Source organism: Phoxinus phoxinus (assembly GCF_949152265.1).
Source record: "Phoxinus phoxinus genome assembly, chromosome: 20".
NCBI classification, from domain to species: Eukaryota; Metazoa; Chordata; class Actinopteri; order Cypriniformes; family Leuciscidae; genus Phoxinus; species Phoxinus phoxinus.
This window is the reverse complement of record NC_136895.1, coordinates 7,110,097-7,236,539: the sequence shown is the minus strand read 5'-3', so window position 1 is coordinate 7,236,539 and position 126,443 is coordinate 7,110,097. Positions and strand designations below refer to the sequence as shown.

At 41.0% G+C, this 126,443-nt stretch overlaps 6 protein-coding genes and 1 long non-coding RNA gene across 8 annotated transcripts in view; 1 reads left to right on the top strand and 6 right to left on the bottom strand.

The window, feature by feature from the left end:
- Positions 1-4,851: 4,851 nt before the first annotated feature.
- Positions 4,852-15,416, bottom strand: LOC306988542 (5-hydroxytryptamine receptor 3A). Its single transcript, XM_079593597.1, has 9 exons — positions 15,329-15,416; positions 14,407-14,573; positions 14,276-14,320; positions 14,076-14,185; positions 12,645-12,814; positions 12,076-12,236; positions 8,490-8,700; positions 6,127-6,366; positions 4,852-5,557 (listed from the first exon to the last, which is right to left on the bottom strand). Exons 1-9 carry the CDS (start codon positions 15,375-15,377, stop codon positions 5,331-5,333), a joined length of 1,380 nt encoding a protein of 459 aa, XP_079449723.1. The 5' UTR covers positions 15,378-15,416; the 3' UTR covers positions 4,852-5,330.
- A 906-nt stretch (positions 15,417-16,322) lies between these two features.
- LOC306988352 (5-hydroxytryptamine receptor 3A) lies at positions 16,323-25,500 on the bottom strand (the record flags this gene model as incomplete). The annotated part of the gene is made up of 8 exons (XM_079593288.1): positions 16,323-16,660; positions 18,367-18,549; positions 21,046-21,256; positions 24,179-24,339; positions 24,423-24,592; positions 24,970-25,076; positions 25,234-25,278; positions 25,396-25,500. The coding sequence occupies 8 exons, from the start codon at positions 25,498-25,500 to the stop codon at positions 16,347-16,349; spliced, it is 1,296 nt and encodes a 431-aa protein (XP_079449414.1). The 3' UTR covers positions 16,323-16,346.
- A 6,917-nt stretch (positions 25,501-32,417) lies between these two features.
- Positions 32,418-39,784, bottom strand: LOC306988875 (5-hydroxytryptamine receptor 3A). The gene is made up of 7 exons (XM_079594050.1): positions 39,763-39,784; positions 39,465-39,571; positions 38,497-38,666; positions 38,021-38,193; positions 37,627-37,837; positions 33,304-33,495; positions 32,418-33,039 (listed from the first exon to the last, which is right to left on the bottom strand). The coding sequence occupies exons 3-7, from the start codon at positions 38,663-38,665 to the stop codon at positions 32,720-32,722; spliced, it is 1,065 nt and encodes a 354-aa protein (XP_079450176.1). The 5' UTR covers position 38,666; positions 39,465-39,571; positions 39,763-39,784; the 3' UTR covers positions 32,418-32,719.
- A 12,764-nt stretch (positions 39,785-52,548) lies between these two features.
- LOC306987657 lies at positions 52,549-61,157 on the top strand. Its single transcript, XR_013795215.1, has 3 exons — positions 52,549-52,876; positions 53,244-53,313; positions 61,053-61,157. It is a non-coding gene; the product is annotated as an uncharacterized lncRNA (long non-coding RNA).
- A 25,048-nt stretch (positions 61,158-86,205) lies between these two features.
- Positions 86,206-121,128, bottom strand: LOC306987644 (5-hydroxytryptamine receptor 3C-like). 2 transcript variants are annotated; one of them, XM_079592092.1, is made up of 10 exons: positions 121,069-121,128; positions 120,444-120,510; positions 119,764-119,936; positions 90,127-90,171; positions 89,926-90,032; positions 89,503-89,672; positions 89,249-89,415; positions 88,897-89,107; positions 87,812-88,003; positions 86,206-87,014 (listed from the first exon to the last, which is right to left on the bottom strand). In XM_079592092.1, exons 1-10 carry the CDS (start codon positions 121,096-121,098, stop codon positions 86,716-86,718), a joined length of 1,461 nt encoding a protein of 486 aa, XP_079448218.1. In that variant the 5' UTR covers positions 121,099-121,128; the 3' UTR covers positions 86,206-86,715. The 2 variants fall into 2 exon arrangements, with proteins under 2 accessions (XP_079448218.1, XP_079448219.1); XM_079592093.1 differs by lacking the exons at positions 119,764-119,936; positions 120,444-120,510; positions 121,069-121,128 and adding exons at positions 90,652-90,824; positions 91,318-91,384; positions 91,843-91,942.
- On the bottom strand, positions 97,415-106,227 carry LOC306988750 (5-hydroxytryptamine receptor 3A-like; the record flags this gene model as incomplete). Its single annotated transcript, XM_079593899.1, has 6 exons — positions 97,415-97,766; positions 102,717-102,908; positions 104,352-104,562; positions 104,700-104,866; positions 104,954-105,123; positions 106,052-106,227. The coding sequence occupies 6 exons, from the start codon at positions 106,225-106,227 to the stop codon at positions 97,468-97,470; spliced, it is 1,215 nt and encodes a 404-aa protein (XP_079450025.1). The 3' UTR covers positions 97,415-97,467.
- A 4,124-nt stretch (positions 121,129-125,252) lies between the features above and the next one.
- LOC306988047 (5-hydroxytryptamine receptor 3C-like) overlaps positions 125,253-126,443 on the bottom strand; it is an 11,488-nt gene continuing 10,297 nt past the window's right edge. Inside the window, exon 10 of the mRNA XM_079592747.1 lies at positions 125,253-126,246. Coding sequence (XP_079448873.1) covers positions 125,948-126,246 — 299 coding nt within the window. The 3' untranslated portion in view covers positions 125,253-125,947. The remainder of the gene's footprint in view (positions 126,247-126,443) is intronic.

The window sequence follows — 126,443 nt, the reverse complement described above, 5'->3', positions numbered from 1 at the left end:
AGACCAGCGGCCTATACCATGAAGCCGGTTTAGGTGGCTAGCCAGCTATGTTTCAGTTTAGTTTCCGCCAACCCTGGGTTTTAGGTACTATGAAAGTAGCTTGGCTTTAATCGGTGTTCGTCGCCATGGTATCTTACACTGGACAGCTAACCTGCTCCGGGGCAGGTTAAGTTCTGGATTCGAGATCTCAGACTGAAGTTTGACCAATCAGCTGTGAGCAAAGAAACATATATGTGACGTAACTAATCCCCAGTGTCTGTTGCAATGGCTTCACATTTTCTTCCAAATCCCGTGGACATCTCAGTGCAAATCGTTAGACGAGCACTTTGTGGAGAAAGAGTCTTTTAGAGACAGACAAAATCTCCTTGCCGTTCCTGATAGTTACTTGTATGAAAGATACAGATTTTCCGCAGAATGAATATCTTATCTTTGTGAACTTCTTGAGCCGCACATGAAGAATTTGACATGTCGAATCCATGCACTTACTGTACCGCAAATGGTATTGTTGCGTTTTTTTTGCAAGTCGTACATACTTGCACGGTCGGTGATGCACATATCCTAGGGGAAAAAACGGTTTGTCGAACCATTCGCAAGATGGTCCTCGCTCTGCAGGAGTACATTCATAGTTTCATAAGTAGTGTTCCCCGAACATTTATCGACCATGTCCATAAAAGACGGCTTTTATAAAATTGCTGGTAAGATATATTGATAGGGTGACATCACATGAACAAATAGTTTTCTTTCAAAAAGCAAATTTCACAAATGTACTTTACAATACAGTACATGTTAAGAATTATTTTAAATATGTTTTTTATTATTATTCTGTTAATCTTATGATATAATTCCCTAGAGTCATTGGAGCAATAGACTGCACACATGTTGCAATCTCCACTCCTCTAGGAGAACATGAGGCAGATTATGTTAATAGGAAGTCCTTTCACAGCCTTAATGTTCAGGTATACGCATGCATGTGAGATGATTATTTTCTGTGGGATGAATCTTTAAATTAATAGTAACATTAATAGATATAACAATGATCTACTAAACATTTAATCTGCAGATGACTTGTGATTATGAACGTATGATTACAAGTTTGGATGCCAAATGGCCTGGCTCCAGTGCATGACTTATGAATTTTCCGTGAGTCTGTGTGTGTCAGCGCTTTGAGGAAAGAAAGTTAAATTTGGTACAGTGCAAACCTACACAATAACCCCCTATCATGACCCTCAGACAGGGCCACAGAACCGCTTCAATGTGGCCCTCAGTAAAACCATAAATCACTATACAATATTACACTTGATAAAAGCACATTGAAACTGCAGATGGGTCTCAAACTGTTTTATTGGTTTTGTGGGATGAGAGGGAGAAAGAGAGCAAGAGAAAGTTGCATTAATAAATATTCATGGTAAAGTGTTACTTGGTTAAATAAGTTCACATACAGTACTGAGATCAGTTTAATCCAGTTTAATCAAGATTGTTCAACTCAAAACTAATCCTGTAACCCCGAGTTTGTTCAGCTACCTTCATGGTACAGGCCCCAGGTGTGGGGTGGGCAGAGTAAATAGCTTTTTTACTCTGTCTTCCCACATTATTTGCTGCGCAGATATAGCAATTTCGGCAGAATCTTTCTGCCACTGATGTAAATCCTGGAGCCACCCAGGATGTACTTATCAGATCATTCATAGCCACTTTTAAGGCATGGTCTACCCCATTTTGCAAAATTTGGATACAGTTGTTTAGGTACAAATGGTTTGTCTGTTTTGGTATCTTTCCAGACACCTTCGTCATCTTTTACACACCTCTCTGACCATATTTTCAATTCTCGGTTCATACCCAGTCTCTGAATTTCGCTTAATGTCGGTGTTGGTTGCTATCGGTAGAAAGGGATGTAAAACCTATGAAGTCAGTCAGTATGCGTCCTGTCAGCGCTGTGTATTTTGCTACGGAGTCAGCAAAATTATTACCTTTTGATACTTCATCACCGGTTCTCATATTTGCAGCACATTTGCAAATATCAATTTCCTTTGGCATTAACAAATTCTCAAGCAATTTATCAATCAATTTTGAATGTGCCACCGGTTTCCCGTTAGCAGTGAGAAAACCTTGATTTTTCCAAACCGCCCCATGGTCATGACATACACCGAATGCATAACGAGATGAGCTGTCCTTGACTGCATTAACAAAGCATGTACTGCATGGGGAACATACACTGTTAATTGATGAAAAGCCACCAAATCTGAGCATGCCAATACTGCAGAGGCTACGGAACGTAGGCACTGTGGCATTCCCCGTGCGACAGTCTAATCGTTTTGAATAGTATGCAACCAGACACCGTGGGGATGTGTTAGAATGGCAGACATGAACCCCTTTCTTTCAGATACGAATAATTTGAACACTTTTGTATAGTCAGCCAACCCTATGCTAGGCGTGATGTTAAGTAATAACTTTAGTTTCTCAAATGCATTTTGATGTTCGTCTATCCAGGTAACTGGATCAGTATTTTTTTTAACCTCATGAGCTTCCATGAGGAGAGGGTTTGATATCTCAGCATAATCTTGGATCCATGGGGGGCTCAGGAGGAGGATGAAGAGCAGGTGAAGGGCAGACAGAAGGCAGGGGGAACAAGGGCGGAGCAGACGGTGCAGGCGGCCAGGGCGGAGACAATGGAGGGAGGAGCCATGGAGGAGGCAGTGCTGATGACTCCAGGGGCTGACTGACGGGGCGTAGCAGGTGGGAGAGGAGACCAGGGTGGAGCTGGAGAGCCGACGAGCCCAGGTGACGCTGAGGATCCGGCGGGACATGGCGGGGCCGCTGGCTCTGGCGACTGAGGTGCAGGCGGGGACACAGAAGGGCACGGTGGAGACAGAGGGAGTGAGGACCAAGGAGGAACTGAAGGGAGTGAAGAGTCCAACGGAACCGGGGGGATGAAGGGACGAGGCGAAGCCAGAGGAGTGCTGTTCAGAGGTGAGGGAAGGTCGAAGAGCGACCAGGGTGAATCCGGGGGGACGAGGGAGCCTGGCGGAACTGGTGACCTAATGGGCCACGGTGGAGCTGAGGGAGGTAGGAGCCAAGGGGACGTTAATGGACCGACGGGCTGAGGCGGGATCCTGGTTGTGGAGGGTGGAGGCGGAGACTGGGGATCCACCGACTAGGCTGGAGCTGTAGGCCGGCAGACCCACAGAGACTCCACCTCCCTGAACGTGGTAGGAGGAGCTGGGGGGCTGAGAGGCAATAGCGGAGAAAGGGTTGAGAGATGGTAGATGGGAGGAGGTGAGAGAGGGAGGCTGGGTGGGAATTCGGAGGACAGAAGATTCAGGTTCGGCAGGACTGACGTGAACAGTCTCTGGCTCGGCAGGACTGACGTGAACAGTCTCTGGCTCGGCAGGCGTGACTTGAACAGTCTCTGGCTCGGCAGGCGTGACGTGAACAGTCTTTGGCTCGGTGGGCGTGACGTGAACAGTCTCTGGCTCGGCGGGCGTGACGTGAACAGTCTCTGGCTCGGCAGGCGATCACGCTGAAGATCAGGCTGGTTAGGCGTGACCGGAAGATCAGGCAGGACAGGCCTGACGTAAAGATCCGGAGGAAGACAGGGTACATCCGTGTCGAAATCAACCAAGTTTACTGATAGGAACAGGGGACTCAAGAAGGACGGTCTTGGCGGGACGCTCCGGGCTGGGACGAAAGGTTATCTCTGGAGCGGGCAGAGAGATGGCTGCTGGAGGTGTTGATAGTCCTGGGGAGTCGGAGATCATGTTCTCGTTGTCCTCGATGACTCCCACAGTGAGGGAGGATCCGCTCACCCACAAGGCGCAGTCGACGAACTTGATGAAAGGAAGGTGATCCTCCCCCAGCAGCAGCATCTGGCAGAGTATATCGTCCACCCTGCTCCAGAAATGCTGTTTTAGAGTTTCATCGTCCCAGTGCGCTTCGTGATAGAGTTCGAGGTACTCCTCCACATAATCCTCCAGCGACCGGCCGTTCTGTGAAACGCTGTCCTCCTTGTTTATTTTGTGGTCCGTTCTTCTGTCACGGTGCTGTGCAGGCTGAAGAAGACGAAGAGGCAAAAAGCTCCAATACAAACTTTTACTATATTATCTCACACAGGTACAGGGATGAGGGGCAGAAGGTTAACACACACAGGATACAAAGTTGAACGGACTGAACAGAAGGGAACTAAATACAAAGGTGATGACAAGACAATGACAGACAGCTGTGAAGAACATTAGTGTCCATGGTGATTGATGACATGCAGGTGATACGTGATCAGGTGATGGCCGATAGTGTGCAGGTGGGGAATATGAGGGATGCTGGGAAGTGTAGTGCCTTGAGGTGTGACAGCACGTGTGTCACATTCACAGGAGGCTTTGTCTGGAGAACAGATTAATAAATCATCAACGTACTGAATTAATGTACTCCCCTTTGGTGGGACAAAACTTTCCAAATTTCTAGAATGTTCTTCTGTAAATACAGTCTGCCTAAATATTTCTGTACCCCTGCACAGTCTAGCGTTTATTTTTGAATGTAAACGCCAGCCAATATTGACTATCTGGATGTACTTGGATTGAAAAGAATGCATTTGCCAAATCAATCACGGTAAAATTGGTTGCGTTGTTTTGTATTTCAGATCAAATTGTAGATGTATTAGGCACTATTGGGGAACGAGGTTGAACGGCTGCATGTCGCCCAATTCCTGCTTCCTCTTTTTTTTTTCTGTTAATGGCATCTCTTACATTTGGGCATGACGTTTGAACTGGAACATCATTCCAACATCTCACATTTAGTCAAAAATCTCAAATGGTCTTAAACCGTGGTTGTCCAGTGCAAAAAGACAGCTGTACCAAAGTGTTATTTGATTAAAACAGTTTATTGCAATAATAAGTTGTATTATAATTCACTACATCATAGTTCGACCAGTTAATGAAGTATCTAATAAAATATATTTCTTAAATACCCTATTTGAGTATGTCTAAAGCAATAAAAAACCATGTGCTACTTTGCCACAAGCATTAAATTACTTGAATTGCACTGATCTTACATTTATGAGATTGAATGAATGAATAAACTTGCTTTTGTATGGTTGCTTATGAGATAATATTAAGTTTATAACTTTTTAATTTGATCCTGCTGATGATGTCTCCACTTGAGCTTACTCTTGTAAAATTACTGAATTGCTTTTTTTATTTAGGGGCTTTTGATGCACTATTTAAAAAAATTACATATATAATTTCTACATATATAAAGTCATTATTGTGTTGTTGTCTCTACGTGATCACATGCTCTAAGGGAAAACAAAGAAAGAAAAACAGACTTTTCCTGAAGTCTGTACTTTTCTATTGCTTCATCCAAATGCACCACATGCATATAATTACAAGTCCATAACCTGTGATTATTAGCAGGTAAATACGGAAGATAAGGAAGTCCAGGATGTATCCCACGTGGCACCACTGGTTCTGTAGATGGTCTTCCTTTCGTAGAATGGTCAAATAAGAGTTCATCTCACTAAGATCCTTACTGATCTGTCTGAGTTCAGGCACATCCAGTGTCATGGTGCCAGACGCTAGGGGACAAAAAAAGCAAATATTTAACATCTGAAAGTTAGTATGCTATACATTAGCTGTTTCCATCCACCTCAGACATGACAGTTTTTATTGCGATTCATTTACGTGCGCTTAAAGTGCGTTCACACTTGGCATGTTTGGTTGAATTAAAACAAACTCTGTTAGTGCGGTTCATTTGAATAAGTGTGTGACTCCTTTACACATTTTATAAGCTCTTCAGCTGGTCAAAATACCATTATATAATGTAGCTATACACATGCAATGAGCGCATTTAGCCCTGAACACAGCATTGTTTTGGGTGTTCGGTAAGTTCAGTACTAAAAGCCGACCAATCAGGTTGTGAACATATCCTTATGCCTTTAGGTTCGGTATCTTTAGGTTCAGTGTTAAAATGCCAATGTAAACGCTAGGCAGACCAGGACTAAATTTAATTTAATTTAATTGTTTTGGTCCAGACCAAACTAACCAAGCGAACCGAACTATACGTGTGAACACACCCTTAGACGCAAGCCATTTATGCAACTTTGGATGGAAACATAGCTAGTGAAATTTTGCTGGGGCATCTTACCATTAGTGGCTGTCTGTCGACTGGGCGTTGGGTTGGTGGCTTGTTTCTCTTCTAGTTTGGCTAAAGGATCTTCAGGGAAACTGTAGCAAATAAGCCGAGCAATGAAGTGCATCACCAGCACCTGTACCCAGTGCGGCACCTCGCTGTACCTCATTGAATTATGGTGGAGAATGCAGGTAATGAGGACCGTCTCCAGTAGACTTATGACCATGAATGCCAAACACACGGAGAAATAGATACCTAAAGAGGTGAAACCAAATTTCAGAGATTGATGAGAGTTCACATTATACCACATAAGTAAATTCTTGATTCTAATTGGTTAACACTCATTCCAAGCGCTCTTGAATACTTGTTGGTCCATCAGGGTCGAGTATGTTTGCATAATGACTGTTAAATGGGACAATTCACCATTGCCCATGCCAAAATACTGGTGATACATTCATGTCTCTCGTATGTGTTTTGTTTAGCTAATGGCCTTGGAGGACTTCAGTAAAAAGCTAAAAGTATACAACAAATGATAGATGGTTAAAAGCTATAGATTCTCCAACTGAAGCAAGAGAACAAACTGTTGCTTAGAATAATAACCGCTAAAAGATAACTAGTCCATAATAAAGTTCGTAACCAGAGGTGTCAAAAGTATTCACATTCATTACTCAAGTAGAAGTACAGATACTAGGGTTTAAAATGACTTCTGTAGAAGTTGAAGTATCAACTCAAGCTTTTTACTCAAGTAAAAGTGTAAAAGTACTGGATTTTAAAACTACTTAAAGTATAAAAGTAAAAGTAATGCAAGGCAAAAAATGCCATTAAGGACAAAAGCCAAAGGGGCCTATAGTGCATCCCCTAAAAAAATTCTAAGGCCATAATGACTATAATGTTATATCTATTAAAATGTAAATGTTGAAAAACTTGTGAGGCACTAGGCTACCTGTTTCAGCCACATATACTGTAAGGATTTCGGATATTGCCATCTTTGTGGGGATATTTTGACACTATAATGGTTGCGCTCGCTCGCGCGCGCGCACACACACACACACACACACACACACACACACACTCTCTCTCTCTCTCTCTCTCTCTCTCTCTCTCTCTCTCTCTCTCTCTCTCACTCTCTCTCTCACTCTCTCTCTCTCTCTCTCTCTCTCTCTCACACACACACACACACACACACACTCTCTCTCACACACACACACACACACTCTCTCTCTCTCTCTCACACACACACACACTCTCTCTCTCTCTCTCTCACACACACACACACACACTCTCTCTCTCTCTCTCACACACACACACTCTCTCTCTCTCTCTCTCACACACACACACACACTCTCTCTCTCTCTCTCTCTCTCTCACACACATTCACACACACTCTCTCTCTCTCTCTCTCTCTCTCTCTCTCACACACACACACACACACACGCACACACACACACTCTCTCTCCTCTCACTCACACGTCACACACACGCGCGCACGCACACACACACTAACGATTATGTTTGCCACTTATCCCGCGATTGTCATACATTAGGCAATATTGTACAAACGGCTGTCCCCAAAGCAATATTTGACGCGATTTGCTCCGTATTCTTGAGCACAAAACTGTTGATTCATTTCTACCTCGCTTACCGCATCTACAGTAACCAAATGTAACAACAGCGCGCCGCGCGGACAGCCTCTCACAAGTTAGAAAGAAAACACAAAGCCAATCAGTTCAGCGATGTGTGTTCAGGAGGCGGGACTCAGATCTATTGTATAATTGGCCATTTTTTTGAACGACGACAAGCCGAATGAAAACAAGCAGAAATGAAATAGGAGTAACGAGGCTATTTTTAAAATGTAAGGAGTAGAAAGTACAGATAATTGCGTGAAAATGTAAGGAGTAGAAGTAAAAAGTCGGCTGAAAAATAATTAGTAAAGTAAAGTATAAATACCCAAAATTTCTACTTAAGTAATGTAACGAAGTATTTGTACTTCGTTACTTGACACCTCTGTTCGTAACACAATAATGCAAATTTATCGAATGTTTAATAATAACATTGCTAATGTTAATGGGTTCACTTTGAAAATGAACGTGAAGTCTTACGAACTTTCTACATTCAATCATGCTAGGATCATGTTTGCTGTTACACTCCTTGAGATTTGCATATACCTATGAAAATTGTCTTTACATGGCTACGAAGTAATCCAGATTTATTGAATTACCAGCATGAGGTAAATAACCAAATAACATTTTTAGATGACCTGCTCCTTTAAGTAGAGTCCTAATAAAGCAGCCTACTTTACTCTCCAGGGTGTAATCGACTAATGTTCGTCATTTGACATTCACACATTGCCTCACACAGGTGTGTTTTGGCTAATTGACCTATTAAAGGTGTTCCATTAGCAGTGCTGGGAAGCAGGTTGTTCATAATGAGAAGAAACACCGTATAGCCCAGAATGAGGGTCATTTTGAAGGAGGATCGATCCACGCTGTGCGGCGGCAAGTAGAAGGACAGGATGTCAATGATCATGAGGAAGGAACTAGGGATGATCAGGTTCACCACGTACAGAATCGGTCGTCGCTTTATCACCACCTGCAGGATAGAAACAGTAAAGGTCCGTTCACACCATGAATGATAACTATATTAGCGTCCACAGTCCACACCAACGCACATTTATTATAAACTAACGCTGCAGTTTTGTCATCTGCTGCTTTAAATGCTTAAGCTCTTTAAAGCAGGATGGATTCTGATTGGCTGTCAATATTTTTATTGTTCATCATCTGGAAAAAAACAAGTGATTTCAACAATGTTGTTCCTCTGTGTCGTTAACGTTACAGTTGGTGTGGACTGCTACACTTTTAACTTTAGAATGATTTTTTAAAAATTGTATCAATATAGCGATCATTCTTGGTGTGAGCGGGCCTTAAGATGTGGACTGACATACATTTCATACCTGTTTATTTTTCCCCTTTAAATCATGGAATGAGTTAGTACAATGTAATACAAATGAATACGTTTTGGGAACAAATGATTAATTAATGATATGCAAAGTGAAAAAAAAAATGTGGCCATTCATTAAGAATTTGGTCCCACAACTTAATAATTTGGTCCCTGATTTTAGTAAGCCGTGGCCACAATGTGACTAAATTAAAATGACTAAAACAAATTAGTTCAACAACATGGCGAGGATTTACATAAAATGAGGAAACCAATTAATAAGACAAAGGAATTAATTCTTAATTTCTTAATTCATAACATAACAAACAAACAAAAAAAACACTTTGGTTACTCAAGTAATCTCGGTTCCCAATTACAGGAACGAGTTTTGCGTCAGAGAATCTTCTCTGGTTGCTATCGGTCTTTGTCAGACACGTGGGTTTGTTGTGTGTGACGTCACCGCGCCGCCATTTTTGAGGTATCGTTACTGACTGTGAGCATTGAAGAGATTACAATAGTAGAGAAAACAAGTAAATAACTCGCAAAACTGGAGAAGCACAAGAAAACTGAGAAAAGGTCGTACCGCAATAAACTCGATAAATATGGCAGGTACCGTTATTTGGAGAAATTGTCATCCATTCAGAACATAGATCCATATATGAGCTAACTGCAGTGAGTTGGAGTGCTGATCGCGAATTGTTTTCCTCATCCTCATACTTGGACATTGTCAACTATCTTGTTTATGGTATAAGCGCATATACCAGTGAACAATTTAAAAACTATAAATCTCTTCAAGCCCACGGACATTTCATCAACGGCTGTGTACAGGCTTTATTTACATTCCCACCGAAGGACACAGTAGTAATAGCAAAGATAGGTTTGCTGTATTGATGATGATGATAATGTCATGTTAAGGATGTTTTAGTTTGAAAAAAGAATGAAAAACGCAATTCTCCAACATCAGAATACCCCAGCATCGATACCTTACAAATGGCGGTTACGCCCATAATGCACTTCGTGTATCGCGAGTGTGACGTCACCTGACAAAGACCGATTGGGAAACTCTGTTTCTCAGAATACTGGAGCCTGATTGGTTCACGTCTCTGAATTTCAAGATGGGCGGGGCTGACTGCCTATATAAGTTGCACTGAATGGCTATCTAGTCAGATTTTCTCAAAGGTGCCCTAGCCTTTGAGATCGTGTTCATAACCCTCCGAGGGAGGCTTAAAGGCTCCCATCGAGATGCCATAGGTGGAGGCTCCACAGCTCGGGCTGGGGGTGCCAGATCGACCCTTTAGCTTGGGAAAGGAGGTCCCTTCTCAGAGGGATTAGCCACGGTGCTGCAGACAGCAGCTGGACCATTTCCGGGAACCACGGCTGGTTCTGCCTAAGTGGCGCCACAAGTAAGACCGAGCATCTGTCCTCCCTGATTTGGCTGATGACCTTAGGGTGCAGTGCTACTAGCAGGAAGGCAAAGAGGCGCAGAGGAGGCCAACTGTGGGTCAGTGCGTCTAAAGAGCCACTTATGCCTGTCCGAAAATGCTCCAAATCATGCAGACCGTCAGGGGGGTGGAGTCTCCATTCCCCTTGAGGGGATCCGTTCCGGGACAGAATATCTGCTCCCGTGTTCATGGAGCCTGGCACATGCAGAGCTCGTATCGAGCAGAGATTTTCCTGTGCCCACCTGAGGAGGCGGCGTGCCAGTCTGTTTAGAAGATAATTCAACCCATCTTGGAGGTATCTATCACGACTACCTTTCTTCTGGAGACTGAGGCCAGTTCCAGGCCCCTCTGATACAGATGGGGTGACTTCCAGGGGGCCAGGGTTCTGGCACAACCGTGGCTCACCCTGAGAATGACACGGCCCTCGCGGCACGCTCAAGGTGGGATTCGGGCCTTCAACCAGTGTTGTAGAGGCTGCATGTTTAACGCCCAAGGGAACTATTGAGAAGGCTGTGGCCCAGTGGCTTCTGAAATGTTTTTAAAGGGATGTTGCTCACCGGTTTAAAAGCCATCACTAGCTGCTGAATCTTTTTAGGGAGCGATCCGGTGAGATCCATGCCTGCATGTTGGATGAGTCGAGTACTGTCCCCAGAAATGCAATGCGTTTGCTGGGTGACCCCGAACTTATGCTAAGTGTTTGAGGAGCAGAGATCTGTGAGTGCTCAGCTCCTTCGATTGGGCTCAGAGCAGCGAATTGTCGAGGTAATTCAGGACGTGAATTCCCCTCTGTTTCAGTGGGGAGAGAGCCGCAACCACGCATTTTGTAAAAGTCTGTTGGGTCAGAGACTGTCCGAATGGCTGGACTGTATATTGATTAGCCACCCCCTTGAACGCGAATCTCAAGAATGGTCTGTGATGGGGGGCTATCTGGATGTGAAATATGCATCCTTCAGATCCACCGATATAAACCAATCCCCTGGGCATATCTGCGAGAGGATGTGTTTCAAGGTTAGCATCCCGAACAGCCCGTCTTATTAGAGCGTGGTTCAGAGATCTCAAATCGAGGATAGGCCTGAGGCCACCATCCTTTTTGGGGACCAGGACGCAGCGTCTGTAAAAACTTGACTCGCTGTGGGCTGTGGGTACCTTTTCTATTGCACCCTTTTATAGCATGGAGACCCTGAGAGTTAGTGTCCGAGACTTAATTGTATATTATGCCCCTGAAGTAGGGGGTCTGCGAGCGAATTGGAGCAAGTAACCCCATTTTATTGTCTCTAATACCCAGTTTGACATGCCTGGAATGGCTTCCCAAGCCTGACTTCGGGTGGCGAGGGGTTGGAGATTTGCACATGGCAGCCCGTCGCACTGTGGTGGGGGGCTGACACTTGCAGCAGTATGAAACAAAGGTGTTGTAAAGGAGTTCATTTTTTATTTGATTTGCCATTACAGCAGAAGATGGGGGTCCGTCCAGTACTAGCAACAAACACCTTCAACGGCTCCGATGTTTCTTACATCTCGGCTCGAGAGGTAAGTACCATGCTATTCTAAACATAACCATTTATACCCCCTGCTTTTGTCCCTTTCTTACCCAGAAAGTGATGATGTCCCATTCGTCTATTCCAAACTTCAAAATGCTTGCGTCACCCAGTATAACCACCAGCTCCCATTCTCCACTGGCCTGCAGGTATCGCTGTGAGTTTTTGGTCATCTCCGTAAAGGACAGGGCAGGACTGACACGCACATCCTTTACTGAAGGGGTTACAGATATAAGAATTAAAGTTAAACACACATTCAGGAACCTGCTTAGCCTAATCAGCTAAATTAGTTGTTGAATTTTAATAATTTGTTTTCAAATATAAATAAAATCAGTTTATTTTTTTGTGTATTGTGAGTTATAAAATCCAAATCTTGAGATATAAACTAAAAATTGGGAATTATAGTCTGAATCGTGAGATATAAACTCTTTAACTTAATTTAAACTGTTCAAAACATTTTTTTATTGCCATATTACATCACTACATGTGAAAGTCCACAGAAACTAAGACAAGTTATGTGGACCTTCACAGGCCTAAGAAACACACAAAAAGAAACGCCTCTATGGCAAATATGCGCTGAGATGGCAGGAAATGTGGATAGCAATGAAAGCGGAGACGTTACTGGTATGCATAAAGGAGCCGAAGGTGAAAGAGCAGTTCTGTATGTCGAAAGGGAAGCTGAAGATCTCAAGGTTACAGGCGCTAACCAGCCTCAACATCCTGTCATAACGGATGTGGCCCGTGTGGTTCACATACACATAAGGACAGGCCTGAGATACATCGTCATCCACACTAAACACCAGAAGAGAGAGAAGGACAAATATTAATTTGAGTTGAAATTATTTTAGAATTCACTTGTAGTCTATATTATTATCTTCTGCTTAGACGTCCATTACAACTTACAGAATTAATACCTAAATACAAGATGAACACTGCAAAAATATTACATAGCTATTCATACTATAAATCTTCTGAGGTCATTGGATCAACTGAGATGCAAAATGGTGCCAGTTTCATTTGTATGAAAAAAGAGAGAGATTTTCAAAGATTATAGATTTTACAGGAAAAATACTATTTCAGTTTTTCTACTTAAAAATGTCACTTATAATACAAAGTGTTACTTACCAATTTTTCTCAGTGTGACGTGAGACACAAATGTAGTGCCGGTTTCAGTTAAGGCCCTTTCACATCAAGAAAGGTACAGTAACTATAACAATAACAATATTAGCGCCCAGCGGACGATCGTTTCTATTAATTATAAAAACGCTGCAGTTTTGTCATCTGCCGCTTTAAATGATTTGTTCACTTCAAAATGAAAATTCTGCCATCATTTACTCACCCTCAAGTTGTTTCAAACCTGTATGAATTTCTTTCTTCTGCTGAACAAAAAATTATATATTTTGAAGAATGTCGGTATCAAAACGGGTCATGGGCCCCATTGACTTCCATAGTATTTTTTTTCCTACTATGGAAGTCAATGGAGTGCATCCACTGTCTGGTTACCAACATTCTTTAAAATATATTATTTTGTGTTCATCAGAAGAAAGAAATATACTAAATACCAAATAACTTATATTCTATGATATTCTATTCTTCTACATTCTATTAATGTTAGGCTACTAGAAGAACATTTGTTCATTATTTTGAGAGAACCTTGCCAGAACGTTATCTGTAAAAAAATATTGTTGGTTTAACTTAAAAAAGCAAGTTACCTGGTTGCCTTAATTGTTTAATTTCAATGAACTAAAATTTTTGAGTTAATGCAATGAAGGAGATTGGTTTAATCAATAGAATCTCAAAATATTATGTTATCTGAACTACATTAATTATCTAAGTTGATTTGACAAAGAAAAAAAAGTTGTTATTACAAATAATGAAAATATTTTTTTACAGTGTAGCTATAGTTCTGAGAATGTTTCCTGTTTGCTCGGTATATACAACATGGATTACAACAAATATTAGGAATTTGCACTGAATTCTGAATAAATTTTTGGGGCTTTTTAAAAAACCAAAAACTAAAATGTCCCGGTCCTTCCCACTAGAGGGCACTTACAACTCAAAAACGATAATGTCAGGGGTCCAGAGATCTTGGACAGGAAGAGAGATCTTCGTAATGCCATCACAGGGTTCTGGATCCCAAATGAGGAACTCATGGAACCAGAACTAAAACCAAACATGATTAAATTACAGGATTGTGTAAATTTCAGGCGATTATTCAAACTCATCTCTTAGTTGTTTATGCACCAAACTTACCAGCCTGAGCCAGAGGAATGTGGTAAGAATTTGTGCTTTTTCATTCTGCAAAACAGAACAGGCATCAAATGTTCAGACGCGAGGATAATTTACACAACAAGACACATATAGCCAGTCCCGTATTGACTCACAACTCCCAAGATAGCGTAGAGAGTGAAGGAGATGTTGGTGATGGTGGGCGTGCTGAGGTTGACTGAAGGTCTGAAGGACTTCTTGTCAATGACTTGCTGTAGAGATTCATAAGTGGGTCCACTGTGTCCGTCTTCACACCGAAGCATATTCACCAGATACGGCAACACTTAACACAATAAACCAGTGAAAGTAACTTAGTTTAACTTCATCTGATGGCCATTTACACATTTATTTGCACTTTTTATTTGGAGTCAATGCAAATACTGTACTATTCAGTATTTTTGTAAACAGTTGTACACTGAAAAATATGATGTAGAAACAAATTAATTTCACAATTAATTTAATTAAACATGAACTTTTAAAAAAGAAACACTGAAATAGTATTTTCCTGTAAAACATACTCAAATAATCTTTGTTTTATTTACAACTTGGAAACATTTTTAATAAAAAAGTGAGAATTCTGCCACTTTTAAGGCAATTAGTGGATATGTATATTTTAATGGATATTTTTAGCATATTTAACTTTCAACTGTAAAATAAAGTTTTTTTCATTTTAGTCCATGTTATCTAATCTTATCTTGTATAGAAAGCAACATAAATTCACAATGACAGCAGAATTAAGACGCTGTATAGAAGTTGTAAGTAATGACTGTACAAACCCTTTTTGTGAAGTAATTATCATTTTATGAATAAATAGTCAAAACAACAACAACATTTCACACATCTTCTAGAAGCCAGCAAAACTAATTGCTTTGAAAATAATTGTTCATTTATTAAAATTAGTTTTAAAGACAATTGATTCTGAGTAAAATGTAATGCTGAATCATTATCAACATATTTCATTGTTTTTTTTAAGTTTACAAAGACGAAACTGACCAAAAGTATTGAGTCTGTGCTCCACATATAAGTTAAATTCATTACCTGTAAGTAGAATGAAACATGCCAAAAGAAAACGCCAAAGATGTCCCATAATGCTGTGTGTAGATTTCCTTTTGTTTAAACTGCTCAAGTTTAAATCACACCGCTTACTTCCACAGGTGAAGTGTGCTGACTCTTTACTGGCAACATCATGTGCGGTTACATGTTGTTTAACACCTTCGGTAACCACTGACCTCGCTTGTTTTAATAGCTTTGGATCCATTTAGTTGAACTCATTAGTGATCTTGTTTTTCCATTAGATGAAAAAAAAACATGTTCAATGTCACAGATTTAATTAGAAGAAAGAACACCGGATTCACACACGAGCTGTTATGGCTCTTCAAGATGTTGCCACTCTTTCTTTATTAAATCTACTTTTGCAGTCTACTCTTTTTTTTATATATATGCCATGACTAGTTTTATATTTTCACGATCCCACCTTGAAATCCACAGATTGGCCTTGTTTGTATGGCACCTAACATATAACATGTATTATTCTTTTTTTTTTAAATTAACATTGCATTATTATTGCATTTTCATCATTTACCATAATTAATAATTAAAACAATTATTAAAATATATTTATTTAAACTCAACTCAACAAACACTTTGACAAAACAACCAGAAAACCAGGAGCAAAGTTTTTTATATTTTTAATATAAGTTTTTTCCTCAAACTTAACTGGACAGTGACTAAAGTTGAAATTGCTATTCATCCTGTACCAAAAAGGAATAAAACGTTTTGGTGATACAGATAAAACAGAATGTCATATTCAATTTACAGATATCAGTCATATTCAGATTTAATTTACTAAGTTTAAATATATATATATATATATATATATATTTAAATTCTAGAGCAAAAAAGTCACATAATTCTATGCAATTATAAGTATTGGGACACTTAAAGCTCCTATAAAGAGTATTTTGTTGATGATCCCTTACATTAAATCAGGAATAAATCTGGGCTGCATTGACCTCATCAAACGTTTGGTGTCTTTAATTCACAGAGCAATAATATTCTACGACTTTTTGTCTAGACTGTACGAGTGCAACCACAGAACCATAATTGTGGTTAAACTCACAACGATAAAGAGAGTATACAGTATAAAGAGCACACGGTCAATGACTTGACCAAACATGATCCATTCATTGGTGCTGTTGTCATTACTGAAGTGCTCTTCAACTTGGTGGCGGATGGCCAATACATCTTTACTCATCTTCTTCATTTCCTCTAGACATTGTTCCCAGACACTCAATGGACTTGCACTAACTTGTCCTTTCTTTGGAATATCAGTCATGGTGTTTTTGTAGAAAGTGCTCTTAGATCTGTTTGCTGTAGACAAGAAACAAGAGCACCGTTGGAAAACATCTTTTACACCAATGATATAAACTCTGACATAAAATTTGTACAAATAACTCTAGTGCAGGGGTTTTCAAAGTAAAATAAAGTGGGCCTCCCTTTTGACACAACGTACACAATTAGTACACAAAAACACTATTAGCCGCGTTTCCACTGTCAGGCCAAAAGCGAAAAAGCTAGTGTCGCGTTTCCACTGTGACTTCCGGGGCTTGATCGGGCCTCGTCAGGGCTTCCTCTGGGCCATCGGCCAGGGTTTTCTGGCCCACCGAATACCTTGGTCCAAAGCGGGCCAGTTCAGGATAGTGGTGTGGTTACGAACAGAGGTGGGGTTTACCTGAGTCTGGAGACGGCAGCGCCGGATGTTTCTGTCAGCATTAAAGACTTTTAAAATAATTTACCTCAAAACTCACTTTCATGTTTGAATGGCTTCTGTTTGTGATCCGATGTGGATTCTGTTCACCGTATAAGGTAGAAATATTTATACGCAATGCAAAAGACTATGCACGCTAACCATTACCATAGTAAACATGGTAAATATGAACGCTTGAAGAAATCAGACAAATCATAAAGGCTATCACAATCATGTTTTTATTTGATCTGTCTGTAGCCTACGTCTCGTCTCCTTATACCGGACTATCATAAAATAAAGCAACTTTTTTATTTGCGGGAGCTTCCTCGGTTTCTTGGACTGAAAATATTACTAGCCTACTGGGAGAGAGTGCTAAATCTTCTTAGGTCGTATTTTTGGTGCCATATTTGTAGAAATTATCATTCTTTCTAAATATGATGTAAATTTGTCCTGTAACTACCAAATAAACAGAAACAGACGCAACTGAATAAGTAAGTCTGTCCTCTTCCTTTTTGTAAACAGACCTAACGGTAAACAACTTTATTTCTGCGTGACTAATGTGCAATTTTGACACAAGTTAATTCATTATTATGATCACTGTATCACTTTTTATTGTAAACCTGTGGTAAAACATCGATGGTTGGTTTTTAAATATTCAAACGGTCGCTTTTATCATGTTTGTTTTGCGATCACGCTATTTCCAGTGATTTCTTTCTGATAAAACTTCCTTTTTCTGTCTTATTTTAAAATAAAACTTCCATTTGTTGGTGAAATGATGGGTTTGTGTGACGTTGTTCCAGAGAGGCGTGTTACGGGCGTGTTGTAGTGAAAGTGCTGTGGAGCTTCTGGCCCGACAGTGGAAATAAGGCTATTGGCGAATATATAATAATGCCATCAATAATAATGTACTCTAGTCTTGTGTGCCTAATACATGACTCCTGTATGTCACTGTAATCGTCTTTACCTTGATTACAATCGTCAGCCATCAAAACTTTGAGTTTGAGTATCATTATGCTCATGCAGTGGTTGGGTGTTTTGAGCCACCGTTCAGTCTATATTTTACAGCACCATGAGAAACAGCTTGGGCTGCTTAGAAACAATTATAGAATAGGAGAGAAGCCAAATACACTATTCTTTCCACTATCTCTGATGAAATCGGCTGGGTTTTCTCTGCATTGGGGCTGTTTTAGACTGACTGTTTGAATGCATTCGGCTTACTGGATCCTTGGACTGAAAACTTTCCAGAACATGTCAGGGGAGTCGTGCCCCACACTTCGAAAACTTCTGCTCTAGTGTAAGAGCATCCGGGAAGACGGAAGTATCTGCTTACCATCACAGTTTTCTTCATAAGATTTCTTCATACAAGCAAGCTGAGCCAGATATTCCAGGACCAGAATCCTGAGCCACTTAGGTAAGGGAGGAAAGTCACGGGAACCACACAAGATATTGGTGATGATGACAGTCTCAAGTAGACTTGCTACCATCAAGGCCATGCAGAGAGAGAAAAACACATCTAGATCGAGAGAGAAAGATCAGATCAGATAAGGCTGGAGGTGAAGAAGGATTTCCTGCTTTTGAAAGAGTCCTGGGCTGTGTTTTTTAAATGCCTCGTAAGCGTAAGTACAGTAGATCGTAGAGACCATTAGTACCATTGATGGTCTACGATGCTTTTGAGAAACGCAGCCCAGGCTGTTTTATGCCAGAACCTAGACCTGAAAAACTTAAACCCAAAGTATACTTCACTTTTTATCTGTACGCTAGCCTCTGCACACAGTGCATCACCAGTATGCCCATACATTATGCCTGCAGCCCGATTTTTCTAACCACACATACTCTCTCTGCGTAGTTTGCAATTTTTTTTTGCTCTAATTAATTTGTCCACAAGGTGGTAACAGTGCCCCTGGGATATTAATTCACAATATAGTCAAATAATGAGGGATGAGACAGAAACACCAAAGGGGTCAGAAAGTACCCATATTTTTACAACTATAGCTAAAAGATGAACAATATGTTTATAGGCTATGGGTTATTAAGTATTCTGCAGACAGAGTGCAAGTTGTTGTTAATGCACATGCGTTGACCTCCTTTGTAAGTGTAAACATTAAATGTAGTATACTTTGAAAGGCTATGCCTTCAACTGTGTGTAAAAAAAGTTTTATGAAGTGAAATTATACTTTCAGTTTTAATAGCCAGAACAATCTTCATGATTAAACTGGTTAACTCAAGGTCTTTAATACTTTGAAAAAGCTAGCTGTTAGTGTAGCAGGTTGATTGGTTGTAGTGGCGTCATCACACCCTTTGGACCAATCAGGATGTAGCTGCGTGCTATATGGGCAGAGGGTGAGCACTCGTGACACTACGGTGTTGTCAGAGGCGCATTTCCGCTGTGGGTCCTCTCTCTCGCGTTCGTGGGGCAGTCGTAGCTATTGGACAGGTAATGTAGCGCGGTTAATCTTCTCACTGCTTAGAGACTTTGTTAGTGTCGCGATGGGCATTACAACGTGCAATGTCTTTTGCAGTGTTTCTCCTGTCATAAACCCGGCCTTTCCTGCAACGGAACCGGGTTGTGCTGCGGGTAGGTTGAATCCGTTTCCTTTTTAAAACATTTACAGGACCTGAGTTTAATGGGCCGTTGTATTGTATGCTTTGTGTAGCTGTACTAACGATACGATTGGGAGCCGGCATTGCGTGTATGTTTAATCGTGTTTTGTTATTAAATGTGATTTTTGTATGTACGATAGGACGGTGAAGCACATGTTGTTGCCGGTGTCTACACGAGTCTCGTCCTTCCCGCCTCGCTGCTGTTTTGTCTCTACGGAGGTTTAGTTTCAATTCAACTGTGCTTGACAACGGACTGTTAACGGAGAAAGCTATATGAGCCCTCCTGGGGTTCTGAACGCCTCGACGCGCTATACAGCGCGGGACTCGACGCGCATTTGGGCGTTCGCCCTGTTTGTATTTTAGTGACTGCTATACAAGATAGCTTTGCCTTCTGTGGCCCGCCTGTGTCCGTTAATGTGTACGTGTGTGTGTGTTTGGGAGGGTTTCGTCGTTTGCTTATGATTAAGTGATTATGATTAGCTTATATTTCTTTCTGATACAGATTTTCTTTGTTTGTTTTCATTGATTTATGTTTTCTTGTCCTCTTCTTTGAAATTTACTTTATTATTGATTGAGTGACATTTGATTAGTTTATATTTCTTTTGATTCAAGTGTTTATAAAGAAGATTTTCTTTGTGGTTGTTTTCATTGATTGATGTCTTTTCTTTTTTTTTGATTCTTTATTAACTGAATGTTTTTCTTTTAGTGCTGAGTGCCAGAAGTGGTGGTGTCGGTGTCCTCGGTGGTGGTGTCGGTGTCCTCGGTGGTGGTGTCTCCTCCTGTGTGCTGTGTTTTTCCCCTTTTGGTGTATTTTGAGTTTGGTTATTTTTTGGTGTGTTTATGTGTGATCAGGGAATCCTTAACCCCTGAGACCCCAAACCTTTGACCCGGTCTCCTCCACTGGTAAGGCCTCAGCATTCCCCTCTTTTTCTTTGTTTTCTTTATTTAGTGTGAATGGTATTTTATTCTTGTTGCTCATTTTAATGGTATAAATAAAATTATTGTTGTTTTACTGAAATTACGTCTCTGGCTTCGTGTATGAATCGAACCTGTGTGCTTTTAGTAAATTTGGTGGTTTAATTATCCAACTAACTTTACTCTACTTCCCGGGGTGAAACTCCCTGGGTGGCGTAGTCAGTTACCGCAGTGCCACTCGCCACATTAGCATTCCCATTAATCTCAAGGATGGTCGTCAATGAAGAAATGTACTCCCAGATGGTTGTTATGACATATACCAGCACTAACTGGGCCTTGCTAACCAGCCAAAGTTTGACCCCTTTGGTTTACCAAAATACTCCTATTGGGTAGGTTGCACCTGCATCTCATGTGCTGGTGACCATTTGGCCTTTTTAGCAGGGTAAAGATGAAAATATACAAAATAAGAGAATAAGAAGGTTTGAGAACCTACTAATAAGAGGTAAGTTGTTTCCTGTGACGGGCAGCAGGTCATTCATTAGCAGTAGGAAGACGGTGTAACCCAGGATGAGTGTCATTTTGAAGGAAGCACGGTCCACACTTTGAAGAGGCAGGAGGAAGCTGAAGAGATCCAAAGAAAGCAGGAGGCTGCTGGGAATCAGGAGGTTCACCACATACAGCGTAGCTCGACGTCTCAAGACAATCTAGTCCACAACAGTAAGGGGAAATATTAGTATCAAGTGTAAATAGTTTTCATAGTAGCAAACATAACACTTAGGGGTGAATTCACTAAGAAGTTGTCTAAGCTCCTTGTATTGTATATCCATTTTTGTTGTTTTCAACTTTATCTTCTATTGTTTTTATTTTATTAATTTTATTTTATTTCTGACATTTTCCATCCTTTTCTTCAACTAGAGTGGTCCCACCAAATAGTGCATTCAGTTCCTGGCACAAGAGCAGACGACAAGCAAAACCAATGTTTTTTGAAAATGAACATAAACCTGCTTATTTTCACAGCACATTCTGAACACTTGCATGAGTTTTAATCATACACACCTGCAGCTAATAACCATCACATTTGGACTGTGTGTTACATGGACTCACTATTAACATATACCTGTATACTCACCTCACATTTCTCACCTGTTTGATCTCCATTTGTTTCAATAAACTCCCTCTCTTGTTTTCTTCTCCCTGGTCTGTGTTTGTGTGTCGTTACAGAAAGGCCAGACCAAAGACCATGAACCCAGTGGGAGAGGAAATTCTGTCTTCCATTTTCTTGAATGGTTGGGAAATTCAAGCAGTATGTGGAGAAGTTTTTGGAATATTGCCACCTGACATTGTGGGATGATCATATTCTGATGGACTTTTTTCTGGATGGACTGGACAACAACATCGGCCTATTGTTGCAAGTAGAAAATTCCTGCGTGACCCTGGCACAATATATGGACATTTTGCTGTGGCTGTGTGGCTCATAATTTACTGTAGTTGAGGTTGAGGATGACATTGCCACTCAGCTGCAGTCCTCCCAGTCCACTCCCTCCCTCATGATGTCCTTGATCATCTACACAGAGCCATACCCCACCGCAGAGCTAGAGCTGATGCCGATGCCCTCTACGGAGCCAGTACCTGCAGCCTTGTCCGTCCTTGAGCCAAAGCAGTCTGACCAGGTGTGTGAGCCAGTTCTTACATCTGTGCCTGTGGAAATTTTGGTGGAACTGGATGAGGAAGTGAATTGTCATCATCATCATCATCCTCCACCATCCTTCCAGTGTTTCCCAGTCAGAAATAATTTATGTCCTGGTTTCCTTCTGTTCCCAATCTCTTCCTCCTACACTGGTTCAGGTCAGTTTCAAGTCTCCTATGTTTGCCAGCTCCAAGTCTTCTTCAACGTTGATGCTCTCTCCCTGCTTCCCAATCCCACCTCCTCTGCCTGTACAGTGTTGGCCAGGAGGCAATTCCAGAACTCTCTGCCTGTCCTGTTATGTCCAAGGAGGTCATCTCATAACCCTTTGCCTGTGCTACCCAGTTCTTCTGCCCTGTCTCCGCTGTCTCCATTCAGGCCTTCAGCTCCTCCTACGCTGGCTTCACCTTGCAACTTGGATTCACATTGTTCGGCAGCTCCACCTGTTGACCCTCTGGCTCTACCTCTAACCTCCAAGTCCACCTCAGCCTATCGTCCTGACGGCTACACTTTGGCTCCTTGCTCCTGCGGCTCTACCTGGGACCATCATTCTTATGGCTCAACAGGCTCCTCGTACCTTCGCCTCCACCTTGGTCAGTAGTCGCCCTGCCTTCGCCATGGACTTCCGGGCCTTCATCTGCAACTTGTCCCTCCACCCCTTAGGCTCTGTTGTGCTCCTCCAGCTTCACCTGGAAGGGAAGGCTGTAAAGTGCCTCAGTAGGACCTGCCTCAGTCCTACGGTACTCTGGCTTTACTTCTAACACTTGGCCTCTCGTCCCCATGGCTCTCCAGGACCTTCAGGATCCTCGCTCCTTCAACTGTCATCTCCTTCCTGGCTTTGTCCACCGTGGTCTCCTCCCTGGCTCCTTCAACTGTCATCTCCTTACAGGGTTCGCCCACCGTGGTCTCCTCCCTGGCTCCTCCCTCCCTCCCATTGAGTTTGAAATATTTTGCTGTGAAAGTGGACTATTGAGTAGATGAGTTTACCTGTTTGATGTGATGACTATTAATATCCGGACATCATCTGTTGTCCCATTTAGATTTAGATTTTTTTTCAAATGATTATTATTTTAAATCACAAGGGGGTCTTACTGATGTATTTTATGTTGTAAAATAGAATGAAAATATCTTGAGCTTGTTCACCACAAACCTTATTTCAGGCATTTAACAAAAAAACCCATTAAAAAAATCTTTGACTTCAGAGTGATGGAACCGAAAGTCTGGGGTTTTGCCTACAAAAATATGTAATCTCTGCTGCACTTTTTCAGCTGTAATCCATTAGGTGATAATTGTTCTTTTAAGTGCAAATATACCTGCTTTGTGTAAAAATTAGGCTCATTACAGATTGTGCTATTTACAACTTAGAAAACTCCAAAGGAGGGTGGGAACTCCAGATGGGACAGGACCTCCAAAGGGGGTTTCCACCTAATGGTTAGTGGTTTGGAAGGTTACCATTGTACAAGAATGATGATCAAATGATGAAGAAGAGCCTTATAACTGGTCATATCCAGACACATCGGCCCTATCCCAAATGGCACATTTTATATACACTTTCGGTCTTGTGGAGTTACAATGGCTGCCGTGTGCGCATGTCCGTTAAGTCCATAAGTAATTTTTAAATGTAGTAATTTTAGTTTTCAGAAGGATGCTCACGAGTGCCCCCTATGCTGTCGCCGGTTGATATGCGCCCTCGATGCGCACTTTTGCTTTTCGCACTTTCGCACTGGTGTGAGCGTCACAAAAGTGCGGACTCAGAGGAAGACTGCCATTTGGGACAGGGTCATAGTGTAGTCAATGATACTTTACAACTTTTTTTATTGGTGTCTGGATCACAATGGTGGAGCTATTCTGAATAGTCAGAGTAACATACGCCAAATCATGACAGTAAAACACTGTTGTGATTCTTTCTTAGTGAATTACCCCTCTCTAAAATGCCACCAACATAAACAATGAGGTTATCCCATCCTCCTTCCAGAAAGAGCTGTACAGGTTTTTCTGCCAGCAAGTCAATCAGCTCCCACTCTCCTTTAGTTGTCATTGCTTCAAGAGACTGCTTGAATATCTGCTCCGCTGACCGAAAGAAGAACAACTGGACATCATCACCTGTAGAGAACGAGACCAACAAGTACCATGTAATCATAAGTAGCCAAACAAGAAATATACAGGTTTCAGTTTTGCTCACTCACGAGAGTGTTTGTAAGAGTTGAAAGTATATGAGCAGTTTTGGAAATCAAATGGAAAGGTGTAGATGTCCAGTTTGCATGAGCTGATCACATGAATCGGCCGTCCATCGATAACTTCACCAGTAGAGGTCACATAGACGTAGTATGTGTCTGGTGCTCGGTTTTCATCCATGCTGCAAAATTATGGTTTTAAGACAGAAAGGGAAATTCACCAAGAATTTAACTTTTTGCATGTGCACAATCCAACACACTCACATGGCAACTATTTTACATTTTGCTGAATCGTTGGCTAATTCATAAGAATTCGTATGATCTCATTCCTACATTTTCGTACGATCTGCTATCCTTCCCAGTGACTGTTAGGTTGGGGTTGGACCTTAATGATTACTTTTTCTAAAAATCGTATGTTTCCATACAAACCACATCATACAAATTTATACGAAATCACCAGCACATAAGATCTGGTTGTCAATAATTTTTTGTTACTGTTGTTGTTTCTCTTTCCTCGACGCTATAGTCAAAGCTGTTACCTTTGACTTGTGCAACTTACAATTCGTTAATGACAATGTCTGGAACCCATATTTTCTCTCTCGGTAGTGAGATCTTTTTTGTTCCACACTCATCAGGATCCCAGCTCAAACCTTCAATCTGCCACCTCTACAAAAAATAATAATTCTATCAGCACTGCTCTTTAAATATGCTCTTGCAATAGTTAAAACAGTCTTGGATGTATTAAGCACTGCAAAATGTGATTGGATCATGCAAATCGGCTGTTAATACCAGGTCTAAACAGTGTCTTTGTCATGACTCTTACCGTCCTCACCCACAGATATGTTTCCAACACTTGTGATTTTTCATTCTGAAAGGGAAAATATATGGATTCTGTAACCATTTTTTAGTGGAATTTAGTGGGATTAGTATTATTCTAATGTCATAATTTTGTACAAAAGCTGTAGTCTTCCATAGATTTGCTTACCACTCCTAAAATGCCATAAAGAGTCAAATCCACGCTGACGTTGGTGGGAGTTTTCAGACTTATAACCGGTCTTGCCTCGCTGTAGCTGATGACTTCCTCTTTCATGGCATTAAGGAGAGACTTTGTTGTTGGTTCTGAACAGTTTAACGGCTCTACAGATCCTAGCAAGAGAGCTGAAAGAACAATACTTGAATTCAGGATGGGACATTTTATGTATTTCAATCAGATAATAGACATTAAGGGTCTGGTTATGCAGTGGACAATGCAGTTTGTGTTTGTTAATTAATGCATCTTTTTGGATAAACTTGGTGGTCCACTTTAGGCATTATACTAACTATAAGTAACTTTGGAACTACATGTCAACTAACTTTCATTGGAGTATTAGTAGACTGTTAGGTTAGGGTTCGGATTTGTAGAATAAGTTGATGTAGTTTCAAAGTTAGTTAGTTAGTCAGTAGAATGTCTGTTGAGGAGCATCAAAATAAAGAGTTAGCAGATAATAATCTGACAGTCTGACAGAAAGTTAATTGACATGTAGTTGCAAAGTTACTTATAGTCAGTATAATGTCTATAGTGGACCATCGAAATGTATTAAGATTTTTTTTTATAAATCTACAATCAAATGACCTCAAAAAAAATATTTGTATGGCAATATATCTTACATTGTATAATGAAGCAGTTGGTGATCCACTGGAACCAAGTGTGAGTGGAAAACCGTGTTGAAGCCTGTTGAATGTAGTATTTGCAATATATGGCAAATATGCACAAAATAATTACAATGCCACTGAGTAATTAAAACTAAAGTATGGAGCCCCTAAAGGGGGCTCATAAAAATATGAGATGGGAGAAAATAATTATTTCAATGCTTTTGCGTTTTCTTGCAAATGTTTTGCGTTCCCCTGAGAAATCCGAGCAAATGCAATGTTTCTTGATGGAAAAGCATACGTTTTGTGAGGAAACGCAAAAGTTATGAAATATATATTATTATATATTTTTTTTTTCCTCCAGTCGTGTCCCTTTGGCTCCGTACAAAACCTTTACTAAAATTCTTTAACATTACCAAGATATTAAACTGTACAAAATTATAATTTCCCTCAACACTTTTTAGTGATAGTTGGGGAAATGAAAAACTCCAGGTCAAGACAAGCTAAAAAGAAACAACTGAAAGATTTCAGCATACTTAAAAATAAGGAAACCATTTCCCATGGCCAATACACATAAAATGAAAATAAAATGTTATAACACAAAAATTGTCATACTTTTCTTAGTCTTACCCGTGTTTTTGTAAGACAGATAAAAGCCATCAGGTCCTCAGTCAGTTGGATTGCAACTAAATATTAATCAGATTTTACTTTGCCAATTTGTATGTGTGGAGGTTTAAAGCACAATGGCTACAGTGAACACAACCTGAATAATTGCTTTTTATATGACTTATTTGTTTACACAAATTAGAATAACCAGAAAAGGGGACAATGGCTTTTTCACACCCATTTTTCTAAAATCAATCTCAATATTTTACAGCCATTCGACAATATTCAATATTTGCTTGCCAACAAGAAATTTGCAGTAGTCAAGATGAAAGCAGACTGGGGCCTGAACCAGAATACGAGCTACTTCTCTGGTAAGAAAAGTTATCGCAAATGTTTTACAGGCAAGTTAAATGACAGTTGTCTAGAGTTGAAACAATGTTCTAGTCTTTCTGTGGGTGAGATGGTTGAGTTGACAATGTCTTGGCAATGGTGGTTCTTGGCTGTTTGTGTTTTTAACCATTAACAGATTTTTCCATTGTAACCACTTAGCAAAAATAATACAAAAATAATACAACAAGCCAAAATGAAGAACCTTTAACATCCATTAAATCTTTCCATTCCACAAAATGTTCTTTATTGCGGAAAGGGGTTCTTTAGATTATTACAATTTTCTTCACATTATTAATTTTTTAATATTTTATTTTAAAGAACTGTTGACAGAAAGGTTCTTTGGGAAACAAAAACATGTTTGTGGAGTGTAAACATAAGTTTTTATTCTTAATTTTAGTAGATTATTTATTTAATCATTATTTCTAGCTAACCTTGATTGTAGAATTAATCAAATTAACAATTAAAAATCTTGAAAATTTATTTAAAAGGGGGTTCTTATATATTTTAGCATTATAATAGAGCACCAATGGATAAAGTCCCTGGTCTCATTCATGTACAGTGATGTCCCTAACATCAGTTGTCTGTTCATTACCATCTTGCCTAAAAGTTCAAATAAAATGACGGGATAAATAAACCTGTGGCGTAAACCATGTAGAACACCAATATAAAATACAATCCATAATGCTTTCCTGTTTAAGATGGACAACAGGTATTAGCTTAGCTTGCTAAAACAAGCACAGTTGAGGATTTATGCTGCTTTCAAGTTTTATCAGAAATGTCCTACTTCCCACTTCTAAAGTCGTGATTACGAGCTTGTTGCATTCAAGTGATTTGTTGTCGAAAAGAACAGGAATCATGGAGGACACCAGGTTAGTTATTCTTGACTATTTCTTGAGGAAATCTTATTAAAGCCAAAATGTAAAGATATTTAATTTTGTAGTGTCCCATTCGCTGACAAACATAAAAACATTCACAGCGCTATCTAGATAGCCAGCTTGCTGACGATTCTGGAATTTCGATCAAATACAGGCAATTTTCACTGTTTAAAAAACATATAATATGCTTCAAATTATTATTCATATATGTAAATATGCACTACTTTAACGAAAAGACAAGGTGATGTGGCTGTTGTGAAAAAAAACAACAAATACAATCGTTCTCCCCTCCAACATGTTTAACGTTTTTGGCCCGCCCAACTCGGGAACTTGAGTATCAAAATGAATCTCGAGCTTCCCACAGGAGTAAATCCATTTGAGAGGGCGTTCATTTCCAATTTTCAACTAGGAAACTCATATTTATGATCATAGCATGTGAAGGCCGCATATAATTTAACACCAAAAAACAATGTCAAACAAATCTTAAAACTGAGTCATGAGAGGAATAACAACCTCACACGTTCTCCTACTCAGGCAGTGACCACAGGGTTTAATGGATCATACAAACTAAGCAAACCAAGGTTGAGAACATTACGCTACGCTTACATTATGTAAATGATGGGCATTTGTAAAACCTGAACATTTGATTCAAATTAAACAATCAGATCCTGCATTGTCTTTCATCTCTTTGCTATCTTCTTCTTTTCATCATCTTTTTCTCAGTTTTGGACTTTCGTCCACACTTAGACAGTGTTTTTTTGTCCAGTGAAATATAAATGTAATAGTGATTGAGTGTGACCTGGATGCACCATTGAGTGGTAAAATATTTTGCTATTAAAATGATCGTTGCAGAAGAATAGCATGATAAATTTATTATGTCTGGTGTCTCAGTTTAATCTCAGCAAGCTTTTACGATGGAGATGAAATATGAGTCTACAGATGTTTCAGTGTGGATTTCTCTGCGCAGTGATAGTTGTGGTGTGTACTCTGCTAACTGTAAACGGGCCTTAAGTGTCATATCCTGTTTTTGAATTTCTGTTTTAAGACTCTTATTTTGATGTTTATTTTGTTCAGTTGTATGTTCTTATTTCCTGTTTTCTGTTTCCAAGAGCTGTGTTTGAAATCGCCCCCTATACCCTTAAATAGGGAACAGCTAGTGGTGTCTGTAACCATAGTGGACCTTATCAAGTGCACTCGTTCAATCCCATAATGCACTGCAAGGACAAGTGTACAACCAATGTATGCTCAACGGCTAGCTAGAGAATACCCATAATGCACTGTGAGGGTGGTGCTGAAGTAATTCTTGAGTCTGTTCCTTGTCACTTGTAACTACCACTTGTTAGCAGCCTCCTTTTTCAAGACATGTAACAGCTTAAAAAAATCACGAGTTGAGTAATATTAATGTATTTTATGTCTTAGAATAAAACATGAAAGTGTCTTGACCTTATGTTCACCACAGACCTTATTTCAGCCATTTAACCAAATCCCCATTCAAAAAACCCATTGACTTCGGGACGATGGAACCAGAAGTGCTAAAATGCAACTCGCTTCTGCGTTTTGGCCTACAAAGTGATGTCATACCTGCACCACTCTAAAGGGGGTCGCACACCGGACGAGAAGCACAGCGTCGCGTCGCATCCAGGACAACTCCAGGTATCGCACACCGGATGCGCACTTGATTATTTAGAGATAGAGGGAGTTACAAAAATCGAGATGTGTTAAAACGAGGGTATGAACAACTCTTTTGAAGTCTACATTTGATAAAAAAGGTTAAATTTTTACTAGGAGACGCAAATTATAAAAACAAGCCCGTACCACCAAATTGATTTGCTTCTGCATTTTTAGGTTATCATCGATTAGGAAGCATAAAGCTCATACCGACTTTTTACAGTAAGATGCCAATGTGCTCGATTCTAAAAGGACCTTGGTATAGTCATTTGGCTGGCCAAAAACAATGACCTCTGTTTTGTCCTCATTTAACATTACAAAAGGTTCCGCCTTCCAGTTTTTAATATAATTTAGGTAGGCTAAAAGAGAATCTAAAGATTTCGTCGGGTGCCCTTAGTGGCAAATACAGTTGAGTGTTGTCGGCGAAACAGTGGAATGATACTCCATGGTTTCTAAAAATGCTGCCCAACAGGAGCAAATACAAAGAGAAAAGTGTGGGAGAGAGAATAGACCCTACCCTAAGGAAGGCGTCTTTTAGTGGAGGTCGAGTTTCCAGAACTGTCTGAAAAATATCAATCACATACAAAAGATTGACATAATTTCCAAACTGTACCTTTTAAACCTACTATGTGTTCAAGGAGAGATATGGATATTATGATCAATCATTCCCTTTCAAGCGAACTTGCACTGCATCGAGATTGACGCTATGGAAACGTCTATACCATTGCTGCCATAGTGACCAGTGACCAGTCTTGTGTGAAATCAGGCAAGCACAACAAAGACATAAATCACCCGGGACCCAGGGGTAAAGCCCAAATGTAGAATGTAAACCTGATGAATGTGTGTGGATAGGACCAGCCTGCCACATCACACACCTCTTGCAGGGATACCCCTATTATAAGGCTTACAAAGGCGCTATACTCCTTCTGATCCGATGCACCACGGAGGAAACACCAACGGTTTCTGTACCAACCCGGCAGTTAACTGGATGCAAGTGATGATTCTCGCCAGTTTCCTTGTGCAGGGAGTTATAGAGTGAGCGTGGCCTCAATAACCTATAACAGAGACCTGAGTCTATGAGTTGGGCCCCCTTAGAGGTCAAACCCATATTCCATAACTTTTTTCTCCAGAACACCGGGGAGTAGAAAAATCAGGGAAACTTGGTACAGACGCAGCCCCAGCCACATCTGCACCTCATTATGAGCTCCTCCACCTCGAGGTGGAGTCTCCATTCCCCGGGTCTCGACATACCTAGTCTCCATACCTTGTCCCTGTCTCGATAGGATGTCTGCTCCCTGAATATGGTGCCCAGGAATGTAGACCATCCATGGTCACTTCCCAGCCCTTGAGGGAAGCATCCGTCATAAGCGTTACGCAACGACAAGGAGCTCCCAGCACAGGACCCTGGGACAAGAACCAAGGCTTTTTCTACATAACCAAAGTACGAAGCACCTGCGCGTAACCTTGATCATGCAGAGCACGCAGAGGACGCAGCTGCCATCAGACCTAACTGTCTTGAAATTGTTTGACAGTGAGTGACTGGCCTAGCGTTATCTTGCTCACAGCTGTGAGGATTGAACCGATACGAGCAGGAGATAGACGTGTCTGCATTGTCGTCGAATCCCACACCACACCTGAAAAAGTGTCCTCTGTAATGGAGAAAGCATTTCTTAGCATTCAGCCTAAACCCCCATACTTTTATATAGGGAGGACGACATGTCAATGCCGAACCGCCATCTGCTCCACATTGAGCAAAAATACGAGGTGACAAGACTAGGCCGAAAGGAAGAACCTGATACTGGTGCACTTTGCCCCCGAAAGCAACCCGAGGAACTTCCTGAGTTTAGGAAGGATGGAATACGGCAGTATGCGCCCTAAAGATCTACCATGACAAACCAGTCCTCGCATCTGATTGTGTCACGATTCGCCTCAGCGCACAGATCTAGGATTGGACGCAACCCTGCACCCTTCTTAGGAAAGATAAAATACAGGCTGTAAATCCGGAGTCTCTGTCGGGGGAAGGGACAGGTTCTTTGGCCCCCTTCCCCCAGCAAGACCTTTACCACTTGTTCCATAACCAGAGCCTGTTCTCGAGAGTGGTCTCTGATGTTACCGCTGCTCCCCGAAGCACACGAGGTGGCGGGGTTGGCGGGAACTGCCCCCTGAGGGCACCGAAGTGAGGTGTTGACCACTTACCCCTGGATGCTAAGAGAACCAGCCTCTCAAGACTGGTCTCTGGTTTAACTCAAGTGACCAATTCGGTGCCCTGAAGTGGCGAACCGGCAGGGAACAGCCGAACTGATTGCTCTGAGACCCTCCTTAGAGGGGAGCGAGCATCCCAGTGATACATGGGCTCACCGGAGACCACTGCGAAGCACACGAGGTGGCGGGGTTGGCAGAACGGCCCCCTGAGGGCAACAAAGGGCACCCTGGAGGGGACTTCCCTCAGAGACCTGAAGCCACTGGTGTCAGGACCTCTTCACCAAAGCCTTCAGAAAATGATGGTCCTCAGATACTAAAACAGACATTTAACTCCAAACCCAGACAGATATTTCATTCCTCAAAATTAAATGCAGCCAAGAAAAAAGCAGATAAGAATAAATTGTCTGAATGACAGGCTGAATATTCATGAGTTCATAATCTCTGTCAGCCATATCACCCAGAGCCCTAATCTTGTTTGCTGATCATTTAAATACATTAGGAATGTTCATGAAAATTTTCTGTGGCATGCTATTAAGTTGTAGAAAATCATTTAGTCTTATTCCTTAGTTTGTAAAAAAAACAAGCAAAGTTTTACAGTAATATGTTTGCAATGGAAGTTTAATGAGTGAAAAACAAAGAATCAGAGCAAGAATATAAGTGAATATAAGTTTAGGTCAAATGCTGGATAAACAGTGGTCTACCATTAAGAGCGTAGAGCATACAGTTTTATAATACATGTGGTTGCGCAACTGACTAATGCTGTCTGCAATTAAAATAAAGCTTCTGCTGCTTTAAGACATAAGTTACTGTATAACAAAAGACATTGTATGAGGAGTCCATGTATGCAGTTGAGCAGTCTTTAAAGAGATCGACCAGTGAATTCGAACATCTGCATTTAAACATACAATTTTGTACAGTTACAGTTTACAGGCCAGGATATTATGCTTTTTTGTCAAAACTGGACCAGTACAACCAGAATATTAGTATGGTGAAGAAGCTAACAGTGAGGAAAACAACGTACAAAGCAAACAGAAATCGATCAATGACCTCCCCCAAGTGGATCCACTCCTTTGAGTTCTGATCACTGGAGAAATGATTATCAACATGCTGGCGAATGGTGAGTAAATCTTCATGTAACATCCTTAGTTCCTTCAGTTCTTGCCCATCAAGATTTAATGGTGTTTTAATGCCCTTTTCATGGGATCTAGTTTGGTTTATTTCTTTCTCAGGTGAGTAGGGAATTATGTAATTGGTGTTTTCTGTTGGCAGAAATAGTTTGATTTATTAATGGGATCTATAGAGACTGTAAGTAAACACAAGATTTATCATTGATATGTTGTAAATAGACATGCTGCATGTTTTTTTTAAGCTTATGACTATAATGTATTTAATAGATTCAGTATTTTATTTTCATGTAGATGCACACATTATATACTGCCAGTTGTCCAACTGGGTCAATATTATTTGCTTGTTTTTCCCTCCAGAAAATGTTTGACTGGTTGTTCAGCCGGTATGAGACTCACTTTGAGGGGCAGAATTCTGGTCAGAGATTTTCTGGCCCAAACAAACCATTCGTGCCAGGTAATTCAGGAACAACACTTTAATCCAGTTTGGTAGAGGAGGATAGTCACTCGAGCCACAAAGAATATTAGTAACGACGATTGTCTCCAATAGACTGGCCACCATCAGTGCTAAACACACAGAGAAAAACACATCTGCAGGGAGAGAGGGAGATAATAACATAAGTTCCCAACTTTCAAATTAAAGTTATTGATGTAAATATCAGTGGGTCTTAAACTGTAGTATAGAAGGTCCGCAACATGACACTAGAAATGTACAACATTAGCCCCCCTTATGTTAATTTTGATAACTTGTAGACCATTTTAATTGACCGAAAAGCATCAGGTGGATACTTCATGACTTTTACAAATCTTGTGATACTTAAAAAGCTTCAGATGACCACCATGAAAATATTACTTTTGTTTGTGGTCTTATAAAACCCCTGATATAGAAAACATTAAGAAAAAATAATGAACACAAGCTATGATTCACTATTACTGGAATGCAAACTGTAGAAGCTCACTCTGACAGATTTGATTTACTGTATTTATTCTAGTCACATGTCTGCAAAGTGCATGACTACTTTATGGTAAAATCAGCTAAAGCTTCAACAACATCCACCTACTGGATTTTGTTTAGGGCAGAGAAACATATTAATTAAATAGCAAATTAAGAGCTTAATTAAGGAAATGTATATGATCTCCATAACCTACATTGCTGGTGTCTCTCATAAAAAGCACAATCTCAATAGAACATGAGGGTTAAAAAAACGTTCCTGAGATAACGGGAACAAGCAATGTCTTTGGTGCTTATGGGAGTACATACAGTTTTCTCCAAATATAGTAGCCTGATTGGTTCACATCAGTGCACCAGCACAGACAAGTGGCTTTTTTAGCCCAAGGTTATTTTAGCAACCAGAACGTTCCCTTTCGATACGTTTCACTCGTATTGAGTCAGTCTCTGATGATTATGGAGAACGCACTGCAAAACGCTGTGCTGCTAGCACAGAATAGAAGCTCTCCTGCGAGGCCATAGCCTGGCGGCACTTAGTGACAAGGTCCCCAGGCAGGCTACTAGAGTTAAGGACCTAGAATGTCCAAAGATGGCAGGCTTGGGTTTGGGACCGGAGCCTGTGGTTATGATATCTCCAAGAAAAACCCCTGAGTGTGGAGACTGATTAGGCAGACAGAATCCGTGCCTGAAGGGCAGGGACATCTAGGTTATAAAACCTGATAAAGGTGAAGAGCGAGGACCAACCAGCCTCCATACAGATGTCAGCAATGGATATTCCGCTAGACTAAGCCCAAGAGGAGGCCATTTCCCTGGTGGAGTGGGTCCTCATCCCAATAGGGCACTACAAGTCCAAGGACTTGTAAGCTAGAAATATCTCATCTCATCACTATCCAATAGGACAATCTTTGTTTAGTAACTGTCAGTTTTTTAGAGTGGCCTCTGAAGCACACAAACAGCTGCTCCGACTGCCTGAATTGGCTGGAGAGCTCAATGTACACCCTAAGCGCCCGAACCGGGCAAAGTGGGTGTGGCATCTTTTCACTCTCAGTATAGGGGAGAGCAGAGAGTTAAATGACTTATGCCCTAAAGGGCGTGGACAGCATCTTAGACACATAGCCTCATCTGGGTTTAAGGACAACTTTGCTGTCATTGGGTCCAAACTCGAGGCAGGAAGTGTCCACTGAAAGAGCCTGCAGGTCAACAATTCGCTTGACCGATGTCAGAGCCAGCAAGAGAGCGGACTTAAGCAAGAGAGGCCGAAGGTTGGCTGTCGTGAGTGGCTTTAACGGAGGGCCCCGATGTGACTTTAGGACAATAGACAGGCCTCAAGAAGGGGCCGTGTAGGGGCAGGTTAAGCCTCCTTGCACCTCCGAAAAATCTGACCACCAGTTGGTGTTTCCCAATCGAATGACCTACTTTGTGAGGCGTGAAGGTTCCCATCGAGAGGCCACAGGTGGAGGCTCCACAACTCGGGCTAGGGATGCCATATTGACTCCTCCAATTGGGAAAGGAGCTCCCTTCTTAGCAGGATTGGATTGGCCATTGTGCTGCAGACAGCTGCTGAACCATTCCCGGGAACCACTGCTGGTTCATGACCACTGAGTGGTGCCATGAGTAAGACTGAGCATCTACCCTCTCTGATTCGGCTGATGACCTGAGGGAAGACATAAAGGTTCAAGGAGGGCTACCTGTGGGCTAATGCGTCCTTTTCCTTCTAAAAGAATATTGGGCAGTGGATGTTCTCTTTCAATGCAAAGAGATTCGCTTCTGCCTGGCCAAAAGTGCTCCAATTCATGTGGATTATCTGGGGGTGGGGTCTCCATTCCCCTTGAGGTGGTCCGTTCTGGGACAGAATATCTGCTCCAGTTTTCATGGAGCCTGGCACATGTTTTGCTCTTAGTGAGCGGAGATTGTCCTGGCTCTGGGCGGCGAGGGGTTCGAGAGCCACAGATGGCATGCCCGTCACACAACAGCATGAAACGGAGGAGGAATGCTCTTTTTGTGAAAGTGTTTTTTAAATTTGATTCTCTATAACAGCGGAAAGAGGTCTGGGCACCCATACAACTGGTGGGTAGGTAGGTGGGTGGGTGGCCGTGGGGAAGAGGGCCACAAACACAGTACAAAAGTACTGGCAACAAACACAATGCCTCCAACACCTAGAACTGAACAGGGGCTTGGGAGGTGCACACACACTTGGGAGGTGCACAAAAGACATCAGGGCTGCTTGGGCAGCTCAGGGTCCAGCAATAGTATAGGGCAGGTGAAATAATAGCGCTTTGCTGGACGTAAGACCTGCTTCAAGATCCGACTTCTGCTGGGACTAAGCAGTTGCGGGAGCTGGCTTGGTGTGCCGCTGAGTCAACGTTGATTTAGCTGAGGAACTCGTTCTCTTTGGCAAAAAAATGGAGCATTGCCTGTGATGTCTTCTGCGCCGCTGTGAAGAGTTCAGTGAAGCCATCCACTGCGGAACCAAATAAGCCCAAAGGAGAGACCGGGGAGTCCCTTTGCATGGCTTGGATGGGTGGGAGCCTTTAGACTTTAAGCTGAGGCAGTGTGGTGGGTGGGCAGAAATGCACAGAGACGGTACAGCCCTTTTCCTCTGCGCCGTCAATCGTGGTGAGGACAGATGATCTTTGCGCTAAAGGAGAACAATTCTGACTCAAATGGCTTTTTAGCGTGACTTAAATAGTCGGCCTGCCCATTTTGGCAGGTTGAAAAGCCATTAGTCTGTGCTGGTGTTCAGTATTCTGATCAGTATCGAAAGGTAACAAATAATAATAATGAAAAAAGTTAGTTTCATTTTAGTTTGATGGTCCCTGTTAACTATAAGTAACATTGCACGTACATGTCTACTAAATCTCCGTAGAGTGTTAGTAGAGTATTAGTAGACTGGTAGGGTTAGAATAAGTTGACATGTAGATGCTAGGGCTGGGATAATAAATCGATGCATCACGATTCATGGATCGATTCTGAGATTTTAAGAATGCGATTCTCTCAATCTCAATCGATTGGATTCTGATCTTAGTTTTTAACAGCAGATGGCACTGTAGGTTAGTTTTTAACCACACTCTCAAAAGCTCATGAAGAAGAGATCTAAAGCATTCGGTTTTGTGCGAGATGAGTCCATGTAAGTGGTTAAATGTACTTGCACCTAAGAATGTTTCTATGACGCAAAATTAATGTAAACACAGCCCACTGCGGACACACTTGTAATTTGCTTCAAACTATATGAAAGATTATTTTATAGATGACTCAAGCAGTGTCTGTAAGGAATTGGAAGAAATCTTCCAGAATCGTTTGAAGAATCGCGATGCATTGTTTTATTGTCCCAGCCCTAATAAATGCAAATTTACTTATAGTCAGTAGAATGTCTGTTGGGGGAGCATCATAATAAAGAGTTAGCAGATATTTAGCAGATAGTCTACTAATACTCTAATTAGAGTTAATTGACATGTAGTTTCAAGGTTACTTACAGTCAACAGAATGTTCAAAAGGGACCATCAAAGTAAAGTGTTACCAAAAAGTAAGTTGGAAGTAAGTTGGAAGATAGTTGGTACTTGAAGACGGTTGAATTTGATTAAAGGCACCTGTATAGTTTGAGATCTAATTTTAAGAAGGGTTAATATTTTTAAAAAAAATCATATATAAAATAAATGTTACATGAGGAGTAAAATGATAATAAAAATTTGTAACAAGTTTCTATTAGAATTAAATGCAATACTGAAACTTATCACAAGTGGACTCAAGACTGTTTATATACAGTGAAAACAGACTTATTAGAGGGATGGTGTCTCCTGTAACAGGAAGCAGATCGTTCATGAGGAGAAGGAAGACGGTGTAGCCCAGAATAAGAGTCATTTTGAAGGCAGAACGGTCCACATTTTGAGGAGGCAGGAGGAAGCTGAACAGATCTACGGTTATCAGGCAGTAGCTGGGGATCAGGAGGTTCACCACATATAGAGTTGGTCTGCGCTTCAGTGCAATCTAATACGAGACAACCATTAGAACAATAAACAAAACAAAAATCCAATAAATAGTCCATTCAAATGAAAAATTCTGAACTGACCATGAATAAAAAAAAAATCAGTTAATCTTAGTTAAAAAAAATTCACAAATATTCACAATATTAATCAACTACAATATTTAGGAATTGAAGGTGACACAAACATGATAAACAAGTTCATCCCAGCTCTCCAACCCGTCAATGTAAACGTATGTGGTGGCAGATTTTTTGCCGGTTATGGCAATGAGTTGCCACTCCCCTTTAGTCTCCATGTACTTTAGGGATTTTTGAAACGTGGCCTCCACTGGTTCTAAAAGTGATAGCTGAATATCTGTATCTGTAGAGGGAGGAATTCATATGCAGATTAACAATTATTGCAGATTTGCATTTCCATGTTCTCATTTCCCATTTTGAAAAATATGTTTTTTTTTGTAAGTGAGATGACTAATTCACTGTTAATTAAAATCTACCCGGCTAGTGTCTTTTTAAAGACATTTATATTCTTTAGACTGCTATCCAAACAGATCGTCAAGCCCACACAAATTACATATATTTGTTTTTTTATTATCTTAACTGAATGTTAACATTTTATTAATTAGATCATTTAATTTACATCCTAAAAAAAAGTTACTTTACTTACTTATGTGCTTGTACGAGTTAAATGTGAAGGTGCAGTTTTGAATATCAAAAGGAAAGGTGTAGATGCTTAGCTTGCAGGAGCTGATCACATGGACTGGCAGCCGATCTTCTGCTTTGCCGTTGTTGTAAAGATAAACATAATATGTTTCTGGGGCTTGGTTGTCACTCATGCTGTAATTAAATAGAGCAGCATGACACAGACAGCAACAACAGTTGTATTTATTACAACTACTGACAAAATATTAGTATTATAGTTGGTTAGTGTGGTTGTTGATTAGTCAACTCAACTTGTCTGTGTTGATCTGGAAACAAAGTGTTTTGCACATACTAGGGATGGGAGAAACTATGTACATTGACCAAGAAGCATCCAGTATTATCTGGAACTATCCGTTTAGTAATTCTCAGTAATTTACCCATTTTGTCTTGCCTGTAACATTCACTATTTACACTTTATTGACCAGTATGTTTAATATATTACCAAGTTATTATATTATTAATAAGGTTGTACAGTCCAAGCTTAATTATTAGAAAAATGATGCACACCCGAGGTGGTAATGCAGTCACAACACGAATCAGGTGTGCATTATTTTTCAAATAATGCAATGACCCAGAGTCAATTATTCCACTTATTTTACGGTTTCCACACCTCAAGACACCGTTCAAATGTTTTATTTCAAGAGGTTTGTCAGATTTTTGTCTTGTGTGTAGGAATAATTTATTATGCATCAATTGCCAAGCCTGAGTTTCATATTCCAAAAGTTATTCCAGAGCTAGCAACTTGAGCCATATGCAGATCAGCCATTGATAATGCAGTCAAGACCTGCCTAAAACTACTTTAGTTGTGTGTTTACTAGAAAAAATTACACACCTTAGAATGTTCGTCTACCAAACAGAATCAAGCATTTAACAAGCCCTGTAGTAGAACCTTATTTAATGGTTTGATTCATAATGTTGTATTTTAGAACTCACAATTCATTGATGACAACATCAGACCTCCAGAGTTTTTTTCTTGGCACTGTGATTCTGTCTGTTCCACATTCAACAGGATCCCAGCTCAAACCTTCAATACTCCATTCCTTTAAAAAACGCAAATATCATAATTGATTAATTTTCATATTATTTTCATTAATCATATAAACGCCTTTAAAAAATTTTTTTTATAAGTATCAAAATATCATATTTAAGATTTTAGGAATTGAAGGCAAATATGACAAGTTCATAATAGATAAAGTGACAGGCAAGGTGGCAGTTCATAATAGATCCTTACAAACTGCAGCCAGATAAATGAATCCAAGATTTGAGCTTTTTCATCCTAAAATGGAAAAAGTCCACAATTTATATTTAGCCATTTGCAAATTATGAATGTAATGTGACTGCATACAGTGATTGGTATATTTGGAAATGTACTCACCACACCTAAAATGGCATACAAAATGAAACTCAAACTGATGTTTGTAGGTGTTTTTGGATTAATAACTGGCCGCATTTGGGTTTTGTTGAAGACGCTCTCTCTGAGTGATTGTAGGAGAGAGACTGCGGTTGGCTGAGAGCAGTTTAAGGTGTCTGCAGATCTCATGAGTGCAGCTGCCCGAAGGGTTCAGCCCCAAAGAGAGAAAACAGTACCAATATAGTCATGAAGGAAATAAGCTATATGCATACCAAACCAAAAATATGTATTACAGTCCCAGAGGCCATGAACGACAGGCTCTTTTTATGAATTCCAATTGCTCAGGTTTTGGACTTGATTATTGAAATGATTATCTTACATTGAATAATGAAGCAGGTGAAGAAGAAATGAGTTGTAGAAGATTGGCAGTTCATTGTCTAGCCTGCAATGACAATTATAAACATTTGTTTCTGTATTCATGATACAACCAAATTTTTTATAAATCAATAAGAAGGTTTCTTGAGAACATTTGGACCTCTTGGCTTTGGAAAATATTTTTTAAATTAAAAAATAAACTAACAACTGTTTTAACCAGACCAGGTTCCGGTTGCATGAGAGCCCTTAAGTAGCCCTTGAGAGCCCTTGAGAGCCCCCCCCGTCTTTTAAAATAATATATATTTTTGTCCTTGATACAGTTTGGTTTTGATTTCTTGTTCCAGTAGCCAATTGTAAAGCCGGTTAGCAGACAGGACTAGGCGTTGAGCTGCATTGCGTGTTGGACATCGTACACATCATTCTGCCTGAATTTGAGGACGCTGTGTGTTGTCCGTCAGACCACATTTAATAATCCCCAAATATTGTATTATAGCTGTATGGTTTAGTAAATTCAAAACTGATCAGTGGTCCGTTATGTTCTGTTTATTATTGGAGATTCCGTAACTAAGTGCTTCTTGATGGTCATGTTTATCTAGAAAATATCGTGGTATATTAATGTATAAACATTTAGGTAAGGGTGACGGTTAAGACGTTTGTTGCAATGTCCTTAAAAAAAGCCCTTGCCTCACCGATTTTTTCCTCCTCAGGAATACCTTTAAGTCAAACCACTTATGAGGTTTCATGCAACCGGGCCCAGAATGTTTAGTTTCACTTTATTTTACGGTGCCCTTGTTATAGTGTAATTATACAAACAAGTTCTAAGTAATATTCATTAACAACATGTACTTACTATATAATTAGGGTTAGGCTTTAGTTGATGGTTCCTTACTTGAAATCTATTAGAATTTACAGTTATTACCATAGTAAGTACATGTAAGATGTGCAACAGTCTATTTACTTGTGATTCTAAAAATCTTGACATACATTCATTAAATTCCTTTTGTGAGTAAAACAAATAATGTTTGGATGATGATTCTAAGAATAAACTTATTGGAATGCTACAAAGCAAAAATGTTTATTTCCAACAAACCCATTAACTCCTAATTATTTTCAGTTGAAACCCATCCTTCTTGTTAATTGCTGAATCTTACCTTGAATATTGACAGAAGTTCTATATCCATAAAGTACTTGGTCAGAGTTGTGACTATCAGGGACCACAGATTTTCATTTCAAGATAATTTCTCAGTTTGACAGGAAATGTGTTAGAATGGTGATTATAACAGAATGGTGAATAGCTGATTTGCTTAGGCAAATACGAATTAGTCATCTGGCTTGTTCTGACATGCAACAATGAACACTTTTGCAAAAGTCAACAATTTTACTTCTGGAACATTCTTTTGCATACTTAAGCTGAGGTTAAGACATGTGCCATTGTCTAAAATTGTGGTTTAGATATGACTGTCATGGATTTCTGTGTAGATAAATCCAAGAAGAGAGATGTGTGACACAGAATGAACGAATATATAACTTTTAAGCAGCAACACAAATTTTTAGGATTTTGAACCAAGCTTATTTATTTAATAATAAAACACACACAAGCACATCCCACTTAACTTAACATAAATATAAATGGTAAGAATTGAATTAACACTGATGAATAAACAATATTATAAGGGAAGACAATTAAATAGCAGTACCAAACTAGTTTTTGTTAATACAATAAAGTTAGTAAGTTGGTATGAGCCACAACAGTCATGAAAAATATAGAATTGATGGTAGTTTAGGTTAAGGCTACAGAAACTACAATTCTTCATACGTTCCTGATTAAGATCAACTGAAGGTATTAGCTTAACATACTTGAGGACAGTTGAGGATTTAGTGACATAGGGCATAACATTTTATACCAGAAAAAAATGGCTAACAAATCTTAAAATTGAGTTATGAGAGAAATAACAACCTCACATATTCACCTACCCAGGCACTGACCACAAGCGTTTGATGGATCATTCAAACTAAGCAAACCAAGGTTGAGAAATGGCTTAGAGCACTTACACTATGTAAATAATGGGATTTTGTAAAACCTGAACATTTGATTAAAATTAAACAACCAGTTCCAGCATTGTCTTTGAACTCCTTGGCATCTTCTTAAAAGTTTTGTTCCACCAAAAGTTGTAGATCAATCTCAGCTGAGTTTTTCTGAAAAACTGTAGAAGAGGTCTGTTGAAGAACAAAAAATCCTTAAAAGTACCTATGCTGGCGTCAGTGCTGTCACAAGCTATGTTTCCATCCAAAGTTGCACATTTAATCTATGCATGAAATTGGAATTGTCACAACGTGACTGCAGCAGAAATCAAAAACAAAAGCAGGATCTATGCACAGTAGTTGTTTTAATAATAACAAACTAAATGTAACAAAACACTCAAGCTTCTCATCAATAGCAAGACACGATCAGGAAAACCAACTAACATCAACAATAATGGACATGGGACAACTGGAATTGAGGGCTATAAATACACAGGCAAACACTAGGGACTAAATTAGATAATTAACTAGAAACAGGTGTGACACATGAAGGCAAATAAAACACTACGGCAACAGATGAACAGAGGAACAAAGGAAACTGAACTGTAAACAGTGTAAAACTAACTCAAAGTCCAAATCAAGCAAACACAAATCAAACGTGACATTACCCCCCCCCCCCCCATCTAAAAGGTGCGTCCATGCACATTAAAACACCAAGAAAAAAATCCACCAGAGTAGGAAGGGCGGGGGCTTATGAGGAAGATGTAGAAGCCGGACCAGAGTAGGAAGGGCGGGGGCTTATGAGGAAGATGCAGAAGCCGGACCAAAGGAGCCATGGCAGCCTTGATGTAGAGGCAAGGCAAAACCAGGGGGACAATAGAGGGGGAGGTGGTGGAGATGGAGACCAAGGAGCCGAAGAGACTGGGCGACACTGGAGACCTAGGTGGAGCTGTGGGGACCAGTGGAAGAGGTGAAGCCAAGATGCTGTAGGACTGAGGCGGAGCTGGAGCGATCAATGACCAAGGTGGAGCTGGAGGGAAGGAGGAACTCGACAGAGCCAAATGGGTGGAGGGACAAGTCACAGACGAAGGCCCAGAATCCCCTGGTAAAGGCAAAGCAACGACTGACCAAGGCCGAGCTAGAAGGACAAGGAAGCCCGGTGTAGCCGGAAGGATGATGGTCCCAGGCAGAGCAGAGGGAGCAAAGGAGCCAAGGGGGAGCTGACTGGGCTTGCAGGCTCGAGGTGGAGCTAGCAACAGATCAGGGCAGAGTTGGGGAACCGGAAGTCCAAGGTAGATTCGAGGTGCTGAGAGGAGGCAGCAAAGGAGGAGCTGAAGGATTGTAGGGAGCCAGCCGAGACAGGGCAGAAGAACTGGATTATTATTTTTTTACATTACATAAAATTATTTTTTTATTTCTTTCCTGATCTGTGGACTGTAGAATAGAATAATGTAGTTGTGTGAATCATGTAAGTATCTACTTTTGTGTTGTCATGAATCTGGTATCCTTTTCTTTCTCTCTCTCTCTTCTGGTTACATACACGCTCACTCACACTCACACGCACACGCACGCACACACACACACACACTTTCCCTTACTCTCCTTCTCTCTACCTCAGCTGTTCCTAGTTGCAATCAGCCTTCGCGCTAATTCTTTCACCTGTTCCCTCTTTCCTCTGATTGTGTCTGCTACTTCTAGCCTTCCCTTTTCCTTGTTTCTTTGCCAGATTATTCCGTGAGGTTTCATTGTATGAGGTCCTGTTTTGTCCGTGCCCTGTCTGGATCTGGTCTGTACTTATTTCTACGCAGTGTTTGCTGATTATATGTTGTACTCTACACTCTGCCCAGTTAACCTCCTGCTGTCGGCTGCATCCTCTCTGAGAGACCTGAGATTTGACGCCGCCAGACCTGGTCCTTCTGCTGTGCTCATTCTCTTCAATAAATGATTTTGTTATTTGTCTGATCGTCCGTATTGACGGCTGTTTCTGTTATCTACAAGAAGAGGATATTCTGTTTACTTGGACTTTGGTCTTTCATCATTAAAGACATTGTATTGCATTTTCGCTTTTGGGTCCTTACTCACCTATCATAACAGAATAATCTGGCCACCATGGACCCAGAGAACCCTTTTCTGGCGGCCGTCGAACTCCAGGGGGCTATGCTTGGTAGGCATGATGAGGAACTGACTGCTGCCAGACACGCCGTGGAGACCCTGGCCGCCCAGATGTCAGATCTTTCCCAGCAAGTTTATCAGCTCCGTCGAGATCCACCTACTCCTTCCAGAACACCGGAGACCCCTGAGCCTAGAATTAACAACCCTCCTTGTTACGCTGGTGAGCCGACGGAGTGTCGTTCTTTTTTGACTCAATGCGAGGTCGTTTTCTCTCTTCAGCCAACCACTTACTCAAGGGAGCGAGCCCAGATTGCCTATGTCATTTCTCTCCTTACTGGACGGGCTTGCGAGTGGGGAACCACCGCCTGGGAGGCTGAGGTAGAGTGCACTAGTCGTTTGGATCTGTTTAAGGAGGAGATGATACGCGTGTTTGACCGCTCTGCTCATGGGGACGAGGCGTCCCGTATCCTTTCAACTCTCCGCCAGGGAAGACGTTCCGCCGTGGACTTTTCTATTAAGTTTCGCACTCTGGCAACTACCTGCGGATGGAATGAGCCCGCACTGGTCGCTCGCTTTCTGGAGGGACTTAACGCTGACATAAAGGATGAGGTAATCGCCTGTGAGGTACCCACACTTCTCGACCCGCTTATTGACATGGCTATTCGTATTGAGAAGCGTTTTGATCTCCGCCTCCGCACCCGAGGTGTGGAGACTGCCCTATCTTTAGTTCCCTCCGCCACCTCATCACCCGCCTCCGCCCGTTCAGAGCCAGAACCCATGCAGCTGGGAGGTCTTCGCCTTTCCGCTAAGGAACGCGAACGCCGAATCGCCAACCGCCTATGCATGTATTGCGGTTCAGCCGGCCACTTCGTTTCTACATGTCCGTTAAAAGCCAACGCTCGCCAGTAGAGGAGGGGTTACTGGCGAGCGCAACTTCTCTGGTCTCTTCTCCCAAGTCCTGCACCACCATTCCCATCACTCTGCACTGGCCTGGTTTCTCTGTTACCTATGACGCCCTAGTTGACTCTAGGGCCGAGCGGAATTTCATTGATGAGGCTTGGGCTCTGGAACAAGGTATTCCTTTGAAGGAACGTGAGGAGTCCACTCCCCTTTTCGCCTTAGATGGTAGTGTCCTCCCTCGGGTTCACCTAGAGTCTGTTCCATTATCTCTCACTGTGTAATCACCGCGAGATTCTTTCTTTTTTAATTTTTCATTCTCCCTTCTCCCCTGTAGTTTTGGGCCATCCTTGGCTTGTTAAACATAATCCTCACATTAACTGGTCAAAGGGCACTATTCTCTCTTGGAGTTTATCCTGTCATGTAGAATGTTTAATGTCTGCTATCCCTCCTGTTTCCTCTGTCTCTGTTTTTCAGGAGGAGCCGGGCGATTTGACTGGGGTCCCGGAGGAATATCTCAATCTACGGGCGGTGTTCGGTCGTTCCCGGGCCACTTCTCTCCCTCCCCACCGTCCCTACGATTGCAGTATTGATCTTCTTCCTAGTACGACCCCGCCCCGTGGAAGGCTTTACTCTCTGTCGGCGCCTGAGCGTGAAGTGTTAGAGAAGTATCTTTCTGAATCTCTTGACGCTGGTACTATTGTTCCCTCCTCCTCTCCCGCCGGTGCGGGATTCTTCTTTGTGAAGAAGAAAGACGGCTCTTTGCGTCCCTGTATAGATTATCGAGGGCTGAATGACATAACCGTCAAGAATCGCTATCCTTTGCCGCTTATGTCATCTGCCTTTGAGCTCTTACAGGGAGCAAGGGTCTTCACAAAGTTGGATCTCCGCAACGCTTACCATTTACTTCGCATTAAGGAGGGAGACGAGTGGAAGACAGCGTTTAATACACCTGAAGGGTTGGTCAAAATTCCTTGTCTCTTCAGTCAGTTATATATATATATTTCATTCCATATCCTTTTGAATGCTTACATTACTTTTATACAAATCAATAATCAAGTATATGCATTATCACATAATCATTTCTATATTCTTTTGTGCTTGTGAAATTATATATTTTCTCTAGAGAGCAATGCCATTTCTCTGCCTTTCTTCCTAAGGAGCTATGTTTTGGCTAACTGATAATACGAAGCTCAAGCACTCTTCGGCCTTGGCGATGTTATGTGTGTGTGTGTTTGACTTTCTACGTAGGCATTTGGGACCCAACGCTCAGCCGTATTGGCGCTCTCCTCTAACATCACTCGTGAACGAGATACGCGTTGTTTCTAACCCTAACCCTGGCTTTTCGCAACCCCGCGTCCTGGGCAGAACCACTCCCCTGGGCCGAATATGCCCATAATTCTCTGCCTACGGCCGCCACCGGTCTGTCGCCGTTTCAGTGCTGCCTGGGGTATCAACCTCCCCTGTTTTCGTCTCAGGATTCTGAATCTAATGTCCCGTCGGCACAGGCTTTTGTTCAGCGTTGTAAGCGCACTTGGAGAAGGGTGAGATCAGCTCTCTGTCGTTCTAAGATTCGTACCCAAAGAGCCGCTAATAAGCGTCGTGTTAAGAGTCCTAGATATCTTTGTGGTCAGAGAGTGTGGCTTTCCACCCTCAACCTGCCTCTCCAGTCTGTCTCCCGCAAATTGGCCCCCCGATTTATTGGTCCGTTTCCCATTACTAGGATTATCAGCCCTGTTGCTGTCAAGCTCAAGCTATCTCCTAACCTCCGTCGCATCCACCCTGTCTTTCATGTTTCGTGCGTCAAGCCTGTCGTGCGCTCCCCTCTTCGCCCCCTTCCGCTCCTCCCGTTCGTGTCGAGGGAGCTCCGGTTTACAGAGTTCGTAAGCTGCTTGATATGCGTCATCATGGGGTCGAGGACACCAGTTTTTGGTGGACTGGGAGGGGTATGGTCCTGAGGAGAGAAGCTGGATTCCTTCCCGGGACGTCCTGGACCGCTCGCTCATTGATGATTTCCTCCGTGCCCGCCAGGCCCCTCCCTTGGGAATCTGGTATCCTTTTCTTTCTCTCTCTCTTCTGGTTACATACACGCACACGCTCACTCACACTCACCTGCACACGCACACACACACACACACACACACACACACACACACACTTTCCCTTACTCTCCTTCTCTCTACCTCAGCTGTTCCTAGTTGCAATCAGCCTTCGCGCTAATTCTTTCACCTGTTCTCTCTTTCCTCTGATTGTGTCTGCTACTTCTAGCCTTCCCTTTTCCCTGCTTCTTTGCCAGATTATTCCGTGAGGTTTCATTGTATGAGGTCCTGTTTTGTCCGTGCCCTGTCTGGATCTGGTCTGTACTTATTTCTACGCAGTGTTTGCTGATTATATGTTGTACTCTACACTCTGCCCAGTTAACCTCCTGCTGTCGGCTGCATCCTCTCTGAGAGACCTGAGATTTGACGCCGCCAGACCTGGTCCTTCTGCTGTGCTCATTCTCTTCAATAAATGATTTTGTTATTTGTCTGATCGTCCGTATTGACGGCTGTTTCTGTTATCTACAAGAAGAGGATATTCTGTTTACTTGGACTTTGGTCTTTCATCATTAAAGACATTGTATTGCATTTTCGCTTTTGGGTCCTTTCTCACCTATCATAACATGTGTGCCATGTAAATTAAATACAATATACTGTACACTAAACACAATCTGCAATTTGCAATATTTAAACAATGTACTGCAATATACATAAATAACATGCTTTTTTAACTTTCCTTTGTTTTTAAACATAAATAGCATATTGAACCAATTAAGAGCAACAAGTATTTATAACACACACACACACATATATATATTGTAACACATGTGCGTCGGCAGACTGATGAAGACAAAGATGAATAAAGTTCCAATACAAGGTATAATATAAGAATCCAAAAAGGTACAAATCCAAACAAGTAGTGGGAGACAAACACTTAACTGAAACGTGACCAGACAAACTCAAAGGGAACACATAGGAACTTATACAAAACATAACAAGGTGAACACAGCTTAACCAAACTAGCTAATAACAGTAACTATAGAAACTAAAGAGTGAAAACAACAAATGAAAAAAACTAGAAGGACATAAAAACATCTCAGGTTACGACTGTAACCCTAGTTCCACGAGAATGACGTTTTGGGAACGCTCCTGCTTGATTGCGTCTGCAGCACGTATGTCAACTAGTCCAATGGCGAGAGTGAGCGTCATGGGCGGATGACGTCACGACCAGGAAAGGATAAAAGCACATCCGGTCTGACCGGCATTAGCTTCGAAGTAGCCGAAGCAAGTCGATCACTGGGATGAAGGAAGTATGGCAGGGCGACGCATCATCTCGTTCCCTTCTCAGGAAACTAGGGTTACAGTCGTAACCTGAGACGTTCTCTTTCGAGGGAACTCGCGATGCGCCGATGAAGCTTTAGGAACGAGAATGCCCAACACGCCATATGAACCAGAGCCTGTCTGTGTGAATACACAACGCATTGAAGACAGCCACAGGGGTGGAGGAACATAGCGGAAGATCCGCAAGTCCGTTGCAGAGGTGGTGTGACGACTGACCAAGGAGACTGAAGCCGAAGGTGGGAGGAGCCAAGGCGCAGCCGGCAGGTCGACAGGCCAAGGTGGAGCCACTGGATCGATGTCACAGGGACTCCCCGGAGACGGCACAGGGCTGTAGACATCTGGCAGTGGAGGGGCTGTAGGACTGACTGAGCTTTGCGGTAACACAAAACTTGAAGGTGCTCTAAGCGATGTCACACGTTTTTTTAGGCCAAAACATTTTTTGTCACATACAGCAAACATCTCCTCACTATTCGCTAGCTGCCTGTCCCCTGAACACACTGTAGAAAAACGCGGTCTCTGTAGACACCGCAGGCTCCACAAACGGCAACACAAACAAACTTTGTTTTTACAACTTTTAGCACTACTTATGATGATACAGAATCAAGGCTGAACTGAATGTTTAACCTTCTCCTCTACTGTGTCCAACTCGCGGGATGCACAGGCATTAATAATCAAACACAGAGAGCATGGTAACAGTCCAAGTTAATAGAGCACTGTCTATGCAAATACATCTACTGATGCTACTGGACACATCTTCAGTGATGTTCCTGGAATCATTGGGTGTTTCAGGTCTTTCAACATCATACACCCTCATCCAGGCGACCCAGCTGTGGCTGATCAGACCCCAGCTTGTGTCCAGTTGGCAAATCTAGCTACCCTGCCCCCATGGATCTCCTCTCTTGAGCCATAGCCATTTTTTTTTTTTTACTTCATTAAATAAAGTTGTTATAATAAATGCATTATTTTTTATTTTAGTTATTTTTAACCTTAAATGATAGGCTACTACCAGCTGATATAGGGCCCTCTGTGTTTACAGCATTAGGTGAGTTTTTTTTTTTTTTGAGAAAATTAACACTCATCTTGTGTACCTAATATTTATCCAAATGAGTCAATATGATCAAATCACAAGTATTGAATTGAAATCGTGAAATTTGTGTTTCGAGACAACTGCTTTGATTTCGGGATAGGCTACCCTAGATTCAGGCCCACCTCGACTTAATCCAGGCCTACCCATCTACCACCATTTTGAAAGATTTTTATTTGTCCTTACAATGTTTTAATATTCTCTGTACTCCTGACAGCAAAATAAACCACAATAAAATATCAGTGGGGAAAAAGCGCCATATACCGTGAAACCACCAGAATCTTAAAAAATATCATGATACAGAATGATTTTTGGTCATACATTCTTTCAGAATGCTCTCAATTACATGTAGACAAACTTGCATTAGTCAGTGAGTGTGGTGGTGCTTATGGGTTGTCGGGATGGGTGTGAGGCTGGGAGGGAAAAATCACAGTATTGACTACAAAAATACTAGACTACAACACTGTTTCTAGCATTCTAATTATATTGATTAATTTGTTTATGAATGTATGGATTATTTAAAATGGCTTGCATGTTTTTGTCCTATTATTCTGTTTATATCTGTTTATGTTTTTGTGAGTTAATGTCATGTTGGTTTCTTGTTATTGTACAGAGCACTGCCGCTTTAAGAAACTTGTGGTCCGAACGCGCGCTTTCTCTCTCATTCCGTGGTGTGGGAAGAGGAGCTGAGGTGAAGTTGTTTTGTGGCTTTGCCAAAGGTAATAATATTGTTATTTGTGACAATACTTGTTCAGTTTACGTTTTTCATGTTGTTTGGACATGCTTTTATATGTAGGACCGCATATATTGGAAGTTAAAATTTAACAAAGTGTAGCCTATATTTACGACACATTCGAGTGGCTCATTTGCTGTCCCTTTTCCAACAGGTGCTGTGTGGGAGAAAGCAATAAAACATTACGTTTATGCAGGTATGTTGCGATGGATTAATATCATTGTTATGTGACAAACGTGCTGACTATTTAATTGATAGCAATTTAAAGGGCGTTTCTTCAACTAGGGACACTTTAGCCTTGTGAAGTTGAATAAAAAACGTGTTCAAAAGTAACGTAACACGGTATCAAACGTTTAAATATGTGTCTAGTGTTAAGGTCTGTAAGAGGACAAACTTCGATTACAAGAGAAATTGGTCATATTTTAACATTTCAAAAAATGTCACTGAACATTTCCATAGAAACCACCTAAACAATCTTTAACACAAACGTTTTAAAGGGACATTATAGTGTTGTGGTGGAAATTACACCAATACTGTGCAACAGCTATATTTTGTCTAAAAAGTAATATTGATAGTGGTCTCACATTAAATACTATAATGTATTTTAATTATTTTACTAGTTCCTAATTCAGGTACATTAACCAGATAAGTTATATATTTTTAAACTGTATTTTCATTGTTGAAGTTAAAAAGTCTGGGTAAAATACGAGAAAACTTATTTTGACACCTATAAGGAGGTTGAAAAGTATGAAAAAAAAATAGGAATAAAAAGTGTTTAAGGTGATTGTTATTGTTAGTTTGACAAAGAAAGAAGAATTTGTCCAAAATTATGTATTTTTTAAAATATGACCAAAGAACAAAAAGTGCCCATAGTCTGAGAATCACCCATAGATGTGAAATGTGCTCTTCTGTAGTTGAAAGTAAAAGAGAAATTATTAAAATATGTTATGACCATTACATTAGCCAGCAGCATATGTTTAATGATTTTTTTTCTTCTGTCAGACATCACACAACAACAGAAGCAAGCAAACAAACAAACTTGTTTAGCTTCAGTTGTAAAAATTCTAACTGTTCAGTTATAATATTATATGTAGAAACATTTCATACCATTGCTTCTGTCTGAAAAACAGTTGTGATGTTTGAATGAATGAGTGTTTTTGAACGATTCACTTAAATGAATCACTTAAATGACTCACTAATATAAACAGCCATTTGTTGCCACCTACTGGCGTAATTATGTAACACACACACACACACACACACACACACACACACACACACACACACACACACACACACACACACACACACACACACACACACACACACACACACGGCTGCTTCTGAGAGAAATTCAATTCACTATTTTGGTAGAAGGATAAGGACTGTCACTGTGGTAATGTAAAATAAAGATCCAGGTCCTTGATAAATATATATATATATATATATATATATATTTACTATTTTCTATATATTTTATATGCATATATAATAGGCTCAACTGTTGGCTCAGTGTTGCATTGTCACTTACTTTACATCTTACATTCGCTGATCATTTACATGCATTAAGAAAGTTCATTCAAGTTCTCTGTGGCAGTGAACGTTAGAGAACATAATTTTGTTTTGTTCCTCAGTTTGTAAAAAAAAGTTTTCCAGCAATACACTTGCAATGGAAGTTTAATGAGAGAAAAAGAATCAGAACAAGAATTCAAGTTTGGGTGACCTCTAGTGACTATGTGGTGATCTAGCTTGCTACTTAAGCAACCACCATGATATGCATTATGTGTTTTCACAGCATTGCTTTATTGATGCAAAATTAAATATTTAAATTAAATTATTTTATTTGTTTTGCCATATAAAACTAAACCAAAACATTAAATGATTTTTCTCATAATTTACAATTAGATTAAGATACTCTAATTCTTATTTCAGGACTAAATGCTGAAACAAATTAGAGGACAGAATGTTTATCATAAGACCAGTATAACTTCTGATCATTGAACAAGTTTTATCTTATGACTCTTTTCCTGACTTTATTTGTAGCATAATTCTATTGCCTTTGGCCAGACGTTTCAAATTCATTTTAGGTAAAAGGCTGGATTGGACAGAACGTCACATCATGTGGGCTAAAATTCATATTTGGTAAACCTTGGTCCACCCATTACTCATTAAGAGCGTACAATGTTATAATTCACGTGTGAGAGCAAACTACCAAATGCTTTTTTGTCAAAACTGTACCAGTACAACCAAAATATTAGTATGGTGAAGACGCTAACAGTGAGGAAAACAACATACAAAGCAAACAGAAATCGATCAATGACCTCCCCCAAGTGGATCCACTCGTTTGAGTTCTGATCACTGGAGAAATGATTATCAACATGCTGGCGAATGGTGAGTAAATCTTCATGTAGCATCCTTAGTTCCTTCAGTTCTTGCCCATCAAGATTTAATGGTGTTTTAATGCCCCTTTCATGGGATCTAGTTTGGTTTATTTCTATCTCAGGTGAGCAGGAAATGATATCATTGGTGTTTTCTGTTGGCAGAAATAGTTTGAGTTATTAATGTGATCTATACTGTAGATAAGTAAACACAAGATTTATAATTGAAATGTTGTTAATAGATATGCTGCATCATTTTTTTAAGCTTATAATTTTAATGTATATGATATATTCAGTATTTTATTTATTTGTTTTCATGTAGATGCAGACATTATACTGCCAGTTGTCCAACTTGTAATAAATTATCATTTTTTTTGCAGAAAATGTTTGACTGTTTGTTCAGCCGGTATGAGACTCACTTTGAGGACCCAAACAAACCATTCGTGCCAGGTAATTCAGGAACAACACTTTAATCCAGTTTGGTAGAGGAGGATAGTCACTCGAGCCACAAATAATATTAGTAACGACAATTGTCTCCAATAGACTGGCCACCATCAGTGCTAAACACACAGAGAAATATCTGCAGGGAGAGAGGGAGATAATAACATAAATTTCCAACCTTTCCAAGGTACACAACATGATGCTAGAAATGTACAATATTAAGTCTCATCTTCATAACCTGAAGACCCTTTTCATAGACTGAAAAGCACCAGGTGGATACTTCATTACTTCTATTTGTGGTAATAGAAAACCCCTTATATATATATATATATATATATATATATATATAAAAAGCTATGATTCACTATAACTGGTATGCACACTGTAGAAGCTCACTCTGACAGATTTGCTTTATTGTATTTTTCTACGGTACGTTTTAAATAAACGTAGATGTTCTGATTTAATTAAAGGTGCCTGAATAGTTTGAGAACGTCCCGGTTACGTATGTAATCCTCGTTCCCTGAAGGAGGGAACGGAGACGTATGTCGTGACCGACAAATAGGAATCTCGCTAGAGAGGCCAATCTACTTCGAGTGAGACTTAACAAGCCAATACACATTGGCGTGCAATCATTTGCATCAGCTGCGCAGCCTCGCAGCGCGGGTATATAACGAGCAGCTGGTGATTGCACTGTAGTTTTTTGCTGAGGAGCCAAGCCTGATAACCTGGCCACCCCGGCGGGCGGCAGCAGATGTGGCGACGGGACATACGTCTCCGTTCCCTCCTTCAGGGAACGAGGGTTACATACGTAACCGAGATGTTCCCTATCAGTCGGTCACTACGAGTATGTCGTGACCGACAAATAGGAATCCCTACCAAAGCGCCACAGCTGCTGCACCCCCTCCAGCGCCCTGTGCAAGCCTCTACACCTTCTTGCCTGGAAGGACGATAGGAGGAGGCTTACACAGAGTGAACCCGTCACTGTTGTTCTGTGATAACCCACACAGTGAGATTATTGGATAACACTGGGAAAGCGTGCCCGAACTGAAGGAGGGGAACGCTGCGGAAGCCACATTCTCAAGGAGTTAAGTGGAGATAACATATGGACTAACCCAAGGGTTGTACAGCATATGAGTAATGGGTGACTTAGCCCAAGGGAAAGACACGGGCTTCCATTTAGGAGCAGCCGTGGAGATATACACATATGGGATCCCCGTAGGGTCACACATATGGGACCCAGCCTATATCCGGTTCTCAAGGATTCAACGGATACAGGCCTGGCACCGGACGCTCCGCCATGTCCGGGCCGAGAGTGTTTGGAGGACTCACAGGTTTTTCACACTGGAGAATAAGGGTGCACAGTAGGGTGCAGCAAGCCGACAGAGCCTGGCCTCTCAGTGCTTCTACCCGTCTAGGGTGAGAACACGGGAGGAGACCGGCTCTACACGTAGGCTATAGTATCTAGCGAAAGTGTTAGGTGTCGCCCAGCCCGCAGCTCTACAGGTATCTGTTAGCGAGGAGCCACGTGCCAGCGCCCAGGAGGATGCAACGCCTCTCGTAGAGTGTGCATGCAACCCGAGCGGGCAGGGCACGCCTTGAACTTGGTAAGCCAAGGCGATGGCATCCACTATCCAGTGGGCCATCCTCTGCTTGGAGACAGCCTTTCCCTTCTGCTGGCCTCCGTAACAGACAAAGAGCTGGTCTGAGGTCCTGACGCTTTGAGTTCTGTCCACGTACATACGCAGAGCGCGAACGGGACAGAGCAAAGCCAGGGCTGGGTCTGCCTCCTCCAGGGGCAGCGCTTGCAGGTTCACTACCTGGTCCCTGAAGGGAGTGGTAGGAACCTTGGGCACATAGCCAGGCCGGGGTCTCAGTACAACATGGTTGTCACCCGGCCCGAACTCTAGGCACGATTCGTCATACCCTCTTGACCGAGGCCAGTGCAACCATCAGCAAAGTCTTCATGGAGAGAAGCTTCAAGTCTGCTGATTGCAACGGCTCAAAGGGAGCATCCTGAAGTGCACGAAGCACCAGGGAAAGGTCCCAAGAGGGTATGGAGGGGGGTCGAGGAGGATTTAATCGTCTCGCCCCCCTTAGGAACCTGACGACCAGGTCGTGCTTTCCAACTGTTTTGCCATCTATGTGGTCGTGATAAGCTGAAATAGCAGCAGCATGTACTTTGAGGGTGGAGGGAGACAGCCTTCGCTCCAACCCTTGCTGCAAGAAGGAAAGCACGGACCCTATCGAACATATTCGGGGGTCTTCTCGACGAGAAGAGCACCACTCGACGAACAGGTTCCACTTCAGGGCGTACACACGTCTCGTGGACGGCGCCCTTGCAGAAGTGATGGTGTTAAGTACCTCTGGGGGTAAGTCATCTAGAACCTCCGCATCCCGTCCAGGGACCAGACATGGAGTTTCCAGAGGTCTGGACGCGGGTGCCACAGGGTGCCCCGTCTCTGAGTCAGAAGATCCTTCCTCAGAGGAATGGGCCAGGGAGGGACTGTCACGAGGAGCATGAGTTCTGGGAACCAAGTCCGGGTGGGCCAATAGGGAGCCACCAGAAGGTCCTGCTCCTCGTCCTCCCTGACTTTGCACAATGTCTGTGCAAGTAGGCTCACTGGGGGAAACGCATATTTGCAGCTGTGTGCCAGCGCGTCCGTGCCGAGTGTTCACTCGGTCAGGGAACAAAACAGCTGGCAGTGGGTGGTTTCTGATGAGGCAAACAGGTCTACCTGAGCCTCCCCGAACTCTCTCCAAATCAGCTGAACCGCCTGGGGGTGGAGTCGCCATTCTCCTGGGAGCACAGCGATAGCTCGTCGGCCACACGGTTAAGCACTCCGGGGACATACATGGCTCGAAGCGACCTCAGATGCTTCTGACTCCAGAGGAGGAGATGGCGGGCGAGTTGCGACATGCGACGGGAGCGTAGACCACCTTGTCGGTTGATGTACGCAACGGTCGCTGTGTTGTCCGTACGGACCAGCACGTCTCTGTCCTGTAGCGGCCTCTTTAGGCGGCTCAGAGCGAGATGTACTGCTAGCAACTCGAGGCAGTTGATATGCCAATGCAGTTGGGGAGCCGTCCACACCCCTGACACTGCATGCCCGTTGTACGTGGCGCCCCAGCCGGTGGCAGAGGCATCTGTGAATACCACAGCATGCCTGGATACCTGTTCCAAGGGCACTCCTGCCCGTAGGAACGAGGGATCTGACAACGGGCTGAAGGTCTGGCGGCACGCCGGTGTGATTGCCACCCGGTGAGTGCCGTGATTCCACGCCCATCTCGGGACTCTGCCGTGAAGCCAGTGCTGAAGCGGTCTCATATGAAGCAGCCCGAGCGGGGTTACCGCTGCTGCCGCTGCCATATGCCCCAGGAGCCTCTGAAAAAGTTTCAGTGGGACCGCCGTCCTGCCTTTGAACGTGTTCAAGCAGTTCAGCACCGACTGAGCGTGCTGCTCTGTGAGGCGCGCTGTCTGTGCGACCGAATCCAACTCCAAATAGAGAAAAGAGATCCTCTGCACGGGGGCGAGTTTGCTCTTTTCCCAGTTGACCTGAAGGCCCAACTGGCTGAGGTGCCTGAGCACGAGGTCCCTGTGTTCGCATAACTGATCTCGAGAGTGTGCTAGTATGAGCCAGTCATCGAGATAGTTGAGGAGGCGAACGCCCTGTTCTCTCATGGGAACTTTCGTGAAGACACGGGGAGACAGGGACAGCCCGAAGGGCAGGACCTTGTACTGATATGCTCGACCCTCGAACGCAAAGCGCAGAAACGGCCTGTGTCGAGGAAGAATCGAGACATGAAAGTACGCATCCTTCAGGTCGATCGCTGCAAACCAATCTTGGGGACGGATGCATCCGAAAATGCGTCTCTGCGTGAGCATTTTGAACGGTAGCTTGTGGAGGCTCCGATTCAAAACTCACAGATCCAAGATCGGTCGTAACCCACCACCTTTCTTGGGTACAATGAAGTAGGGACTGTAGTGTCCTGACCTCATATCGGCTGGAGGGACCGGCTCTATCGCGTCCTTCGCCAGTAGGACTGCGATCTCCGCACACAAGACATGGGCATCGGCTGCTCTCACTGTAGTGGAGTGGATGGCCCGAAACTTGGGGGGACGCCGGGCGAACTGAATCGCATAGCCGAGCCTGATGGTCCGAATGAGCCAGCGAGACGGACTGGGGAGCGCTAACCAGGCTCGTAGAGACCGTACAAGCGGGACCAAAGGGACCGTAGGCGTACCCGGAGTGGGGCAGCGAGGTGGAACACAGGGGCTCGGTTCGGGAGGCTCTCTCTGGGAGGCGACCCGGAGCGGAGTGTGAGTGTGCTGCGCAACACTTACCTGGTTCCATGGGGTAGGAGGTGCAGGAGGCGGCTTGGTTGCGTTCTCGAACCGCACGCTGCTGCCCGCTGGCGATAGAGGAGGCGGAGGTGGAGGCAGCAGCTGACCGTCGCGGCAGGATGTGTCTAATGGCCTCAGTCTGCTTTTGTACAGCCGAGAACTGCTGGGCGAAGTTCTCGACCGCGTCGCCGAAGAGGCCGGTCTGGGACACGGGGGAGTTAAGGAACCGGAGCTTGTCGGTCTCCCGCATGTCAGCCAGACACAGCCAGAGATGGCGTTCCTGGACCACTAGTGTAGACATCGCACGACCCACTGACCGCGCAGTAACCTTCGTCGCACGAAGCGCGAGGTCCGTTGCGGTGCGAAGTTCCTGGAGAACTAGTGGGTCGTGACCACCCTCGTGCAGGTTCCTCAGTGCCTTGGCCTGATGAACCTGCAGCAACGCCATGGCGTGCATGGCAGAGGCAGCTTCTCCACAGGCCTTGTAAGCCTTGCCGGTTAGGTCCGACGAGTACTTGCAGGCCCGGGAAGGAAGACACGGTTCTCCACGCCAAGTGGAGTTAGGGCACAGTTTCATAGCAACAGCCCGCTCCACTGGCGGGATACGCATGTATTCCTTAGCTACCCCGCCATCAAGGGTGGTGAGAGGAGGAGGAGCCCCCGGAACGGTTTCTGGCAGTAAAAGGTGCCGTCCACGTCCCTATGAGCTCCTCATGCACCTCCAGGAAGAAAGGCACTGGGGTGGGTTGCTGAGAACCAGCACGTGCCACCCCGAGATACCAATCGTCCAACCTCGAGGGTTCGGGACACGGTGGAGGGTTCTACACGAGCCCGACCCTGTTGGCGGCCCGGGAAAGCATGGCCATCATCTCCGGGTCCGTCTCGGGCACCGCTGACCCACCCGAAGGGGGCAGCGGCACCGAGTCGTCGTCCGCGGAGAAGTCTGACCCACCCTCCGATGCAGCGATCGACATCTGATCGTCGCGGGGAGCCCCTCAAGGAAACGACTGGTACACACCTCGTGGATGGTCTAGCACATTCCGTTGGCGGCTCAACTGGCTGCGGAGCCTGAGAGGGGTGAGGGTCCCTAGGGGGTTGGTTCCCCGAAGGAAGCGCGCTCACTATAATCCTCAGGTCTCCCGTGCCACCACCCGAAGCAACCCTCTGAGGAGGATTGGATCGAGGCAGAGGCACGGGGACTCCGCCCCTTTGCAAGGACAAGAGTCTCGACCGAAGCTCCGAGATGGTCATCATCCCACAATGGGTACATGACTCATCCGCGAACCCTGCCTCCGCGTGTTCAATGCCCAGACACACGTGGCAGCGATCGTGACCATCCCGTGACCCCAGGTAACGACCGCATCCAGAAACACACAGATAGAACGACATCTTTTTCTTTTTTCTTTTTTTTAAAGACGCGTTCTATCTGTGTAAGCTCTTTCAGGGACTGCTCTCACTGGTGTAGCTACAGTGCAATCACCAGCTGCTCGTTATATACCCGCGCTGCGAGGCTGCGCAGCTGATGCAAATGATTGCACGCCAATGTGTATTGGCATGTTAAGTTTCACTCGAAGTAGATTGGCCTCTCTAGCGAGATTCCTATTTGTCGGTCACGTACGGTGGCCGAGAGGTGCAAAACAAATCACAATTATAAAAACAAAATACCAAATCCAAAAACAAAATAACAATTCAGAAAACAAAATAACAATTCAGAAAACACAACGACAATTCAGAAAACAAAATGACAATTCAGAAAACACAAAAACAATTCAGAAAACAAAATAACAAATCCAAAAACAAAATAACAAATCCAAAAACAAAATAACATCCAAAAACAAAATAACAATTCAGAAAACAAAATAACAATTCAGAAAACACAAAAACAATTCAGAAAACAAAACGGAAAAGGTAAGGTATATTTTGAAAATGGTATACGTATCGCTGATTGGACAAGACACCTGTCAATCAAGCAAGAACCGGAATCAAGCGATTACTGGTAGTACCGAGGGTAGAAAAGCGATTCGTCTCGGACAAGTGGATCAGTACCGTTACTTTAGTACATGCACGCAGCTTTCTTCTACCGTGAACGAGATTATAATGTTATTTCCTGATGCTGATGTACAGATCAAACGTTAAATCTGAGGTGTAGTAGACATATATTCATAGGCGTAATTTGCGGGTTGGGGCGGGTGGGACATGTCCCCAGATTGTGTCCCCACCACTTTTGAAACATCTCGCGGCACGGATGTACCAATAAAAATAAATAAAACATCTCCAGTTCACTCTAGCTATTTGTTAAATAAGAGACGATTTAGCGCTGAAAAGAGTTGATGAAATCAAGAGATCAAAGTGCTCGTTGCCGCTGTTCTGCTGTGGCTCGCGCACAGTCTTTACACGGACGCGCGCTTCAATCCGTTGCGGAGAGACTCCATTATTTCCTGTGAAATCACAAAACATAATGCACAAAAACGTGTCCCTGCTTGATATACACCTACTGATAAACAATCGGTTTTGATGAGAAAAAAAAAATATACTGCTTAGTGCGGATTAGAACCCAGAACCTCTGACACGCTTGGCAAAAGTTCTGCCACTGGACCATTCAAGTACATGTGTAGATCAGCCGAATCTATGCATTTGTACTACATCTCATCAAACAATAAATTAAACACAATGCGGTACTGAAAAAAATATACACATGATTTGACCGTTTATTTGATTAAATATCAAAAACGAATCGCTTTTCTACCCTCGGTACTTCCAGTAATCTCTTGATTCTGGTTCTTGCTTGATTGACAGGTGTCTCGTCCAATCAGCGATACGTATGCCATTTTCAAAATATACCTACCTTTTCCGTTTTGTTTTCTGAATTGTTTTTGTGTTTTCTGAATTGGTATTTTGTTTTCTGAATTGTTATTTTGTTTTCTGAATAGTTTTTGTGGTTTCTGAATTGTTATTTTGTTTTCTGAATTATTTTGTTTTCTGAATTGTTATTTTGTTTTCTGAATTGTTATTTTGTTTTTATAATTGTGATTTGTTTTGCACCTCTCGGCCACCGTAGTCACGACATACTCGTAGTGACCGACTGATAGGGAACCACTGATATATATGGTGTACATTTATATATATATATATAACATTTTTTACAAGTGCAGTGGGGACCAAAAGTTTGAGATTCAGATTTTAATGCAAGTAAAGTTTTAAGATTTCAAAAATAAAAATAAAAAATAAATGGAAAGTTATATGAAGTGTAAAATGATAATACAAATATAATTTGTTATAAAAAGTTTCTATTAGAATTAAATGCAATACAGAAACATTTCACACGTGGACTCAAAACTTTTGGACCCTGCTGTTTATGTACTGTCTGATAACAGACTTATTAGAGGGATGGTGTCTCCTGTAACAGGAAGCAGATCGTTCATGAGGAGAAGGAAGACGGTGTAGCCCAGAATAAGAGTAATTTTGAAGGCAGAACGGTCCACATTTTGAGGAGGCAGGAGGAAGCTGAACAGATCTACGGTAATCAGGCAGTAGCTGGGGATCAGGAGGTTCACCACATATAGAGTTGGTCTGCGCTTCAGTTCAATCTAATATGTGACAACCATTAGAACAATAAACAAAACAAAATCAAAGGAATAATTCGTTCAAATGAATTTAACATCACTTAATCTTAGTTTGAAAAATAAAATGTTCTTGCTGTAACAATATTTATCAACTACAATATTTAGGAATTGATGGTAACACAAACATTGTAAACAAGTTCATCCCAGCTGTCCAACCCGCCAATGTTCAAGTATGATGATTTGGCAGATTTTCGTCCGGTTATGTCAGTCAGTTGCCACTACCCTTTATCCTCCATGTACTGTTGAGATTTAAAAAACGTGGCCTCCACTGGTTCTGAAAATAATATTTGAACATCTCTATCTGTAGACGGAGAAATAAATTAGCATCATCCAAAATGGATGTACATTTTTTAGAAATAATAAATTTTGTGAGCGAGATGCCAAAAGCACTTTTTATAGAGCTTAATATTCTGCTGTCTGTCATCCACACACATTACGTATATGTGGTTTTCTTTCCTTGAATTGAAACTGAATGTTAGCCTGTTATAAATCAAGATTATATATTTTAATTGATGGTAAGTTATTACTTACTTGTGTGTTTGTATGAGCCAAATGAGTAGGTGCAGGTTTGAATATCAAAAGGAAAGGTGTAGATGTTTAGGTTGCAGGAGCTGATCACATGGACTGGCAGCCGATCTTCTGCTTTGCCATTGTTGTAAAGATAAACATAATCGGTGTCTGGGGCTTGGTTATCACTTATGCTGTAATTAAAAAGTGCAGCATGACACCGATAGCCTCAACAGTTTTATTTATTTATTTATTATTTATTATTTATTATTAATTTAGGCCTTTAATTTAGTGTTGAGATGTTGTTCATTGAGTGTAGGCCTAGAGATAACGATCCAAATAGCATAGGCTGATAGACGGAAAGCATGACAGTAGGAGGTTACCACATTATATTACGTTTTATTTATAATTAGAATGTGTTTAACAAATCAGTTAATGTAAGAATTAGCCTACTAGGGTTAGGCATCAGCAATTTTTTTATTCAACCAGCTGATTTCTGTAAATGAATGTAAAACTAAATGTATATTGGAGCACAGGGTGAGTCAGAATATACATAACGACGATTTGAGACAAATAAATAAAACTATATAAATGGCACTCTGTGGCGCGGCAGGATTTTGAACAAGGTCCTGAGCCGTTGCTGGGCGCCGCGGACAGACACTTCTCGTCTGGTGTGCGACCCCCTTTAGACATACGGCTCAGGACCTTGTTCAAAATCCTGCCATGCCACAGAGCTATCGACTCGGCCCAGATGCTAACTATTGCTGGCGACATCATTCACTTTGGGGGCTTCTCTTCCCCTCAGATCATTCCAGAGGATGTCAGCCTGATCACCTCCTCTGTTATTCCGCGGGGCCTCCAATTTTGGCTCAAGGCCTGTGTTCCGGCCCACGCTTGGCACCTGGGATGCATTTGCCTCAAGGTGAACCACCGCTGTATCAGAGTTGTGGCCCCTTGAAAGGCCCTTCGCCTGAACCAAACAGGTGTTCAATTGGGACTGACCTCCAGAAGGAAGGTAGTCACGACAGATGCCTCCAACTCAGGTTGGGGAGCTCTGTGCGAGGGCAGACCAGCGTTCGATTCCTGGTCCAGCCTAGAGCAGCACCTGCATATAAACTGCCTCAAAATGATAGTGTTTTTTCTTGCCCTAAAACCTTCCTGCCGTCCCTGAGGGGCCATCACATCCTTGTCCTATCGGACAACATGACGGTGGTGGCCTACATAAATCACCAAGGTGTTCTCAGGTCTTTGTCCCTCTACAGAGTGGTATGATGCCTCCTTTTATGGGCACAGTGCAACTTGCGCTCACTTTGGGTAGTTCACGTGCCGGCAGGCTGAACCAAGGAGTGGACATTTTGTCACAGGTGGTTCAGGTTATTTGGAGCATCTTTGGGAGGTCAAAGGTGGACCTCTTCGCCTCAGGACACAACTCTTCCAGCTAAACAGTTTTCACCCATGACTGGCCTAGTGCTCGCCTGTATGCCTTCCCTTTGATTTCCCTGCTCCCCCAGGTCATCAGACAAGTCAGGGAAGTCGGATGCTCGGTCCTCCTGGTGGCCCCACTCTGACGGAACCAGGCAATGGTTCCCCAGTTGATACAGATGCTGTCGGCAGCCCCTTGGACAATCCCGTTGAGGAAGGACCTCCTCTTGCAAGCGAGAGGGACAATTTGGCATCCCCAACCCAACCTATGGAGCCTTCACGTTTGGGCTCTCGACAGGAGTCTTTACAGCTCCCCGCGAGGGTAACTAACTCTATTTTGGAGGCTAGAGCCACACCTATGAGGCACCTCTACTCCCTTAAATGTGCTTTGTCACTTTGCAAACCCTTTTCATGCTCAAACAGCAACATTATATACTAAACAAAGTTGCGTAATTTAGTAATGTTGTAATTTTGGAACTCACACTTCACTGATGACAATATCAGGCCTCCAGAGTTTTTTTCTTGGCAATGTGATTCTGTCTGTTCCACATTCATCAGGATCCCGGTCAAACCTTCAATTTTCCAGTCCTTCAGAATGCAAATATAATTTATTAATTTTCCATTTATAAACACTTTTTTTTAAAGTATCAAGATATTATATTTAATATATTTAAGATTTTAGGAATTTAAGTCCAAGAATAAACGGCAAGGTGGCAGCTCAAAATAGATCCTTAGAGCTCTTACAAACCACAGCCAGATAAATGTATCCAAGATTTGAGCTTTTTCATCCTAAAAGGGAAAACGTCCACAATTTCTATTTAGCCATTTGCAGATTATGATTGTAATGTGACTGCATACAGTGATTGGTATATTTGGATATTTACTTACCAAATCCAAAATGGCATACAAAATGAAACCCAAATTGATTTTTGTAGGTGTTTTTGGATTAATAACTGGCCGCATTTGGGTTTTGTTAAAGACACTCTCTCTGAGTGATTGTAGGAGAGCGACTGCGGTTGGCTGAGAGCAGTTTAAGGTGTCTGCAGATCTCATGAGTGCAGCTGCCCGAAGAGTTCAGCCCCAAAGAGAGAAAACAGTAGCAATATAGTCATGAAGGAAATAAGCTATATGCATACCAAACCAAAAATATGTATTACAGTACTAGAGGCCATGAACGACAGACTCTTTTTATGAATTCCAATTGCTCAGGTTTTGGACTTGATTATTGAAATGATTATCTTACATTGAATAATGAAGCAGGTGAAGAAGAAATGAGTTGTAGAAGATTGGCAGTTCATTGTCTAGCCTCCAATGACAATTATAAACTTTTGTTTCTGTATTCATGAAACAATCAACTATGTAAAAAATCAATAAGCAGGTTACTTGAGAACAGCTGGACCTCTTGGCTTTGAAAAATAGTTCAAAATGATCTAACAACAATTTTACCATACCAGTCCTAGATAAATGTTTCTTTCACTGTAACATTTACAAAAGGCCATTCAAATTTAGACCTTGAATTTGACCAGTTTATTTAAGATAGGCAACATATGACTGCAGCACATAAGGGTTCAATTAAAGTATTAAGACGGATGCTACTACAAACTTAGACCTGAAATGCCCTTTGTGTGAAACAAATTATTTTTTGTCACACTTTATATTAGGTGTCGTTACTACAAAAAATTGTCAAATACAATTTACTTATGGTGTTTATGTTGATTTGCAAAAAAACTTTTGCTATTATTGAGGTGGGATATGGGTAAGGTTGGAGACAGATATGGATAGGTTTAAAGGTGGGGTAAGGGGTAAGAAGAGTTTTTTTAAACAAGCGTTCAATTTTAAAACATGTACACAGCAAATGCATTGTATCAAATTATTAATTTAAATGTTAGTACATAGTAGTTAAAGACACAATGTAAAGTGAGACATCATTTTTGTTAAATGCCCTAAAAAGCCCTATTCGCACTGGATAAGTATTATCTGGGGACCTTGTGTGGTTTAGAAATGACCCACCCACATCTGAATTTCGTGTGGCGCATTCGCACGGTATAAACAAAGCCTGTGATTTTACTGACTTATCTCCTGAATATGATGTCAGACTATTGCTTGGAAATGTCTTGTCATTATAGGTCTAGCTTATGATATAACATAAACAGAAGAATGTTCCTTATGTCATTCATCTCCATCTAATCATTCTTTTTGTTTTTGCTCTTCTGATGGTTTTTAGCTTTCCCTTTCTGCAAATGTTATTGTTGTATGGTGTAGTGATATTACCCAGCACCTAAAATACTATCAAAACACTCCAACGCAGCCTCCATTCTTTGCAAAAGATGGATAAAAAAGCTCACAGGAAACAAAAACCTTGAAAAAAATGATATACGACCCCGCCAAATCACAGAGATGCCGATTCGAACGGGACTAATATTATCACAGGACCTCGGTGTTCGGCAAAATATGGTAGGTTATTTGCGGGGGAATTTTTACTTTGCAAATTACAGACATGGCCGATTCGAGCAGAATTAACATCACAGACAACCTCCACAATTATTACAAATGACAAGAGGTCACAAGGTAATACTTATCCCGTGCGAATAGGGCTTAAGGCTAACTTTATTGGAAGGCTACAAAGCAAAACGTTTGTTTGCAGGTTTATATTTGATTTTGAATCTCAGATTTTTTTTTAGTGTTGTGAGACTTTTTGGTCTTCACTTTATATATAATATATATACACATACTTTATGTATAGAAGACAGATGTAAAGTGCTACAGCTGTACAGATGCTTGTAGTTTCTGGCAAATAACGTAAGTAGTGGAAAAAACGCACCCAAAAGGTCAAAAAGGACAATTTGCATTATATTGCAACCATTCCTTCTCTGCTCAAGTATAAATTCAAAATTTTAAAACAAAACCATTAACTATCCTAATTGTTGTCAGTTGAAACACAGGCCCCTTGTTTATTGTTGAATCTTACCTGAATATTGACAGAAGTTTTATATCCATTAAGTTATTGGTCAGTGATGTGACTATCAGTGACCCATAGATTTTAATTTCAGAATCATTTATCAGTTTGACAGGTAATGTGTTAGACTGGTGGGAATGTACCCTAAATACAAATAACTGATTTGCTTAGGCAAATATGTATTAGTCATCCAGCTTGTAATGGCTAGCAACAATGAACGCTTTTGCAAAACTTAACATTGTACTTCTAAACCTTCTGGAAATATTAGACATTGGAGACATAAGCCCAATATTCAAAATATCTAGTGTGTGTCTAAAATAAATGTGGTGGTAACTGGGGTCTCAGTGGTGGAACATACTTTTGCATACTGAGGGTAAGAAACATGGCATTGTCTAAAACTGTAGTGTGGATATGACATTAATATTGCATATTGTGATACCAATGTGAAAGTCTCGCTTTCTCATGTCACATTTCTATTTGATGTTTAACAATTAAAGTAACACCAGGTAACTTTTGCTCTCGGGGTCCCCCTAGAGTTGGGAAACAGTATTGTCCTCTACTACTGTCGTAAACTCTGTCATCCTACATGCACGTGCATATTGACAACCATGATAGCCCTGAACACTGTAGGAGGAGTTCACATGCAGGTGTTCTGCTTGCGTCGCATGTGAAATGTCTTCATCCAGGTACAGTGGCATATATTTCAGCATGTCATGATATGAATATAATTTCATGGGTTTTATTTTTTTCAAACGACAAATGATCGCGATGCTCACGTTTACAAGCCAGCGTCATTATAGTAGCCTAGTCTATTGGTTACCGTTTTACATCTATATGAAACTTCAATGCAATGTTTGAGCGTTGCTTTGATTTGTGAAAAACCGGGACACTCAGATTATTATTTTTTTTGGGGGTCTGAGTTGTAGGTTGTAAATAGTATTTTCTTTGACACTGGTGGCTCATCCGATTTTGTTGTGTTATCCTCCTCGTCCGTCTCTCCCCCCATTTCACACAATAGATGTAAATAGACAGTTTTTAAAAAGCTAGCGAGCAACTAAACTCACACTGTATCATCCTGGATGTGTGTTGATGCGCTCGCACGACCGACAGCACAGGCAGTTGCTAGGCGATAAGTTGAGCTTCCAATCAAATAAAAGTAAACGCTTGGCATTGGCCAATCCACTGTTTTACCCGTTTTTACCCGTTTACGGACACAGGATTGGATGTACTGTACACAACTATGAAGAAAACACAGTAACAGTAGACGGAAACGGTTTAATTTGAAACCAGGAAATTCTACTTTAGAAGTACATTTTCACAAAAAAACGGGACAATTCGTGTCCCGGGAAAGAATATGAATTTTCTGGGACTGTCGCTCAAAAAAGAGAACAATCCCTGGAGAACCGGGACGGGTGGCATCGGGCACCCCTCCTCCTCCTTCAGCTCACGCCAGCGAGAGAACGCCGGCCCAATGTTGATCCTTGTTCTGCCTTTAATGCGATCACTTTCTCGGTTCCTCTTTTTGCTTTCCTCCGACAAAACCTTTGCTTTCTTGCTTTTCTGTGCTGCTTCGGCCATGACTATAACATTTGGCAAACAAACGCTAGTTTGGCTCGCACGTCCGATTTTAAGGAAGTGGGGGTGGTGGTGGTGGAATTTTGTAGTTCTCTTTGTTCGCCGGTTACTACCCGAAACCTGAAGTTTAAAAGTACGATTAAAAACGCTACAGACCCCGTCAGGCTATGGCAGACGTGTCATTCAACCTATTGTAAGTCGATGTACCATCACAAGAGACTTGGAAATATATTATTAAGGTTGAAAAGTGACCTAGTGCTGCTTTAAACACCAGTTACCGTACACTATCAATATATAACCAATATACAAACAATTGTACCTTAACAGATATATCAATATATAACCCATATACAAACAATTGTATATTAACAGATATATAAAATAGTCTTCAAACATTTTTTTTTTTTCATGCATAAGCCTCTGGGGTCTGAGGTGTTTTCTGGGCCCTAGAGATGTATAGACGTGCCCTGTTAGTTGTGCTTATTTCAGTTACTTGTGACATTTTCATGGCTTAAAGGAACACGCCACTGTTTTTTTAAATAGGGGTTATTCGCCGTCTCCCCTACATTTAGATACAAAAAGTAATTAGTTTTTTTTTTTTTGGATCACTTTTACTCACAACATGCTATCCGGCAACAAAGGGTTCCATTCATTATGCTAAGCGAGCGGTGGCGCTGCCAGACTAAATGTAGGGGAGACGGTGAATAACCCCCATTTCAAAAAACGGTGGCGTGTTCCTTTAAGTCCGATTACACTGTATGCAGCATAAACTCTGCTACAATAATATGTGAGCAGCATGTATGTAAAAGTTTGGACCTTTGAAAAAAATGACATTTATGCCTGGTTAGTGATTTAATTTTTTTTTTTTTTTTTAAATAACTTAAATAAGGCCATAAAACCCATACTGAATATTGATGTTGGTACAGCACTCTAAAAGATAAACGGTTTGAAGAGGCTCATGTGAAAGTTTGAGTCAGCAGGACTCATCAGTAGCATCTGTTCCCTGTAAAACAACAACAACTGTGAACATGCTGTTAACAGGAGCAACTAGGGCTGCACGATTTGGGGGAAAAATCGAATTGCAATTTTTCTGGTTAAAATAGCGATTTACGGTTTAAAATTACAAACAAATATAAAGAACACCAGGTTTGTTGTGCCTATAAGAATTATTACTATAGTAAAAATATATATTTTGGTCAGTCTCTGCCAGTCCGCTATTTAAGTGCCCCAAGCGGACCGATCCTATCGAGAGAAAAAAAGAAAAGATTCCTCTGTCAGACTTTGTGGCAGCATGGCATCTACTGCCTAATTTATCTCAGTAGATTCTTAGTACAGTGAAAAAAGGTTACAGGATTCTGTTCGCTTCCCGTCCACCTTGTTTCTCGATCAGGAGCTGCTCTCTCCTCTGGCGAAAGGAGCCATAGAAAGTGTACCCATCCCAGAGAGAGATGCAGGGTTTTACAGTCAGTACTTTTTAAATCCCAAAAAGGTCAGGGGTGTCGTCCGATTTTCAATCTGTGGGGCCTGAACCATACAGATGGTACTCAACCAGAATGCCTATTACCGCCGCGACAGGCACCGCGGCAAAACTACCGCGGTAAAAATAATCCAGTCGCATTTCAAAGTCATTCGCGAAATGACCACCAGGTGGCGCAGAGGGACATTGTGCAAAACCGCAATTGCCGTATTTTGAAATGTAAGCGGGTTTAATGTCAATTAACAGATGAAATAGGCTACTATAGAACATTGTTTAGGACAGAAAAATAGAATCATAATTTAAAAATAGAGACGAGAACAATATAGCCTTTATTTCATATTGTAGACTAGACGTCGGTGGGCGACATAAGCCTATTGCCCGTTGGGAGCAGCGTGATAAAATAATAATAATAACAAAAATAACGAACAAAAATAAATTAGGTGCAAAGAAGCTGATTATTTGTTTACTACTCTATTGAGGAATGAGATGAATGAGGAGCGCTTCTCTGGAACAGATTGGATAAACCGGGCATTTCTAAATGAGTAAATTCATGGCCGAGTGGTAGAACTTACGTATCGGTCATTTGGATAACTCTGGTTCGAATCCCGTACAAACAATGATTATTGTACATTTTATATTAGCCTATTAATGCATGTCATAGCCTATTATTAATGCAGACAATCAAACAAACAAATTTTTTTTTATAAAGGATAGTCTTTTTTTTTGGGTTCCTATAAAGAGTTTGTAAAACATGGTTTTAAGCAAGGTGCGATTTGCCAGGAGGACGGGGATTTCCTTCTGGTCTAAACATCCCTGCTTCTGCTGAATTATTTTAATCCCCCCTCCCTCCACAGTAATCAATGCTATAAATGACTTCACCAATAGACCATTTAAAATATATAATGTAAAGATATGCAACAGGCACGTTTAAACGACAAACAATAAAATCAGAACCAGTTTCAGTTCATGGTTCCAGTGCCTTAATGCATGCACGGCTTTCAAAATGTCACAAAGCGTTTTGAGATTATTTTGAATGAAATATTGAAGTTTATAATTAAGTATTTTGGCACATCACGCCGAGTGGCGCTATCTATTGTTCTAAAGTCGGGTTTTATTCTGGCATGTTGAATTAATGTTCGGCAGACGCGCCGGCGCGTTCATTTGGATTTATTTTTCTCATAACAGACAGCTAAAATAACTTAGGCCCTAATAGGCTACTCCGTAGTTTTTTAGTAATACAGATCAGAGTAGAGTAGCCTACATCGTTCAAAACTGTAAACTTTTATTCATATTCAAACTTTTATTCAAAAGTATCTGTCGTCTCTGTCTCCGGGAACTGCGCGTCACAAAAATGAACCGAAAGCCACTTTCCTCCGCTCAGTCACGATAAGAAATCGGCTATGTCTAAAGCCTTTAAATGTCTAAATATTTAATAAATGTTATCTGATTAGGTAATCCGTATGAAACCGAGAGGTGCAGAGGATCTACTCGCTGTGAGCGCTTCCCAATGATGAACGGACAAGGGTGAAAATCTCGCTATAATTAAATGTAGTCTAGGCTAAATCGCCCTGAATTAAATTGTAAAAATAGATCCGATAATTTATTTGTCGAAATGTTGCGATATTGTTTCATTTAAGTTCATAATTATTATATAAATGTTATTTAGTTTAGCAGCAGCAAGCACTGTGGTTCGAGATTTATATAAAATAATAATAATAGCTAATTCACAAATCGCGCACCCTGGTTGTAAGGATCCAAAGATCCCCGTGGAATTTAACATGGAGTTGAACATTGTATTCATGACAACAAATGAACATGCGTTTGAACATGCGTTTGAACAAATGAACATGCGTTTGAACATGCGTTTGAACAAATGAACATGCGTTTGAACAAATGAACATGCGTTTGAACAAATGAACATGCGTTTGAACAAATGAACATGCGTTTGAACAAATGAACATGCGTTTGAACAAATGAACATGCGTTTGAACAAATGAACATGCGTTTGAACAAATGAACATGAACAAATGAACATGCGTTTAAACAAATGAACATGCGTTTGAACAAATGAACATGCGTTTGAACAAATGAACATGCGTTTGAACAAATGAACATGCGTTTGAACAAATGAACATGAACAAATGAACATGCGTTTGAACAAATGAACATGCGTTTGTATTTAGGTTTGCTTGGAAAAAGCTGGCCCAAACCGAGCTAGTGTTTTATTTCTTCAATTATTGAAATAATTAAATGTTTAGTAATAAACTTATATGACAGAAATATTAGCCTACTAGCCAGGGGCGTCATGCAAGCCAAAATTCTGGGGGGGCACAATCTGAGACGTTGCAATTGTTTTCTAACGGGTGATATGGATCATGTTAGGAGGGGTCAAGGGGTTTCTCCCCCTGAATTTTTTTTAATTCTGGCTGCTAAACATACCATTTCAATGCAGTTTGGGAGGGACAGAAATACCTTTAACGGAGCTAGCAGCAACCCTCCGTTGCACCAACGTTACACTGACACAACTTAAGTTAATGCTCTGAATTCGCAGCTAATATCAAATCCATAACTTTTTGATCAAGTAAAAATTTCCAGGTCAACCACAAATAATCCCACTAACTTTTAATATCATCCGATAACTAATTCAATGCCGATTTGTTGCTTTGCCCACTTACATTGCCAGCTCAACGTGCGAGAGTGAGTTGCTTGAACATACACAGAGATGCACGGTTGGCAGTTGCAGCCGCGGATAAACCGCGGATCGGGCGGATGACGTGACGAAAAATAATACTTTAATTAAATTCGGGCGGGTGGCGGCCGGTTGAACCAATCAAATGAAATATATATATATATACATTTGTTAAATATTGTTATCTGACTATACCTACATCCAAAAAAAGAAAATAGGGGAATGATATTACATGCGGTTCATGAATCATGAGGCGCGCGGTCTCTTGCTCTCTCTCCCTCTCTGCCGTGCACGCGCTACGCGGTTTGGAGCACAGTCTCTGTCTCGCGGGCGCGCTCGCTCTAGATTCCGGGAGATTTTAACTAATTTGCGGCCATCAGTGAGCCGCTATCAATATGCGGGAGACTCCCGGAACTTCCAGGAGACTTGGGATGTCTACATTTCTATACTGAAATAATATCGGCATTATAATTATTGATTTTTCCTATTTTTTTGGTGCCCCCTCAGCTCGCCCTACGCACAGCGCGTGATGGGAGCGGTGGCACTGTCTTATAGTCGTCACCCTGACATGACAGTGCGTAGAGTTTGCCTATAATGTAAATGACTTGTTATTTTATTCGAGCTTTCTATCTATTTGCTAAAAAATAAAGTGAAATAGGCATTCATTAGTAGCAGGCTAAATAGCACCATGTTGAAATGTGCCAAAATGCGTTTTCTATCAGGCTAACTTACAATGAAAATATTGTACAGTAGCCTATCAGATAAGGTCAGGTTTGCCGAAGTGCGTTTAATTTAGGTTATTTATTTATTTTTGTCCCTGTGCGCCGATCGGAGACGGAGATCACTGCTGACATTCTGAGGTAACGTTAAGAGGATAAGAGCTTTCTAGTCTCGCGGCTGTCATCAGCAGCGCCGTTCATCGCCCAATCAGCGGATGGCGGGCGGGTGCGGTTTTGAAAATTGGTCAAAAATGTTGGTGCGGATGGATGATGAGTTTTGTGATGCTGTTGCGGATGAAATAATAGCTCTGGTATATTATAAAGCATAATAGGAATAAAGTGACAAAAAAATTATCAGGGAGGAAAAATCTGAAGGGGCACGTGCCCCCTCACTTTGAATGGGCATGACGCCACTGCTACTAGCCTACATGTAGCCTAAATAATTTAATTATTTCATTATCAACACTTTACTAGCCTAATGCTATGTCTAGAATTAAGTGTGAATTACGACTTCTCTTTGTTTTGAGTCGGTCTCAAACTCAGATCGCCTGTGGGGGGTTGGGGGGTTCAGGAGGTGTTAAATGTTCTGTCTTTCATATGCAGAGTGAGCCTGATGACCAGGCAAAGGCAAAATACTTTTAAAGATAAATCTCTCGATGTGTCCAAATGTAGGCCCTTAAATTATAAATATTGTAGTTTTATGTAGCCTATTGTATTTAAAGAGGTCTCACACACACTTTCAGTTGAAGTGTTCAATCCATTTGTTTCAACTGGTTTTGTAGAATTTTAACACGTTTGAGTAGCCTAGTGTGTGTGTCAACAATCTGGCATTATCTAAACATGAACTATCGACGGAACGCGTTCTTGCCAACTAAACGAATGCAAGTGAGCAGCAGATACAGAGCGCTTTTAATCTCGATCCACCTCGTTTTATTGTACGGTGAATTCAACCAGGCATTCTGTTTGAAGCAAGACTCAATCATTTGTTACAGTTTTTTTTTTCGTGATTTGTATGGATGACACACAGCGACATCAGTATTATCTGTATAATGGGGTTTTACCCTGAAATCTTGTTTAATTTCGAGAGAGACCCGGCGCTCGCAGTGCAGGGAGACTAAATAAACTAAAATAAAAGAGATCCAGCGCGAGAGAGAAGCAAAGAAAATCTTAATTTATGTTGCTTTGAACTATTTTCGTTTTGTAGACTAGCCTACTGTTTTAATTGTTTATTTAGCTGCAATTTCTTTGGCAATACAGATTTAAAATGTCGCAAGAATAAGATTCTGTTTCTTACTTAATAAACTCTAACTCGATGCAACCCTGTTTTAAATAAAGAAACTGCCCCCGACACTTTATTTAAACCTTGAAATGTCCAGGATCTGTTTTTAAAAATTTCTTCCTTTGCTATGGCGGGTATCAATTGTCAGTCATCTCAATTTCGTGGATGATTCACAAAACAATAATTTAGCAGATTAAAGATAGCTTCATCATTTTCATTTTCTGACGCGATCGGCTGATAATCTTCATCAGTTTTGTCGTCTGTGCAGCGGCTCTACTGGAATGTAGCACATTTATGTTGTAATGTGCCATTGATAATTAAACAAAACGCTTGACTTCAAATAAACAGTTACCTATAAGCATCAAGAATGGTAACACATTTAACGCTGTCAGCGTTGCTCTTGCAAAGCCTCATTGATGTAGCCCAATATTTTTCTATTGCAATGTTTTGTGTTGAAATGTTTTCATTATTTATTAAATGTATTAGGCCTACATTTAATTTCAGTCTTGTGATTATATGAATTCATTTAACTACATGTTTAACTTGAATTGATCTGTTTTAACACATTTCAATCACTCTCAATGAGCAGTGGCGCGGCGGCAGATTACGCAATAGAGAGAATAAACTGACACTTTTCAAAGTCTGCGATTGTAGCGCCTCTTAGCGGTCAAAGGCAGCAAATACACCCCCGCAATTTTACCGCCGCGGAATACTACCGCAAAAGACTGTTTAAATTTTAATCGTGTTTCTGTGTTTGAATGAATGAACGGCACATATGCATGCGTTTGTTTACTACAGCTCGCGCATGTCTGTGTGAATTAATTTAGCTTTTATCAAACTATCTATATTGCCTACTGAGATGAGTATAAATCGACTGAATACGTTGAAATAAAATGTCTTTGTATAAGCAACATATTAAACTGCAAATTAACATTTATGCCCTAATATATATTATAAAAGACGATATGTTACAGACGAAATATGAAAGACAACATTTCGTTTTGGATAGATTATAAAGTTTTTACTGCCACATCAAAACCTAATATACAAGTTGCAAACTAAATCTTAAAAGGTCAATATAAGCCTTCTCTTTAAATTATTTTTGTGTTTTATTAGTGACAAATTTGGGGAGAGGATAGCCTACATCCAAAACTTTCTGAAAATACGAATGAGAATTAACTGCACAATTACTAGAAATGTTTACCTTGGATATTATACAATTTGCAAGCATACACAGTTTGTGGAAAAATACACTTTTTTTCAAGATGTTTCCAACTCTGAACCAATTCTGTAGTAATATATATATATATATATATATACACTGTTAAAAATTGCTGTAAAAATACAGCCAATTTCCAACAGTAAAATACTGTTATTTAAATAAACAGTTTAATCCTGTAATTTTACAGTCTATGTTCCATAAATTAATTACTTGTGGTAAATTTACAGCATTTATATGTAAACCCATTTCTTCCTGGAAAAAACAGCCGTGGACTGTAAAAAATAGCACGTGGGGGCGGGGCATCTTCACGCGGTCTATTTTTGAACAGAAGCAGTCAAGAACAGAATTGTTTCGCAACACTCCTCTGGGCTGTTTTAATGAAGGTCACTGTTCAAGGTAAGTTTATTTATTTGCTGTTATTCTATTATGTTGCTCCCCACCTGTAAATCGCCCTTTTTACAAGGTATTTTTGACTGTCAAGTCACTGAGCGCGAATTGCGTTTTTGTAGACAGAGCTCTCAACGGTTGAGGCATTTCGCCTGTTAATGAATGTTCTCTGAGCTCCGATTATTACGGTGAATTCTTTGCTTGGTTAAAGTTAAGTTACCATTTAGAAATTAGTTTGGCTTTCTTTTGTAGTAACCTTAACTCGATTTACATGGATTTCTGATTCAGTAGCGTTACACGATGCGAATCTTACCAGATGCATTTTATTCGCATAATATCATGCACATAAGATGGAGAATAATTACAAAACTACTCGAAATATCCAGATCCATTATAATAATACAAATTTTGTGGTCAATTTGTTTAGTTTCCATGCAAACAATGTAACTTAAAGCTGTTAAAATTCCCAAAGCAAAATAGATATAACCTATATTTTTTTTCGTTTTAGTGGTGCGAGTACCTGCTTTTTTGTGAGATTCACATGCACATATAGACATAGTATTAAAAATTCAAAGAGATTGTGTTTGAAAGACGAGGCAGAGACGGATATTCTCGACTTTTCGGCGCGAAACACGTTTATACAGACAGACAGTTCTCAACAGCTGGGGCATTTCACTATTCAATGTTCTCCGTGCTCCATGCTAAATGTCTTTGCTTGGTTAAAGATTTCAAAATAATTATTTTCTTTTTCTTTTTTTCTAGGAATCAGTCACTTGATGTTTTACTGAGACTTTACACAGCTAATCTTTGGTGAGTTTCACGTCATGTTGAAGATCAGATGACATTTTATGACCAATTAATGCAGAAAACCAACCAATTCCAAAAGGTTGAGGGTTCACATAGCTTTTTCCCCACTGTACTATCAAATGTACTTATTCTGCTTTAAACATTTGTTTGCACATTTACCTTAACAGATCTCTATACAATACACACACACTCAATCACTTAACTATCTACTCCTTTCCGGCTAACTGGAAAAAACAATCACTTTCTTTTACACACAGCTAAACTTTCTCATCTTGTCTTGACCCCATAATCTTTCTGTTAAAGGTATAGTTCACTTTGAAATTAAATTTTGGTATGTTTTAGCTTACCTCAAGGGCATCCAAGATAGGTGTCTGTTTCCACAGTAGTTTCAATTTTGATATTTTTAGGTCAAACCGTTCTTGTCTGTCAGTCATATAATGCAGGTCTATGGTCACTGTCTCAAAGAGCATACACAGAGAAGTCCAAATTAAACAATTCCTCATCGTAAGTACACATTGATGGCCTAAGACACAAAACAAGCGGTTTGTGTGAGAAAACGAACAGTATTTATATAGTTTTTACCTCTTGTACACAACCACGTCCAAGTGATCTGAGGGCGCGCGCTTCCTGGTGTGTGACGTGTGCACGCGTTCTGGCTTAGTCAGTGCAAGCGCCGGAAAGAAACCATACGTAATTGTTTTCTTTTACGTCGGTTTAAACATCCCGGATAAGCGCAAGTTAGTGCCATTTCTATTAGCCATCTTACCTACAATCTCTGTTCTGTGTAAACAATGAATGACGTACACGCACGAGAGCTGTGTAAACAATGAATGACGTACACGCACGAGAGATCACTTCCGGCGCACACGTCACACACCAGGAAGCGCGCGCCCTCAGATCACTTGGACGTGGTTGTGTACAAGAGGTAAAAACTATATAAATACTAGGGCTGTAACGATACAGCAAACCCACGATTCGGTTCGTATCCCGATTTCTGACCCACGATTCGATACAAACCGCGATTCTTGCGAGGAGGGAGGATTTTAAAAGCCAAATAAATAAATAAAAAGCTAAAGCTATAACTCTGTTTTCTTGTAACAAAATACTTTTGAAAAACAAACAGAACTATTGTGGAGATGATTCGAGCATGTTAAAAATTCTTCTGAGGTAACCGAGGCTTACTGTCTGTGCTGTAAACCACAAATAATATATTGCCTATTCCGCATGACCCGCATCTCAAGCGCAGGAATAACGCTTGTCACAAAGTGAACGCGCCTATATAGAGAAATGCACACTTCCTACGAATTAGCCTAAGCCGCCATTTCTTTATGTTTTGAATTAACGTTAAATCAAGTAAAAGTATTTCAAGCTTTCTAAGTTTCGATTCGTTTATGAGGTGAGCTCCAGTTCACGCGCGCGCCGGTGCCACACACACACACACACACACACACACACACACACATACAAGCAAACACCGCGCGCTTTGCTCACTTGCTCTGGTGTTTGCTTGTGTGTGTGTGTGTGTGTGTGTGTGTGCTCGCGCGCGCGCGCGCGCGTGTGTGCGTGCGTGTGGGGGAGAGGTGCTATTTTTGAATAATAATCAAATGATACCCAGCGATCTTCGAATATTATTTTTGCTTGAAATTCCCATACCTAATATGTAAAAGACCCCGTCACAGCCCTAGGATCTATTCTGGACGAGAAAGATAAGTCTGGGAAGGGGCGTGTCGATCGCGATCCGCCTTCTCATACCGCGACACAGGTTCGTGGATCTGAGTGTCGCGATTTCGGTTTAATATCGTAAATCGTTACAGCCCTAATAAATACTGTTCGTTTTCTCACACAAACTGCTTGTTTCGTGTCTTAGGCCATCAATGTGTACTTACGATGGGAAATTGTTTAATTTGGACTTCTCTGTGCATGCTCTTTGAGACAGTGACCATAGACCTGCATTATATGACTGACAGACAAGAACGGGTTGAGCTAAAAATATAAAAATTGAAACTACTGTGGAAACAGACACCTACATCTTGGATGCCCTTGAGGTAAGCTAAAACATACCAACATTTTATTTCAAAGTGAACTATACCTTTAACAGAAAGATTATGTTTTTTATGTTTTTCCTCTATGCTGTAACAAACATACACCCTCATTTGCGCTCTATGATTAGCTAAAGGATTAGTTCTCTTTAAAAAAAAATTTGCTGATAATTTGCTCACCCCCATGTCATCCAAGATGTCCATGTCTTTCTTTCTTCAGTCGAAAAGAAATTAAGGTTTTTGATGAAAACATTTCTCCATAATGGACTTCAATGGGTCCCAAACGATTCAAGGTCCAAATTACAGTTTCAGTGCAGCTTCAAAGGGCTTTAAACGACACCAGACGATGAATCTTATCTAGCGAAACGTGCGCTGATTAAAAAAATAAACAAAAAAAGTTTACGTTTTATAAGCACAAATGCTCGCCTTGCTCTGTTCATACGCAATTACGCTGAAAAGGTCACACTTGCCGTACCGAGTCAGTGTTTACAAATGACCATATACACATATTAAAATGTCTTTGTGTTAGTTTATCGTTTAAAATGCCCATTTCGTGTGCGTATCCTGGGTGTTGTAATATTAAAAACCCTAAAAGAAAATTTTCGTCAGGACAGACATTTTTGACTTTTCATAGAAGCGTGACCTTTTCAACGTAATTGCGTATTACATGACGTCACGAACGCGCATCACAGAACAGAGCAAGGCGAGCGTTTGTGCTTATAAAACGTAAACTTTTTTATTTATTTTTGAAATGACCGAACGTTTCGCTAGATAAGACCTTTATGCATCGTCTGGTGTCGTTTAAAGCCCTTTGGAGCTGCACTGAAACTGTCATTTGGACCTTAAACCGTTTGGGACCCATTGAAGTCCATTATATGGAGAATTTTTTTCATCAAAAACCTTAATTTCTTTTCGACTGAAGAATGAAAGACATGGACATCTTGGATGACATGGGGGTGAGTAAATTATCAGCAAAAGTTTTTTTTTAAAGTGAACTAATCCTTTAAGTATATTAACATGATCATTGTATGTCTCTTTTAAAAGTCTTCGTAGAATATGTGATCACTAGTTTTTGCCTTGTAATTTATTTAACCACTAAGATTTTCTTGATTTTCTTTCCTCTCAGATCTGGATTTCCTCAGACCAGATGTGTCAAAAGCTGATGTGGGACGTGTTGGCTGTTTTTTGCCTCTTGACTTCCTACGTTTTTTCACCCATTGGGTCTCTTGATTATCCTCTCAGATCCAGACTTCCTCTCAGGTCAGATCTTTCAAAAGCAGGTTTGGGATGTTTTGGCAGTTTTTTGCCTCTATCAAGGATTTTTCATCCATTGGTTCTCAATGGTTTCCTCTCAGACCTGGATGCTGATGTGACATGTTGGCTGTTTTTTGTTTGTTAGTTTTTTCCTCTTTGTAAGGTTTCTGGTTTTGCCCACTGGTTCCTCTCATTGAATTTGAAAATGTATTTTTAAAAATTTTCTGTGAAAATATTGTTAAAACCTGTGACCTATTTTAAATAAATGGCAAATACTGTACCATAATCTATTTTTTCGTTATTTTTTCCATTGAGTAAAAAGTCTGTTTGGAATGTCTGTATACATTATGCTATTTATATAGGGATGTTAATAGATATCGGACAATAGAGTAAATAGAAAACAGTATTTATATTCTAACTTTTTTATACTGTAGAATTATAGCTTGAACCACAGCTGCCAGTACTTTGTGAAATTACAGCTCAGCCGTAAAATTAAAAACTGTAGAATTACGGTAAATGGCTGGAACCACAGCTGCCAGTACTTTACTGTGAAATTACAGCATTGTTGAAACCGTAAAATTACGGTAAAGGGCTGGAACCAAAGCTGCCAGTACTTTACTGTGAAATTACAGCATAGTTGAAACCGTAAAATTACGGTAAAGGGCTGGAACCAAAGCTGCCAGTACTTTACTGTGAAATTACAGCATAGTTGAAACCGTAAAATTGCGGTAAAGGGCTGGAACCACAGCTGCCAGTATTTTACTGTAAATATACGGGTGAATTTTTTACAGTGTATGTGTGTGTGTGTGTGTGTGTGTGTATGTATATATATATGTGTGTGTGTTGTCTTTGCATTCTATCTTGTGGCTCAGTGACACCTGAATGAAATGCTCATTAGTATGCAGCATTAGCAGGTCTTTGTCTTTGTCTTCAGGTGTGAATTAGGACATTATTCATGACCTTGTTGGATCATTCACGCCCACCTGCATATTGCCTTTCCAAACAAAAAGTGTCTTACAAAATTTAAATCAATCTATCGTTTAATGTGAACGATTAGCTTGGATGATTTTCAGATCATTTTGAAGTAAAAACTCTAGGCGACAACATCCATTAGTCAAAAGTATTGTGGGAATATGTGAAGTTGGCCGTTTGTGGTCTTATATCAGAAAATTTAAGCTTGAGTTTATTGAATAACCACGCATAAATAATATTCTCTCAAAAATGCAAACATGTACATGTTGCTCACATATTATGATAGCCATGTTTGTGCTAAATATAGTGTAATTACACCTTTGCCATTAATATGTTTATAAGCAACTGAAAAAAATACAAATATCAGGGAATGTCAAAACATCTCAAGGACCCCAAAAACACCTTAGACCCCAGAGGGTTAACATTCAGTGCATCACTAACCAATTGTATTTCATAAAATGCTGTTAAGGTTTATATACTGTAGCCTTTACAGATATATTTTCTGAAATGTTTATCAGTGACCACAATCAACATGTCTTCATTTTCACAATTTCCAAAATTATAATAGATTGCTTTCCTGTAACATTCAAGTGTTTTCACTATACTCACTCGAGCAGGCATTCTTAAGAATGGATATTTGAGTACATCCTCCACAGACATTCCTGCCATAATTTCTCTATGTCTCCAGGAGTATACTCGTGCCATGCCTTTCTTTCATGGTCAAGATGTATGGATGATTTTTCGCCGATACCTGCTTTGTAGCACGTTCATCTCGGCCTCAACAGTCCTCCCCAAAACTAGTTTCCTTTGTCAAAACAACAGAAACGGACAATGCTTAGGCTGTGACAGATAATGACAAAGACAGATATGTGAAAAGTCTGCACACTCATTGAACAAGGTGTTTTAGATTTAAAAAATACACACTGAACTGCATGAACAATGAGACCTAATGTTCAGTCAATTAAAGAGTGATATTCAGTATATGTGAAAAATATTTTTTTATTGCTTACATTGTCATGCACCAAGTGAAAATGTTAAAGTGATTAACAATGCATAAAGTAAATTATGCATATGGCAGTGAGCTTACATATGCTACACTAGCTGGCTTTCAACACAAACTTGTAGATGCACTGGTGGCTCTGGACTGCTTTGTATTGCCAAACTTCTCTTTCAGCTTTCGCACTTTATTAAAGTCTACCAGGAACAATGCGGTGTGAGACGCTGCAATAGACGCGAGACGTGATCGCAACGGTCTTAATGGCATACACTGTGCGATTTTCGTCCAACTTTGAGCCGAATTCTGACTTGTGCGACTTTTCAGCTTTGTCATTGGTCGTTTGTCGTGCAATGTAGAGGGGGATACGAGAGGCGATTCACCTCTCCCGACAGGTGATCGGATGGTCAGATGAATTTATGGCATGTCAGAAATTTTGGTCGCTCCTTGTGACTATATCACACTATAAGTTTAGCCATTTCATCTGTAGCAAGAAAGAAAATGAAGAGAGGCAGATCTTAATTTCTGTAGCTATCTAACTAGCTATAGATTACGGTTACTTACCTCCAGTTTGTGTTGCAAAATGGATAAACCATATATTACAGTTAGTTTATTTACAGTTAGTTGATGATAAATTATAGTAAATTTAAAGTAAAAAACTAAAAGTAGCTATTGCATCAAAAGAAAACATAAACAATTAATAATACATTTAATGTACATTTTCTGTACACTCATAATGACTACTGCCTACACATTAGAAAAATATAAACCATTAGCTTATACCTTTAAACTGACCTTGATTGTACTTTTGAAAGGCAAATGGCATTTTATTTTTTTAATCCACAGATTGACAGAGATGTTATCTTGCTAATGGAGGATTCAGCTCTGGCCAACTATATTCCCTCATATGGAGACTTGCCATTTTATTTTTTTGCCACAATCAAATACCCTGCTTCCAGAAGGAAGTTGGGTCTGTTTTAAAAAGTCTGAGAGAAAATATGAAACTGAGAAAGCAATCTACAACTGAACCCCAATCTGAAGAGACACCTGAGACTTCTAAACCCAAATCCAAAGCCAAAGCAAGTAAGCGACAGATTGAAATTGGCTGGATTCATACAGAAAACAAAGAAACAAAACAGGTCAGACCAAAACAAGGAGGAAGGTTGCAATGGACATTAATGCAGGATACAATGAGATCCTTAAAGAAGGTAAAGAACTTTTCTTCCCAGATGGAAATTCTTCTAAGGGTGATGAATGTGACTTTGCATATGAAGTTTGGGACTTCAGACAAAATGTTCTTCCCAGTGATGTCTCCATTGGCACAATACATGAGGCAGTAAAAACTTCCAAATTTGCGCTTCTACATAGCTACTAGGCCAAACGATTCAGCTGACAGTACTTCAAATACTGAGTCTGAAAGTGAAAATAATGATGAGACCAGCATTATCTCACTACAAAGTGATTATAGTGAAGATTTAGCACTCTTCTACAATGCCCACTAACAACCAAACAGATTCTTTATTTGTCACAGATCTTCCAGTGGTACCAGGCCTGAATATTACATTAGCTGAGGAAATTTTCATCATGGCAGATGAATGTAGTGAATGACCCACTTAATATTTCTGACCCTGAAATCACATTTGCCCCTTACTCAGGAGATGAATCTGACCTGGAGAACACATTAGTTTATGTGCCTCCAGAAACCACTGAAATTGGCATTCAAACAAAACAAATAATTATACGTCATGGAAACTGCCTCCATGACATGATCAATTAATTTTCTGACCCAGAGACTTTGACCAGGCAACTGGCATTTAGACACTTATTGCCAGACAATTCAGAGGAAGCTGGCTGTGGGTCAGGGGTTCTCCGAGATGTAAATAGTACCTTCTGGCAAGAATCCTATGATCGTTGTACACTTGGAACTACAATGAAAGTTCCTTTCATTATACATGATTTCGAAGCTGACTCTTGGAAAGCTGTTGGCAGAATTTTCCTGAAAGGTTACAAAGACTTTCAGGACATTTTTTTTTTGGTTCAGTATACAGTGACCTGATAGGGTGCTTCCTACAGATTGTAAGCACCCAAGAACGAGAAATTCTTCAACGTGCATTGCAGGATTTCTCTTCTGTTGAACTTGATGAACTGTTGGAAGTTCTTGACAGCTATGAATGCTGCAGAAAAGTCTCTGCAGAAAACTTCTCCAAAATTCTGAAGGAGATTTCCCAGAAAGAGCTTGTCCAAAAACCAATGTTTGTGTTAGACTGTTGGAAGGACATCACACAATCACAAATCTCCCTGACTTTTGAGGTGCTAAAAGAGATGTATGCTAAACTCTTACCAACAACTAAAAAGGTCTTAGGACTTTTGAAGTTCCCTGCTGATATGACAGCAAAGCAAAGAGAAGTAGCACATCACCTGAAAAGGTACATCAGAGAAATGGATAATGAGAAACTAGGAAAGTTTCTGAGGTTCTGCACAGGATGTCACTTGATTGTGTCAGACCACATCTCTGTTGAGTTTGCTGTGATGTCAGATTTCACAAGGCGCCCTATTGGTCGTACATGTGGGATGTTCCTTCAGCTGTGTGAGAACTATGAGAATTTTCCAGACTTACGTGCTGAATTTAATGCTGGTTTGGAGAGCAAAATTTGGGTAATGGACATAGTTTAATATGTAGTTGTCCACCTCATTCAGAATATCTGAAAAAATAATTTTGATTTCTGTTTGATTTGATTTTCAGTTACAGAAATCAAAAGTTTAGCATAAGTTAAAGATGAGTTAACACATTTCCGCGTGCTTGTTTGGTTTTAGCAATATTGCCTTAGAAATCTTTGCTTGAAGATTGCAATTATACAAGCAAAGTCTTGAAAAAAGAATAAGAATGTAACTGCTTGATAACATTTTAAGATACAGATACAGATAAAAAGACACTATTGTCATGCATACACTGATACTTGTAATTGTATGCTCAAAATGTTTTATTGTTAATTTTCAGTGCAGACTAAAAGTTCCTTTAGAAAATATGTTTCTGTTAAAATCCAAGGAGTTTTGTGCGAATTTAACAGATTTTTAAATTTAAAAATGTTTTCCTGTTTCAATAAGCAGTGCTGTTCATTGTTCACATTTTGTACTAAATATTTTTTTTTCTTAAAGATGAAATGTGCATATACAAAAACTGTGCATAAATCAGACATAATGTTGGTAATTCAGTATCATAAAAAACATCAAATATTTTTAACATGGCACACAGCAACATGCAGTTTAGCTAACTAAAGGCTGTGCAATCCATAATGCACTATATAGAGATACGTTGAATACATGTATAGTTACCTACAAAGGGTTAAGTAAGCATTGTGTATTAAACTTTTGCTGTTGATATTGTAAAGTCACACTCATTTTAACACACCTGCTCTAATTTTCATTGATATGCAGGATGAACTACAGATAAGACAAATAAATATTAGGGGGCTTTTACACTGGGCTCGTTTGCTGCGGTTCAAACCCGAGCGCGATTGTTCCCGAAACCCCCCGCAGCGTTGGTATGGTTTCACACTCCATGTATTTTGCTCCAGGTGATGTCAAAGCTATACTGCACCTTAGACCTGACTACAACGCTAAGGTAGCCTACCCTCTGTGGCTGGTCAGCCAGTTATCCTGAATGTTTTTTTTATTATTTCGCCTCATGAGATGCCAGAGCAAGAAAGCCTCCAATTGTTTTGACGATCTATGTCCACCGCTCAGGCCAGTAGCGTAGATCCTCTCAACTTTTGGTCTGTTTTGGTGGCCACAACAGAGGTAATGCGGTCACCAAACAGCTTTTTTCGCGTTGGATCATAGACTCCATCACCCTCTCCTATGAGGCTCTCTGTCATGGCTTCACCTTTAGGGGTCAGGGCCCCCTCCACTAGGTGTGTCTCGTCTTCTAAGGCTCCTGCTAGGGGTGCATCCTTACATGATGTATGTGCTGTGGCAGGATGGTCCCCAGGTTTCACTGCTTGGATGCAAATAGAACCCTAGGATCACGAGTCCTTCAGGGTCGACCCAGGTTTAGTCTGCACTCAACAATTGTCTGTGCAGATTGTCTGTGGGGCAGACTCTTCGCTGGTATTAAATTTCCCATAGCGTCAATGCCATGACACAGCATTAAAGTTCCACTTTGTAGGGGAACGTCTGGGGTTATCTATGACCCCACTGCACCAAGGCATTGAATACCAAAGCAATTTGTTTTTTAGATTGGGAGGAAATTATAATGGTAACTGAAAAGCTCAAATTAAATGCCAATTTTCACTGTAATCACAGTATGTATGTATTTTTTGTGAATAAATTTGACTAATCAAGATACAGTATAGTGACACCCTTGTACATGTGACACACCACACAATACAAGAACTATAATGAAAAGTTAAAGACTAGACTGAATATATATACTGTGTATTTGTGTTTGTGTATATACACACACACACACACACACACACACACATATATATATATACATATTTATACAAATACTCATACAAAAAAAAAACATTATTGAATCATTGAATTGCACATTTCAGAAATCATACATATTTGTTGATTCATTTATTATTATTTTTTTCACTTATTTCAAACAGAAATCATACATATTTGTTGATTCATTTATATATAAAAAATCACTTATTTCAAACAACAGTAAGAAGGATTTTTGTAATATTTCTACCATTTACCAACCAACCAGTGATTTCTCAAAAGACCAAAAACCGAAACCATGAACTGTATCTACTGTATATATAAACTCCCGTTAACATACAGTTATCTAAAACTGCATAGCCATTTGTAATATTAACACATAAGAATGTTTTTACAGTGCTTTAGTTTTCAATTAATTTTCCACTGCTATACTGACTCTTTGTCAGACACTTTCTTGAATCAGTCATTCTATCATAACTTACTAAACTTATTACCTAGGTACTTTTGAAAATAAACATCCTACAACATGCATTTATACTGATTAATCTGTTGGATTACAAAAATCAATAGAAACAAATATAGAACTTAACATTGGCAGAAAATCTTCATTAGACCATTTAATTTAATAAATGGCAACATTTTTACAGGTTCAGTGATGCTATACACCTAAAAGCAATCATTTTCATGCAGTTCATTTATACCACTGATGTATTTTTGCCGTACCAGGACAGCCAAATTACAAAAATAGTGATGAAACTCACTGAGAGAAAGATAAGATACATCCCAAAAAGCAAGCGGTCAATGACTTCACCCAGATGTACCCACTCATCTGTGCTCTCATCAGTTTTTAAATGTTTATCGACCCGCTGACGGATGGATAGTAACTCGTGGCTTATCTTCCTCAGTTCCTGAAGAGTAGGAGTTGTGTTATAGACCTCTTCGGTGGGAGGGGTGTCAACTACAGGATCACTGCGTTTGGTCTCAGTTTTGTGCTCTACAGGTACAAGATAAGTTGTTGACATGAATACATTTTTATACATGAATGGAATACTCTTATGGCTCGTTTCCACCGGTACGGTACAGTACGATTCGGGACGGTAAACCCTGATCCGGCTTGCGTAAAACATTAATATGGTCCAGGCAATATGTGCATTTGTACTAAACAACATTACAGTGATCATCTTCACTGTAAGAAAGTTAAAAATGACAAAACTCAACCCTGTCTCTTTTTGTTAAATTTCCATTTTTATCAATAATAGCCATTATAAAAGTATAAGTAAAAGGTACAAGAAACTATACAATAAGAAATAAAGCAAACAATTTAGTCAAACATACAAAGTCAGCACTCTAGTCTAACGTTACAACGGTAAAGTTAAATAGCCTAAATATACAAAACGATTGGCAAGGGAACAAATTATAGATTCACGAGACCAAAGTTCTCCCGTTAGGTCTACCCAAGACGAATTATATCTCATGTTTAACCACTACAGAGACGTCTGGGTCAACGGCAAATGTCAGAACGACTAGCCGAGGAAAGGCTGTTCCTGGCGGGGTGGAATGGATCTCACAACCTGGATTTGACTTTTGACAGTGAAAACGGAAATAATTACGTACTGTAGGGTACTTTCCACTGCTCGGTGGAAACGAGCCATTAGTGATATTTGGAAATGACTAGTTCAAAACAATTTAATAAAACTTTAGCCTGTGGTGTCACCACAGGGGATCATCCGCAGGTTTTCATTTTATAAACAACACTAGGCAGACACATTTCATTTTGCATGTAAGACTCACCTTCAGGACCACAGTTTTGTTCACTGGGTTTCTTGCTTAAAAAAACAAGTTTAGCAAGGTAGTTGAGGAAAAGCACCTTGGCCCATCGAGGTAACGGTCCATAGTTACTGGAGCCACACTGAATATTTATGATAATAATTGTCTCCAGAAGACTGGCCACCATCAGTGCCAAGCAGAGAGAGAAAAACACATCTGGAAAGAGATTGGATAGAAAATTTCAAAATGAATGCCGGTTGGCAAGAAAGGAACATATGCTTTAAAACTGTCATAACCAGCAATGACTGTGACAAGTGACAGGACATTTTGGGCCAGATTTATAAACCAGGGCACATTTGTGTTAGACTGCAATCCCATAAAAGCACAGATGGGAGTGGAAAGTTTTGCGGGAGATCTACTGACAATGTGCAAATTAAAGATGTAGCCAGCTCGTGTCCATAATGACCATCAAAATCTACCAAGAGCAGCGCAAATTAGTGTAGGGTCGCAGCGAATTAAAAATATCGTGGCTTGGTAATCGATATGCTCAATTAACGTCTTTCTCTGGCATTCCAAATAAATTAATACAAGTAGAGAAAATTCTTGCAAGCAGCAACTACGGGGCCACGCCCTTTATATGGCTATAATTTACATATTTGGACATTGGATTGTAATAGGAAATTTTATCAACATTCCACAATTCAACTGGTTAAATCTGGCTACACACTGAATTTGATCCAACAAACTTTAAACATGAAAATGACATGCAATTACAAACTAACCCCAAACCAAACCCTAATCCTACCCCAAACCAAACCCTAATCCTACCCTAACCCAATAGTAAGTACATGTAGTCAATGAAAATTTCTCAGTACTTAAATGTATAATTACACAGTAACAGGGACACATTAAAATAAAGTGTAACCATCTCTTACTGCATGTTTGTAGTAAATCCTGACACTAGTTTTTTAATGCCAAAAAAGGGTTGCACTGGTGCAAGCTGTTACTTAACTTGAGCATTTTTCTTACAGTGCAGCCAGAATAAGTACTTGACTCTTGTCACATGCCTAGTTATGAAAAACACTACAATAAAAAGCTCCTATACAAACTTATGAGAGGTAAGGAGTTTCCTGTGACGGGCAGCAGGTCGTTCATGAGCAGCAGGAACACAGTGTAACCCAAGATGAGGGTCATTTTGAAGGAAGATCGATCCACATTCTGAGGTGGTAGAAGAAAGCTGAATAGATCTACAGCGATGAGGAAACAGCTGGGAATCAGGAGGTTCACCACGTACATGGTGGGTCGACGTCTGAGAACGATCTGAATCATAAAATATAAAAACTTTAATATATGTTCCAAATAAAATTTATTTGATTAAAGAAAAATATATATAAAGGAAAACGTTTTATCCTAATTTATCCTTATCCAAGTTATATAAATGTAACTTCTGTGTGTACATACATAGTAAATGATTGTATCAAAAGAATAGTTTAGCTCTTCAGGAAGTAGTGTAGGTTTTTCAGCTAACATGGTGACTAGCTCCCACTCTCCTTTAGTTTGCATTGCTTCGAGGGAATATTTAAGTGTTTCCTCCACTGGTACAATAAAAGACATTTGCACATCCACCGCTGTAGAGAATACCAAACAAATGAGAGATTACGGGGTCACAAATGTAGTTATAACTGAAAATTTATCCTCCAGTCAAGCCAACTTACCATAGAGCTTGTATGAATTAAAAGTAAATGAGCAGTTCTGAATATCGAATGGAAAGGTGTAGATGTCCATGTTGCAGGAACTGATCACATGAATTGGAAGATCATCCATTACCTTACCAGTATGTTGGACATAGAGGTAATATGTGTCTGGGACTTTATTTTCATCCATGCTTTAAAGGAAAAAAATGAAAAAAAGACAGCAGCATTAGGAAAGGGTAGTATGCAAATGTTACAGGGCATTTGTTATATTACCCATTACAATTATTAAAAACTTTTGAGTATGCTTTTTAGTCAAATGTACCAAAGTGCAAAAAGTCTTGTAACATTTCATGAAATGCAGGAGAAAGATTTCAGATTTATTTGCAATACTCAGCATTGACATACAGTAAATCAAATATAATAGCTTGATACTTTCGAACTCACAATTCATTGATGGCAATATCAGGCCTCCACAGTTGTTTTCTTGGCAGTGAGATTCTGTCTGTTCCACATTCAGCAGGATCCCAACTCAAACCTTCAATATTCCAAACCTAATAAACAAAATATCTTTATAATAAAGGCTGCACGAAATAGTGAGGGATCTCACTTCTTTAAATGCTTAAAAAAGGCTGAAGAAGGTCTTACCAAATACACCCAAATGTACGAGTCAAATAGTTGAGCTTTTTCATCCTGAAAGAAAACAAAAATAAGAATGTATATAATTTTACCCACCACAATTGCCTAAAGACATACTCCTTAACATTTATTTCTTAATTGATTGATTGAATTCTAAAATATCAATCACAAACCAGCTCAATATGACAGCAAAGGCGAGCAGGAAAAGCAAGTGCTCTTTAAATGAAAAGATTTAAACAGTAAAGTTTTTTTTAATTATTTCAGTTATAAATTTTATAAAGTTATAAATTTTTGGGATTCCTTAGGGTTCAATGCTTGGCCCCATCCACTTCTTGAAATACACAACCTCACTCAGCCCTGTCGTCACGTTATTTTTCCTATCCATACAGATGAAGCTATTTTGCTTCAGCTTGACAAAATCTGCTTGTATTTCTGCCCGCTTTCTTATTCTCTACTCTGCTCTGCTCAACAGCGGCTCACTATTTTGTCTTAACTCCCACACATTTGATTGCCAGTGATATTAAATAAACTTACCACATCTAAAATTCCATACAGAGTGAAGCCCACACTGATGTTTGTGGGAGTTTTCGGGTAAATAACTGGCCGCACTTCAGTTTTGCCAAAGATGTTCTCCTTCAGGGCTTTTAAAAGAGCATCTGTAGTCGGTTCAGAGCAGTTGATAGTCCCTGCAGGTTTCATTAAAAGTGCTGTAAGAATAAATTAATATATCAAACAAAATAACAAGAGAAACATTTTATGCAAATAAGTGATCAATTAAACATCTTTTTGTCTGAATTTGAGACCAAAAAGCTTACAGTTTATAATACATTTCTAGAATGGCATTACACAAACATCGTTTTATTTAATGTGTCATATAATGCTTGGCAGATCATCAACTGATCACTTAAATTTCTCACCCAGAATAAAATAAAGAATCTATCATTAAAATGAGTCGAGTGTTAGCAAATGATGACAGAATTTTCAGTTTTGTATGAACAATTCCTTCGCCTTCACATATGATTCATGCATTTTCATACTAAAATCTACACAAGCAACAACAGTATGCAAACATTAAGCATTACATAACTTTGTTAATTACCTTGTTAATTAAAGCTTTTTTAACTAAAGTGATGTGAAAATGATTTGATGTGTATTAACAGCAGCTGTATTATTTTTAATGAGAATCTAATTTCTTCTTACACTGCATTAGGAGAATGTAGATAATGATGAGCCGGAATTGTGGAAGACTAGCTGTGTATTCAGCAGCCTGTAGTGATGGGAAAGATATTTTTTGGATTAGCAAGTTCTTCTTTCCACATCTAAAATGTCAACGTGTGATAATTAATAAATTTATTTTACCTGAAATGTCACTGTACATTTGCCATTATAATGTTGCTTTTATAAAATGTGATGAAAATTTTAATACAACAATTTTTAATATTTGTGAATATTTGATGTCTAGTAGACATTTGAACTCAAAGAGTAGCATTTTACACTACAGCGTACATATTATGTGTTGTGTAACATGTTCATATATCATAACAAACATCTAAATGTGTAAACTGCTTCTGGAATGATTACATATTAAATACATTAAACATATTCATTACATATGTAATGTAAACATCCCAAAAACAAATACAGAATACTCATGAAATGTGCTTGCTTCTATGTTTTTAAAAACATTCAGAAAAATATCAGAATATTTATAAGACTATATCTTACCCATGATCTTGAGAGCAAAGCTACAGCCATCACCTTCTCAAGAATCTGAAAACAGTTGGCAATGAGTATGCTATACAATTAAATGTATTATTAAACTTACAGTTTTATGTCTGTGAGTCTGTGATTTAAATACTGTGTCAAACTATATACCAACACTGATTTGCCTAGATATTTTTGTGCATCCCATAAGTCTGAGAAGCCAATAATATGCAAAGCAAAACATGTCGTGTAAATCCCACTTTACAAATATGGTGGTTTATCTGGTGCTTCCATATGAAGGCAAAGGGAATAACTGATATTAAGGATTTACAGTGGCGGTTCTACATTGAATTACACCCTGGGCGAGACCCCCTTTGAACCCCCTACCCCACAATAAAATCACAAATCCTGCATTTGAAAAACACGGTTAAAGCTACAGTATGTAAGATTTTGAGCCACAAGAGGGCGCTGTTTCCAACAATAACAAAGGCGAATCTTGATGACGCTATGAAGGAGAGTGGAACGATGGGAGATGTCGTTTTCAACATCCAGAGACGTATGGAATTAAAGGGATTATTTGATATGTTTTAGCTTACCTCAAGTGCATCCAAGATGTAGGTGTCTTTGTTTCCACAGTATTTTCAATTTTGATATTTTTAGGTCAAACCGTTGTTGTCTGACAGTCATACCATGCAGGTCTATGGGGTCCACCTCAAAGAGCATGCACAGAGAAGTCCAAATGAAACATGATTTAATGACTCGTAAATGTAAGTACACATTGATGGCCTAAGACACGAAACGAGCGGTTTGTGTGAGAAAACGAACAGTATTTATATCGTTTTTACCTCTTGTAACACAGCCATGTTCAAGTGATCTGAGGGCGCGGGCGCTTCCTTCTGTGTGACGTGTGCGCAGACTGGTGCATAGATATATATACACTAGAAGTCGCATTAAAGACATTCGTTCCAATGAACTGCCGTAGCCAAGGCGACATCTAGTGTATACATCTATGCACCAGTCATTATCAAGTGAATCATGATCACGGATGAGGTAATTTATTAGTTTTTGTATTACTTGTACGTCTGAACCATAGACTGTAAAAAAATATGGACGTAGTGTCCGTGACGTCACCCGTAGGTTTCTGAAGAGCATTTTTGAAGCCTAAAGTGGGCGGAGCCGGCCGTCGCCATCTTGGCCTCGCGTCACCGCTCGTCACTCCCGGATAACAGAATATGGGCAAAGAGGCGGAGCTGAGGAGCCTGGCTATCTGAAACCACGCCCACCTAGCGCGACGTTATAAAGCTGGTAAGTCCCGCCCCCTCCGCTAACCCCGCTGGACCTCAAAGTTGAAAAACCGTCAATGCAAGTGAATGGGAGAAAATAATAATTTTCTGGTCCCGTTTGAATTGTGCCATGAATTTGAACATATGTTGACTGTGAATTTTTTATATAATCTTTCGTGTGAAAAATGCTACAATTTAGCGGGTATAAGTTTGATACGGGTAGACTTTGTGTGAGAGCACTTTGTGGACTACAACTCTTCGCTGCTTTCGGCGCGTTTGAAACGTCAACACCACTAGCTCACGGCTCTAGCTCACGGATCCCGCTAGACATGGCTGTCTTTGGTGCACTTCACCGCCTTCTTTCAGGGAGAGGACAAAATCGTTGAGGTTGGCGAAAACCACGGGTAAGTCAACTTTATGGGGTGACGTCACATAGGCGACATGTAGTCTTTCTCGTTATGTCTTTTCCACAACTGCTAGCCGACGAATCATACCATATACTGTCAAACTTGTAACATGAAAGATTATATAAAAAATTCACAGACAACATATGTTCACATTCATGGCACAATTCGAACGGGACCAGAAAATAATTATTTTCTCCCATTCACTTGCATTGACGGTTTTTCAACTTTGAGGTCCAGCGGGGTTTTACGGAGGGGGCGGGACTTACCAGCTCTATGGAGTTAGCTCCATGGTTAGCGCAGGCTTGGGAGCTAATGCTATATGCTACTCACATTACCAAGTCTGCGACTGCACAGGGCCTCGCGCTAAAGTGACACTGACAGTTGATGATTAAAATCAGAATGCCAATTAAAAGGTCCTGTTTTTGCCCTTCGAAATATTATAATAGTTAAAAGACATAGCTACAACAAGTGAGGCTGTGTATCGTGATTCTGTACAGCTATTCTGCTAGTTGAAAATGTATTATGCAGTAACTTTACAATATTATTCTGAGAGAGTGTGTGTGTGTGTGTGTGTGTGTGACCATGATTATGTGCATACATGTCAGTCACTCTTTTATTACAGTATATGGTCCGTCAGCGCGGCATCGCTCGTCAAGTTCGTAGAGAGCTTTATTATTCAGTCCATTTTAAATTCAGATTTTGGCCGCATCTCAATTCTCAAATGGGTCAACACATAGATATATTACCTAAGAAGTTCAAGTAACGTTAAATGCACTAGAAATCCGCGCTCATTCAAGGATGTGCATTTATTGCATGGACGGAGAAACACAGACACCCGTAGGATCTCATCTGACGGTACATAAGCATGTTACAATCTGTCCAGAGCAACGGCACCGCAGAACGAGTGTAGCCTTTATATCTATAGACGCTTTTAAATCTGAAAACTCCAAAAAGCAACGAAATTGTCAGACATCCATCAGTGCGTGTTCACAGAGGAAAACAACTGGAATACAGCGCTGGTTGTTCTCTCGAACGACACTCGACGATAACGGCGGAATCCAAAGCCGTGGGCGAAGTAATGGGTGTATTAAATTAACGTTATATGAAATAATCCCGAAAAAAAGCACAAACACGGCAGAGATGGCAAGATCAGCGGCTGGAATTTGCTGAGGTGAAGTGACGGCTAACCGGCTAGCATTTACATCAGCGGGAATCCACCTGTCACTCAAAAGTGGACACACCCTTAATTTTGCAGGACTTTAAATATTAATCAACTAAACGGGTGAGTTATAAAAAAATGCACCCCCCTCACAGTTGTTAAGAAGGGCAAAATTAGCTGTATAGACCAAAGCCACAGAGAGAACCAGGCTGTAAACATGTTTTTTTCTGCTGTAAAGTTGGGCATTTTAACATGGGGGAGATGCAGATTTGACTCCCTTCTGCAGCCAGCCTCAAGCGGCCAGTCGATGAATTGGCGTTTAATTCACTTCCGTGTTGGTTTCAAGAGAGAGACGGGGAGGTTGCCGCTTGGTCTGAACGCGAAATTTTATGTCATGATAATGAATTAACTACAAGGAAGGAACGCGAAATGTTATGCTATATTATCCTGTTACAGCTATTTGTCAAATGATTTGTTAGGTTAATGCTGCGTAGTTTTAGGATGTTCATAGTTAATGAAGTGTTGTTTTACGTGTTCAAACCAATCGTAGTAAAATTTAATTTGAACGGACATTTGCAAGTAATGGCTTAATATTTTTTAACAACAGATATCCGATTGTATTTAATTGCACTGCCATAATCTCGGTCACTGACTTGTACAGAATATACAATAATGACGGAAATCATAATAGGCTATTACATGCGTGGGTGCGGGGACGCGGACGACAATCTTGTATAATTTATAATGTTGATATAAGCTATCGCATCACGATAGTGTCATGGGCAAGTGTGCCATCATATAACGTGGGAGACCCGAGTTCTTGTCCCGGCTAGAGGAACTTTTTTTTTTACTAACGCATATGTCCACGTGATATTGCGGAAACCAAGGATAGTGCGGATATTGCGTCACTGACAAGCGACATTTTTTTCCGGGACGGACAATTATTTAAAATTGGAATTTCTCTGAAATAAAAAATCTTTGGAGACTTTTGGGATATTGTAAGTACATAACTGCAGGAAATATATCACACTGTCCAAGTGATTTTTGGATCTTTTATTACAAAATTGTTACATATTGTATCTTTAAGAGAATCCAGTTATTTAACTATTGCTACATTAACCTAACTTTCAGGGAGGAACCATGAGCTTTTTGGTTACTGCCTCGAATTCTATGCGTGGCACATGACTTATGACACTCTTTATGTCATGCAAGTTAAACTACTTTGTCACAAAATAGAGTTTTTAAAAGTGAAAGTTGCCGAGAGCTATCATGTAACACAATACTTAAATCTCTTAAATAATGTCTCATAACTCTCATATTAACAACTATCCAAACTGTTTTAGACCTAAAATAGTTTTTGTAGGCCTATGTCACCCTTAAATGTCACAGAAAAGAACAGAATCAGAGATTTTATTTTATAGAAAATTGTACTTTGCATATTATAGGCTACTGTAAAAACACAGCAGGCGTAATGATATGACGAAGCACCTGAAAATAGTCCCCAGCTCGGTAACTTCCAACATGACCGGGACTAAGTTTGTGTAGTTTTTAGGCGGCAAATTAGGTTTCCTGTGCGATTAGCCATGGTTCTGTGCGTAGTAAAGGGCTGTGATAGTAAGTCGAGGGTATATTCTACCGTAATGTTACACCGAATACCAACAAACTTGTTGACGGCAAGTGCTTCGTCATATCATTACGCCTGCTGCACCCATGGTACGGCCGCACAGTTCCTTGATTCTTACGCCGGAATGAGAGTAGTTCCTAGCCATATACTGTAGGCTTGGAAAATCGCAACTTTTCATTTTCCGTCGATCTTAGTACATGGTTTAACTACAGAAGAGTCAAGTTTTAAATAGGAAAAATATTGAAACTCGTTGGTCATTTTGAAAGAAATGCTACTGGACTCATCAGAATCAATTATCTATGCTAAGCTATCCTAAAAGTGATACCGTCAGAACCGGAGTTCGGCTGAATGGATTCGAAAACGGTAAAACTCAACTGTTTAACTCTGGGGGAGTTGTAATATGAGCCTATTTCCAAAAAAAGTGGAGTATCCCTTTAACATTTATGTTGTAACAATTTATGTTTTGTGTTGTCTACTTGCCATCCTTGAATCATTGAAAAGATCATGGTCAAGTCTTGGTTCGCCTTTTTTCTATAGTTTTTTTTTTATGATAAAGGCAGGTCTTTCAAATATAAAAAAGTTGCACATTTCAGAAATCATACATATTTGCTGATTCATTTATATATATGTACATATATATATATATTTTTTTTAAACAGAAATCATGCATATTTGTTGATTCATTTATAAAAAAAAAACACGTTTTTCAAACAACAGTAAGAAGATTTCAACCATTAACCAACCAACCAGTGATTTCTCAAAAAAAAAAGATAAACAATGAACTGTATCTATATATAAACTCCCATTAAAATACAGTTATCTAACACTGCATAGCCATTTGTAATATTAACACATAAGAATGTTTTTACAGTGCTTTAGTTTTTAATTAATTTTCCACTGCTATACTGACTCTTTGTCAGAAACTTAGAGTTTCCTGAATCAGTCATTCTATCATAACTTAATAAACGTATTACCTAGGTACATTTGAAAATAACAGCATGCATTTCTACTGATTAATCTGTTGGATTACAAAAATCAATAAAAACAAATACAGAACATTGGCAGACAATATTTATTACAATTATTTAATTTAATTTAATTTAATAAATGGCAACATTTTTGCAGGTTCAGTGATCCTATACACCTAACAGCAATCATTTTCATGCAGTTCATTTATACCACTGCTGTATTTTTGCCATACCAGGACAGCCAAATTACAAAAATAGTGATGAAACTCACTGAGAGAAAGATAAAATACATCCCAAAAAGCAAGCGGTCAATGACTTCACCCAAATGTACCCACTCATCTGTAATCTCATCAGTTTTTAAATGTTTATCGACCCGCTGACGGATGGATAGTAACTCGTGGCGTATCTTCCTCAGTTCCTGAAGAGTAGGAGTTGTGTTATGGACCTCTTCGGTGGGAGGGGTGTCAACTACAGGATCACAGTGTTTGGTCTCAGTCGTGTGCTCTACAGGTACAAGATAAGTTGTTGAAATAAATTATTTTTCATACATGAATGGAATACTGTTATGGCTCGTTTCCATCGAGTGGTATGGTACGGTACAGTACGATTGGGGACGGTAAACTCCAACAGTACCCTTACTTGATAGGCGTGGTGTAGCCTACATGTATGCCAGAAAGAAGCGATCGACATCATTTTCGCTTGAAGAAGAAAGCGACATAGTAAACAACAATGGATGACATACGGAAGATCTTGTTCTTACTTCTCGGCATGAAGACAAGAAGACAAGCGCCGACATTAGGCATTTCTGTCAGGGTTCGGTCACCTCTGTTTGGTTTGTATCTGGTTTGGTGACAGAAATCTGAAATTCCCTGTTTGTCATGTGTTTGTGTCTAGTCTGGTTTGTTGTGAGCACATGGCTTGTCTTGTATTCCTTGTGCCATGTGCTCTCCTGTCAATTGTCTGGCCCCTCCCATCTTGTTACCTGATTATTGATTAATTTGCCCCACCTGCCTTGTTCGTTACCCTCTTTTGTTTGCTCCCTATTTAGTCTCCCTGTGTCTGTAGTCCTGTGCTGGTTCGTTGTCTATGTTCCCTTGTGTTTCTAATTCCTGTTTAATGCCTGTCTCGTCCCCGTCGAGACAAAATGTGGTCAAGGCAATGCGTATTGATTATATTCACTCCATGCTTAACCTTAGCCTATTTATATCACAGGGTGTCCGCGGAGTCATAAAAAGTCATACATTTAATAATAAGAATTTTAGGCCATAAAAAGTCATAAAAACATCCGGATTTTCCGTACAAGGTCATAAATTACATTTAGCCACTTCTTAATTTCATATGCTCGTTCATTCATTGGTTCTACCATTGCATTTCCCCCCCTGAAGATGGGCTGGCGGCATAATGTTAAATGCTCCAAAAGCGGAACGAAAAAACTCATTTGAACCGCGCGCCACACGGACCGTTTATCTGCTCGGCTCAAAGTCCAAACAGCAGCGCAGCGCGAGCTCACTAGAGCTGATGCGTTTACTCTGGTCGGTCTCAGTCACGAGATCCAGTGAGAAGCGCTTAAATTCAGTGAAGAACACGTCTCAGTGATTTAAACCGGTTTAAAGGCAGATGAGACAGCGCTGATGAACAGGAGAAACACTGCGCAACGATACAGTCAGAAGCTTTTCTACAAATTCCCATTATTTACCATGGATTTACTGTAACGTTAGCCTATTAATATTAACTGCACCATGTGGGATATACATATTGAATTGTATTATATTATTATTGTAGACAATGTATTAAAGGACTAATGAATATAATTACAGTATTTAATAATGTATTTAGGCTACTGTTTTTCATACATTTCATTTCAAAGATTTGACCCCCATTAGCACATGCAGAAACTAAGAAATTAGTTTTCCAATAAAGATATTTATTTTGTTAAGTACCTAATGTCAAATGTTTGAATGTTCTACCTTAGATTTGTGAAATGTTCCCCTGTTTGGCAAGTGTTTGTCATGATATGTTCTGACAATAAAGAGTACCGGTAGTCTAAAACCACAATTAACGCTCTACAACTTTCACTTAGGAGCAAAAATATGCCTTTAAACTTGAAAGAAATAAAGATTAGACATTTATCGTGATAATTATCTATATCGACTAATATAAAAGTTATTTTTCGTAATTCGTGTAATAGGTCATAAATTTAAATCATAATGGTCATAAAAAGGTCTTAAAAAGTCTTAAATTTGACTGACTAAACCCTGCAGAAACCCTGTATCAAAACGAAATATAAAGCACAACCCTGCCTCTTTACGTTTAAATTTTAAAAATATTAAACCTATTAATATCATCCAGGCAATATGTGCATTTGTAAACAACAAATGTTGCAGTAAACAACATTACAGTGATCATCTTCACTGTAATAAAATTAAAAATGACTAAACTCAACCCTGTCTCTTTTTGTTAAATTTCAGTTTTATCAATAATAGCCATTATAAAAGTATAAGTAAAAGGTACAAGAAGCTATACAATAAGAAATGAAGCAAACAATGCAGTAAAACATACAAAGTCAGCACTCTAGTCTAACTTTACAACGGTACATTTAAATAGTCTAAATATATAAAGGTATGAAACTTCACTCAAAACGATTGGCCAGGGAACAAATTATAGATTCACGAGACCAAAATTCTCCCGTTAGGTCTACCCAAGATGAATTATATCTCATGTTTAACCACTACAGAGACGTCAGGGTCAACGGCAAATGTCAGAACGACTAGCTGAGGAAAGGCTGTTCCTCGCGGGGTACATGAGCGCAGAGCGCCCGGTGATCGTCTGGAATGTATCTCACAACCTGGATCAAATTTTCATAAATCTTTATAAATAAACCACAGATTTTAACTTTAAACAACTACATTCTCGCCTGAAAAACTCTTAAAACTACATGTCGTGACACAATACAGTAGTATTATATTTCAACTGTATATTAAAAAATGTCACTTCTTATGTTGTCATTCCCCTTGTAGCACACGCAAGTGACGATTCTCTGTCAACCAATCAACGTTCTGCAGTGAGTCTAGCTCCACCCTTTAGGTGAAGCTGTCACAGGTCGAGGTGGGCCAAGCCAGACTGCACCCACCCCTAGACCAGGATCACCCTGAGGAGCGTGTCAAAGGAGGAGGCAGGAGGCAGGAATAAAAAGAATGACAGGCTTTATTAAATATAAAAACAATTTGAAAATCCTAATCTAAAATTCCTCTTCCTTCCTCTTCCCAGGAATCCAAGGCAAGTGGGGGGTCAGGCTCACTTCCTTCTGGCGCTGGTGCCAACTCGCAGTGGTAGGTATCGCAGGTAAGTAAATGAGTCAGGCTTACTTCATTCTGGCTCTGGTGCCAACTCGCTGAACAGGTGAGTATCACAGGTGAGTATCGCAGGGGAGTAGGTGGATCAGGGCTCACAGGAGTTGTAAAGGGTGGGCACTTCGCACCATACAGGTGGGTTTCAGGGCTACAGCAGACTCAAGTCGCAAGCGGAGCGGGGCTTTGGCTGGCACAGACAGAATCAACACTTCAAATAGAGGTGAACAGCTCTCACATGGGTGGCAGAAGACAGAGTCAATAGCTGAACAGGGCTTTCACTGGGACAGACAGCATTCAAACTTCAAGCAGAGGTAAACAGTTCTCACGTGTGTTGCAGGGGACAAAGTCACAAGCTGAGCGGGCGTTCACTGGAACAGACGGAGTCAACGCTTCAAATAGAGGTGAACAGCTCTCACGTTGGTGGTAGGAGACAGAGTCATAAGCTGAGCAGGGCTTTCACTGGGGCAGACAGCACACAAACTTCAAGCAGAGGTAAACAGTTCTCACGTGTGTTGCAGGGGACAAAGTCACAAGCTGAGCGACGTTCGCTGGAACAGACGGAATCAACACTTCAAATAGAGGTGAACAGCTCTCACATTGGTGGTAGGAGACAAAGTCATAAGCTGAGCAGGGCTCTCACTGGGACAGACAGCATAAACTTCAAGCAGAGGTAAACAGTTCTCATGTGTGTTGCAGGGGACAGAGTCACAAGCTGAGCGACGTTCACTGGAACAGACGGAATCAACACTTCGAATAGAGGTGAACAGCTCTCCCAGGGGTGGCAGGAGACAAAGTCATAAGCTGAGCAGGGCTCTCACTGGGACAGACAGCATAAACTTCAAGCAGAGGTAAACAGTTCTCACGTGTGTTGCAGGGGACAGAGTCACAAGCTGAGCCGGGCTTTCACTGGGACAGACAGCATACAAACTTCAAGCAGAGGTAACCAGTTCTCACATGTAGTGTGCACACGGGGGCTTTTCCTTCTGACATCCAACAGGTGACTGCAATCGATCTTGCTAGACTCTTATGATGGACGGTAGACCAGCATAACACATGGGGAGTGCACGGCGATAAAAGGTAAATCTTCCACACACACACGACAGTCCAATTCCAAACATGCAACGTGATGGGAAACGTCAATTTCAGCACTACAAATCCACTCTTCAAGTGCAAAGTAAGGCCAACACTCACCCAGAGGTCTCGATCTGAAGAGCCGATGATAGTCAGAGTTGGGACAGATGCGGTGAATAATTTCCTCACCACTACAAGCGGCTTCACTTCGCTGGTTTCAATGGCCGAGGGGGAGGCTAGAGATCGACAAGGAATCAGTCTATTTCACTCAGTGCGATGTATACAACGTGATCCAAGCACTTCAAACCAGTATCCAATTTAGTGTAGAAAACATGCGTTTATGAGATTCAATTTGTCAATCACTCATCTCACTCTTTCCCAGTCCAGACGACGAATTCCACTCTTCAAAACTGCCCTCGGATCCCACAAGCAACACTCCGCTTCTTTCACGATGGTCCTTCAGCTGCAACACTCCACAAACATTTCCCAACAGGAGAGAACCACACCAGATCGCCGGGGGAAGACAAAGAAACAACCACACAACGCGGAGGGAGAACACACAGCCTTCTCTTTCTCTTGTGTTTTATCCTCTCCAAACACTGGCGCCACCTCAATCAGGCACTCAAAGTGAAGTCCCCGCACCTGTTGCCAATCTGCCATTTAGTTGTCATGACGACAGACACACACACAAGCCCGGGGACAGTGTTACACTAAAAGTGTCCCGGCGGGAACACTTCTCTGATGGGATTAGTTCCGGGGATTATTTGTCACCCCGTGACAAAGCATTGTGAATGGGAAAAGCATTTTGGTACCATTCAAAACTTTTGACAGAGAAAACAGAAATAATTGCGTACTGTTCCACTACTCGGTGGAAACGAGCCATTAATAACATTTGGAAATGACTAGTTCAAAACAATTGAATAAAACTTTAGCCTGTGGTGTCACCACAGCGGATCATGCGTACATTTATCTGGTTGTTTTATTTTATAAACAACACTAGACAGACATATTTCATTTTGCATGTAAGACTCACCTTCAGGACCACAGTTTTGTTCACTGGGTATCTTGCTTAAAAAAACAAGTTTAGCAAGGTAGTTGAGGAAAAGCACCTTGGCCCATCGAGGTAACGGTCCATAGTTACTGGAGCCATACTGAATATTTATGATAATAATTGTCTCCAGAAGACTGGCCACCATCAGTGCCAAGCAGAGAGAGAAAAACACATCTGGAAAGAGATTGGATATAACATTTCAAAATGAATGCCAGTTGGCAAGAGAGGAACATTTAAAACTTTAAAACTGTCATAACCAGCAATGACTGTGACAAGTGACAGGACATTTTGGGCCAGATTTATAAACCAGGGTAAATTTGTGTTAGACTGCAATCCCATAAAAGCACAGATGGGAGTGGAAAGTTTTGCGGGAGATCTACTGACAATGTGCAAATTAAAGATGTAGCCAGCTCGTGTCCATAATGACCATCACAATCTACCAAGAGCAGTGCAAATTAGTGTAGGGTCGCAGCGAATTAAAAATATCGTGGCTTGGTAATCGATATGCTCAATTAACGTCTTTCTCTGGCATTCCAAATAAATTAACACAAGTAGAGAAAACACAAGTTCTTGCAAGCAGCAACTACGGGGCCACACCCTTTATATGGCTATAATTTACATATTTGGACATTGGATTGTAATAGGAAATTTTATGAACATTCCACAATTCAACTGGTTAAATCTGGCTACACACTGGATTTGATCCAACAAAGTTTAAACATGAAAATGACATGCAATTACAAACTAACCCCAAACCAAACCCTAATCCTACCCTAACCCAATAGTAAGTACATGTAGTCAATGAAAATTTCTCAGTACTTAAATGTATAATTACACTGTAACGGTAGCCTGACTTCGTCATACTCATATTCTAGGCAGAATGTTGATTATGAGGCGTGTCTTAACCGAATCAGAAAAAAAAAAAATCCGCGGAGTACTTACAAGCACGAATAGCATTTTTGAGAGAAATACCAAAGGTGTATGTATATACGAACAAGTTCTCCGTTTAGGATTAGATCTCGACAATAAAGCAAATAAATCTTCTCGCATTTGTCAGCCCTGTCTAAACTTAATAACACGGTTGCAACGTGACTTGACTGATTTAAAAAAATGGAAAGACGACGAAAGAGACCAGGCTGAAGAAGCGTGTTCATTTGAGGCTTCAGAGAAAAGAGATCGTGAGCCCATCCCTTCCATTGGTTTTCATTGCGCCCCATCTTCTTAGCGACCATCGGAGCCAGCTGATAAATTAAACTTATGCCGAATCCCGTAGGAAGGATGGCAAACACATCTTTCCGATCGACAAATGCCTTGATTGCGGTTCTCAGCTGTTGATTTCTTTTATAACAGACGCGATAGTGGAATCTAAACATCTCAATTCTCCAGCTGCAGTCAGTGCTCTTTGGTGATGTGGGTGATTTACTGGGTGATTTACATAATTACTCCTCAACGGATCGAGACCAGACCGAACTTCCCAACCCAAAAATGTTGTGGTGCAAGCTGTTACTTAACTTGAGCATTTTTCTTACAGTGCAGCCAGAATAAGTACTTGACTCTGGAAGCTTTCTCACATGCCTAGTTATTAAAAACACTACAATAAAAAGCTCCTATACAAACTTATGAGAGGTAAGGAGTTTCCTGTGACGGGCAGCAGGTCGTTCATGAGCAGCAGGAACACAGTGTAACCCAAGATGAGGGTCATTTTGAAGGAAGATCGATCCACATTCTGAGTTGGTAGAAGAAAGCTGAATAGATCTACAGCGATGAGGAAACAGCTGGGAATCAGGAGGTTCACCACGTACATGGTGGGTCGACGTCTGAGAACGATCTGAATCATAAAATATAAAAACTGTAATATATGTTCCAAATAAAAATTGATTTGATTAAAAAATGTATAAAGGAAAACGTTTTATCCTTATTTATCCTTATCCAAGTTATAGAAATGTAACTTCTGTGTGTACATACATAGTAAATGAGTGTATCATAAGAATAGTTTAGCTCTTCAGGAAGTAGTGTAGGTTTTTCAGCTAACATGGTGACTAGCTCCCACTCTCCTTTAGTTTGCATTGCATCTAGGGAATATTTAACTGTTTCCTCCACTGGTTCAATAAAAAACAATTGAACATCCACCGCTGTAGAGAAGACCAAACAAATGAGAGATTACGGGGTCACAAATGTAGTTATAACTGAAAATGTATCCTCCATTCAAGCCAACTTACCAAAGAGCTTGTATGAATTAAAAGTAAATGAGCAGTTCTGAATATCGAATGGAAAGGTGTAGATGTCCATGTTGCAGGAACTGATCACATGAATTGGAAGATCATCCATTACCTTACCAGTATGTTGGACATAGAGGTAATATGTGTCTGGGACTTTATTTTCATCCATGCTTTAAAGGAAAAAAAGACAGCAGTATTAGGAAAGGGTAGTATGCAAATGTTACAGGGCATTTGTTATATTATCCATCACAATTATTAAAGCTTTTGAGTATGCTTTTTAGTCGAATGTACCAAAGTGCAAAAAGTAACATTGCATGAAATGCAGGAGAAAGATTTCAGATTTATTTGCAATAATCAGCTGTTGTAATTCCTGTCTTGTGTTCCCCTTGTCTTGAGTGGACTTTTCTATAATTTCCTGTCCTGTGTCATGTTTTGTAGTCCTTTGTAGTTTTCTTGTTTATTAGTTTCCCCATGTGTTTCCTATTAGCCACGCCTCCTTGTTATCTTGTTTAGCTTGTTTGCCTGTGTATTTAAGCCCTGTGTCTTGTTTCAGTCTTTGTGAGTTCTTGATGTTGAATGTTGGTTGTTCTGTTCTCTTAGGAGAGTACTCTCTTGTTGCATAAGCTAGCTTATGCTACGGGAAAATCCCTTTTCTCGAGAATACTGAAGCCAAAAATGATCCTTAATTTTGTATTATTTTAAAACGCATATTGCTTCAGCGAGCAGACCTAGGCGAGGCAGCTCGCGCGCCAACTTGCTGCAACCTATCGGCAGGCTGCCCGTAACGTAAGCACCAATGAGTGCGCTGGCCAGCCAGAATAGGCGTGGCGTATGCCTTTATAAGCCACATCCCGATAGGATGCAATTTGATTTTTCATCTCTTCAGCGAAGTTTTCACTTCACATCGCTGGATCTCTGGAAGAAGCCTGCGCCGTTGAAAAGGCACTGCAGCGGGACGAGCCATCTGCATCGCAGAGCCAAGTGTCTGAGGAAGCCGACCGTCTTCTCGCCGCCTTCAGCCGCCGTTCCTGCTGCGCTATCCGGTGCCCATATCCTTTAAACTCTCGCTCCGCGTGTGTTCTCCGCCGTGACACTCACGTTTTCTTCCTAAAAGAGCTGAGGCGTTGTTTCAAATGCTTCGTGTTTCCAAATGCGGCTCGTGTAGAGCCCTTCTCAGCGACGGGGACCGCCACATCCTGTGCGCTTCCTGTTTCGGACGAAAACACGCGGACCACCCGCTTTCCCAGGGCGGCTGACCCGGAATGGGATACCATGACTATGTCGACCCTGCGGGCTCGACTAACCATCTTCGATGTGGACTCCGTGCTTCCGCCTCTCTCATCCGGGCCACGCCGCAAAAAGCGCCGCTTGCAGAGGCCGCCAGAATATGATCCTGTTTGTGAGAGCACGCCGGTGGAATCCCCGCGTGCATCGCTTTCTGAGTCTCCCACCTTGCTCACGGATGGTCAGTGCCCGGCTTCCACCACCGCTCCCACTGTGCTCGACGAGTTCGACGGGGACAACGCGGAAGAGAACAGCTGCTTCCTCCCTGGACGTTGCTCGACACCTCACTCGAGGCCCGCTCTGTTCCTCCCCGAACTGCACGAGGAACTGTCGAAATGTTGGAAGGTGCCATTTTCGGCCAGGCTGCGGACTTCTGTCTCTTCGACGCTCTCCACTGTGGAGGGCGCGAAAGACAAAGGTTACCAGTCCATTCCGCCCGTCGAGGAAGCTGTGGCAACACACCTTCGCCCGCCGTCCGCCAAATGGCAGTCTAAGGCTGCTCTGCCTTCTAAAGCCTGCCGGACTACTTCGGCCCACATCGGTCACGCCTACACCGCCGCCGGCGCATTCCCAGGCGCTCGAGTTCCGCGACAAGTCGCTCTAAAAAGCAGCCGCCTGGCCGGAACACAGCGCCTCCGCCACCTTCACAGCGCCATCAGCCCATGCCCAAGATTGCGCTGAATCCCGAGCCTCCCAAGTCTTCTTGACTCTGAGAAGACGACAATGTCTCTTCTTCGAACTTCGCTCTCGCAGTTCCCACTGCAGAGGTGACTGGAGGAGTGTATTTTACAGCCAACGAGCCCGTTTTACAACCCGCTCGCCTGTACCTAAACGCCGTTTTCACTGCGACCCAGATATATCTCAAAAAGAGCATTATGTCTGTCTGCCCGGCACACGCCGAAAGTGTTATAAATTTAGGAATTGTGCTCGCTTCCCAGTGTTCACCCCTACACATAAGCACGGCCCACTCAGTGTCACTCACTCATTCAGGGCCCACATCAATAAAATCGGCTCAAGCCGCATGTGTTTCAAATGTAGGAAATGTGCCCGCTGTTCAGTGCTCACCCCTACTCATAAACACTGCCCGTTCAGTGACACTCCAGCTGCACACTCACTTAGGGCTCCCATCAATAAACACCCAGGGTGTTTTAAGTGTAAAAAGTGTGCCTGTGTCTCAGCGCTCACTAATAAACACTGTGCGCCCTGTGTCACACACAATTATATGGCACCCTTCAATAAAACACCTCCCCGTCCCCGCGACAGGAGTGTTATGTGTGAACCGGCCAGCCGCTGCTCACTGTGCGCCACCCCATATGAACACTGTAAGCGCAGTGTCAATGTATCAGCCCAATCAATGTAAAACCATTCTACCCCTAGCCATACGTGCAAAAGCATGGGAAATTATCCCGGGCGTGTCAGAATGGGTGTTGAACCTCATAAAGCGATGCTATTCGCTGCAGTTCGCTCGCAGACCTCCGCGCTTCTGAGCCACGGTTGAAAGTACGGTGAAAGGCGAAGTAGCGCATCTACTTTGCACCGAGATAGCGAAACTGCTGCAAAAAGGGGCCATAGAAACCGTTCCTCTGGCACAGAGCGAGTCGGGTTTCTACAGCCGGTACTTCCTAGTACCCAAGTAGGATGACGGTCTCAGACCCATCCTGGATCTCAGGTGTTTGAACAAAGCTCTTATGAAGCGAGCGTTCAGAATGCTCACGACCAGACAAATCCTTGCGCAAATTCGCCTGAGGGACTGGTTAATTTCAGTGGATCTGAAGGATGCATATTTTCAGATACAAATAGCGCCCCGTCACAGGCCTTTCTTGAGATTCGCCTTCGAGGGTCAGGCTTATCAGTACACCGTCCTTCCGTTTGGCCTGTCTTTGAGTATGGGGAGGCTGCAGACCTGGAGCCGGTAGATATACGACCCAAACAGTTTTACGCCCCTGGCAGTTTTACGCCCCTGTTGTTCCTGATGCGTCCAGTAGGGGGAGACTGTACAGCGACACGAATTGAGGTATGTTTTAATCTTTTTTTAAATTAATTTATTTATTTATTTTGTATTGCAAATGAAAGGATACAGACATTAACAGTGAGAAGAGAGAGAAAAAAAACAAGGGGGGTATACGGACATCAAAAGAGATTGAATTAGGCTACACAAATCAATACAATATTACATTTTGTCAATAAAAAATGAAAGGTTCTTTACAACAGACTCAAGGATATTATTTGTTTTAGAAACCTTTGAGTTTAAAGGTTTTGACATTGGATGGTTCTGTCTTTATGCATATGAAACTTGCCCAGAATTTACCAAAAAGTTCAGGACGATCTGGCTTAAATTTATCTTACCACGTATGTAGGACACTGTTTTGTAGCTGTATGACGACCAATAGAGAATAGTACAGCAGATATTAAATCGAGGATCCATATGATTACTAGGTACTGTAAGTCTAATGGTCTAAATATGGTTAATATCTAAATGTAGTTATAAATTCACAACAACATATTTCACTTAGTCTCCATATAAAAACAAACGGTGAATAGGCCTATAACTGCAGTAGGTCATATCATTGCTTGTCATAACACGTAGTTGATCCAACTATGTGTATTTTTAATTTTTCAATTCACAAAAACAAAAGTCTTCTGTAGGCTGAGTGAAGAGTGAAAACCGACTGAATATCTGCATCTATTTTTCTATTTTAATCCGTGCAGATCTACACTGTAGCGTTTATATTTAAATGAACAAAAAAACACAAAATTGTCAAGTCTATGGACGGGTTATTAATGTGTTAGCGTCGATTTAATGATGTTATTTCGCAGTATATCCCCCTACTGGACGCATCAGGAACAACAGGGGCGTAAAACTGCCAGGGGCGTAAAACTGTTTGGGTCCCATATCTACCGGCTCCAGGTCTGCAGCCTCCCCATATAGCTGTCTTTAGCACCTGGTACATTTACGAAGTGCATGGACGCGACGCTCGCTCCCCTGATACAGCGGGGCATACGAGTACTGAACTATTTGGACGACTGCCTAATTCTAGCGCAGTCAGAGGCGAAACTGATGACACACAGGGCTTTACTACTCAGCCATTAAGAAGGCTTGGGTCTCAAAGTCAATTAGACCAAGAGTTCACTGTCTCCCAGCCAGAAAATCTCTTTTTTGGGAACAGATTTTTGGACTCGGTGTAAATGACAGCACGGCTTACGTCACAATGCGCTCTGCGAATACAGCGCCTGCTGGCATCATTAAAAGTTGGCAATGTCACTCCTCTCAAAAGTTTTCAGAGGATGGTAGGTCTCATGGCCTCAGCCTCAGCAGTGAAGCAGCTGGGCTTGCTTCACATGCGTCCACTTCAGTACTGGCTGAAGACGCGCGTCCTGCGTCGGGCACGCATCAAGGTGACCCAGAACTGTGTTACAGCTCTAGAGCCTTGGAAGGTGACTGGTATCAGTCAGACGTAGATCTGGGGGCGGTCTCGATGCTGAAATTAGTCTCGACAGAGGCCTCCAACTCAGGTTGGGGCGCCCTCTATGAGGGCAGGCCGACTTTTGGCCTGTAGTCAGGCCAAGAGAAGTGCTCGCACATAAACTGTCTAGAGATGAAAGCGGTTGAGAACGCTTTGTGCGCAAAACGCAAAATGCGTTTTAAAATAATACAAAATGAAGGATAATTTTTGGCTTCAGTATTCTCGAGAAAAGGGATTTTCCCATAGCGTAAGCTAGCTTACGCAACACTCGTCCTTCTTCTAGAGAGAACCGAGACGTTCTCGAGTCCTGTTCCCGAGTCTGTCTTTGTCAAGTTTTGAGTTTGTTTAAATACATTGTGTTGCACGTGGATTCTGCTTCCTCCTATGTTTCAACCGCAACGTTACAGAATAACTTTCCCATAAGATGGATCCAGCAGTCGCCAAGGGACTCACATTTACTCGAGGACCACATCCAGTGGGTCCATTGATAGGGCCATGGAGGCTGCGCTTCAGTGGCCCCCTGCACTGCCTGCTCCGCCCTGGCCCCCTGAACTGTCCGGTCCGCCCTGGTCCCCTGCTTTGTCTGCTCCGCCCTGGCCGCCCACGCTCCACGGCCCAGGTCCGCCCATGCTCCACGGCCCAGGTCCTCCAGTGCCATATCCTGGTCCTATCCCCCTGCATGGGCCTGGCCCTCCATCCCTCCCCCAAGACCGCCTCCGCTCCACCACCCTCCTGGACTGTTTCTCACGGAGCGTCTGAAATCCGCTCCTTATGTGGGGGGCTCTTTCATAATTCCTGTCTTGTGTTCACCTTGTCTTGTGTGGACTTTTTGTAATTTCCTGTCCTGTGTCATGTTTTGTAGTCCTTTGTAGTTTTTCTAGTTTATTAGTCTCCCCAGGTGTTTCCTATTAGCCACGCCCCCTTGTTATCTTGTTTAGCTTGTTTGCCTGTGTATTTAAGCCCTTTGTCTTGTTTCAGTCTTTGTGAGTTCTTGATGTTGAATGTTGGTTGTTCTGTTCCCGAGTCCTGTTCCCTAGTTGTCTTTGTCAAGTTTTGAGTTTTAAGTTTTTTTTTTTTTGTTCAAGTTTTGAGACAATTTTAAATAAATTGTGCTGCACGTGGATCCTGCTTCCTCCTATGTTTCAACGACAACGTTACATCAGCATTGACATACAGTAAATCTAATATAATAGCTTGATACTTTCGAACTCACAATTCATTGATGACAATATCAGGCCTCCACAGTTGTTTTCTTGGCAGTGAGATTGTGTCTGTTCCACATTCAACAGGATCCCAACTCAAACCTTCAATATTCCAAACCTAATAAACAAAATATCTTTATAATAAAGGCTGCACGAAATAGTGAGGGATCTCACTTCTTTAAATGCCTAAAAAAGGCTCAAGAAGGTCTTACCAAACTCGCCCAAATGTACGAGTCAAATAACTGAGCTTTTTCATCCTGAAATAAAATAAAATAAAGAATGTATATAATTTTACCCACCACAATTGCCTAAAGACATACTCCTTAACATTTATTTCTTAATTGATTGAATTCTATGTACAGTCATGGCCAAAATTGTTGGCACCCCTGGTAAATATGATCAAAACTGGCTGTAAAAAATAAATCTGCATTGTTTATCCTTTTGATCTTTCATTCAAAAAATTGCCAAAATTCTAACCTTTCATTGAAGCAAGAGAATTGAAAGTGGGGCTAAATCACATTATGAAATAAATGTTTTTCTCCAAAACACGTTGGCCACAATTATTGGCACCCTTTTATTAAATACTTTTTGCAACCTCCTTTTGCCAAGATAACAGCTCTGAGTTTTCTCCTATAATGCCTGATGAGTTTGGAGAACACCTGACAAGAGATCAGAGACCATTCCTCCACACAGAATCTCTCCAGATCCTGCAGATTCCCAGATCCATGTTGGTGCTTCTTCTCTTCAGTTCAGCCCACTCATTTTCTATAGGGTTCAGGCCAGGGACTGGGATGGCCATTGCAGATCTTGGTTTTGTGCTCAGTGACCCATTTTTGTTTTGATTTTGATATTTGTTTTTGGATCACTGTCCTGTTGGAAGATCCAAACATGGCCCGTTTTAAGATTTCTAGCACAGTCTGTTAGGTTTCGATTTTTTATCTGTTGGTATTTGATCCAATCCATGATGCCATGTATCTGAACAAGATGTCCAGGACCTCTGGCAGAAAATTAGGCCCACAGCAGTAAAGATACAGCAGAGTATTTCATTTTACACATGGGGTACTTTTTTATCCCTGTGTGCACCAAACCCATCTTAAGTGTTTGCTGCCAAAAAAGCTATTTTTTTGGTTCCTCTGTCCATAGAACGTTTGAAAAGTACCTGACACAACTGGCACTTCAAACGGGACGGGTTCTATGGTCAGATGAAACAAAAAAAAAAGCTTTTTTGGCAGCAAACACTTAAGATGGGTTTGGTGCACACAGGGATAAAAAAGTACCCCATTTGTAAAATTAAATACTCTGCTGTATCTTTACTGCTGTGGGCCTAATTTTCTGCCAGAGGTCGAAATTGTTTGAATGAAAGATCAAAAGGATAAACAATGCAGATTCCCGTTCAAGGGAACTCGAGCTGCGTTGAGACGCGGTGGGAACGCCTTGCGTGATTGCGTCGTGAAGCACATGTGTAATCAATCCAATGGAAACGGGAGACGTCATGGGCGGGTGACGTCACCGACCAGGAAGCTATATAGCACTCCCGCGATCAGAGAATCACTAGCTTTGTTGCCTTCAGCAAGTGCGATCTGTGTAATACTGTCCTTGTCTATTTATTGTCTGTTTGTCTCAGTATCTAGATATTATGGAGAAACAAGAATTCAAAACGTTGTGGTGTTCCCTACCCTCGTTTTATCTCGGGTGGGGACGCGCATCAGCTTTGTGTTGCTTGTTTGGGAGTTTTGCTTACCCAGTAAGTTCTCGAGGGGACTGACTGAGTATTGCAGAGGTTGTCTGTTTCAACTCACTCCCGCCGGGCGTCCTTCGAGGAGGACGGTTCGGTTGCGCGCGCTCCCTGAGGCGCGAGTCCCGCTGCTGCCGAGGCACAGCGGCGACGTGCATCTCGGGGATCGTGCAAATGGATCTAACAGCGAGGTTTGAGACGGGCGTGCCCTATCTCTGCCACACGTGTTAGTTCCAGTGCCTATCGTGCTGCGATCTCCTGTTCCGAGGAATTGGTATCGTTAGTGTGAAAAAAGAAAAAGAGAAAAGAAAAGGATATATGTGTATACGTATATTATGAACAAAGCTTGTGAGTTTTCAATGAATAAATGAATAATTCAGCTCATAACTCTGTTGTATAAAGAGGAGCTTATAAAAGGAGGTTTTATTTTGTGCTGATTGCCTAGTTAAATGTTTTCTGGCCAGCTGAACATTATCTTAGTGAGAATATAATTAAATCTCTATATCTCAGCCTCCTCGTCGGGGTTTGCCGTTTTTTCCCTATCTCCACACTGAGGAGTTGAGATTTTGGAATAAACCGGTTTCTATTTTATGTGTTTATCCCCAAAAACTTCTACTAAAGTAATGTTTTGGGTATTAAATATCATAGTATGACAGTGCCTCGGGTTAAAGAGACGCTTACTAGCTATCTCTCTCCCGAGTCGGCGTCATCATTACCCCGACGTTATCCACCAGCCATCATAAATAATAGATAAATATTATTAGGCAGCATTGGTGGGTAAACTATATAAGGACATGGATGAATGTGAGGATGTCAGCACTGACGCTATTCGAGAATTGCGTCGCGCAACAGATAAACTATATGGGGGAGGGACGGTTTCGAGAAATCGTTTTTCCTCGGCGTCCTCTGGGGGGCGACTCTCTGAGGAGGGTCGCAGCGCTGCCAGTTCGGTTGTTTCCTGCTGGTGGCCACGGAGTGATATAAGTTTTTCTGATGTATGAAAAAATATATATATTTATGTCTGTTCTCTGAACGCTTCGCTTTCAACAAAATGAAGATATAAACTATCCAGCGGCGTTCCAGATGTGTCTTCATCACCGATCTAATGTTCCTGAGACTGCTGGGCGGGAGCAATCTCAGCCTACTAAAGCTCCTCGCAGCATAAAGTGCTGCAAAATAGAGCGTCGCCATTCGGCCTCATCCACAATCGAGAGGGACCTGGGTGGCGGTCGCTGTCTAGCCAGTTAGAGATATGCAAGATCTGAGAACTGTTTTATCTCTAATATAGCTGGAAGAAGAAGCCCTGACGCTGAGGCTGCAGGCTTCTGAGGGTGGTCCCCTCCGGGGTAGGGACGATTTTGAGAAATCGTTTCTCCTCGGCGCCCTCTGGGGTGTGACTCTCTGAGGAGGGTCGCAACGCTGCCAGTTCAGTTCTCCTGCCGGTTCGCCGTTTCAGGACACCGAGGTGTCAGCGTCCCAAAACGATCCTCCGAGGAGGGTCGTAGAGCAGTCAGTTCGGTTTCCCTGCTGGTTCGCCGTTTCAGGGCGCCGAGGTGCCTGCTTTTTCCAACGATCATCCGAGGAGGGTCGTTGGAACTAAGATAGTTAGAGGTAGGCAAGATCTGAGGACTGTCGTTATCTCTAATGAAACTTAGAAGAGAAGTCCTGACGCTGAGGCTATCAGGCTTCTGAGGGTTCCTCCGGGGCAGGAACGGTTTTGAGAAATCGTTTCTCCTCGGCGCCCTCTGGGGTGCGACTCTCTGAGGAGGGTCGCAGCGCTGCCAGTTCGGTTGTTCCCTGCCGGTCCTCCGTTCAGGGCACCGAGGTGTCAGCGTCCCCAAACGATCCTCCGAGGAGGGTCGTAGAGCGGTCAGTTCGGTTTCCCTGCCGGTTCGCCGTTTCAGGGTGCCGAGGTGCCTGCTTTTTCCAACGATCCTCCGAGGAGGGTCGTTGGAACTAAGATAGAGGTAGGCAAGATCTGAGGACTGTCGTTATCTCTCATAAAACTTAGACAAGAAGTCCTGACGCTGAGGCTATCAGGCTTCTGAAGGTTCCCCCGGGGCAGGGATGGTTTTGAGAAATCGTTTCTCCTCGGCGACCTCTGGGGTGCGACTCTTTGAGGAGGGTCGCAGCGCTGCCAGTTCGGTTGTTCCCTGCCGGTCTTCCGTTCAGGGCACCGAGGTGTCAGCGTCCCCAAACGATCCTCCGAGGAGGGTCGTAGAACGGTCAGTTCGGTTGTTCCCTGCAGGTTCGCCGCTTCAGAGCACTGAAGTGACTGTTCAACCAAATCCAGAGGCCAGTCTCGAGACTGGTGCCCTTAGCAGAATTTCTGGCAGCGTGGAAACTACTGCCACATATTTCTCAGTGGGTCCTGCACACTATAGAAAAGGGTTCAGAATTCAGTTCGGTTCTCGTCCGCCCAGATTTCTAGGGGTCCTCCCCACAGTGGTGGACCTCGAGCAGGCTCTGGTTATGGAGCAGGAAGTGCTGACACTTTTACAAAAAGGAGCTATAGAAGGGGTTCCTCCTCCCAGCAGACAGTCAGGGTTTTATAGCCGCTACTTCATTGTTCCGAAAGAGGATGAAGGGTTGCGTCCTATTCTAGACCTGCGTCTATTAAACAGCAGGTTTCAGATTCTCATGTTCATAGTATGCTTACGCTAATATGATTGTGTCACAGATTCAGCCCGAGGGCTGGTCTGTCACAATAGACTTGAAGGACGCTTATCTATCCATCCTCATCACAGGAGGTTCCTGAGGTTTGCTTTCGGGGGCGAAGCATACCAGTATCGGGTTCTTCTATTCGGCCTAGGTTTATCACCCCACACCTTTACAATATGCGTGGATGCAGCTCTGGCTCCTCTGGGACTCCAGCGCATTTGCGTATTATACTATCGACGATTGGTTGATCCTAACTCAATTTGAGCAGATGGCAGTTCGGCATCGAGATGCCGTTCTGTCTCATTTAAAGATGTTGGGGTTGCGACTCAACGCCAAGAAGAGTGTGCTCCTCCCAGCTCAGAGGACCATTTTTCCAGGTGTTATATATGATTCGCTGTAAAGGGGGTAAAACTAGGCCAGTCACTCACTGTGGAACAGTTTCAGACTGTTGGGTCTCATGGCAGCTGCGTCCAACGTAATTACTTTTGGCCTTCTGTACATGAGACCCCTGCAGTGTTGGCTCAGGACCAAGGGGTTTCTCCGAGGGGAAATCCATTTTTGCATGATCAAGGTCACGCGGCTATGCCTACGTGCCTCGGTCATGTGAAAGAACCTTGGTTCCTCGCCCAGGCCCAGTGTGGGGGGCTTCTTGTCGACGCTTATGCTATCGACGGATGCTTCCCTCACAAGAGGGGGGTGATCATGAGTGGTCATTTGCCGAAGGGTCTTTGGCAGGACCATCTCCTTTTGGCACGTAATTGGCTAGAAGTGATGGCGGTATTCCTAGAATCTCAATACTTCCTGTCAGAACCGAGAGGTCACCATGTGCCTGATCCTTCTGGACAGCACACTGATGGTCTCGTATATCAGAGCAGATATCCTGTTGAGGCAGGGGCTGAGGCCCGGAGAATGGAGACTTCACCCCGAGGTGGTGGAGCTTCTTTGGGAGAACTTCGGTTAAAACTTTGCCTTTGTGGTTATCCCTGACGCATCCAGCTCCGCTTGGACTGGATGCGATGTATTAGGTGTGGTCGAGGCTACACCTGTACGCATTTCCCGATATCTTTGCTCCCGGGAGTTACCCTCATCTGGAGTCATGGATGCTGTGGGCTCGGCCTCTGAGGGGGCCCAGCTCATAGATTCAGGTCTCTCGACTGAGGTTGTGGAGACCATACTCCAGTCTAGAGCTCCCTCCACGAGAAGACTGAATATGCATTGAAATGTAAACTGTTCTCTGCCAGGTGCGGAGAACACCTTCTGAATGTTGCTATCTGCCCTATGGTACAGTACTTGATTTCTGCAATGAATGTTTCTTTGCTGGGTTATCTCTGAGAAGAGATCCTTATTTCATCTTCTCCGTGGTACATGAGGCTGAGGCCTGCACGTACTTGGATTTGCACCTGGTATGGCGGTAGTCTTTCTTCACCCCAGGCCGGGTTGTATTCCTAGGTCCCTACTCAATTTGCGGGTCAATTGTGCTGCAGGTCTTCTGTCCTCCACCTTAATCAGGAAAAGCTAAAGACAGATATTGAGCAAGCGAGTAGTTGAGGCTATCTCACTTGCTTATGTATCGGCTGGACAGCCTTCACCTTTGGCTGTCCGGGCCCACTCTACTAGGAGTATGGCTGCCTCTGGGCTTTAACCCTCTGGGGTCTAAGGTGTTTTTGGGGTCCTTGAGATGTTTTGACATGCCCAGATATTTGTATTTTTTTCAGTTGCTTATAAACATATTAATGGCAAAGGTGTAATTACACTCTATTTAGCATGAACATGGCTAGCATAATATGTGAGCAACATGTATGTACATGTTTGCATTTTTGAGAGAATATTATTTATGCGTGGTTATTCAAAAAACTCAAACTTAAATGTTCTGATATAAGACCACAAACGACCAACTTCACATATTCCCACAATACTTTTGACTAATGGATCTTGTCGGCTAGAGTATTTACTTCAAAATGATCTGAAAATCATCCGGGCTAATCGTTTAAATTAAACAATAGATTGATTTAAATTTTGTAAGACACTTTTTGTTTGGAAAGGCAATATGCAGATGGGCGTAAATGATCCAACAAGGTCATGAATAATGTCCTCATTCACACCTGAGGAGACAAAGAAGGCCTGCTAATGCTGCATACTAATGAGCCTTAGGTGTCACTGTGGCTACAAGAAAAAATGCAAAGACAACACACACACATATATACAAACATACATACATACATACATATATATACCGGTATATATATATATATATATATATATATATATATATATATATATATATATTACTACAGAATTGGAAACATCTTGAAAAAAGTGTATTTTTCCACAAACTGCATGCTTGCAAATTGTATAATATCCAAGGTAAACATTTCTAGTAATTGTGCAGTTAATTCTCATTCGTATTTTCAGAAAGTTTTGGATGTAGGCTATCCTCTCTCCAAATTTGTCACTAATAAAACACAAAAATAATTTATAGAGAAGGCTTATATTGACCTTTTAAGATTTTGTTTGCACCTTGTAAATTAGGTTTTGATGTGGCAGTAAAAACTTTATAAATAATCTATCCAAAACGAAATGTTGTCTTTCATATTTCGTCTGTAACATATGGTCTTTTATAATATATATTAGGGCATAAATGTTAATTTGCAGTTTAATATGTTGCTTATACAAATACATTTTATTTCAACGTATTCAGTCGATTTTTACTCATCTCAGTAGGCAATATAGTTTGCTAAAAGCGAAACTCCTGCGAGCTGTAGTAAACAACATGCATATGCGCCGTGCATTCATTCAAACACAGAAACGTGATTCAAATTTAAACAGTCTTTTGCGGTTTACAGACACCATTTCATATCGCGATTAGAACAAAGCACTTACTGATGATCTGCAGCTGGATCCGTTGTTCGGCTACTCCAGCACGTTTGAGGTAAAATTTCCAGGATTATCACGATATTATTATTCCTCACAGCGAGTGTGTTCTCCAGCTGTTGTGGGCGTTGACTGGTTTGCATTGTGTTGCTTCAGATTAGAATTTGAATAGCGCGCGCGCTGTCGATGGGCGTGTCACATTAGCGGAGTAATGAGCTGGCAGAAAGATAATGAGGACGGCTGATCTCTCGCTCTTTATATATAGATTACATAAACAGAGAATATTTCTTTTAGTTTTGAATTAGATAATTTAAAACTACACACTTAAATGATTATAGAGATATATAGCTCATGTCTGAGTGAATAGTATTCACTGAGTTTTATTTGAGTTTAGAGACGTGCTTTAGAAAAAAAGTTCACGGAGACGGAGAGGCAGAAAGCACTCCCTGTTTACTTTCTTTATTTTACAAAAGCACAATGTTTTATTTCGATTGTAAGTGGACACATAAAAAAGTAGACATTTAACAGCTTATTTTTTCATATTTCTTAAGGCTGTATGACCAAAACTGACTGAGTATTTTAGGTCTATTTTGCTGCTATGTGAAAAAAAACGCGCAAATCACGCCGGCGTGATTGCCGACCCCAGGGGGTTAATTTCAGGAGTTTCTCTCCACGACATCTGTAATGCGGCAGGCTGGTCCTTACCGCATACATTTGTCCATTTTTATGACTTGGACCTAGACTCCACTCCAGGGTCTAGGGGGCTTGTTTCGTAGTATGCGCACAGTCTTCATACACAACAGGTATTTGTCAAATGGCGTCGTGGGTATAGGGTTCCCACCGCGTCTCAACGCAGCTCGAGTTCCCTTGAAAGGGAACGTCTCAGGTTACGTATGTAACCCTGGTTCCCTGAGAGGGAACGAGACGCTGCGTTGCTTTGCCATACTCCCTGCATACCTGTGATCATCTTGCTTCAGGCTTTTCAAAGCTAGTGATTCTCTGATCGCGGGAGTGCTATATAGCTTCCTGGTCGGTGACGTCACCCGCCCATGACGTCTCCCGTTTCCATTGGATTGATTACACATGTGCTTCACGACGCAATCACGCAAGGCGTTCCCACCGCGTCTCAACGCAGCGGAACCAGGGTTACATACGTAACCTGAGACGTTTATTTTTTACAGCCAGTTTTGATCATATTTACCAGGGGTGCCAACAATTTTGGCCATGACTGTAACTCACAAACCAGCTCAATATGACAGCAAAGGCGAGCAGGAAAAGCAAGTGCTCTTTAAATGAAAAACTTTAAACTGTAAAGTTTTTTTAATTATATAAGTTATATTTCCTAAATTTTAGGGATTCCTTAGGGTTCAATGCTTGGCCCCATCCACTTCTTGAAATACACAACCTCACTCAGCCCTGTCGTCACAAAGGCACACTGCCTTTATTTTTCCTATCCATACAGCTTCAGCTAGACAAAATCTGCTTGTATTTCGGCCCGCTTTCTGATTCTTACCTCTGCTCTGCTCAACAGCGGCTCACTATTTTGTCTTAACTCCCACACATTTGATTGCCAGTGATATTAAATAAACTTACCACATCTAAAATTCCATACAGAGTGAAGCCCACGCTGATGTTTGTGGGAGTTTTCGGGTAAATAACTGGCCGCACTTCAGTTTTGCCAAAGATGTTCTCCTTCAGGGCTTTTAAAAGAGCATCTGTAGTCGGTTCAGAGCAGTTGATAGTCCCTGCAGGTTTCATTAAAAGTGCTGTAAGAATAAATTAATATATCAAACAAAATAACAAGAGAAACATTTTATGCAAATAAGTGTTTTCAGTAATCAATTAAACATCTTTTTGTCTGAATTTGAGACCGAAAAGCTTACAGTTTATAATACATTTCTAGAATGGCATTACACAAACATCGTTTTATTTAATGTGTCATATAATGCTTGGCAGATCATCAACTGATAACTTAAATTTCTCACCCAGAATAAAAAAAAAATATGTCATCAAAATGAGCCGAGTGTTAGCAAATTATGACAGAATTTTTTTAGTTTTGTATGAACAATTCCTTTAACTTCACATATGATTCATGCATTTTCATACATACAGTATTAAAATCTACACAAGCAACAACAGTATGCAAACATTAAGCATTACATAACTTTGTTAATTACCTTGTTAATTAAAGCTTTTTTAACTAAAGTGATGTGAAAATGATTTGATGTGTGTGCAGCTGTATTATTTTTAATGAGAATCTAATTTCTTCTTACACTGCATTAGGAGAATGTAGATAATGATGAGCCGGAATTGTGGAAGACTAGCTGTGTATTCAGCAGCCTGTAATGATGGGAAAGATATTTGTTGGATTAGCAAGTTCTTCTTTCCACATCTAAAATGTCAACGTGTGATAATTAATAATTTATTTTACCTGAAATGTCACTGTACATTTGCCATTATAATGTTGCTTTTATAAAATGCGATGAGAATTTTCATACAACAATTTTTAATATTTGTGAATATTTGATGTCTAGTAGCAATAGACATTTGAACTCAATGATTAGCATTTTACACTACAGCGTACATATTATGTGATGTGTAACATGTTCATATAACAAACATCTAAATGTGTAAACTGCCTCTGGAAATGATTACATATTAAATACATTAAACATATTTATTACATACTGTATGTTATGGCACCACAATACAGAAGATGAACCACAGTATATTATTAATTACTATTGAATAAATTAAATACATCTCATAAACCTGACATTTACACAGTTTACATGCAGTAGACTCATGAAATGTGCTTGCTTCTATGTTTTAAAAAACATTCAGAAAAATATCAGAATATTTTGTTAATGCATTACGATTTTTAAGACTATATCTTACCCATGATCTTGAGAGCAAAGCTACAGCCATCACCTTCTCAAGAATCTGAAAACAGTTGGCAATGAGTGTGCTATACAATTAAATGTATTATTAAACTTACAGTTTTATGTCTGTGAGTCTGTGATTTAAATACTAAAGACACAACAAAATGTCAAACTATATACCAACACTGATTTGCCTAGATATTTTTGTGCATCCCATAAGTCTGAGAAGCCAATAATATGCAAAGCAAAACATATGTCGTGTGAATCTTTACAAATATGGTGGTTTATCTGCTGCTTCCATATGAAGGCAAAGGGAATAACTGATATTAAGGATTTATTTAAAAATTGCATTAAAACAATAAAGAACAAATCAGTAATACGTTTTCTCTTATACAGCAACTGACAATAGATCCATAAAATACACAAAAACACAACGTAAATTCACAAAAGACACATTTTATTCGCTCACTGTGATCCAAATCTTTACAATCCACAGGATTGCGAGGAACAGATCCAAATTCAGCCCTTTATCCAGCGATCTTTGTCTCCATTCTCAGCAGTGACTGTAAACGTCAAATCCCCGCTCCACATGATGAATTCAAATTCAAAAATTGCCCCCTCAAAAAGCGTTCTGACATATTTTGCGGCAGTGATATCAGACGCTCATTGGCTCTCGGCTAATTTGTCACAGATTACGACATGCCATGTTTCAGTCGATGATTCATTTGAATTTGGGAAATGCGCGCCTTCACGGTGGGAAGCAGGATTAACATTTTCATGGATTAATAACTTCAATTCTGCTCTGTACCTCATACAAAACTATTACACTGAACAAATCTATAAATGCAACACTTTTGTTTTTCCCCCCATTTTCCATGAGCTGAACTCAAAGATCTAAGACTTTTTCTATACGTACACAAAAGGCCTATTTCTCTCAAATATTGTTCACAAACCTGTGTTAGTGAGCACTTCTCCTTTGCCGAGATAATCCATCCACCTCACAGGTGTGGCATATAAAGATGCTGATTAGACAGCATGATTATTGCACAGGTGTGCCTTAGGCTTGCCATAATAAAACGCCACTCTAAAATGTGCAGTTTTACTGTATTGGTGGGGGGTCCGAAAACCAGTCAGTATCTGATGTGATCTTTTGCCTCACGCAGTGCAACACATCTCCTTCGCATAGAGTTGATCAGGTAGTTGATTGTGGCCTGTGGAATGTCGGTCCACTCCTCTTCAATGGCTGTACGAAGCTGCTGGATATTGGCAGGACCTTGAACACGCTGTCGTATACGCCGATCCAGAGCATCCCAAACATGCTCAATGGGTGACATGTCCGGTGAGTATGCTGGTCCTGAACCTATGCAGGCGGGGAGAATGCATCTTACTACCAAAGAGAAGCAATGTCGACTTTTAAAGGGGCTTTGCCTATATTATGGCGTCATGGCCACATTGCAGCTGTTAATCCAGTAAAAGCCAACACTCACCAAATCCCAACTCGAGGACCACATCCAGTGGGTCCCTTGATAGGGCCATGGAGGCCGCGCTTCAGTGGCCCCCTGAACTGCCTGGTCCACCCTGGTAACTGATAGGAGAGTTCTGGCGGGCTGCACTTCAATCTCTCCATCACTGGACTCTCGTACTCTCCTTCCTGCTTCAGTGTTACTGAATGGCTCTGTCATTAAATGCTCTGTGCTCATTGAATCGGGAGCAGAGGGGAATTTTGTTGATGTCGATTGAGCTCATCACTATGGTCTTCCCATTTATTATCTCCCCTAACCTCTCACTGCTCACTGGACAGCAGCTCATGGCAGTTACTCAGACCGTCTGTCGTCCGCCTGGCGTCCGCCTTTGGTAACCACTGGGAGGAACTAGAGTTTTATTTATTTAATTCCCCTTCTGTTCCCATTGTGTTGGGTCACCCTTAGCTTTCCCTTCATAATCCTCATATTAACTGGGCCGATAAAAAAAAATCTTGTTCGTTCCAAGTGCATGTCTAGCACGTCAAGAGAGTGCTGGAGAATCAGTTGTTTGTGTAGGCGGAGAAGTGTACTTTTCAGGCCTAGTCGGTTTCGTTCTTCGGTCTATCATCTCGGTGGAGGGGATTCGCAAGGATCTTGCGATGGTTGGAGTTTCACCGTCATCAGTCTCCCTCGACCAGGACGCTGGGTGGCGTCCCAGGGAGGGGTGGTACTGTCGGGGCTCTGTCTCTTTTCTACTGTATGAGTCTTTGTTTTTGCTTGCATGTTTTCTTTTCTTTTCGTGCGTGCGTGCTGGCCGCACTCAGCTGATCGCGTTTCGCTATCAACGCAGTTGTGCTCGCGTTTGCAGCTGTTTGTTGATTTCTCATCTATTCTCTCCTTATTTAAACCTCATGTTTTCACTTTTTCTTTGCCAGTGTGTTTTGTCGTTCACGCTTTACACGGGTCTCTTGTTTTGGTTCATCAGTTATCGGTCTTGTAGTGTTTTTCCCCCCTTGCCCTGTTATTGCCTTTGAGGACTGTCTGTGCTCCCTGACCAGTGGCTTGTTCATCAGGATTTTGGAGTCTTGCTCTGGATTGTTATTTATATCCCTGGATCCTTCTAAGTTTGATTGCCTGAGCTATCATCTTTAATGACCCTCGCCTGTCTCTGACTATTGCAGCCACTCGCCTGGTATCTGTCCACTGCCTGGACTTTGACCTTTCTTTCCATTGTGCCCTTGTGTTGCTGATCTAGAATTTGGCAGCTCGCCATCTATGTCACTGAATAAAACTTTTCGATTGTGCTTCTAACTGCATTTGGGTCCTACATTTCAGTGAATCCTGACACTTGTCTGTCTGTTATGTTTTTCTTCATAACTGTATGTAGTTTTAAGAAATAGTCATGGGTAGGTTTAGGGGTAGGAGTAGGATTAGCGGCTCAGAATATCCTTTTAATGATATTGTTACTAAAATTTACATTTTCCTACACATACATTTGATTCTCTTTATAGTCTGTTTAATATGGGTATGTTTAGGTTTGGGAGTAGGGTTAAGGGATCTTACATTTATCTATAAAATGGAAAAAGGGAAATTAACAGATATATTCATGAGATGAAAGATTCATCAATGTAATACTGCTACGTTTAAATGTTGCCGATACGTCCATCTTTCAGAATCTATCCAAACATTCAAAAAAATAAGTTTTGTGTCTTTGAAAGTTACGTATTAATACCTACATATTAACAACGAAATCATGCTGGATTATTACATATTTCCCATTACATTCATAACAGTATTAACACTGATTATTTTGAGGTAGTTGCCAAAGCAGTGTTTACAGAATCCTGGTAACATTTTTTAAAAACTATAAAGTATTAGTGTAATAAAGGTACATATCAAATATGAAATTTCAGTTAAAATCTTATCAATATAATTGCTTTGTTCAAGTCATTTGAACTGAAATGTGGAAATGTATGCAGTGTATCTGTCCATATAATTGACTGCAAAATACAAAAACAAAACGAAGGTGACAATCTAGATGGGATAGGTTTGATTTATCCTGTTTTGGTTCTATTTTCAAAAATAACTGGAATGTAAAGTCATCCATGTTAAGTCTTGTTGAGTGACTCACAGTCCATTTTTAATCTGCAAGTCATAAGAAACAAAACTGAAACTAGCATGTACATACAGTATTGGTTTCTTTCCAAAGGTCAACACTGCATGCTTTACCAGTCAAAGTAACAGAGATAGTGGACTATAGCAGAATAAAAACTTCTGAATGTTGATATGATAAAATTTGTATTATCAATGTGATTTTTACATGTAAGCAGTATTAATATGAGGTATGAGCTTGCTAATGTCTCATTCAGTCTTGGCTGATTGAAATTGCATGAAAACTGTCTAAAAAACATAAATATGCAGCTGTCACAGATCCAGTTTGTAACAGCAGAAATGCAACTGAAAGTTATTTTTCCACCCTCACCTACTGGACAACATGTTACAGAAGTACAGATAATGTCAACATGAAATGTAACACTGTACATTTGAATAAGTACATTTGTAATTATTGTTCCTAATCGTATTGTTCATGATTGTATAACGTATAAACTGTTAAATAATTAACAAATTAGAAATTGTCTCCATATATTTTGCTCCTCTGAAGCACTAAAGTGTCAAAAAAAAAACTCCTTATTAACATCATATTAACAGATAAAAGATAAAGATAACTTCCTCATATATGATATCAGAAGATTTTTATTTTTCAAGAGGGGAAAAAGAAAATGGACAAAGCGTTTTAGAAGAAACAACATGGTAACATCCATCCATCCATCTTTGTCATATGTAGGGTGGGTAGACAGCGACAGTTAAATTATACAGTATTTGAATTCCAAAAACATTTTTGATTCTATTTAACTCATAATATATCATAAGATATAAGTAACCTAAAGGTATTTAAACATTACAGAATTACATTTGTGACGTGCATTAATATCCAACAGCTCCTTAGACCTAATAGGATTACAAATGTATGATAATTTGTAATGAAAAAAAAAATAATAATCTAGAAAAAAAAACACATATCAAAGTACAGAACTTTTGCAGAAAATATTCATTAGCTATACAGCATTATTACATTCCATTAGATTTAATGGTTGCACGTTATTTTACAGTACGCGTACTTACAGTGTAGTTACCTAAGAAAGTACTCGTAAAAGGTAACTACGTGGGTTAAAGTCAGGTTTAGTTTTAGGTTCAGGGTTAATACCTAGTTATTTCCCAGTTATTGTAATAACTAAAATAACTACATAGTATGTACATGGGAAACAGGACTGCAAAGTAAAGTGCTACCGATTTAATAAATGGCAAGATGTTACAGGTTCAGGAATCATGTACACTCAACATTTATTCCTACATAGTTTCAGTAGGTTTATTTTATATCAAAGATGCTTGTTTGTAGTACCAGTACTGCCAAATGACAAAAATAGTGATGAAACTCACAGAGAGAAAGATAAGATACATCCCAAAAAGCAAGCGGTCAATGACTTGACCCAAATGTATCCACTCATCTGCGCTCTCATCCGTTTTAAAATGTTTATCGACCTGCTGACGGATGGATAGTAACGCGTGGCTTATCTTCCTCAGTTCCTGAAGAGTAGGAGTTGTGTTATGGACGGCTTCGCTCGGATTGGTGTCAACTACAGGATCACAGCCTTTGGTCTCAGTCCTGTGCTCTACAAGGTACAAGAGAATAATAATGTAACAATCTATTGGCAGATGCTATTAACACTAAGTGAATATAGCAGTATTTTCTTTGCACTAAGTGTAAATAGTTGTTAGATGCTATTTATACGTAGTGCAAATAGTGGCAGATAGCTTACTATTTGCACCCTAAGTGCATTGTTGTACATTATAAAACAGTATGCAATTA

Coding starts and splice junctions, on each gene's coding strand:
- LOC306988542 (XM_079593597.1), bottom strand. CDS start 15,377: ATGGGACATCTTTGGCGTTTTCTTTTGGCATGTTTCATTCTACTTACA. Junction 12,237..12,644: donor CGGCTCCTTTATGCATACCA/GTAACGTCTCCG, acceptor TAACCCCTTCAG/TAAAGGATGTGCGTGTCAGT. Junction 8,701..12,075: donor GGGACATCATCACTTTCTGG/GTAAGAAAGGGA, acceptor TCTATCCTGCAG/GTGGTGATAAAGCGACGACC.
- LOC306988875 (XM_079594050.1), bottom strand. CDS start 38,665: ATGAGTGACAACCAAGCCCCAGAAACATATTATGTTTATCTTTACAAC. Junction 37,838..38,020: donor GGGATGAACTTGTTTATCAT/GTTTGTGTCACC, acceptor GTCTCGTATTAG/ATTGCACTGAAGCGCAGACC. Junction 33,040..33,303: donor CCAGAATTCTGCCCCTCAAA/GTGAGTCTCATA, acceptor TTCTGCCAACAG/AAAACACCAATTACATAATT.
- LOC306987644 (XM_079592092.1), bottom strand. CDS start 121,098: ATGGCTGTAGCTTTGCTCTCAAGATCATGG. Junction 90,033..90,126: donor CGTACATTTGGGTGTATTTG/GTAAGACCTTCT, acceptor TTTGTTTATTAG/GTTTGGAATATTGAAGGTTT. Junction 87,015..87,811: donor ACAAAACTGTGGTCCTGAAG/GTGAGTCTTACA, acceptor TTGTACCTGTAG/AGCACAAAACTGAGACCAAA.